Below are 144,179 nucleotides of genomic sequence, written 5' to 3'. Positions count from 1 at the left end.
GCTTCTGTCTTTTTAGACCTAGGGTGATTATAAACTCTAACCATCACAGCAAGGTTTTGTTTTTGTTTCTTTCCCCAGACTATTCCAATTTTGCCAGGCTGAAGTTGCAGTGGAATAGGAAGAGCTTGGAAGAGACTTTTTTAAGTGAATTGCCAGAACTGCATCTTTTCCACAGCACTGGACACATTTCAGTAATCTGGTGCTTCTTCCTCCCCCTGATGGAAGCTGCACTTTATGCTTCACCACCTTTTCTCATTCCTCTGGATTGACAGTGATCCGTGGTTAGGCAGATATTTGCCCAAAGGAGAGCAAGTCTGACCTGGCCACCCATCTGGGGATTGAACCCAAGGATGCTTTACCACTGAGCTACATCTCCGGCCCTTTTTATTTTTTGAGACAGGGTCTCGCTAATTTGCTTAGGGCCTCCCTAAATTGCTAAATCTGGTCTGGAACTTGCAATTCTCCTGCCTTCCCAAGTTGCTGGGATTATAGGTGTGCACCACCATGCCCTGCCTCCGTGGGCATTTTGAACGCAAGGCCTTGGTTTTGCGTGTGCTCTGTTCCAAGACACCTGCATATCGGCCTGGAAGAGAGACCTCACCATATTTAAATTTATCTGTTTGTCAGTCTCCCCAACTAGATTATGAACTCCTAAATCAAAGGCATTCTATCAATACCTGACACTGAGATGTGGTGATGGAATGAATAGGCTCAGTTAGCAGTAAATGAAGGGATACTTCCCAAGATTGTGAATTGTTACCTGGCCTATGGAGGGCTGCTACAGAATGCCAATCCAGAAGGCCAATTCAGGCAATCTAAACAAGTTGGTATCATTTAAAAAATTTGATTGGCAGTTAGATTTTGAGGCAAATAATACATTACTGCGTTTCACACCCACCATCTCCCCTCAGTTCTCACCACACATATGTAGATACAATTTATTCTGGAAACTGGAACTGCTAAATTGTTTATTCAATTAAAAGACCTTTATCTTAACCCTCCTCTACTTATTTCCATGTAGAATAAATATTGAGTAGAATAGGAATTACTTTTAGTGATCAAACAGTTGTGCATATGCCTTTTCACTTTTCAAAGGAAGGAATTCATGCTTAACTTCATCTCTGACATTCAGTTAGTGATGATTTTAAGTTTTAATTGAGTGCTGCCTATGCTTGTTATATGTTTATCTAATAATGCTGCCTGCCATTTCTCAAAACATTTTTAACATATTCTAGGCTGTAAGAAAAGCAGATTTGTCTGGGCATGGTGGCACAGGCATGTAATCCCAGTGGCCCCAGAGGCTGAGACAGGAGGATCACAAGTTAAAGGCCAATTTAGTGAGACCCTGTCTCAAAATAATAAATAAATATAAATAAATAAATAGATAAATAAATAAATAAAGTGAGCTAGGGATGTAGTTGTATATGGGCTGAATTGTCCACTTGAGAACAAGTTGAACAGCAATCAATTAATTTCCAAATGTTATATCTGAAAATATTGTGAGTTTCGTTCATGTGTATTCAGCCACTTAACCAAATATTTTAATAATCTTTACAATCCTAAGGAATATAATTTTATTTTTAGATTTTTAAAAATTAGAGCTTGTAAGTTGATCTGGGTTAAATCCTCAGTACTGCCTCCCCCCCCCCAAAAAAAAAGAAAAGCAGATTTTTTAAAATCATAACGTCTCAAATACCCCAGAATTCTGAAGGTAAGATAAGTAGTCATGCCAAATGTAGCCTTACATTCCCTACTCTGCTTTCCCCTCCTGAGTTTTTAAAATTCACAATTATTGTTCTTTCAGTATGATCTGACTAAAATATCTTCATTTTCTGAAACAAAAAGGAACACAATTTATTGACCTTATTTAACCAGAGGAAACCATGGTGTCATTTAATACTAACTCCAGATTTGGCCAAATTTTTAGAATGAGCAATGCTTCTGATTGAACTAAACATCTCCTGCAGGAAGGAATCATGCAAAGCTTCATTTGCTCAACTGAAAACAGAACAGGCCAAATTTAAAATTATATTCCCTTGAATATACAACCAGGGTAACTCTGCATGGTATACAACCATGAGAATGGGATCCTAAATAGAATAAGTTATACCTTATGTATGTATAATTTGCCAAAATACATTCTACTGTCATATACAACTAAAAAGAATAAATTTTTTAAAATATAAAAAATAAAATTATATTCCTTAGGATTCTACAGATTCTTAAAATATTTGGTTAAGTGGCTGAATGAGTACATGTAATCAAAACTCACAGTATTTTCAGATACAACATTGGAAATGTACTGATTGCTGTTCAGCCCATTTACAGATTTCCATCCAGCCAGGCACAGTGTCATGCCTATAATCCAACTATAATGCCTCAGTTACTCAGGAGTCTGAGGCAGGAGATCACAAGTTTGAGGCCAGCCTAGGAAATTTGGTGAGACTTTGTCTCAAAATAAAAAGAACTGAAATGTAGCTCAGTGGAAGAGTGCTTACCTACCATGTTCAAGGTCCCAAGTTCTACTCCTGGTACTGAGAAAAAAAAAAATCCATGGAAGTGGGCTATAGACTGCAAAATCATAGATTTTTTTTCTTGGAGGATCAGGTTTGTTGAATGGTGATTAGCCTAAAACATTTTATATTACAAATGACATTATGTTGGGTGCCATGGCACATGCCTGTAATCCCAGACTTGAGAGGCTGAGGCAGGAGGATTGAGAGTTCAAGTCTTGCCTCAGAAATTCAGTGAAACCCTCAGCAATTTAGACTGTCTCACAATGATTAAAAAAAAGGGTGGGGGCTGGGGTTGTAGCTCAATGGTAGAGCGCTTGCCTATCCTGTGTGAGGCACTGGATTCGATTCTCACCACCACATATAAAGAAATTTACTAAAGATCCATCAATAACTTTAAAAAAAAGACTGGCATCCATCAATAACTTTAAAAAAAAGACTGGCAATGGAGCTCAGTGGTAAAATGTCCCTGGGTTCCATTCCCAATATTGGGGATATATATATATAAATTTTGCAGCACCAACATCATTTCTTCAATTTGCACTCCAACCTCCAAGATATGTATTCACTTTCCTTTTCTTAAGGATGAGGGAAGTTCAAGATATTCTAACCTTATACATTGACATTAGCCAGAGTTCACTATGTAACTTAGGAAAGCTAGCAAAAGTTGGCATTGGCTCTATTTTGGTCTGTATCATTCTAGTTGTGTTCCCTCCGCCTCCCGACTCCCAGGTCTGCTAACTCCAAAATTTGTTCCACTTAAGCTTGTATTACCTTTTAAAAGAGAAATAATAATAGAAAAATAATAATAATAATAGTCCTTGTATTACCTTTTAAAGGAGAAATCCTGATATGTTAGATGAGATATCAGAAACAGAAAGACAAATACCTCATGTTCTCATCTGTGGAAGTTAAAAAAGATCTCTTTGGCAGGGATTATAGCTCAGTGAAAGACCACTCATGTGTGAGACCGTGGGTTCCATCCCCAGGAGTAAAGGGGTAGAAATGGGGGAGCGGGGAGGAGGAGTTGGTCTAATAGAATAAAAGGTACAATAGTGGTTACAAGAGTCTGGGAAGAGTGGAGGTTGGGCAGAGAGAGGATGGTTAATGAGTGTAGAAGTGCAGTTTTTCTTTCTTTTATTGTGGTACTGGGAATCAAACTCAGGGCCTCGCAGAGTAATTTCTATAGCACAGAAAGATAACTATGATTGATAACAATGATTGTATATTTCAAAGTGGAATAATTTCCAATATTCTGTAGCACAGAAGAATATCTGTGGTTAATAATGAATAATTGTATATTTTAAAATAGCTACTAGAGAAGAATTTGAATGTCCCCAAAGAAATGATCATTGTAATAGGGAAGATGAGCAGAGTAGAAGAAGGAGGTAGGAAGGAAAGAAAGGGGAAAAATGAGGAATTAATTTAACAAAATCATTCCATGTGCATATATAAATATACCATAGGGAATTTCACCTTTATGTATGTGGAAGCACCAATCATGGATGGATAAGTGAATGACTAAAGGGATGATCAGTGCAATGGACCAGGTATAGGAGGAGGGAGGGAGGAGCTGGAGAGGAATGGTAACTGAAATGGAGTGGGTCAGATTCCACGCATGTAGGATTTTGTCAGGATGAGCCCAGCTACTATATCTTAACTATAATGCTCTAATAAAATAAATAAACAAAAAGAAATTATCACTGTTTAATATAATGGATATGTTATTTACCCTAATATAAACATATACATTGTATGCATGTATTAAAATATCACACTGTACCCCATAAATATATAATAGGGCACATTATATAATGTAAGTATTTATATAATTATATAATGTATAATTATATATTAATTATAAATATATAATCATTATGTCAACTAAAATTTTAAAAAATATAATAAAACAAAGATCACCTTTTAAAAAAATTTTTTTGAACACCTTTATTATTTAATTATTTTTTTATGTGGTGCTAAGGATAGAACTCAGTGCCTCACATGTTGTAGGCTAACACTCTACCATTGAGCCACAAACCCCAGCCCGATCACCTCCTTTTTTAAACTATATTTGAGGACTGCAAGAAGAGTACCAACTGTTATAAGCATTTCTTTTCCCCCACAGTCCTAGAGATTGAACCCAGAGATGTCTCACCACTCAGTTACATCCTGGTCCATTTTATTTTATTTTGAGACAGAGTCTCACTAATTTGCCTAAGCTGACTTCCAGTTTATAATCCTCCTGCCTCAGGCTCCCAAGTCACTGGTATTCCAGGTGTGCAGGACTTTGCCAGGCTTTCTATTTTGTTTTTTCAATTGTCTCATATATTTAGGTATTTTGCATTAAGCCTGTGGTCTTAGACTATGCTGCTTTTCTCAAATTGATGTTTCTTTTTCTGAGGGTTCTAATTCCCAACATTTATCCCAGTTGCTGCCACTCTGTATCCATACCTCTGTACACATGGCTCAACTCCCTGTGCAGTTACTCCTTCCAATTTGACTGCCTACTTTACAATCGAGACAAGAGGTAAATGTAGGAGATGTTTCCTGCCCAAATCTGACATGCCAGTGTTGCTTTTTTTCACATTGACTAAAGGTAAGCATTGTTGATTATTCCATTTTATGTAATTTATAAACTTGTGTCTTTAATTATGTCCCATTATTTCCGCTTCTCCAGTTTTGTACAATACTTGAATAAAATCTCTAAAATATAACTTTCTAAAATCAAAAAAGCATGCTCATAAATACTTGGAAAATGAATAAAGGTAATATTCTGAATGATGGATTTACTTTAAAGATACTGTTAACAACCTAACAACACTCCCTCCCCACACCTTCTAGCCAATGAGTTAGAGCCAGACAGGAAGGAAATGATTATAGCCAGCTGAGAGAGAAGGAAAGACACTTATTTACAGACTTCTCATTATGCTCTAGGAAATCAAAAGGCCAAATCCAGAAAGAGAGCAGGACAGGGTGAAGAGACTCAACTTTGGAACAGATTTATACCCCCTCATCCACTGAAGATATTATTATTTATGAGGAACATGCGAACAGGCTGGTAGAGAGGACAGAGAACGTGTGAATATGGACTTGATTCTAAACCCTGTCATTAACTATAGCACAAATTATATTTCCTATACAAGCAAATGGTAACTTAATGCTGGGTCTTGAGAGGTGTGTGATTAACTCATACCGGCACTGGGCAGAAGTTTTAAATTAGACGGATGTGATGTATATTAATATGGCCTAATGTGACATCAAAGGAACAGTTTGGAAATGTTTTCTTTCTTTTTTCCAAAGGGCTTTGATCTTGTGTGCTCTCTCATCTTGCCAGGATTAGCATGATGACTAGAGACTCTGTGTTAGAAATGGACTGCCACTTCAGGATTTGCTATGTGGCTGCAGCTGCCCTTCACTGAAATTGATTTCCCGCATAGAGTTGGAAACATCATTGGTTCTACTTAAGACAAAGTAAAATGAATGCAGGGAGTTTTAGTACATTTGACCAACATCAAGAATAAACTTGGGCCAGGTGTGGTGGCGCATGCCTGTAATGCCACCGGCTCAGGAGGTTGAGGCAGGAGCATCACAAGTTCAAAGCCAGCCTCTGCAAAAGTGAGATGCTAAGCAACTCATTAAGACTCTGTCTCTAAATGAAATACAAAATAGGGCTGGGGATGTGGCTCAGTGGTTGAGTGCCCCTGAGTTCAATCCCCAGTACCAAAAAAAAAAAAAAAAAATAGAATAAGCTTGATATGGTGGTGCACTCCTGTAATCTCAGCTACTCAGGGGTCAGAGACCAGGAGGATCATGAGTTTGAGGCCGTTCTAGGCAACCTATCAAGACCCTGTCTCAAAAAAAATTTTTTTTGGGGGGGTACCAGGGATTGAACCCAGAGGTGCTCATCCACCAAGCCGCATCCTTAGTTCTTTTTATTTTTTTATTTTGTGATAGGTTCTCACTAAGTTACTAAGGTTGGGTTTAAATTTTCTATCCTCCTGCCTCAGCCTCCTGAGCTGCTAGAATGATAGGTGTGTGCCACCATGCCCAACTCAAAATAAATATTAAAAGGGCTGAGTATACAGCTCAGTGGTTTCATCCATAATATAAGAAAGAAAAAAAAAGAGAGGGAGGGAGGGAGGCAGAAGGAAAGAATAGAAAAAAGAAAGAAAAGAGGGAAGAAAGGAAGAAAAGCAGGAGGAAGGAAGGAAGGAAGGAAAGAAAGGAAGAAAGAGACTAAAACCCTGGGGCAAGGGGTATAGCTCAGTAATAGGGCATTTGCTTAGTGTGCACTGAACATTGGGTTCAATCAATCTCTAGATCAAGAAGAAAGTTTTTAAAATATTGTTTTTTAAAATTATGTTATTGAATTTCTCTGCTATTTTTCAAACATTTCATCATGGAAGATAAACTTTTATAATTAATATGTATATATAAATCTAACACTTTAAAATTGGATAGGTTCAGTATATATTAGTGAAATACAAAAACAAAACAAAGTATAACTATTTGATTTTTATTGTCTTTGTTTTTGTTTGTATTTTTGTGTGTGTGTGTGTGTGTGTGTGTGGTGCTGGAGCTGCAACCCAGAGCTTCACACATGCTAGACAAGTGTTCTACTACTGAGCTATACCCCCAGCCCTATTTTATTTTTAAAATCCTCGTATCCTCTATTAACCTACTTGATACAAATATGGGAAGAGGAGCAAAAATACACTCTATTCCAGTCAATAAAATAATAAAATGGAGATCTCAAATGCCCTTTTTTATTGTTGGTCAGTTCAAACATTATATTTCTTATTTTTGTGAATATCAATTTATCTTATGACCCAAAGAGGACATTTGTCATTCTTTTTGTCTTTCCAGCATCCAGCCACTACTTCCTACATTTGAAAAAGCTCACAGCTTCACTACAGAAGCTGGAAATGCTGGATAGTTGCCTTCCCAGGTTACTTTCCATCTAGAGCAAAAGCATGTCACCAAGGTTCCCCTCTGTCAGATACACCTCTTATTGAATTGGGAGCCACTGATTCAAAGAAGCAGAGACATACTGACTCTCTTCTGGCAGAGGTGGTTACTGTGGTAGCTCTGGTCACTACCCCCCAGAGGCAATGAGAACAGACATTTCCTGCCCTTGACAGAGACTGATGTTGGAAGTGATGCACGTGGCATTGTGTATGCTCAGGGGACTCCCTGTGTAGCACAAGTTTGGATCTAGTTCCCAGATCCTCTGTGGCCTCTAAATCTGATTCTCTAGCCTCCTGACAAGTCTGTGATCTATCTGTGTGTGTGTGTGTGTGTGTGTGTGTGTGTGTGTGAGTGTGCACACATGTTAGTAGAGGATACGAGGATTTTAAAAATAAAATAGGGCTGGGGGTATGAATTTGTTTTCTGCTTAAAATGGCTTGAGTTAATTTCTATTGCTCATAACAAAAACCTCAGTTCATATAGAAATCAATGACAGGAGTAACTACAGGCAACAACCTCTCAGGAAATAATCTGGGGTTGTCTGGACTTCTTATGACTCCAGATCCATGAAGTACTAAAAGAGCCCATGCCACCAGGCTAACCAAAAGAGCATTTAGGGTTCTCCTTAAAGGCAAAGCTTTGGAGAAAACCCCTGGTGGAGACTGATATAGAACCACAGAAAAGCCACAAGAATTGAAAACTTAAAGTGTAGGCAGTTAAAAAACTAGAATGGCCAGTTTAGAGTCCTAAATTTTTGGCCAACGATCAGCTAAAAACAGAAAAGACCTTCTATGATTGCACTTAAAGGAAAATTTATTGCTCACAGAGTGTGACCTAAAGTAGATGAAACCAAACTCAACATTGGATCTTATTGACAGCGAAAATATATTAGTTAAGCTCAAAACTTCCTCAGCCATAAAAAGTGAAAATTAGGACCTGGCTGGCAAAAAAGTTTCCCAAAGACTTGATTAGATCATATCTGAAACCCCCATGTGTTCTGAGCCTCCCGTGCTTGTGAGTGGAAGCTGCCCTACTTCCCTTCATGTGATTTCTACCTTGTCTTACTTGAAGAACTTCCAACAAACATCTTGACCTGCTTGTAAGGAGAAGTTCATTCTTCACTTGCCCTCCTATCCATTGTTCCTAAGTCATAACCAGAATCAGAACCCTGCATGCTTATTACAAAGTGAGATTGAGGCAGGATCGTTTTGCCTATTTATACGGGAAAAAAAGAGAAGAATACATAAAAGTGGTGGTACTCTGCAGGTGCTAGATCTAGTAGAAAAGGTTAAAATTTTAGATTAGATTAAAATTGTCAATATGAGTAAAATTATCAGAGATTCTGAAATCACTGAGCTAGATCAAATAGCTGGAGTAAATCTACTTGTATGCTCCATTTTTTATTATTCTGGGCTCTTGAACGATGATAAAACTTTCTTTCTTTCAGCCTGAAGTGATACTGAAGGCACCCAGTTGTGCTTCTGAATTTCACTGACCTGAAGAACGTACCATTCTCTGAGGGCTGTTGAGACCACCAAACTTAGGGTACACCTCTGGAGATCCTCAGGTGCTTTACTCATACCAACGTGTATCCTCTCTTATATGTGACTATTTTGAAGCAGTTGTAAAACCAAATGAGAGAGGTCTTAGCTAAGCCTTGACTTGTTATTCTCACCAATACACAAACATGGGTGAGCCCTTTCTGGTTTGCTCTAGCTTATCCATGCTAATTGAAGTTCAGATGCCAGAAATTCCTAGGTGTAATGTAAAGAAAATAACTCAAAAGCTTAGGGGAAATAGGAATGTTGAAGCAGATTTGTAATGAGTGAACCCCTTCTAGGACTAGAAGATGCTGTTTACTGAAATCTTCAGAAACACTGGGAAAAGCAGCATCTTGGCTACAGCTATCAGGAAATGGCTGTTGGGAAATACGCCCAACTGAAATGCATGCTCTGATTTCTAAGGGGATAAAACCCTTGATCCAGGGGTGGCGGAGGTTAGGTGACAAGGTAGATGTCATTATAAATAAAGGCATCGAGGTCAGAGTTATTTTCATAATGAACTGAACTTGCAGGACCTGGCAGTGACTGAACAATTATGGGTTCTGTACAAACAAATTATAGGGCAGCCCATGAAGATCCTCCTTGTTCTATATGATAATAAAAAAACAAAACAAGAGAATCTCTAGGATTAGTGAAGAGAAAGGCTCTAGTTGAGTCTCCTTGATGGTGATTTATAGATTCAGAACTGATAAGACCTGGCGAGCAGGAAGCAGTAAATGAACAAGATGACTTAGTACACACCTGCATCCTAGAAGGGAAAGTAAGTCCCACAAGCACCACAAGATGCTTCTAGAGTTGGTTGAGATATTATTTTCTAAATAAAGGTTAAAATGACTGACTGATAACTGAAACTATTAAAAAGAATTTATCTGTTGCCAGGTGTGGTGGTGCATACCCATAATCCCAGTGGCTCAGGAGGCTGAGGCAGGAGATAGCAAGCTCAAGGCTAGCCTCAGCAATTTAGCAAGGCCCCAAGCAATTCAGTGAGACCCTATCTCAAACTGAAAAACAAAAAAAGGCTGGGAATGTAGATCAGTGTAAAGTGCCTCTGGGTTAAATCTCCAGGAACCCCCTCACCCCCCCACAAAACAAACAACAAAAATTCATCTGTCAACAAAATATCTATAACTAGTACTTCAGTTAGAGGCTACTCTCCCATAAAGACCTTCTTTATATTTATGAGTAAATCCAGCAACTCAACAGTAAAGTAGGGAAATGTCCAGGATGGATAATTCATGGTAAAAGAAATATAAACTTTCATTGGTAAGAAAGAACTTTGATAAGAAATGGTATCTTGCTGGATGTTGTGATGCACACCTGTGATTGAGTGGCTTGGAATGCTGAGGAAGATCACCAGTTCAAAGTGAGGCTCAGCACTTAGGCCCTAAGCAACTCAAAATAAAACATAAAAAGGGCTGGAATGGGGGTGTGGCTTGGTGATTAAGTGCCCCTGGGTTCAATCCCTGGTACAAAAAAAAAAAAAAAAAATCTTAGGCCTGGTACAGTAGTACATTAATATATGCCTAACATTCCGATTACCCAGGAGATTGAAGCAAAAAGATTTCACATTTGAAGCCAGCCTGAGCAAGTTAGCAAGATCCTGTCTTAAATAAATAAATAAAATATATAATATTAGATATTATTTATAAATAATATGTAATATGTAATATATATTTTATGGGGCTGCATCCATATGTATATATATGGGGCTGGGGATGCAGCCTAGTGGTAAAGTACTAAAATTCCAAATATATGAAAGATGCTTAACTTGCTTCATGATAAATGACATGCAGGTTAAAACTACTAAGAAAGATAACATTTATTGCCTGCCTTCCTTCTTTCTTTCTTTCTTTTCAGTACTGGGTATTGAGCTGATGGGTGTTCTACCTCAGAGCAACATCCCAAGACCTTTTTATTTTGAGACAGGGACTCACTAACATTCCCAGGATGGGCTTAAATTTGAGATCTTTCTGCCTCAGCCTTCCACATCTCTGGGATTACAGGCATGCTCCATCACAAGGAGCCAAACCTCTCACTTAATGTTACCTCCAATGGACAAAGAGCCTCAAACTTTGCCCCCTGCAAAGTTTTTTTTGCTCACTCTCTTTCACATGTCCTCCTCTATCATGTTCCATTTTCCACATATAAGCATCCTTGGTATCTTTTGGAAGTTCCTTTATAGAAATAAAAGCAAATATAAACAAATATTCTTATCCTTTCCATCTTCCTTAACAAATAATAGAATATTTTATATACTTTTCTGTGCCTTACTCTTTCAGTTAGTGAGACCTTCAGAAACTTAGTGAGATTCTATCTCAAAATGAAAAATAAAAAGAACATGGGATGTAGCTCAGTGATCGATAGGGTTCATATCCCTAGTACCAAAAAGGAAGGGAAATGAAAAGAAGGGAGGTAAATGTGTTTGTTTGTTTGTTTTCCTCCAATCCATTTGCACTGAATATAGTAGATTGTTGATTTGGTTGTGAAAGAGATAAGTCAAATTATCAATGCCTTAAGCAAGTTATAAATGTGTTTCATTCTCACAAGACATCCCAATGGTAAGTAGCCCACGCCTGTCAGGACAGCTCTGCTGCAGAGAGTATCCAGGGACCCAAGTTCTATCTATCATGTTGCTCTGCCATGCCTGAGATATTGTTCTTGCTCATGTGATTTATTTAGCATGATAGGCTGGGTAGTCATGTGCCTAGCTAGAATTTTAAGTTTTAAATTCAGATTTGAAATACTATGGAAAAAAGAGGGAATGGATATTTTGGGATGGCCACAGCAGCCTTGGTCATGCTGAGGGATCTGAAAAGGTCTAAACTCGAAGGAAGCCAGGTATCAACAGTCTCAGCTTGTTCAGGTTGGTGTGCAAGCCAGATCTGCCACTGGGTCCTTTTGAGCCAGTGGATCCAATGGTGCTCAGAATGTCTGTGACCCATCAGGAATCTATAAGTCACAACAGGTGATTCACGGAGAAGAGCCCTAGCAAAGACATATTCTTTTCAACAACAACAACAACAAAAAAGTATGTTTCTTTTGAGAAACATACTTTTTTTTAAACTACTGGGTAAATAAATGCCATATCACAGAATACTAGGAACATGAGCTGTTCAACAGAAAATGGGTACTCTCTGCCAGCACAATGATGCACTATAATCCCAGTGACTTGGTAGCGGAGTCAGGGGGATTATAAATTTGAGATCAATAATGACAATTCAAGAAGACTCTGTCTGTCTCAAAATAAAAAATAAAAGGATCTGACCCGCTAAGACATGTGGTTGGACATGTCTAGTAAGATTCCATCATTAAGAGGAAGTAGCCTACATAAGACCAGGCATGAGCAGGCCCTGAAAGCCTGAGCAAGTTACATAGATAAGTCAGACTTCCATAATTTCTCTCTCTGCCACATGCTTATTCCTCTGTCAACTCACTGTAGTAGGCAGACTATACAGGCATATGGAATGATAGTTTTTTTTTTGTTTGTTTGTTTTTTGTACTGGAGATTGAACCCAGGGATGCTTAACCACTGAGCCATATCCCCAACCCTTTTTATTTTATATTTTGAGACATATCTTACTAAGTTGCTCAAGGCCTTGCTAAGTTGCTGAGGCTAGCTTTGAACTTGCAATCTTCCTGCCTCAGCCTCCTGCACTGCTGGGATTATAGGCATACACCACCATGCCTGACCCTGAAACTATAGGTCTTAACAGCCAGCACAGGTGCATGTAAAAGGGAATTAGAGATGTTCTCATATCTAAACTCTTTTACAGAAGGCATCAGAAAAGGTAAAGATGCCTAGTGATTACTAGGTCAAAGATAATGACTTCGACCTAAAGAAGTTTAACAGAGAAAACAGGGTATCAGAGAGTAGCCTGGAAAATTCTCCCAGAGTGGGCCAACAACCAGGGAATGAATCAAGTGATCTCCTAAAAATTAGAGAAGGAATCATTGTAATTGAAATACTACCCTTTAATTACTAAAGCAGCCACATTAAAAGGTGCAGAATGTTTAGACAGATTTGAGAGCAAAAGATTAAGGAGATCAGTGTAATATACTTGAAAAATTACTAGGTAAGTTTCATTGTATGCACAGTCATTTCAAATGGGTTGAAGGCATTATACTGAGGGAAACTGTGAGCCCTTAGGAAAAACTCTGCATGAGGAGACAGGCTAATGAAGAGTGTGAAGAACAATGATCCCTTGCACCCACTCAGATGATGGACTAATGGCAAAAATGCTTCCCAGAGCCAGGTGTGGTGGTGCATCCCTGTAATCCCAGTGGCTCAGGAGGCTGAGGCAGGAGGATCGTGAGTTCAAATCCAGCCTCAGCAATTTAGCAAGGCCCTAAGGAACTCAGTGAGACCCTGTCTCTAGATAGAATACAAAAAAAGACTGGGATGTGGCTCAGTGATTGAGTGCCCCGGAGTTCAATAACAGTGCCAAAAAAAAAAAAAAAAAGGAATCAATAAATGGGACAGTATTAAACCTAAAATCTTCATCACAGCAAAGAGAACAATCAGGAATGTGAAGAGAGAGTATAGAGAATGGGAGAAAATCTTTACCATACACACCTCAGATAGAGCATTAATCTCTAGGATATACAAAGAACTCAAAAACTTAACATCCAAAAAACAAATAACCCAACCAATAAATGGGCAAAGGAATGAAACAGGCACTTCATAGAAAAAAATACAAATGGTCAACAATTAATTATATATATAAAAAGCTCAACATCTCTAGCAATTGGAGAAACACAAATCAAAACTACACTGAGATTTGATCTCACTCCAGTCAGAAGGACAATTATCAAGAATACAAGTAACAACAAATGTTGGCAAGGATGTGGGGAAAATGGTACACTCATACATTGCTGGTGAGAATGCAAATTGGCACAACCACTCTGGAAAGCAGTATAGAGATTCCTCAGAAAACTTAGAATGGAAGCACCATTTGACCCAGGTATCCCACTCCTTGGTATATACTCAACAGACTTAAAATCAGCATACTACAGTTATGCAGCCACATTAATGTTTATAGCAGCTCACTTCATAATAATTAAGCTATGGAACTAAACAAGGTACCCTTCAACAGATGAATGGATAAAGAAAATGTGGTATATATACACAATGGAATATTACTCAGCTATAAAGAAGAATGCAACTATGGTATTTGCCGATAAATGGATGGACCTGGAGACTATCATGGTAAGTGAAATAAGGCAATCCCAAAACACCAAAGTCCAAACATTCTCTCATGTGGATTCTGATACAAAAAAAGGTAGAAGGAGTCAAGGGAAGAACAGAAGTTCATTGGTTTAGACAAAGGGGAATGAAGGGAAGGAATTGGGGATGGGATTAGGAAAGATAGTAGAATGTATTGGACATAACTTTCCTATGTACATGTATGAATATACAACCAGTGAAACTCCATATCATGTACAACCACAAAAATGGGATCCTAACTAAAATAAGTTATACTCCATGTATGTATAATATACCGAAGTACACTGTACTGTCATGTATATCTAAAAAGGAAAAAAAAAAAGACTTGGTGCTATGGGCTGGGGTTGTGGCTCAGTGGTACAGCGCATGACTGGCATGCATGAGGCCCTGGGTTTGATCCTCAGCACCATATAAAAATAAATAAAGTAAATGTACTGTGTCCATCTACAACGAAAGAAAACATATTTAAAAAAAAGACTTGGTGGTACTAAACTAATGCATCTTCTAAGGTGAAAGTATAATGCACTAAAGAGGCAGTTTAGGGGCTGGGGATGTGGCTCAAGCGGTAGCGTGCTCGCCTGGCATGCGTGCGGCCCGGGTTGGATCCTCAGCACCACATACAAACAAAGATGTTGTGTCCGACGAAAACTAAAAAATAAATATTAAAAAACTCTCTCTCTCTCTCTTAAAAAAAAAAAAAGAGGCAGTTTAGGCTCTCAGAATTGAAAAAAACTCAATTCCTACCCAGACATTGAGAAGCCTGTAACTGAGATTAACAAGCATTTGAACATTTAAGTCATCATTTGTTTTAGACTTTTAAATTTCTTTGGATTTTTAATGCTGTTGAATGTTAGCACGCAAGGGAATTTGATTTTTAGACTTTACTATTTATTTCCTTGGGGATTTCATATTGAGAGAAGTTTAACATACATGTTTGGGATATTTTTTAATATTTTGGGCCTTTTATTATTGGAGTATGTCTATGCATAGTACTATCTGAGAATCTTCATTTCAAAATATAATGTCACCGGGTGAACTTTATTTATTTGCAGTGCTGGGGATGGAACCCAGGCCTTCACACATGCGAGGCAGGATTCTACCACTGACCTACAAATCCAGTCCCTCGTTGCATTAACTTCTAAAATACTATGTTTTACAACATGGCTGGGTGTATTTTGGAGTGAATTTTTAGCCTTAGGAGTGAACTTAGTGAACTTGGGCCATTTGGGCTCCTTTTAGTGTCCTTAGGGGTAACATTTACATGGCTGGCTTTTCAGGGAATTCCAGGACAGACAAATGTTGTTTGGGGTGAGTAGTCCCTAGAGCCTCACTTCTGTGAATGGTGAAACCTACAGTGTTAGAAACCAAAAGCTGGGGAAAGTTAGGTGGGAAAAATTCCCAGTCCTGATTACTAGGAGGTGGTGGTATTTGTTATCCACTCATCAGGGAAGAACAAACTGGGCCTGCAAGCCTGGCTAACTTTCTCTGTGCTTTCCATCCGTACCCTATAAGCCCAAGTCCTACCTTGAGAGGCCCCTTCATGATGAAGTGTGCCTTGGCCCAGAGCCACCTGCGCTGGGTGTGGAAGTCTGTGTGATTAGGCCAGTAAAGCCTGTTTGTCTCTCTTTCTCTCAATGTTATGTTCTTCAACTTAGCCTTTAGTGGAAACGAGGGGGATATTTTGGCTTTCATACAACTCCCTTGTCTTATTAGTTTTTTCAAAACTGAATTGGGAAAGAGAGGTGTTATTTATTGACGCGCCCCCCCACCCCTTAAAAATCACAAATTATCTTATTATTCCTTTCCACTTCCAGAGTGGCTGGGTACTACCCAGGCAGATGGAGTCTGTGCAACATTTGTTAAAACTGTTTCAATTAAAAGAAAATATCAGGCTGGTGGTTTAAGTCAGTTATAGAATGCTTGCCTAACATGAAGCATGCATAAGGTTCTGGGTTTCTTAACATGGCAAAAATAGAAAAAAAAAGAACAAGAAAATTACTAAAAGAGGGGGTGGTGTGCATTGTTATTGCATAAGAAAATGAAGGTGGCATTTGTATTTAAAATCTCCATTTGTTTAGAAATTAGGAGAGACTCTTTGGGGTCTTACCTAGTGTCACCAATAACTCCAGAGGGATTATTTCCACTGAACAGTTCATTTTGGTTGTGACATCTCCCCATCATTGCCAGCATTAGGAAGTGAAGGATTCAGTGGCATTTAGCACAAAAGGAAGTAGGCAGAGTCAGGACAAAGGCTGGAGACTCATGTTCCTCCCTCCCCCTCCTCTTACAGAGTCAGAGACAGCAGTTGAGTTTTATTCCTCAGATTTCTCACTTTCCATTCACTATTCAACCCACTGCAATCTGGCTTCCACCCACAGTAAAACTGCTTTTTTTTTTTTAATATTTATTTTTTAGTTGTAGTTGTCAATACCTTTATTTTCTTTATTTATTTTTAGGTGGTGCTGAGGATTGAACCCAGGGCCTAGCATGTGCTAGGCAAGCGCTATACCACTGAGCCACAACCCCAGCCCCCACAAAACTGCTTTTAACAAAGTTTTCAGTGATTTCCTAATTGCAAAAACGCGGTGGACAGTCTTCAGCCTTCATGCTACTTGACCTGTTGGCCTTATTTTAAACTGCTGATTCACCATCCTCCTTGCCAATATCTTTGACATCACTTTCTCCTGGTTCTCTTTTTGCCTTCTGACTGCTCCTTCCCTCCATTCCATCTGTTTTTGTTACTCAGCTTTTCTGCCGTTGTGACTAAAGGACACAGGACCAGAACAACTGTAAAGGAGGAAAGGTTTATTTAAGAGCTCATGGTTTCAGAGGTCACAGTCCATACGAGGCCAACTCCATTCTTCAGGGCTCAAGGCAGAAGAGTGTGGCAGAGGGAAGCAGCTCACATGATGATCAGAAAGGGAGAGAGAGGTCTCCACTGGCCAGATACAAATATATAACCCAAAGCTACGCCCCAATTCCCACCTCCTCCAGCTACACCCCACCACTTCAGTTACCACTCAGTTAATCTCTATCAGGGGATTAATTCACTGATTGGATTAAGACTCTCACAACCCAATCATTTCTCCTCTGAACCTTCCTGCATTGTCTCACACATGCTTTGGGGGGATACCTCACATCCAAACCATAACACCATCCATGTATGGCCCTTCCAGATTCTGGAAACATGTCAGTAAACAAAGCAAACACAGAGTCTGCCCTCAAAAAGAAAGACAGACATTAAACAAATACCTATATACTTCAGCCCAAGAGTTCTAGGCCAACGTGCAGAACACAGTGCAACCCTATTTCTAAAAATAATAGTAACAATAAAAATATATTTTTTAAAAAAGGAAAAACATAACAGAGAGTACCAACGCATATAAGAGTACATACCAGGGATCTGGTGTACACTGGGGTTCAGCGAAGGCTCCCTGAAGAACAACATTTCAGCTAAGAACTGAAGGATTAGTGGAACTGGGAGGAGAGTCTTCCTGGAAGAGGGAACAGGAGGAGGAAAGGTCCTGAGGTGGGAAGGAGTTTGCATGTTCCAGGAACTGAGAAGCCAGCATGTTTGAAAGGAGTGAAGGGAGGGACAAGATTTTTCAAAGCCCCATAATCATGTAGGATTTTGGGTTAAGTCTTAAAAATAACTAGGAGCTGCTAAAGGCAGGAAAGTGACACAATCATGTTTGTGATCTAAAAAGAACACTCAATGTTTAATCTATTTCCCTTATGTTGTGAAATCTATTATTCTTATGTTATGATGTTATATTATTATGTTATTATGTTACGTTTGTTATTCTTATGTTATGAAATCTGTTTTCTCTACTCTTTGAAAACCAGAATCATTCTAGACAATATCTCCTTTATCTTCCATTTCCAATCAATCACCAGTTGTGTGAATTCTGCCTACTAATGACTTCTAGATACCAAAGTCCTTTTCACCATCTCTACTATCACTGACTCACTTGGGCCCTTATTATTCCTCTCTTGGTATATGCAATGACCTTTTAACTAATCTGCTTCCAAACTTGCCTCTTCTTCAAGTTAACTTGCTCTCTGAAAACTGAGCGCTCCATCTAAATTGCATACCTAGCTGTGACCAACTCCCTCACCTCCTACAAACCTTTCTGAGCCTCCCCAGAACTTTGGGAAATTCTGTACACTGTCCTGAGGTGTATGAGGCCCTCTTTTATCTCCATCTATATTGCTGCTTCTAGCCTGACAGTCCAGGGAAATTGAGGTTCTTCAAATAAGTCATACTGTTTCACCCTGTTCTGTCTTTACTTGCATTTCCCTTCTGCCTGGAATCTCCTTCTGATTTGTTTTTCCTGTAGCTCTCTCTTATTCAGTTTAACATTGGACTTGGGAGCCTGGTATGGTGCTGCACCCCTGTAATCCCAGGGGCTTGGGAGGCTGAGGCAAGAGGATCACGAGTTCAAAACCAGCCTCAGCAACTTCTCAGCAACTTAGCAAGGCCATAAGAAACTTAGCAACACCCTGACTCTAAATAAAATATAAAAAGGGCAGACCATTTTATTCTGCAGTACTGCCTGTGTAAAGATGGAAACCACTTGAATTGCATCCTCTCCAGTTTGCAACCAGCTCACCAGTTTATAACTGTCCTCATGAGATAGTCATTTGTCTATGACTCCTTCCTCTTCTTTCTCCCCCTTCCCTTCCTCATCTTCCTTTTACTTTTGCAGTACTAGGGATTGAACCCTGGGCTGCATCTACAGACCTTTTTTTTTTTTTTTTTTTTTTTGACAGGGTTGTGCTATGTAGTCTAGGCTGGCTGCAAACCTGTGATCATCCTGCTTCAGCCTCCTGAGTTATTAGGATCTCAGGCATGTGCCACCAAACGTGGCTCATTGTTATTTCTTAATAGTTTAGTTTTTATACTAGTTTTATTGTTAATTCTAGTATAAGTAGTAAAAATGTTTATAATTAGGGATTCAAGGACTTACCAATACAATGTTAAAAACAAAGAGATGACAAATGTGGATACTTTTCCTTATTTGCATTTTATAAATTATATACATAAGTCTTCTGTGGGAGAACAAAGCAAAATAATATTATAGTGAACCATAGTTTAGCTGAAAACAATGGTGCACAATTGTAATTTCACAATTTGGGGAAGCTGAGGCAGGAGGATCACAAGTTCCAGGCCAGCCTTAGCAATGTACTAAGCCTCTGCCTCAAAATAAAAAAGGGCTGGAGATGTAGTTTAGTGGTAAAGCACTTCTTGATTCCTTCTCCAGTCCTGCCAATAAATAAATAAATAAAAGAAACCAAAACAAATCACCAACCACCCACCTCCCCAAAAAGAAGGAACCACAACTTGCACTTGCAGTATCTTCTGAATATGCAAATCTCAGAAGGAGGTTTTTTTTTGTTTGTTTGTTTTGTTTTGTTTTTGGTGGTGCTGGGGATTAAATCAAGGGCCTCACACATGCTAGACAAGTACTCTACAATTGAACTGCCTCCAGCATCCCCCAGGGGCTGCATTTGATTTGTGCAAAATAAAGCGAATATTTTATTTGGAGAACAGAAATAAGTGGATTATTTCAAGAAAAAAATCAATAAACTAATGTTGTTTGAGATGTGTTGGATGAAAAAAAGACCCTCAAGTCTTTCAAAGTTTCAGCTAACTCCTTAGATATTTCATTAAAATGGCAACTGTGTCTAGAAAAAGTGACTTCATTCTCAAAAAAAAAAAAAAAGAAAGAAAAGGTCTGGGGATGTAGCTCAGCAGTAGAGTGCCCCTGGGATGAATCAAAAACAAACAAAATGTTCTTCTTATTACAAGGGAAAAAAACCCCGAAGAACCATCATAATCAGGTTTTTAAAGTTAAAGCATTTAAAAATAATATTTCCAGAAAAATATTTTAGCAACAAGGGTCAACAAACAAAGACACTGAGAAAGTGAACTATAGTAGATACCCACTATCCCATCCCTCCCCACCTCCCCGCCCTTCCCCTTCCCTTCCCTTCCCTTCCCTTCCTCAGTACTGGGGATGGAACCCAAGGTGCTCTCATGCTGGGCTACTTCCAGAATGCTTTTTGAGATAGGGCCTCACTAAGTTGCTAAGACTGGACTTGAATTTATGATCTTTCTGCCTCAGCTTCCTGAGTTGCTGGGATTACGTGAGCACCACCATGCTTGGCCCCTTTAACTTTCATAAGTTAAACTACATATGCTGAAGAGAAGGGAGAAAACAATAGAGGAATAATGTTTTTCAAAGCCTGGGAAATTCTACTTATCTTCCACTCAATAAGCACAGGCCCCAGGATAAAAAGGAGTGGTGATTGGACCTGCCCTTCTTTCCATCAGTCTTAGTCCTTGGAGTACCTTCCAGTGTGTGAACCTTTTGCTGTACTCTACATAGGCAATGAAAGAGGATTTGAGAGCAATTTTGACTTTCTGTGATTTTCATCAATGTAGTTACAAGATAAATTCACCAGGGATGGAAAGTGTATGGCTTTAAGAAAGTCACTTTGACACTCTGGGTCTCATCTTTCTTCTTTAATTCTCTGAATTTAAAACCTGGCTGAGCTCCCTTGTTTCTTTGTGACCTCGTGGGTCAGGCTTATGGTCATGACAGTGTGGGTCTCACCATTGACCAGGGTTGGGTGCCAAGGCTCCAGGCCTCCAATATCCATCTGCATCAAATACTCTCCCCATTCCTGGGATGGTGTAGGATAGTTAATACCAGCACTGAGTAGTTCTGCAGCCATGTGGGTTGAAGAAGTGTTTTTGGAAACCATTGCCATTTACACCTTAGCCAAAGGAAAATCACTTCACTATAGCCAATGGGTAGCACCATAAATAAGCCTCCTCTTTCCTTATTGCTGGTTCTGGAGAATAATGGGATCTCTAGGAATCTAGCTCAGGCTTTGGGGGGTTTCTCCCTCACTAAAAACAAACAAACAAACAAACAGGACAATCTGACTTTTCATTCAATCAGTCTGGTCTTTGCCCCAGCTGTCTTATAGAAGGGAAGTTTCTCAGAGTGGTAACTCATCAGGAACAGCTGGACAGATGCCAACACAATCCCTCTGCATATGGTAAATAAGGTGTAAAGTGCCAATCAAACACATGTGGCATTTTGGCCAATTTTAAAAAGAACAAATGAGGTCACTTTCTGGGAGGCATGATGTAACATTGCCAACATTACCTTATTGCATTTATTTTTAATTTTTTTTTTATTTAAAGAAAAAATAAAGGGTTGGGGGTATAGCTCAGTTGGTAAAATGCTTGCCTTGCACAAGGCCCTGGGTTCAATCCCCAGTACCACCAAAAACAAAACAAAAAACAGTGAAGTCACCTTTAATCCACTACACAGATGTGTCACCTGTGTCAGTATTTTTAACCTGCCAAATTGGAATAGTCCCTATCTCATTGAGTTGTTGTTGAGAATTAAGTGAATTAATAAATGGAAAGTGCTTGGGAAAGAGCCTGGTATATGGTAAGTACTCAGTTCATATTAACTATCCTCATCTATTCTGGCCTGTCAAGAACATCAACTCCATGAGGACAGAATTATTGTGCTCATTATTGTATTCCCAGAGTAGTGCTTAATACAGACACTCAAATTGTTGAATGAATTAATCTATTATATATTTACAGCTCAGCCAAGCTGAAAAACTTCGCTTTCCCAAATAGTCTTAGTTTTCCTGCCTTGTCCTCCCTCTTTCCTCTCCACTAACCACTTCTCTTGGGTTAGTCATAACCACTCACTGTTCAATTTAAATAGCACCTGAGGCTTATCCTCATAATCCCAGGAGGAAGTACCTTTCCTAGACTATGCTTTCCCAGTACATTGTGTTAACTACCCTTCAGCATGCAGCAGTCTTATTTATGCTAGTTTGGGAAGTTCCTTGAGTAAGTTACCACACCACTGATTATGCAAGTCTAGAATACTGCCTGACAGTGTCTGTTGGACAAATATACACTGGATTTAAAAAAAATTGACATAAGATGTAATAACCCATTAGAGTATTTAATTTTGTTTTGAATTTTTAGAGCATTGTCTTATTATGGAAACTTCATAGGATTCCCTCTGTGTGAAGAAGTTTTCTACCTACAGTGGATTAGGAAAGCTCACAATCAATTAAAGACAATTTTGAGTCCCAGTGTACATGGTTAACCTTGTACACAGAACATACTACCCAGTTATGTGCTAAATCATCAAATTTTCACTAGTCATTTCACGACCACCATGGGATTTGAGGTATATAGGAATAGTGATACTCATATTTGGGTATGATCAAATAAGATGTAGTGGTTTGCTAATTACAGCATTTAAAAATAGTTATTGAAAAACAAATAGCATATAAAACTGGGGAGGGGTGTTTTTTGGTGTGCATATTTTTTTCTTCTTTTAAAATTATTTTTTAAATTTATATGACAGTGGAATGCATTACAATTCTTATTACACATAGAGCACAATTTTTCATATCTCTGGTTGTATACAAAGTATATTCACACCAATTTGTGTCCTTATACATGTACTTTGGTGTGCATATTAATGACAGAGAAAAGCAGAGTTTCAAGTACCTATGCAGATATATTGAGTAGACCTACTCAGGATAGAAGAAGTACTTTGAATTATTCAACAACATAATTCTCTAAGAGGATAATGAGAAAGATCATGCTCACTTTAAAAATATTGCTTTTTAAATGTTAACAGTTCAGCTGGGCACAATGGTGCATGCCTATAATCCTAGTGACTTGGGAGGTTTAAGCAGGAGGATCACAGGTTCAAGGTCAGACTCAGCCATTTAGTGTGACCCTCACAAATTTTTGAGACCATCTTAAAAGGGGTGAAGGGTGCTGTGGAAGTAGGTAGGTGGTAAAGTGCCTTTGGGTTCAAAACCCAGTTTGGGGGAGGGGGAGAAATTTAACAGTTCACCAGTTGCTCTTCTAACATTTTGCTTTTGTCCTTATAACCAGTATCTGAGATGAAATAAATTGCAATATTTTCCATTTACCCATTAATGGGGAAAAAAGTCTCATAGACTTCAGCTTCTATAGTAATTGATGGCAGTGGAACATCAACTTGATTGGAGTAATTTTCTTTCCAAACTTGGTATATTTAGCCAGACAGAAATAACTGGAAATGTTCAGGAATTTTACTTCAGTGACTTTGGAAGACTGACAGGGATTTGGGTCACTAAATTTTCAGATCAAATCAGTGTTAAATAAACTAAACAATATCCTGAATTTACCAGTGCTTGCCACTTCATTCCAGATCAATATAGTCCCTTCAAAGGAGAGTTCTGAACTATTTGCAATATACATATTCCAACGTAGCATCAGCTGTTTTTTGAATGGACAGTACATGGGCTCATGCTGATCTTCTGAAAACCTCATAGCAGGATTCCATAGAAACTCGTCTGGCTTACAATATTGAAGAGCTAAATTGTATATTGTTTTGGATTATAAAAGAACACCTAAATCTTTAGTCCACATTCTTCTCTGTGCAGTCCTGGTGAGATTTTGTAGGGCTCAAGAGATTTACTGGTGCTCAGAGAGAAAACACCTCAGCCAATAGCCTCCATCCAAAAGATAATGCACATGTGGTTTTTGCAGTTTGACTTCAGGATTCCTCATGATCTGGCTACTCCTGAACATGAGTCTTTGCATCTCCAAAAAAACTCAGGTCTTAATTCAGGGTCACCCCAGGGATCAGTGATTCTCAGCCATCACTGAGAATGCTTCTGTTGAATTCTGCAGCAGATGTGCTTACCTCTTCATCATTAGATAGAAGTTTAAAAGTTGCTACATTCCCTGAACGGGGAGAAATAATCTTCTGCCAGGTTTGCCAGTGGCTATATCATTGTTGGTGGCTCATGGAGAAATGCAGTAGTGCTTTTTCTCAGATTTTGACACTGGATCCATGTCTTTGAGAAAATTAATTCACAATGGCCAGAAGTCATTAGGAAATACACTGTAACGTAAGTACCTGATTTAAAAAGAACTGAGAGATGGCTTCTAATAACACCTCACAATGAAAATTAACACCCAAAAAGAGATGTTTAAATTATAGACTACTTCATGGGAATTGTATGATACATACTTAGAATAAGGACACACAGGGAAAAGTATATAATAACCCTAAAAAGTTTTCTTTTTTCTTTTTTTTTTTTTTTTAGGTGTTGGGGGATTGAACCTAGGGCCTCATGCATGCTAGGCAGGCAAATGCTCTACTATTGAGCCATTTCCCTAACCCCAAACTTACAGTTTTAAAAAGTTACTAACAATCAAGCTCTGTGCATCTACACATTTTGAATGTAAGTTGGTAACAATTTCACAAAGTTGCAGTAATCCTAGTTATTAAGTTTCTTTTTCTTTCTTTTTTGGTGGAGGACATCTTGCTGTATTGCCCAGGCTGGCCCTGAACTCCTGGGTTCCTGATCCTTCTGCTTCAGCCTGCAGAGTATTTGGGACTACAGGCATGTGCCACAACTTGTGGATTACTTTTTTTTTTTTTGGTACTAGGAACTAAATTCAGGAGTTTATCACTGAGCTACATCCCAGCCCTTTTTATTTTGAGACAAAGTCTTGCTAAATTGTGGAGGGTATCCTCAAACTTTTGATCCTCCTGCCTCAAACTCCTAAGTAGCTGGGATTAAAGTTGTGCACCATTGCACCCAATAGTTTTAAGTACTAGAACAGATGTTTAGGAATTTTATAACAATAAATTCTGCTCAGAGTTCTCCAAATTTTGCTTTAAATTCAGCAGAGAAAAATGTTGGTATGTTGCTGTTTTTACTTTTTAACAGTATCAGAACAGCTTATAAGTCAGATCATTTAGTTTGGGAAATTTATTAAAATACAACAGTTTAAAAATTCTGAACATCTTTTCAATATCATCTTGTTTTCCCAGTGTCTTAATTTTGTGACTTTTTAATCTGTGGCAGTATTAAATATATACATATATATAATATATATTGTATATATACATATATGTATATTGTATATATACATATATATATATACAATATACTATGTTCATGTTTAAGAAGTTAACCATTTTACTTGAATCACAGGTTTTGTGTGTGTGATAATGGAGATCCTGATCCTACTCAGGGTTCTACACATGCTAGATGTACATGCTGTACCACTGAGCTGCATCCTCAGCTTTATACCACAGCTGTCTATATTCAAGTAATATAGCAAAAGATATTCCACATGTGACTTGGAAACCTACAGTACTAAGTCATAATTCTTTTTTTTTTTTTTTTTTTGGTGTGTGTCTGTGTGTGTGTGACAGGGTTGTGCTATGTTACCCAGGCTGATTGCAAACTCCTGGGTTCAAACAGTCTTCTACTTCAGCCTCCCAAGTAGCTGAGAAAATGGGTACATGCCACTGCCACATCTGATTCTAAATTCAGTAAACTTTCAAATCAGAAAAGACTGTTTATCACAAATTTCTCATGATTAAACTATAGACCAAAGTCAACAATTTAAAAAGTGGAATAGGGATATAAAATGGTAGACACTCTGTTAAGGTCACTGTTGACTCCTTCAGCATTAGTGTATGTGGCCACCTGGAGCCAAAGAGAACCGAACATGAATTTACCCACAATAAAGACAGGTTATCAGTATAAATGACAGTTCTGAGCCAGGGAGACTGTGGTTGCCAATAGGGAAGGTGAGAAAATGTGACTGGTTTTTTGAGGTTGCTCTTCTTCTGCAACCCCAGCTGTCTAAAAATGGAAACTAAAGGGAATCAAACATAATGCACCATCTACCAATTACCTTGGTTTCCTTTTATTATTAGTTGTTGTCACCATGTACACAGCCAAAGTGCACTGCCCATTGGAGCAACTAATAAGAAGTGGAATGTTACCCTGCTCCAGCCCCACCGTTTTCTTCTGTAGTGCTGGGGACTGAACCTAGGGCTTCACACATGCTATGCACATGCTCCATCACTGAGCTACACCACTAGTTTCAAGGTGTGGCTTTGAGCTAAGATGTATGATCACTATATTTTGTACTAAATAAGAGAAATGATTTCAAGCTCCACAAAATGAACATTCTACCAATGTAAAGAAATTATGCGTAGAAAAATAAGAAGTTTTCAGACCTGCCTCACTAAACTGACATACCAATAATGGGAGATATTACACATAACACACAAAAGTAAGTCATTTTTAAACACAATCAAATCTCCTTTTTCTTCCCTCTCAAATCTTCTTATTCAAAGTTTGGGACTTACCATGTGAATTTGTGAACACTTATTTACAAATCAATAAGTTATACTTTTCACTAACATAAGTGTTCTGTTTTGGAGACAATAAGAGAATACTCTGGAGAAAGAAAACCAAAGGCCATTTTAAAAAATAGTGTCATGTTCATCTCAATTTCCTCTGTGCTGTTACATGTAGTCAGGTCATTTTAGAATGAAGTAGACAGAATTCTGCGTATACCCTGCCACTGACGATGGGGATGATACATATGAAGAATATAGAAAAGAGTTCAAAGAACTCTACCTAATTTTATATATTAGTTGTAGATGGACACAATATCTTGATTTTATTTATTTTTATGTGGTGCTGAGGATCAAACCCAGCACCTCGCACGTGCTAGGCAAGCACTCTACCACTGAGCCACAACCTCACCCCTTTACCTAAATTTTTAAAGTTCCAAATGCCATGCCTAACTTCAGGGAGCAAACTAATTTTAAACTTAACCTGGCTTCATCTCTCTACCAGTTACTACTATACTAACCTTTAATTTTTAGTACTACTTCTACTGAAAGACTATTAAGCCAAAGAGTTTTAAATATTATAAACTATTAAAAACAACAAGGAAGAGTTTAAGGAAAGAATATATTTGGACAACATAAACAAACAAAAAAGGAATTACATAAGAAAAAATAATGTAACAATTTTTGTAAGTACCTAACATGAGCATGCGCTTAACATCTAAAAACAAAAGGTAACATTGGTACATTGGTACTATATATATATATCTGACAAGTGTGCATTAAAGAAATCTCTAATATAAAACATTTAAAACGTGGAGAATACTTGATTTCAAAATACAGAAAATAAATGTTAAGATAGGCACACCCACAATTCTTACAAAAACATGCTTGCAAAGATAAAATTCATCTGAGCACTCATTTCTCAGATATACAAAAGCTATGAAATCATTAATCAATGGATATTGCCTCCTGCTTTTGTACTAAGTTTCAACACTGATTGGTATGAATTCTGAATACACAATTACTGTTTTTCATCTTTCTGCCATGTTCTATATAGAATGCATCTACCTAAAATGAGTAGAACTTAAAACATTAACATTATTTGTATCACAGTCACTTCCTTATGTTATTTTTTTAAAAGGCACTATATTTAAAAAATAATATTACAACAAATAGTGCTTTGGAAGATCTGAAGTTCCAAATCAATGTGTTCCATCAATCATAAGTAGATTTAAGAAGCCGTAACTTAAAAAAAAAATATAAAAAGTTGATGGATTTAAAGATTATAAAATTGGTTTATTGTAAAAGCAATTCAAGAATAACCAGTTAAAACCTTATCCCCATACTACCCAATACAACCAAAAAGCATTAAACACTTTTACATTAGGAACAAGAACATAAAACAAGAAAGACCACATCAAAGCTATGATTCAAACTCAAAAAGAGAAAGGACTCTTAAATCTCTTCCAGGTCACTACAAGGGTATGATAAGATCAAAGCACTATGTCAGGTACACAGCACTGCTACAACACTGAGGTATAACTGGGCAAATTAAATTTGGGAGGAAACGATATTTTTGCTTTGTGGGTGTTCTTAAGTGATTGAAATTTTAGGAACAACTGCCTTTAATGATAGCAAGATGCAAGATAAGTCTTTATTGAAGAGAAAGTTTATAAAGTTTTCTATCAAGGTCCCACTAACTCTTCACAACCCACTCCCACCTTCCCACCCTCCCCCTAAGCCAAAGCTACTCTGCTGATATATAAGATTTGATTTTAATTTGTGACTTACTGGCAAATTATAGGCACTAAGTAGCTCTGATCTGCACATTAAAAACAACATGCTATCTCATCCAAATGCTCAATTATGCATTCTAGGTAGAATTTCATTATTGTTCTAAAACTCAATGCATTTGCACACTGGCCATCCCCACCCCAACTTGATTCAACACTGAATCTTTCTGCTGTTTTTAAAATGAAAGCTGAGTCAAATTATTATGAACAACAACCCATGAATCATTATATATAATACAGTGATTGCATTTTTCTTGAGCACTGAAAAGTACTTAAAATAAAACTTCTTACTTCCACTTTTGCACTCCTCCAAATTGAAGGGTCAAAATGCTTGGATTTTGTAATTGGAAAAAGGAAAAAAAAAAAAAAAATCTACCTTCCGGAGCTGAAGCTTTTTCATAGTAGCTGAACCCAGGAAAACAGATTCTGTCTGTTATAAACCCTTGAAAATAAGGGCTTATGCTAGAAGCACTGAAAGACCCTTAAATCACAGAGATACTAGCTGGTACCACTCTAATTCATAAACACTACTTTATAGCTTATATATTGAAGAGTAAATTCATGTTCACTTTGTTCATTAAAAAATAGTCTTTGGAAACCATTATTATTTCTGTAGACACATACTCTAGTTATATCTCTTCCTGTAAAAATAAAGGTATAATCATGATTATCTCTACTACTTTGCTAAATTCAACAACCAATATACATTTATTAATCTGACCACTTTACCAGCTAACTCATGACCTTATACTAGTCTACATACTACCTAGAGGTTTAATTTTCAGCATGTGAAAGTAGGAGCAAGTTTTGTTAAGAACAATCCTGTAATGGCTGAGGATGTAGCTCAAGCACTTGCCTAGCACAAGCAAGGCCTCAGATTCGAGCCCCCCAGCACTTGGGGTGGGGTGGGGTGGGTGGAGGTGTGGCTTCGGGAGGGTTGTCTACTCTGTTTACAAGAACAATTTTATAGAAAATATTTTAATCTAGTCTTCAATGTACTCATTATAAATGAGAACTGAAGTACCAGAGTTTACTTCCAAAACTAAGGCGAGTGTAAATTTCCAAAGCTGAAGGAAGGTGAGTTGCTGTAAAGCTCACTTCTGTCACGTACATCATAAACCTACTCAGTGATTTCTAAGACTCAAACTTGTTCAAGGGAGAAAATAAAACCATTTCTAGTCTGCTCCTTTCCAATTCATCAGGTATTTATCTTGTGCCCAGAGAGCAAAGAGTATTCCTTTAGGCACTATCCTTAGTAATAGCCCTTTTAGAAGACAAAACTATCTCAAACATCTGCAGATTGCCCCAACCAGATTAAAACTGCTTGTGAGATATGCACTACTAGTCATGTATTATAAATGTATACATTCAAAGCTACCATTTTAAAAATAAATTGGAAAGTAGGGAAACTTTAAAAAAAAAAAGTACATTCTGCTATCACACTATTATAAACACTGTGTATGTGTGTGTGTTTAGAGAGCAGATAATCAAGATTTAAATAAGATGGCAAAAAACTCAGGAAATGTAAATTTTATCAAAAGAACTACAATAAATGTCCCAAACTACAACTATAAACAGATTAAACAGATTTACTAAGAGTAACTTGCCTAAGTTTCAACAAAACCAACCAACCAACACAAACAAACAAAAAAAACCAAAAAAAAAAAAAAAAAAAAACCCAGAAAACCCAAAACATCCACAAAAAATATCCACCCAAACCTATACTAGAGTATGTGGCAATAATTAATATATTTCTATGGAAATTGTCTCATGCCTTAAGCTCCTAAAATAAAATCAAGGTCACTATGTGACTAATGATAGCACTAGGAGGAAAAAACAAAACACTGAAAATAAGTCTTCAGCCTTGGTTTCAGCTACCTCTTCAAATTAGCATTAAGTACTTAATATCGGATACAACATTTTTGGCTTGTTAGACCAGTAAGACATGTTTTTCCACTGGCCAAATGCAGCTGAAGAAGCATTTGGTTGATAGTATCACCTAGTTGTGAACAAACTAAACGCTGTGACATGAAGCATCTGATTTCCAAGTCTGAGTCAAATATCTAACTGGGCAAAAGGAATGACATCCATCATCCAAACAGGCTCACTTCCCCCAGCCCCCCAAATAAACAGTAGTTATAATAGCAAAGAATTTTTTTGTTGTTTTGGATTTTTTTTTTTTTTTTGATTCTTTAGGGCCAACTGTGAAAGAGGTCAGCAATATATTAACAGCAGCAATGGACAAGAAAGAGCAAAATAGTGGATGAAAGAATCTTGCTGGACGTTTGTTTGTTCATATATATATATTTTTTGTTTGTTATTAGCCATAAAATTGCAGCTGGCTTATTTGGAAATTTCAGGCACACGTCTCATCTCCTTAGATCCTTCACAGATTTAGAATTCAGTCTACCTGAGGGCTTTATAGCCATGTAAGAAAGCTTTCTTTATCTAGCTTGGTGGCAGCCAAAACAGATTCCATGTCATTAAGGATGTCAGAACTCAGAGCTTCCTGAAGACTGGGCATCAACTCCTCTCCTTCTATGTTCATTCCATCTCCTTCCAGTGTTCCAAGGTCCACATTTGTCCCAGGAATGGCTTCAAGGTAGTCTGGGAAACGGTTCTGCTGTGAGGGCAGGGTGCTTTGGTTGATAGTATCACCTAGTTGTATCAAAGGGAGAGACAGATCCTTTTAGAAAAGCTAACATCAAAGCTGTATCTTATGAGTGTACAGAAATGCATAGTAATGGAAAAGCATTCCTGACTGGCCTGAATTCATTCTAGAAGATACCACAGAGATAACAAAATTACAATGCCAAGTTTATCTGTGTTTCAGTATTTGTTCAGATATTCAATGTATAGCTTGAATGCTTACCACTAAGGACTGAGCACAGAAAGGGATGAAAAAGCAAAAATCCCTTGAAAAATTTTATGTGGCAAAGGAAGAAAGAAGAAGCACACCACATGACAGTATAGCTGCCTATTGTTTTCCAGTTATTTACCACCATAATAAGATTAAATATAAAATGAATGGTATAGCCCTGCCTTTCTCTTACATATATTTTTCTTTTAAAAGAGATTTTTTAAAAATATTTTTAGTTGTTGATTGACACGATATCTTTATTTATTTATTTTTTTATGTGGTGCTAAGGCTTGAACCCAGTGCCTCACATGTGCTAGGCAAGCATTCTACCACTGAGGTACAACTCCAGCCCTCTCTTACATATGAGGAACATAAAATCAAAGGACTACATGAGTACTCTACTCCACATTCATAAAAGCAAAACAAGCTTCCCAAAAGTCTTTTTTTTTTTTTTTTTAAATTGGTCGTTCATAACACCAAAAGTCTTTGCATAAATAAATTTTTAGTCTAGCTTCTAGGATTCCCAAACTTAACCTGGTCACAGAACCTTTTTTTTTTTTGCATAGACATATTAACATTCCTCAGAGTTTAAACAATATATACTTTTGAAAAAACATAATCCATTAAGTGCTATAGGGGGTCTAAAGAAGAAAAAAAATGATAAAAGGAGGAAGGATAGTTCATGAATTGGGTTTGAAATGGCTACTAAGTACGGCTTAAGATCTAGGTAAGCAAAGAGAAAAGGGTAGTATGGATTCTAGAAAGTATCATAGTCATGAGCTAGATAAGTAAGCATCAGCACAAAAGACTTGCCAAACACTTTTAGAGAAGTTGGTAACTAAAGAGTTGGCTAGCTGAGGAGCTGCTTTATTTCTCTTCGCTGCAAATTCCTATACTCTACAGTTGTCAAATCCAGGACAATGGTCACCAGGTAAGCTATGGGAGAAACAGTTCCTTAACTATCTCTGTGAAGCAGCAATTTCTTAACTTCTGAAAGACCTCTACTAACTATTCTAACCCTAAGTAGATAGGCTCCAATACCAAGTCTTTTCCACCCAGTTTCCTGGTCCCATTACACCTAAGTTGAATAAAAAAAAAAAAAAACCCAGAAAAAAAGAAAGAAGCAAACAATGAACTGCATATAGAAAACTCTCACCAAAATTAAAAACACAAATCTATAATAGGAGACACTTCCAATAGGGTCCTCAATTACCTTGCCAATAGACATGTTAAAATAAATCATGTTATCAGTTTTATTCAAATGGAGCTAAGATATCCATTTCATGACATTTAAATATCAGAAACATACTTGAAATCATAATTCATCTCATAGGAATAAAAAAAGGCAGGCTCAAATTAAAGTTTAAAGAATTTTAAATGGTTTTCCTCTGAATACTCTGCTCACAATAACTTATTAGATCTGGTGATAATATGATTATCTGTGACTAACAGATTTCTTTCTTTTTTTGGGGGGGGGGTACTGGAGATTGAATTCAGGGGCACTGAGCCTCATCCCCAGCCCATTTTTGTATTTTATTTGGAGACAGGGTCTCACTGAGTTGCTTATCACCTTGCTAAGTTGCCGAGGCTGGCTTTGAACTAGAGATCCTCCTGCCTTAGCCTCCCCAGCTGCTGGGATTAAAGGCATGCACCACCAGGCCAGTCAGATTTCTCAGAGGAATGAAGAATACTAACCTGTATCCATTTCATCAACACTGTTCAGGAAGTCATCTGGGGTTCGAGGGACACTGTAGCTGCTCATGCTTAGTCCACTGTCTGTACTCTCATCTCGAGAGTGATAGGTGCCACTATAAAAAAATGATAGTTGAAGACTGATGCAAATTTTTTTATACAAAGCAAAAATAAACAAATAACAGCAACAAAAAGTCAAAATAATTCTCAAAGATTAGTGAAAATTCTTGACCTGAAATACATGAAACAAGGATCCCCCTTCATGGGCATACATAACCCTTGTCCTATAAACTTGTAATAAACAATTGAAGCTGGCAGCTCTAAAGGACCAGATCTTTCCTAAGGAACTGACTATGATGGCAATGAAAGAAAAAAAAAAAATTCTCTGCACAGGTATTCTGTCTGGACACCACCTGAATACAGGAATAAAGTTGGGCGGTAGAGGCGCACACTCCACACAGCTCAATGGTTCCAAGGTTTCAATTATCCAGGTGGTAGTAGCAAAGGCAGAGAGGTCAAAACCCAAATACTAAGTGGATGGGACTCATGTTAACGTCTTAGCTCTTGTGCAGAGAACTTAAACCAAGAAAAAATGAACCCAAAATAAAATATCAGAATTTCTTTTTGAACTGGGGCCAAAATATATGAGTCACTGCTAATAAGAAAAGAATTCCTGTAGTTTGATTTCCTTGCTTCTGCTTAGAGGAGGGAAAAACTCAAATACCTTAGCATAAGGCCTTATAGCTCCAATTGTAGGAAAGAACAAAAGAAAATAGTACAAGACACATCCCTTGAGGAAAAACATGAGCCAAGTCAGATTTTTTACTTTAGGCTAAATGAGAAGTTTCCCAGATTTACATAAAGAAATTGCAAAAATCCTCAGAATATTACTTCATAAATAAAATATTTTTTCTAAGCTAGTAGCACAAAGACATCAACTGGTATTGACTGTAAAATTGTGAGTCCCTAATACTAGAAAATCATAGGCAATTGCTATTAATGTTTCTCAACATAAATGTGTGCTTTAAATTTCCCCACATCTTGACATTTAAGCAACTGTTTTAAAAACAAAAAAGCAACTTCACACACACACACACACACACCAGGCTTACACTGGGCTCAATGCTTCTGTCAGATTTTGGCAAGATTCAGAGCCTCACACCAATCTAAGAAAACACAAATTAGTCTCTAAGACTATTTGTAGACACTACAGCCATATATGAAAAGACCTCAGGATGTGGTTTGTTTTTATTTTGAATGCCCTGATCTGGGACAAGGGCCTCATCAATGTTACAGTCCATTACAAAACAGATGAATTTACAGAGTTAAACAGTTCATTCTAAAACCACAGGGGAGTACATGGGTATTCCCTAGAAGACTTTCCTCCTAGGAACAGCTCTCTGCACAATCCCACCATCTGCAGGTCCCATTCAATAAATGTTCACTGAACATTTGCTATTATACCACAAGCATTAGATTAGGCTCTGAGGATAGAAGTTAACAACAATAAATTACAAATATTGCCAATTTCCCGTGAAGTGCTAGGTATCAAACCCTGGGCTTTGGCATGCCAAATGATACATTTTTTCTTCTTTTTCTTTTTGGTAACAGGGATTGAACACAGGGATGCTTAATCACATCCCTAGCCCTCTTCAATTTTATTTTGAGACAGGGTCTTGCCAAGTTGTTTAGGGTCTCATGAAGTTGCTAAGGCTCACTTTGAACTTGTGATACTTGTACCTTGGCCTCCCAAGTTGCTGGGATTACAGGTGTGCACCACCATTCTCAGCCCAAGGGATGCTTTTTTAAAAGCTCACAAATGCACCAAGAGACGTGAACAAATACACTAATGAATTAAGGGCTACATGAACTATGTAAGTAAGGTTCTTTCAGGACAAACACAGAGAAGTGAGCTTGAAAATTTGTAAAAGGGAAAAGTTTTCATGGAGGGGGATACCTGAACTTGCTTCAAAGGATCTTAGAACAAGAGGGAGATAAGGGGATACTATATACCACTAGTCAATTCCATGGCAAGTGAGGGGAATCAAATTGTTTAGAGCTTAAGGAACAAGCATAAACCAACTAGCAAGCAACAGAGAAACTTCAGAATGCGAAGTTTCAAGAAAAAACATAACAGATGTGTACTTCAGAAACTAGGGCATACTACAGAGAATAAATACATGATTCTGCCCTTAGATTAATCACAACAACTACCTGTCACTCTGTGATCTTACCAGGAAGAGAATCTGAAATGGCAGCTCAACTCTCATCAAGTTTTAACAATTTTCACCAATGACTGCCAGAGAGATATGCAGCCTGTCCATTTCCCTCCACCCCCTTTCACTACTGGGGACTAACCTCATAACTAGGTAAGTACTCTCTCACTGAGTTATCCCTAGTCCTTTTCCTGCCTAGCTCAGATTTTAGCCATGCGCCACTATGGATACCTCCATTATTAAAAAAAAAAAAAAAACAAAAAAGTTTAATTTTATCCCTGAACCAAAGGTTGTTGGTAAAACTGGTACTGTTTTATCAATAATACTGATCTGAGATTTTCCTTGTGGAAGAAAAAAAGAAGTTTTGTGCCTAAGACTATTCCTCATTAGCCTCAGTTTAAGTTCAAATATGTAAACTTGTATAAAATACAAGTTGTACTTAAAATATGTTTTAGCCTCTAAAATCAAAGCTCCTGGGTTGGGGATGTAGCTCAGTAGTAGAGCACTTGCCTAGCATGTACAAGACTCTGGGTTCAATCCTCAGCACTGCAAAGCAAAATAAATCAAACCTAACCAGGTCATAGTACAATCTTAAGACAGACAGAACAATGGGGAATTCCATTGTTCTAAATATTTTTAGAATAAAATTTTTTTTCCTACAATCATGAAGTTTTTAATTCAACTGGTGAGAAATTAAGAGGTAGCATAATAGCTTTCCTAAATCAATATACCTTTAAATATTTTTTTAAAGTATGTTACTTAAAATTGGTTAGGAGGTTTAAAAAAAAAAAAACAACCCACAAGATATTTGCACTTTTTAAAAATAAAATTCTAAAGCTATTTTATAACCTAAACAAATTTTAGTCAAGTATCAATTTTAAATGGCTTTTGAGGTTAAAAAAAAAATTACAATCTGCCTGAAACTTAAGAATTATGGTAAGTCACTAAGAAGCATCCTTCAAGCTCTGTTATTTCAAATACAGTCACCAATCCTAATGCATTTCTTTTTGGTGGTGGGGTACCAGGGATTGAACCCAGAGGTGCTTAACCACTGACCCACATCCATAGCCGTTTTTTATACTTTCTTTAGAGATAGGGTCTTGCTAAGTTCTTAGGGCCTTGCTAAATTGTTGAGGTTGGCTTTGAACCTGTGATCCTCCTGCTTTAGCCTCCCAAGCCACTGGGATTATAAGCATGTACCTATGCACCCCACATTCCCAACCCTTTTTATTTTTTATTTTGAGACAAGTTCTCACTAAGTTGCTCAGGCTGGTCTCAAACTTGCAATCCTCAGCCTTTAAGTTGTTGGAATTTCAGGTGTGCACAACACACCCAGCTTAATGAATTTTTTCTTTCTTTTTAAAGAGTCACAACCTTATACTTTATCTCCTTGAACTACACAGACTTTTAAGAACATGAGGCATTGACAATGCTTTGGGATGGAGCCACTCAGGTTGCACAGCTGTGTGGAAAATTCCTGCCAATGATTCTTACAATGTAACCCTAAGTAGGTTTAAGATGCAGTTCATTTGCTCTCACAGAAAGGCACTTACATGTTCCTTCATGATTCTATTAATTTTAAGTGACTGTTAGTCAACAGTATAGGTAGAAGCAAACACATTGTAATTGAATAAGTATCCCTTCCACAAGTCTGAACAGCTTACTTCCTCTTAAAAGAGACATGTTTTGTCCTCAATTTTTATTGTACTTACCATACGTGGAGATTTATTTACAGCTATGGTTTTTGGCCTGCATGTATGTTCAAAACAGACCACTCTAAGTACTAGGCAGAATAAATTTAAACGTATCTTTTTCAGATATTGGCTATTAGCACTCTTACCAACCTGTTAAGAAAGGGATCTGAGCTATTGGTCGTCATTGTTCTCAATTCCTGAGACATCCCAGGAGAAGACACCGGATTTTGAGTCCCACCATCCTGCTCCAGTGTTGGTAATTGGCTACGAAGAGCTAATTCCTTAAACAAACAAACAAAAAAACCAAGTATAAAGATAATTAATTTACCAATTAGCAAAAGTATTGTTAGATTTAAAAGAAATTAAATTCACATTAGAATACCCGGGTACACATAAAGTATTTATTTTAAATTGATATGTTACCTAGTAAGAACAACCAAATTTTTCTTTACACTTCAAGTGACTTCAAATTATATAAATTGAAAGTTTATCTAGTAATATTAACACCATAGCACAGTTTGCTAATTAATTTGATTTTGCAATTTTCCTTACTCTAGCTGATACTCTCAAATCCTCCCTTTTGGGACAGAATTATAAGTCTGGTCTTTAAAAAATTAATTCTTAAGTGCTCATGTGTTTTTTTTGTGTGTGTGTGTGTGTGTGTGTGTGTGTGTGCGTGTGTGTGATGGGACCAGCAATAAAAATAAACTAGAAAGAACATTTGATAATATAAAGACAGTAATCTTCCCCTTCACCCCACCTCCACCACTGTTATCACATGTCTCCTTTAACTTCAGATTTTTCTATCTTGAGCTAGGTAGTGTATGTTCTATCCTCTGGCAGGGACAGAGGAAGGGAAAAGAAAGACAAAGGAATTAAAACACGAACCCAAAGTTTCTCTACCAGAACCATGATATTTAAAATTTCTTCAGGAATATCCAACAATTTTGCTCAGCAGAATTTTACCTGAAAATCTGAGCAATTGCTATTAGCTACTACACTAATGGTTCCCCAAGGCCCACCTCATCCTGGGCTTCAGTTATGTATGGTCCAGGCTAGTTCATCTCACTCTGAGGGACTCCTTCCCTCTTCATTAATATCCTTGACCTTTTTCTCTCCTTTTTATTCATTCATTGTTCTTTATTCTCATAAATATAGTTTTATTTATTTTTCTTAAATACAAAGCACCCTGCTCTTCTCCACCCAGCAGCTTTCAGAGCCAAGTCTGCTCCCTGCAAAAAACCCCATCACCCCCCATATTCCCCAAAAGGTTAGGAAGTGTGGAAATAACCTCCTAGCTCTTCACTGTCCCTTATAGATGATGATTTCTCCCATGTAAAACCCACTTTTTGTTCAGATTTATGCCTTCTGGATATACAATCCTTTAAACATGGGTTTCTTAACCAGAAGACTTTGAAAGAAGTCTGAGGTTTGTGACCTTGGTTGAGGAAAAAAATGTATACCTTAATTTTTGTTAGATTCTAACTTAAAATTTGTGTTTTCTTCATTTATGAATATAGGAAATACAACAATAGTCATGGTACTTCTGATGTATCATTAATATAAGACAAAGATATTTTCATAATACATTGTAATTGCTGAAAACATCTTAAAATACCATTTAGACTTATTACTATTTCAATGTTACAGCAGGGGTAAGACATATTTCTACATCTTGATAATTTATACATCAAAAAGAATTGTGTGTTGCCAGGAGACACACCTGTAATCCCAGCAACTTGGGAGGCAGAGGCAAGACAATTCCACGTTCAAGGCCAGCATAGGCAACTAAATAAGACTCCGTCTCAAAAAATAAAAAGGGCTGCGAGGTAGCTCAGTGGTAGAGCACCCTTAGATTCTATTCTCAATATTACAAGAAAATTTTATATCACAGTTTTTATTTAATATTTTGATAACTATCAATGAAATTCCCTTTAAAAAATAATCCTGTAGATTATCGTCCTTCCTATATACTTAAAAAAGCCCAACGTTCTGAGAATGGATCCATGGGTTCAGCTGAATGCCAAAGTACCATGTACTCTTTGACAAGGCTAACTGCTTCTTGTACACGATTTACTGAACTCAAGCTATTCTACTTTAGGTATAATATAATTTCAAAGGCTGGCTCAGGGACCCTTGCCAAGTAGACCCCATGATTCTTAACATGCCTCAAGTTTACCTTCTAGAATCCAATGACCTTCATTTCTACCTACCTCAATTACCCACGTGTATAGCTGCCAAGATCTTGTTTTTGAAATCAAGCTATCCCTAAAATCCCAATCCTTTGGAATAAGGATCTGTGTTTCACTTCTTCCCAATTACATCTATCATCCTGGAACTGTCGATAACCACATACAAAACTCATGATAACCCATTGTTGAAAATGCAATGATGCTGACTGCTTCACTATTGTATTTCAAGCATAAAACTCCCTCAGTAACACCCTGGAACTGGCTTAGAAATTTCTCTCCTAGAAAACTATGTACACTTTTCCTACTTTCTGACCATATTTTTCTTCCTATCCAGTTTCCTCCTCTACTCTACCAGCAATCCAGACTCAGAGACTCTAGAACCTTCTCTTCTTACTATCCCAGTCTGTTGGCTCTCTTCTGGTTTTGTAAGTTTTTCTCCTCTACGAGCTTGAACTCATGCCTGATCATTTGAGATATACACAGCACTTTTCAGATTCCTGATGTACAGATAATTTTACCTCAGTCCAGCAAATCCCAACCTGAGTCAATGCTAAAATGTGCTTTAGTTTTTATACTGAGATTCCTGAGAAATGCTACAGGGAAAAAAAAATCATACAACTATGCAGAATGGAATAATGACAAATTAATGGTCTTAGGCCTTGGCCCTTAGTACCATTTACTGATTTTGGAGGGGTGAGATAGTCCTTGCTCAGTTCTTTCTCATATTCTCATGATCAAATATTCTAACATGGCATAATGTCTTAAGCTCCTAATGGGTCAAGTCCATTTCCATCTCTTTCTAATTTAAACAACACTGAGATTGTGAGGTCCAATCTGGGATCTTCTGACTGTTCCTGCCATCTCTTCTGCTTCCCCTCAAAGGTATCTTCATTTGCACCATCTTTATAATCTTTCTTCCACTTTCAGAAAATGAGTTTATTGAAGACTAACCCACTCTCAGTGCTTCTAGAGATCCCTTCTATTTCTTTTCTTTGTATCCTCTATCTTTGACCCCTCCTATTCTCATCTTCCAAAGTGAAAAGTAACTTTATAACAATGATAGTAAAGCAGAGGTTCAGCATACTTTGTAATCCTAGCTACTGAGACTGAGGTGAAAGGATTGTCAAGGCCAGCCTGGGCAACATTGTGAGACCCAATCTCAGAATCAAAACAAAACAACCCCAAATGATAGTACACATAAGAAGACAGTTTCTCAGTATCACATCTTTCTACATACTGTTCTTGCACAGAACACTTTTCTTTCTTCCCTTTTATATAAAACCTTATAGGGATACCAAGTTCTCTAGGTAACTCCCCAAGATGATTCCATCTCCATTAAGATTGGACTGAACACAAAGATGCCAAGTCTTTAACATCCTGAGCATATGTAAAACATTTATAGGACTTCTTAAGATATGGAATTTCCTCTATGACCCTTAAAGGTAAGATGAATCGCTTTACTAGAGTATAAGAGGCTGATGCATAGGGTTCTAGGATGAAGCTAAGGGTCTTTAAAAATATGTAAGCATTGAGGGGATCGTGAAGATCAAATGATCTTTTTTAATTTTTTTTTTTTTTTGTGGTGCTAGTGATTGAACCCAGGGCCTTGTACATACTTGGCAAAAGATCTGCCATGGATGAAGCTATATCCACAGTTCTTTATTTTGCATTTTATGTTTGTTTGCCTAGTTTTGAACTTCTTTCATCACAAAGCAAGTACATGACACTACCCTGTAAATTATTATTGAAAAAACTGAATTGGCTATGATTTTCATAACTTTTTATTTTAGCTTTTCATAAAGTTCTCATTTTTCAAGATTATTTTATGAGGTTAAAACTAATAGTTATGTGCGGATTAGACCGTCCATGGTTTTGCTGCTTTGAATTTTGCCACTATGCTTGTTCAAAGCTAATGTTTACTTTTTGCTTCATTTAACAACTGAATTTCTACTGTCAGCAGGCACCACAGAACCAACTCTCCCAATCATAAATAAAGGCAGCTTAGAGATGTGGTTAAGAAGGCAAATAATGCCAAGCTACCTAAAGAGATAATCAGACTCCAGAAGAAATATGGAAATATCTTCAATCAAACCTATATGTAAGCCATGAGCAAGAATTCATCTGAACTGAATTTGGGAGGATTAATGAAAGAAGGCTACTTTATTATGGGTGCAGGGTATGAGAATTTCTTCTAGTGACAGCAAACCTAACAGAATTGATTAGATATCTTAAGTAATTTTTTTAACGAATTTACTGAGACATAATTGATGTGTAATAAGCTGTACATAAAGTGTTCAATTTGATGAATTTTGAAATATGTACACACCTCTGAAACTCCCATTACAATCAAGATACCCACCCCCAATTTTCCCCTACTTTTTCTTATCCCAATTTTACCCTCAGAAACTAATGATATGCTTTTTTTTTCCATTATAGAGTACTTGTTGTTTTATAAAATTTTTATAAATGGAATCATACAGCATGTACTCACTTAAATTTAGCATATTTTGAGATTCATGTTATAATTACATAGTTCAATTGCTAACACTACTGTAGGGATATACTGCTATCATTTATTCACCTGCTGATAGAACATTTTGGTTGTTTTTAAATTTTGGCTTTGTGGAGATACGAGCTTTCATTTCTCTTGAACATCTTAGAAATCTAAAAACTTAGAAATATTCTAGGGTCTTCATACTTCTGACCAATTCTACTGCCTTGTTATTTTTCTAAATAATATGCATCAATTTTATAGCAAGCCTAAATATGGTATATATTGTCTTAAAAGTTTTTGTTTTTGTCTTATTTTGTTTTTTGAGACAGGGTTTCACTATGTTGCTGAGATTGGCCTTAAACCTGTAATCCTCCTGCTCAGCCTTGTGAGTAACTAAATCTATAGACACAGAGTACCACACCTGTCTTTTCAAGTTTTTTTTTTTGTGTGTGTGTGTGGCGGGCGGGGAGTGGGTGAGATGTTGGGGATCAAACCCCAAGCTATATCCCCGACTCTTAAAAGTCTTTTTTACTCTATGGGAAATTATACTGTTATTTCAAATGATAGAAGGAAACAGAAGGGCCAATGGTTTACTTTGGTTCTGGATCCATAAAAGTTCACTATATGAAGTAGGCAAACTTGTTTTTCTTTGTGAACCACTCTAGGAAGTTCCTTCCAGACCAACATGAGACCACTAGTTTTACTTGAAGTACAAAGAACTCTGACTCTAAATGTGTCCCACATTAGCTAAGATTTATAAGCTCAATGGGAAAAGTTTCTATATTTTTATATTATTACAGGAGAAAATGAGCTAAAAATACTTACTTCATTTATAAAAAGTCAAATGCTCTAGACTAACTATTTGACCTTTGAAATACAGAACAGAAACATGACCAAGTTTTGGCTGAATTTCCTATTACTTGCTTATTTTCCCATTTTTGAAAGATCATCAAACTATTCTACCTTTGGGAAAACAGAAGTTTAACCAATTAGTATTTTTAGCTCAGTATTCTAAGTTTAGTTACTGTGTTCAGTATAAAACAATCTCTTACTCCTGAGAGATAGATATAATCGATGTAACTTATATTTTGTATAAAATGTTTCAATTTAAATCAGCTATGAAGACAATCTAATTATGTCCCAAAGCTTATTTTTAAAACAATTATTCCAGATTTAACCAATTACAAAATAATGTTCATATCCATAAAATCTCTTTAGTATAACAGAATAGGCATTGTCTACATAGGTATATACAGATACAGAAGTGGTATTGGGGATTAAACCCAACCACTGACCTATGTATTTACATCTCTTTTCATTTTCAGACAGTCTTCCTAAATTGCCTATGGAAGCAATTCCTAAATTGTTGGAGGGGACTACCAAGTCAACCTTAATTATTTTCTTAAAGCAACTTAATTTTTTTCTAAAAATATATATGTATAACATATATTACAGATATATAACTCTAAAGCTAATATAATAATATGTATTAAATTTAAAGACATAAAGAGTCTGTCTTTGTGGCTTATATCAACAATGCTGATGAGAGGGAAAAAGCCATTTCTTCCAACTGTTCAATATAGGGGCCTTGCCATATCCCATTTTTAAACACAGTTTTTAATAGTCACGGAATATTTCATTATTTCTAGAGTTATTAAAACACTTAGCCAATACTTACAATGATTCTGTTTCTTTCTTTTATTTTTGTACCCCAATGCTAGGGATTGAACCCAGGACCCCAACATGCTAGGTAAGGGTCTATCACTAAGTTATACACCTAGCCCTGTTAAATTTTGTATCATTTACCAAATTAAACTTTAGGACTATTTTTTTTAACTGAAAAAAAATGCATAGATTTTGGGGCAATTATGAGAACTAAATAATAATCCTACACTCTGAAAAGTAACATCTAAAACAGAGGTGCTATATAGTGTACCCAGCATTATCTTGAGGTTAAACATGTTTCTGACAGATTTCTGGAATTAAGTCTTTTGTAATCTGTGTCTCAAAGAAAGGAGGTTATTATGGCATTGTTCAAATAACAAACAAGAGGCAACATTACAGTGTCCAGGGTGTGATGCTAAATCTTCCCCTTCCCTTTTTATACAAAGTTTTCAACCCACCCACCAAAAATAAAATTTATATAATGCAAAATACCTAAACAAATATGTAATTTATTCAAAATTAGGTCTTCGAAGAGAAAAGAGATAATGATGAAAAAACTGTTTAAAGGATCTTGAAATAGCCTTCCTAGATCCTGCTAACGTAACAGAGAGTTGGAGGGGGGAAAAGCCAAATTGTTTTCTATTATTAATTTAGGGGGAAAAAAGATCTCTAACAACTGTTTTCACATGGCTCTGAACAGTGGTACTACTTGTTATATCTGACTAAAACTGTGAACATCTGAATCTTTTTACCACAGAGAGGTAAAATATCCTTAATAGTAATACTTATGGGTTTTATCATTCATTGAAATTGTGACTGACCCTGATTGTTGAGAGTTTAGACTTTATCTTACTCCTTCTCTAAAAAGGTCTCTTTCATTTACAAAGAAGCAGTGACATGTGAGGAAGAGATATGACAAACAAACTTGAGCATTAAATGGTTTCAAAATTTTCTTCTAGGGGCTGGGAGTGTAGCTCAATGGCAGAGCATTTGCCTGGCACGTGTGAGGCACTGAGTTTTATCTATCCTCAGCACCCTATATAAATAAATTATTATAAACAACTAAAAATATTTTTTAAAAGTTTCTTCTAATAGAAATTGCTTTTGGAACATTAAAACAAGGAGTAATTGAATAATGAAACTAAAATATTAAGCTCTACATGAACAAAATTTTTCCAGGCCCAGTAGTGCATGCCTATAATCCCAGGAACTCAGAAGGATCTCAAGTTCAAGGCCAGCCTGGGCAACTAATGAGATGGCCTAAAAATAAAAAAAAATAAAAAAAGAAGAGAATGGAAATTCCAAAACATTTTGAAGTTTGGCACGTTCTCACATTCCAAAGCATGTGAAGTATGTAACTTAAAACAAGCAAATAAACAAAAACTTTAAATAATGCCTGATATTCACAACTTGAGTTACACCTTTAATATATTCTGCTGAGACTAGAAAGTGCTTTACAGCTTTCTGGATTATGCTGGTAAATCCCATTTAAAGCCATCTTTACTTAAAATATGACTCCTCTTTGTGCAAACTTTCCTGATATTGTTGGAACTTAGAAAGTAATACCCCATAGCATCGTGATTTGACATGTTGAGTACTTTGAAATGAAAGACACTGGAAGGGTCATAGAGGTCAAGTCTCTTTCTAACCTTCTCCTCCCCTTCTTTCTCTTATTCTCCCTTTCTCCCTAAAGAAAGGCCGTAGAAACTAGAATTCCTTTCCTCAAGTTGAGTTGTAATTTCAGTGGATTTGGGAGGCTGAGGCAGGAGGATTCCAAGCCTGAGATTAGCCTCAGCAACTCAGCGAGGCCCTAAGTAACTTAGTGAGACCCTGTCTCCACATAAAAAGTAAAAAGGGCTGGGCATGTGGTTCAGTGGTTAAGCACCCCTGAGTTCAAACTCTGGAAACACAATCAACCAATCAATCATTCGATTTCTTTGACCTACCTCATCTGATAGATCATAATACCTCAATCCAGAAGGAATGCTGCACAGAGATGCCAAGCTGAATCTAAAGAGGCCTTCCTCTCTCAGACTATCACCAGCAGGAAAAACAGTTTTGTCAAGATTTCTAAAGGGCTGTCCATTTTGAACCTCAGCAAAAAACAGTTTTCCCTATATCTTTGGGTTTTCTTTTCTGAAGTCTCCTGCGTTACATAAAACTTTGTTAGGTAATTTATTATGCTTTTCTCTTGTCACACTCTGTTTTGTTACAGGAGTGCTGGCTTTGACATTATGATAGTTGAGCAAGGTTGCTGCACTTCTGCATCTAACATGAACCTTTTAAGGTCTTGTAGAAAACATATAGGATAAGAAAAACACATATAAATGCTTCCAAATACCACCAGATTCTGGGTATTTGAGCTATTGTAAATTTAACCCTATCTGAAATTTCATACATTTACTGACTTTTTCAAAATTGTGTCAGATAAATAGGCTGACAACTAAAAAACATATTAAAATATCAAGTATTTTAATCTCTGGCGTGTGCAAAGTGAATTTTTAAAACCTATCTCTTTTAGATTGTTTCCTCTGGCCTCCAAAAATCTAATGCAGTTTTACTATCTTAGAATTTTTATTATTTATAAGTCTGGCCTTTTTTTTTCTTTTTTCTTTGTGGTGCCAGGGATCAAACTCTAGGCCTGTGCATGCCAAGCAAATATACCACTGTGCTACACCCCCCAGGCCAAACCTTAACTTTTCTAAAACTTCACCGTTTTTAAAAAGTATCTAAGAATTCCTAATAGTTTTAATTATATCAACTATCTTCTCTTTGACTATAAAATAAAGATCTAAAAGTATTTAATTTATTTGTCAAACTTAGGGTTTAAAGTCTAAGTAGGAACAAAAGAAGAAACAATCTCAACACCCACTTTGGCTTGAAGGACTTTTTACTTGAATCCAATCCTCATTTGAGTTAATTTCTGCTCCTATATTGATTTCCACTTCACTTACTATTAATAAAAGCTTCCTTTGAGAAATACTTCAGAGAAAATGCAAAGAAAAAAATGTCTTTAATTTATGAAGTTTCGATGCTATGCTATTCTTCCAGTCAAATGTAGTAGGAGTACCCCTCATCACAAGAATGTCTATGTTCTAATTTAGTAAAGATGACTTGTTGAGTTATTCCCTTACTTGGTCTTTTGATTAAATGGAAGCATTTATAAAATAGATCAGAAAGAACAGGCTTCACTCTTTTACAGAGTTAACTGTTTCTATGAGGACTGTATCTAACTTTGTCAATATGATGTTCCAATGGACAAGTTAACAGTTCCCACTTCTACAGCTGATTCTAAAACAATGTACTCATTTAGCCCAGTGCAAAAAGACCAACATAGAATATGAGGTATTTTATGGTTACTTTTGCCCATCCAAGAGAAGCACAATGATCCTTTAGTTCCTAATTTCTTCAAATCTTGTGGAACATACAGAATCTCTCTGGTTTCAAGGAGATTCTTCCAATAAGTCAGAGGAATCTGTGTTAGAAAGAAAAAATGACCACAATCTTTCCATCTATATCTAATGCCTTTATAACGGTGCTCCCTGGGGTAAATCAGAGAGAAATGCTGACAAAAGCCAAAGAAACCTGAGACATGACCAGGCAAAGCCTTCTCTCTTCTGATAGGATATTCTTCCTTTGGAATGTCTACTAGAAAGAAATTTTCTTTTCCTCAGAGTATTATGATTCTTAGTAACATTTCAAAAACCCCAGCCTACCCAAGCAAATAATCTGTACTACCTTTTGCTATTGCTCAATTATTAATTCCTTTAAAACATTAAAAGTATCTATATTAAACTACTCAAAAATTCGACATACTTTGAGGCTGACAGCATGTATAAATGAGACATAATATGTATCAAATGTGGAATAAAAAGACCTCTGTGGAATCAAAATGAACACTAGAAGGGAGGATTGGGAAGGGAATAGATAGTACAGATTTTCTTGGAAAAGTAATGTTAAATTAAGTGTTTTGGTAGAAAGATAACTCAAAGTTATGCTCTGGCTAATCTTCAGTGAGGACAGGAATATAAGTTTCTCTTGTTCCTGAAGTGATACCTTTTTTTTTTTTTTCCAAGGCTATAACATCATATAAGAGCCTACCTGACATTTTGGAGAATTTGCTGTGCTGGGATTGATATTCCGCATTGCCTAAGAGTGAAAAATAAGACGGATAAAGATTACTTTTAAGCCACATGGTTTGGCTGTGTAGGCTCTTACAAATTGTATCCAGACATATCACCATAGCACAGAATTCCCAAGCTACCCAAAGAGCAGCAGGCTGAGGAAGACAGGAGCCAATGGAGTCACCACATAACAACTGAAACTTCAGAAGTTTTTTAACAGCATTGAGGATAGGACAGCAAGACTTCAAATGTCAGGACTAAATAAAATTTGGTAACAGTCAGGTAGGTTCTTTCCTTCTAAGTATTAGATGAAGCAGGTAAAATATTTTTGATGTTTCAGTGATGAGATACTGTCAATGGAAGAAGTTTGCAGGAAGCCAGATGACTTAAGATATACTGAATTTATATTGATTGCTAAAGCAAAAACAAAAAAATTCTAAAAAATAGACTATTAGTATGAGTCAGAGCAGATTGGTCACTTCAACATAAGAAAGACAATACAGTAGGTAGTAAAGAAGAACAAAGATGTTACCTTTAAAAGAAGTGAAGCTATTCTGTCCAGGACCCATCACCCAAAGTAAGAATGAGTACAAGATTGAGAAAAATTCTTCAAAGAAAGAGTTTTATAAGTAGCAACATTTTGCCCACCAAAAACCAAAAACTAAACTGATCTATGGCACACAACAAAATAATGACTGGCTCATTTCTAGACTTTAAAAATTAAGAACAGCGAAGACTTTGACATTACTAGCAACTTTTTTCTCATTAAGGTTTCTTGATTTTAATAGTTCTCATTCATGTGAAATTGACACTTGTGTTTACTTAGACCAACTAGGACTCAGGCACAACAAAATAAAAAGCAAATCATGCAAACAGCTTTTAAACTTCTTTATTTCTTCTAACAATCATGTAATTAAATTCTCAGTGCTACCTTGTTCTGACAACACAGTTTCATATAAGTGAGAAATATCTTTTTCTTTAATTTGTTAGAAAGTCAGTAAGAGGAACAATAAACTGTTACTATGTGTCCTCTCTCCATCTTCCTTATGGTGAAATTTCTTTTAAGACCAATTCCTGACATCATATGCTAGCACAAACTCTCTTACTCTCTCTGAGGAATCACCTTTAAGGCCAACCACACTAGAACTACATTGACAGATTACTGACAGAGCACAACAGTTTAAAGGTAAGTCTGTCTTGAGATTCCATGACTACATAATATAATCAATTCCTTAGGTACTAGTAGTTCCTTACATCCCAAATCAGAGTTCAGGGTTCAGAAAACTTAACTTCACGTATTAGATAATACTGAAGTGGTACTTTAAAAAACTAGCCCTTTTAAAAAAAGTATCTTTAAATATAAATATCTTGGCAATAAAAATGTAGAGTATAATTGATTTTTAACCCTTTTTTATTTTGGTACCACGGACTGAACCCAGGGGGCACTCAACCACTGGGCCATGTCTCCTACCCTCTTTTCTATTTGGAGACAGGGTCTTGCTAAATTGCTTAGGACCTAAGTTGCTGAGGCTGGCCTCCAAACTGAGATCCTCTTGCCTCAGCCTCCTGAGTCACTAAGATTACAGGCATGTGCCACCACAATTGGCTGTATAATTGACTTTTTTTTTTTTTTTTTGGGTGGTAGTGGTGCTAGGGATTGAACCCAGGACCTTGTGCATACAGGACATGCACTCTACCAACTGAGTTATATGCTCAGCCCATGTATAATTGATTTTTAAAGGTCTACCCTTAGCATGTTATTTTCAAAAGGACACAGTATAGATACATGTATTTTTTTGTTTGTCAACAATATCTCAGAAAAAACAAAAACCAACATATTTACTTTACCTCCAGAGGAAAGAACCAGGGAAATAGGGAAAAGGAAATTTTATTTCTAGTGTATATTCACCTTTCATATACTTTTCCTGCTATATCATTTATTTTACAGAAAGATTTTTTTATTGTTTCTTTAGTTATACGTAATATTAGGGTTCATTTTGACATAATCATAAAAGCGTGGAATATAATTTTATCTGATTCAGTTATACCATGTTTGAACTAGCTATTCAAAACATGCTCATAAAACGAATTTTAAAATCTGTATTACTTAACATAAGATCACATCTCTTTTATCTTAAATTTTCTCAAACAAGATAAAGTAAAAATTAATTTTGACACGAGGGATTATCTGTTCTTTTGCAACATAAAGACCAGTAGTACTTTTTGAAAGAAATTGGTGAAAAAGAATTTCAAGCTCTCTACTATCGGGCCCCATCTTTCTCACTATGAAAAAACACCTGTAAGTACTGAGGATTGAACCCAGGCCCCTGTGCATGCTAAAAAAATGTTCTACCACTGAGCTACAAACCCAGTTCCATAAATGGGTAATTTTAAGAAATATCAAGATATTATAAATTTGGGAGTAACTGGCATTATGTTTTAAGTAAAAATTCTTAGATTTAGTAATACTGAAACACATCTGTCATTTAAATACACACAGACACACACTAGATTTAAAGATGTTTTCCCAAGTGATATTCCACAGTTTCTTCATTAATAAAATCCTCAGAAACACAGTAATCCAAAATATCATGTACATTTTAGGAAACATCCTCATTTTCTTCAATTTTTGCTCAAATGCAATAACCATGGCCAAAATATCTCTTTATGATACAGGTTATGATATCCCATATGATCAAAGGCCATTTAAGAAAGAAAACAAAATCAGAACTGGACAGAATAATTCTCTGTTACTGGTTTCCCTGAAACAACATTCCCCAGTAACTAATAAATGATAAAATGAAATTTGCCCAATTTCATTCATGTAGGAACTCCCAAAATTGAAAGGCTGGTTTCTAACCTGTGGCCTCACCTGCCGAAGCAGTTCTTGCTGTTTCAATCGCAGTCTCTCTTTCTCCATCTGCAATTGTTGCAGCCTCATCTGTTGCTGTTGGTTGGAGTTGCCACTACCCATAACACCTCCTTGTGGGCTCTGGGGAGCCAAAGGTGGTGGTTGTTTCACTGGAGCACTCTGACTGATTCTCTGGTTCATGGCTGAAATAAAACAAAAGATCTGTTCTAAAAATTTAGTTAAAGGATGACTTAGTTATTCAAAAGCAACTGGGAATATTTAATGTATTGTTTTTGTAGTATAACTAGAAATAACCTAAAAATATGTCAATAGTATAATGGTTACGTAACTTGTCATTCATCGTTTTTATGGGATGCAAAGCAGTAATAAGAGGAAAGAAACATGAGATAGCTCCATAAAATATAAACTGAAGAATAGTTAAGAAGCAAATTAACATCTGTCAACTCTGAAGGTGGCACACTGAGTGAGAGGGACTTTTTGTAACTTTTGATACAATGACATCAAAAGAAATCAAGGCCATTCTCTATCATAACCCTTGCTAAAAACTCTCAAATAACTGGCTTTTTTTTTTTTTTTTTTAAATTACTGGCCTCCCAGGCACAGATCAGACTTCTTGTGGTGACTTTCATGTGTCCTGTAGGGTAGAATAGTGGCCACATGGTAAACACCACCCGCTTTGGTGCAAACACAGGAAAGTTTCCCGGAGTCCAACATTAAAAAGTCTTCTTGAGGCTTGATTTGGTGGTGCATGCCTTTAATCCCAAAGACTCAGGAGACTGAGGCAGGAGAATCCTAAATTTGAGGCCAGCCACAGCAACTTGGGTGAGAAAGTTGGGATATAGCTTAGTGGTAAAACACACCTGGGTTTGTTCCCTGTTCTCTCTCCACCCTCAACCAAAAATAAAAAACTTCTTAGACTGTTACACAAAAAAGAAAGAAGAATCCTTTTCCCTCTAGACACTGTCTCAGAATTTTCCCACTTTGTCTATTGACATTTCTCACTGAATTCTAATTTTTTTTTGTTTGTTTATACTTGTATAAGGAGGATATTGTTAGTGGGGGAAACATCCTATTTATTTACAAATCCTCATGCCTGAAAAAACTATTTCTAAATTGAGCATTTATTCACTGAGGCAGAAAGTTAAGGTAAAAAAAAAATTATTTTATTTTTTTAGTTGTTGATAGACCTTTATTTTATTTATATGTGGTGCTGAGAATTGAACCCAGTACCTCACACATGCCAGGCAAGTACGCTATAGCTGAACCCCCGCCCCAGCCCTAAGGTAAAAATTTTAAGGTAAAAAAAATCATTCCTTGAATGCACAAATTTTTTTTGGATGGGGAGTGTTCTGAAATTTTAATCCAGAAATACGCTAATACTGAGCTGCATCTCAGCCCTTTTTATTTTAAGATAGGGTCTTGCTAAGTTTCCTAGGTAGATTTGATCTTATAATCCCAACTTTGGCTTCTCCTTCCTCAGCGTCGTCATCCCCCGTCCCCTTCCCCCCATACTGGGGATTGAACCCAGGAGCACTTAACCACTAAGCCATATCCCCTCCCCTTTTAATTTTTATTTTGAGAGAGGGTACCATCAAATTACTGAGGCTAGCCTTGAACTTGTGATCCTCCTACCTCAGTCTCCCAAGTTGCTGGAATTACAGGCATGTGGTGCTATACCCAGATAATGTCTACATTTTTTAGGATGAGCTAAAATGTAGTTCCATGGTAGCCAACAAGCATTATTTTATTTTAAAAGTTATAAAATCACAGATTTTTAAGATACATTTTAATCCAACAGAGTTGTCTTGACCAATGTTCAAAAAGCACCATTTTGGCCAGTGGAAGACAATTAAATTGGATCCTTTTACTATGGTTACAGTGGGCTTGATTATTTCCCCTGCTTGCTTTTTCCAGGTTCATCTTGTAACTTTTCCCTGCCCCCAGATTTTAGTTCACTTTTTTCCCAAGAAGCCCTCGTTTCTTTTAGTAGAAAATGTTATTTAACATTAATCTGTGGAATCGGGGTACCTATTATTTTGTTGATTCTTTGGTCACTGATTCTAGGTGGTTGCTTCCTTCAGAAAATTTGTATTTCTAATTCAAATTTAGGACTCAGTTTTTACTTAAGATTATCTGCCCCCAGCCCATACTGGGGACCCAACCCAGGAATGCTCTGCTACTAAGCCACATCCCTAGCTCTTTTTATTTTTTACTTTGAGACAGGAAGGGTCTCATACTAAGTTTGAGGCTGGCCTTGAATTTGAGATCCTTTTGCCTGTTTCCCAAGTTGCTAGGATTACAGGTGTGTACCGTCATGTCTAGCTACGTGATCTTAAAACAATTACTTTTATCTCATGATGAAAAGTTGATTTTAACATTAATATTATACTTCCATATATATGTAATCATCTAAATAAAAACTATGAACAAATGATTACTAAGAAGTATCAGATTTCTTTGCAAATTTTATATATTATTAGGTATATACAGTGAAATCTTTGTGGTTCAAAATTGTCTGAAAGAATTCCTCCTTATATGATTAGGCCAACAATTCAATATAAAGATTTACTTGTGAGATTTTGCTCTTGAATTTGGGAACCTGATTTCCTTATCTTCCTACCCTACCCTCCAAAAGGTAACAGAAAACCATGCTACATGCTATGAATTTTTTCCTCCATTTTGCTCCCCCCACCCATTTAATATAACCTTGACATGACTCCAAAGCAGCAGCTTTCCCCCCATTTTTTGGAAATAGCTGATTCCTATTTTATTCAATCCATTTTCTTTTAGGTTTTCACTACTACTTAAGAATGTTGTACAATAAGCTCAAACATAGATCTCTTAGTTGTTAAAAGCATAAGTAATTTTGTAAGATATTGCCAAATCTGCCCATCCCAAGAAGGACTGTACTTTGTTGTTTCTTCATGTGATGAGAGGGCCTCCTTTCACCAAACTCTTGCTGAATTCTTGGATTTTTGCTATTATGAAAAGATGACAAACAGTATCTAGAGTCTGATTTCATTTTAGTTATATCTTACTTAAAAAAAGTATCATTATTTTAAAGGCTATTTGAATTTTTTCACAAATCATTTTCATTAGGGCTACTGATGTTTACCTTTTCTGTTTTATACAGGATAGGAAACTTTTGTCTATGATGTTAGAAATGACTTCCCCTGTTCTTCATCTTTATACTTTTTTCTACATGAGCTTTGCTTTCTTAAACAGCCAAATTTAGCAATCTTTTCTGAAATTTGAGTTGTTTTCCTTACTTGCAAATGACAGAAATTCATTTTCTAATCCCAGTGGCTCAGAAGGCTGAAGCAGGAAGATTTCAAGTTCAAGGCCAGCCTCAGTAACTTAAAAGAGGTCATGAGCAACTCAGTGTGACCCTGCCTGGTGGTGGTGGGGGGATGTGGGTCAGTGGCTATGTGCCCCTGGGTTCAACCCTAGTACCAAAACAATAACAAAAAATCCTATGTAGCTCTGCTTTATCCGACAATTTAATCCAATCAAGTGGTATTTGTCCTGGCATAAAGTACAAAAGGATTTAACTTTATCTTTTTCTATAGGACTATTCATTAGTCCCAATACTACTCATGTACAAGTATATTTTTGCCCCAATAATCTGTATCACAGTCTGTTTCCATATTTTGTTATTTTATACCTGGATATTTTTATTGCTAATTTAACTACTCTTACACTAGAATCCTCAATAATCTTTATCACAGACCAAGTGTCCTTATCTTGTTATTTTATTTGTGGATTTTTGAAAACTGTTAGTCTAGAACCACAGTATTACCTTTATGTTTATGTTATTTTATAAAGCATGTATGCCCATCAGTGCAACATTAATGTTTTAATCAAGCTTTGTAAGGGCAAGTCATAACTTTTTGGTGAACTTTAAATTATGGGATTCTAATTTAATTGCACTGTAGATAAATAGGAACATGCTCTGTATACTGACTCCACAGAAAGTTTGTGACTTCTTTCTGACTTGACATTTGGTCAATCCTTCTAAGTGTCTGTACTACACTAGGGCCAGGTCAACTGTATGTCTGGCTTTTACCGTGCAGCCTATTTTTGAATCACCTTCCTTATTCTTCCTTATTCTTATACTCTGATAACCCCAGGAGCTGAAAGCCCTCAAAGTTGGCAGGCTCCAGGACTTTCTTCACTGCTTTGTGTAGTTTTGTTTTCTGACCTTCACAAACCTACAATCCCAGTTATGTCTTTTTGGTTATCTTATTTTAATATTTTGTCTGGAAGAACAGAGAAGGGATATTGCAATACAATGGATTGCTCAATCTTATTCAAAGCCCTTTAAACCTCTTTCATGACAAAAATAAATACTGACTTATGAAATGTTTACCAAAGGATAAATGATTAGAACTTTCATATTATGGCTTATAGTTTAATATTATAGGGGAATAGATAGAAAATAAGCTAGCCATTTTTGGGAGCCAAGATTTGTCAGGCATCAACAATCTTGATTTCTTTATATTAATTTATCTGTCACCAACATAAATACATGATTTATAGGTACCATGGTATGGTATTTTTAAATAGCCTATAAAGTCAAAACAAACCTGGATCAGAGTTGGGCACATCAATTCAGTAATTCATTTAATCATCAGTTAGTTTCCTGAACTGTTTCTGGGGGTACTGAAGTCTCCTTCTGGAATTACCATGGACACTAAGTATTATTTTGCAGATCTGGAAGAGTAGGTGCTCCATAAATGTTAGTCCCCCCCCGCTTCCAGAATAGTTCTAGGCTTTAAGATTACCTCTTCTACTGATAATCATCCTATTTCTCCCTCCTCTTCCACAGAAACAAACCTCCTATCACTTCATCACGACATTTACGTTTCTAAGTACATCTATGACTCACAGAGACATGCATGTTTATCTTTCCTACAAGACCTAAATGGAAAACGGTGAGTGGTAGAGGGGATCCTTCCTTCTTTTTGGTGAATCATGTTCCTGACATTCTAAGAGAACACTCATAGAGATACATTTTATGCATTTGAGCTATGTCAGCTTCATTAGTATTGACTTAAATATGAATGGAGGACTCATCGAGATCATTAGGTATAGTGAACATGCTGTAAACTGAGCCCTTCAGCAAATGACTATTGGGAGTTGGGGTGGGGGATATTTTCAGCTTCAAATAATTTTTTAAAAAGGCTAGAAAACAATCTGTTAGTAAGTTCAGAAGTGCTGGAATTATAAAACATAACTGATTTCAAAATAGCTTCTGTACAACCTCTATGGAAATCAGTATGGAAGTTCCTCTAAAGACTAGGAATGATTTGGTGCAGTGGCACATGCCTATAATCCCAGCAACTGGGGAGGCTGAGGCAGGAGGATTCCAAATTCCAGTCCAGTCTCAGCAACTTCATGAGGCCCTAAGCAACTTAGCAACACCCTGCCTCAAAATAAAAAATTAAAAGGGCTGGGATGTAGCTCAGTGATAAGGTGCCCCCTGGGTTAAATCCTCAGTATCTTAAAAAAAAAAAAAAAAAAAAAAAAAAAGACTAGCCAGGTACAGTGGCACATGCCTGTAATCCCAGAGGTTTGGGAGGCTGAGGCAGTTGAACTGCAGGTTCAAAGCCAGCCTCGGCAAGAGAGGAGCTAAGCAACTCAGTGAGACCCTGTCTCTAATTTTATTAATTAATAAATGCAAAATAGGTCTGGGGATGTGGCTCAGTGGTTGCGTGTCCCTGAGTTCAACAACCAGTACCCCTCCAGCTATAGCACTCCTTGGTATTCATTGTAAAGAATACATGCATACTCATGTTTATAGCAGCACAATTTATAACAGCCAAATTATAGAACCAACTTATGTGTTGTCAATGGGCGAATGGATAAAGAAAATGTGCTATGTATACACAAAAAGTGTTATTTATTCAGCCATCAAGAAAACTGAAATTATGATATTTGGTGGTAAATGAATGGAAATAGAGTACATCATGCTGAGTGAAATAAGCAAAACTCAGAAAGTCTAGGGTTGATATTTTTTTCTCTCACATGTGGAAACTAGAGAGAAAAAAAGGGGAAAATAAAGTGGGGGGCCTTATGAAAACAGAAGACAGACCAGTAGAGAAGATGATGAGAATCAAGGAGAAGGTGGAGGTATTGGGGACCAAAATGACCAAACTATACTCTTATATTTTATGCATATACAAAACAACAAATTCCACTGTTAGTGTAATTATGCAAGGCACTAATAAAATGGATGAAAAAAAAATGAAAGCAGAGAAAGGCAAAAGAAAGCAAAAACAAACCAACCTCCATCAGATTTCAAGGCTCTTAAATATTTCTTCTATTAAAAAAAACATTAGGAAAAGCTTGAGCTTTCTAGAAATTGTATTAATCTAACATTTAATAAGATATAAAGTAATATATACTTGGGGAAAACAACCTGGAAAATAACAAAATTGCATGAAAATAAAAAGGTAAATATCCTTTGCTTCTCACCAGTTTACCAGCATTTGATATCAAAAGCAGAAATCATTCATTAATGATAAAAGCCATGGCTTATGGCCAACTGAACTGGCTGGGAAGGTCCTTTTCAAATCTAGGCTTATCTGACTATTCAAAACCACAGAATGGGGTGACACAGGATATCAAAAGATGGAGGAAGAATGTGTTCCCAAATTAAACAGAAACTTGCACAAAATATCTAGCAGAAAGTCTAGTGACTATGCTGAGCACTTCTGGCTGTGTTTATCTAAGTGTTGTTACCTGTGGATACAAGGAGCACTACAAGGTTTCCATATAAAGAGCTCTTTTAAATGACCAATTCAAACAACCTTGTTTATCTACCGAAGCTGGGATTTATTCCTCTCCAGAACCATCTTGTTCTTCACCTCCTGATTATCTTAAGCATTTCAACAAAGCACAGAGCAGTGTACCCACATGGAGTGCAGCAGAGACCTCACAAGCAGGAAAGAAACAAAACAGGCTTTGTTTCCAGGGAAAGGGGGCAGGGCAGCTAGAAAAGAATAGCATTACCAACTTCTTCCCCCATGATGAACTATTGAAATCCCAATGTTTCTAGTTTTAATAAAATTTCTAAAAGTTAAAGATAATAAACTCTACAAATGTCTGAATTTAAAAAATTATAGTATGCCATATTTTAAAATTCAGAGTCTGTACTGTTTGGAATATGAAATAGTAACTTGCTTCAGGTTTTACTTAACAAATCAGTCCTGACAACTTTACTGTAATTCCTGAAAAAGAAAGAAAAAAAAAAAAAGCGCGGGGGGGGGGTCATCACCATAGGTCTCTCCCCAACTCCCTCAGAGTTTCATTCCAATCATCTGAATTTTCAAACTTCAGATATTCAAAAACACAAATATTTTTAAACCACTAAAACATTACTATAAACCAAATCTCCCACAGTAAGAGAATAAAAGCACTTCTTTACTTTCTCTAACACTTATTAAAAGAAATGAATGTTTTTCTAAAACTACAAACTAAATATACATACTATCTGTTGGTCTTCAAACAGTAAAAACACCTGCTGGCAGCTCTAAGTGTTTACTACTTGACCAATAGGACTGAATTATCTATATAAACTGTCACAATAATTTATCTACTTATCTAGCATTTTAAAATGCCAGTTTTTCAGTAAAAATTTTTTATAATTAATATTATTTTTTAAAGCAATAAAGATTTTAATTTTGGTTCATGGTTTTATAAGTTCAGTCTATGGTCAGCCTCCAAGGAAGAAAAATGGTGGAAGGCCACAGCAGAAGAAAACTGCCCAGGTTATGGAAGCTGGAAGGGGAGACAGAAAGGAAGAGTGAGCAAGTGAACACATGCAATTACTATATGATTCACCATAAAAAGTTCTCTCAAAAAAGGAACAAAATATCAGGCCTAACCTAAGGAATGAATAAATATTTTTATTGTCAACACACAAAGAATGTTTCCCAATATTTCTTTCCCAAAAAATTATTCCCAATAAGCTATGTACACAAATGATAATACCACACCTAGGAATCACTTTTTACTAAGATAATTCACATGCAAAGTCACCCATTTAACATGTACAATTCAGTAGTTCTCATCTGTAGAACTGTACAATCATCACCACTAATTTAAAAACATTTCTATCACTTCAAAATCAAACGCTATATCTATCAATAGATCACTGCCCAATGCTCCTCCCCCTAGTATTTGGCCATTACTCATCCCCTTTCGGTTTCTATGGATTTACCTATTCTGGACATTTCACACAAATAAAACCAAATAGCACGTAGCCTGCTTTCATTTAACCATATGTTTTTAAGATTCATCCATGTTGTTTTATGTATTAACACTGCACCCTTTTTTATTGCCAAATAATATTCCATATTTGGAGACACCATATTTGGTTAGTTCATCACCTGATGGACACTGAATTTTCATTTTTTGGCTATTATGAATAATACTGCTATAAACATTCAAGGTCAAGGGATATTTTTGTGTCTGTGTGTGTACACACACGTTTTCAATTCTGCATATATACCTAGGAATGAAATTGCCTGTCATATGTCAACTTCCTGAGAAATTGCCAATTATTTTCTAAGTGGCTGCATAATTTTTAAATCCCACCAGCAATGTCTGAGGGTTCCAATTTCTCCACATTCTGGTCAACACACTTATTATTGTCCTTTTTTCTTTGGTCCAGGGTTGGGGGAGGCATCCTAATGAGAGTAAATTGAGTATTTCCTTTGGGGTTTTGATTTGCATTTTTCTAATGACAAGTATGTAGTAATTTTGAGAGACCCTCCCTAAGTCTTTTCAAAGGCAAACAATGTCTTTTTTATTTCGCACTTTTATCCCTTCTCAAGCCCCCAAAGCTGGGTTAAAGTACTCACATCTTTTTTTTTGGGGGGGGGGAGGAGGGAGGGGAGACACCAGTAATTGAACCCAGGGGCACTTAACCACTGAGCCACATCCTCAGCCCTTTTTAATTTTTATTTTGAGACAAAGTTTCAATAAGTTGCTAAGGTCTCTTTAAATTGCTAGGCTGGCTTTGAACTTGTGGTCCTCCTGCCTCAGCCTCCTGAGTCATTGGGATTACAGGAGTACACCACTACACCAGGCCAAGTGCTCACATCTATAACTACCCAATTGATAACAAATATTAATATTCAGGGCAATCCAATTTCTTCCTTCAATCTTCTATCAAAAGATTGGCATAAAATTTATTATAGTGGTTGTTTTTTTAAAAAAAATTGTGGATGGAGCTAAAAAAACACATTGAACAGAACAATTTCTCCTTATGGCCTCATTAAGCACTTTTGCGGTAGGACATAGGGTTTGCTAAATGACATGAGTTGGAGAAAGTGTTCTAACTGGGCTTTCAGCTCTCTACCTCCAGAGCACAACCACATTACTCCTATACTATAAAAATAAAGCTTTAAGTCTAATTTGGAACACAAGTTCAGATCATGAGACTACTGCTCTAAAGAGAAGGGTTACCACAGTTTAAAATATATCTGCTACCATGAAATTCATGTTAGATTAAGGAGTAAACAGGCCCACTAATTATACTATATTTCTAATTTCACATAATTACCATGAATTTCTTTCACTGGAGAAATTTATACCTTAAGAGTTTGTTGTCTTCTCATCAAGACTCCTTCAAAAAAGCATTCCTTAACCACCCAGAAATGCTACCTATTTCCTTTATTCACACCATGTTTACTGCTCTTCATTCGCACAGAACATAATACAATGATTTATTTATTTCTTTAGTAGCTTGTACCGATTCCCAATAGTTCACATAGGGCCTGGCATATAACTGCTACCCAAACATTTGCTGAATGAATATATAAATCCTGAAACAATTCCTATCCCTAGTTAGAAGGATGCTGTTTGTAATGCATAGGAGAAATCTCTAAATTGAAGCAAGTTCAGAATGAGTACTGAAATGACCTCAGCAACTGGGATAGTAGGACAAAATGAGTATAAAACAAAATAAGAATTGTGAACCACTCTTGTCCTAAAGCATTCTAGTTTATTTCATGAGATTTGACTTTTCCCTTGGGAATGCTTTAATCAATCTCCCCCACCTCTATTTATCTGGTACTGGGGATTGAACTCTGGGTCTTACACATGCTAGGCATGCACTCTACCCCTGAGTTAAATCCCCATCCCTTTTTATTTTTAGACAGGGTATCCTCCCTACATTGCTTAGTCTGGCCTTTAACTTGCAATCCTCTTGACTCAACCTCTCAAGTAGCTGAGATTACAGGATCTTTAATAATTTCCTTTTCTTTACTCTTATCAGAACCTCTGGGTTGGTACAAAAAGTGGTAAGCAACACCATCATATTTTATAAGATACCTGTGTTTAATGCAGAGTTAATACAAATATAAGTCGAAACACTTTCAGAAACAAAGCACAGTTTATGTATGTGTGTGTTTGATATAATGGGCTTTAATAACAGAAATAGGCTACTAATTTAAATTATCATAGTGACTATAATATAAACTTTTATTTTTTAAAAATCTTGTATGAGTAACTTCAAAAACAAGCATTTTCTTAGCTATAATTATCTATAGCTGAACTATACATCAAGTAGAAACTACATATTAAGTCTGGGTATATATATATAGCTCAGTGGTAGAGGGGGTTATTGCCTAGCATGCACAAGGCCCTGAGTACAATCCCTAGCACTGCAGAAAGAAATGATTTTGGCACTATTCTACTGAATTTGCCATATATTAAAACAAACAAAAAAAGTAAAGTACTGAGCTAATTTTGATATTTAATAATTTATGTATTAAAATATTCATGTCAGCAAACTTTTTTTAAGTCAGAAAGAGGGCAACAGCTGGGCACAGTGGGAGACAACTATTATCCCAGCAGTTTGGGAGGCTGAGTTCAAAGCCAGTCTCAGAAACTTAGTGAGACCCTGAGCAACTTAGCAAGACTCTGTTCAAAAAGAAAAAACAAAACAGGCTGGGGATGTGACTCAGTGGGTCAATTCCTGGTACAAAAAAATAAAAAAGGTCAACAGTATCAATCTCTAAGAGAATGCCTTAAATCAGGCTTCAATAAGCACATAGCCTGGAACTAATCCCCAAATTCACTCATATTAGATTTTCTATCATTGCAACATTATGGGTATTCTAAATTTTAAAAACATAGCACACCAACAATGAACTATCTTTAAGGTAGTAAAGCTGCACCTGCTAATAATTGCAAGTTTGAGAGTATGGATACAGCTTCACTATTCCATCCCCCATCAGATTTGTCCGTCTCAGTATCCTTGTGTGATATAGCTTATGTTTAAATTAAAGGTTCAGAATTTCACTGTCTCCTCTTCAATAGTAATTCCTGTGACCAGATAAACTTAAATGGTACAACAAATAGCTCTTCACCTCTGAAATCTCAAAGCACTCAACTTAAGTTGATTGAGAAGTAACCTTCCACAAGGGTCCAAAGGAGTTATTGAAGAATTAAAAATGTAGCATACTATATTCAGTTAATTAAAGAGTGGAAACATTCTTAAGAGCATCCAATTTAATCCAGTCATATTTACATGAGTCAAATTAAGTCAAGAGAAGTCAGATATCTTTCTGAATCAGATGGTTCACTTTCTGATATCAGAACCACTTGGATCTCTTGATTCCCAATTGAGGAGGTAATTTTTTCTACATGACAATTTAATTAAATCTAGTACATTATACAACTGTCTTATGCAATAGAGGATGCTAGCCTTTATTGAAGATTTGAAAAGTGGTCTGGCAGAGGTCACAGGAAATGCCAGGTCAGGTCAATGCCATAACCATTCTTCTTATTGGATAATGTACACATAAAACATCACAGACTATCACATTTAAAGAGGCGATACTAAAATGAAAGGCATCAAAAAGAAGTGATTGAACTATTAACAGAGAACTCTCAAAACATGAAAAACTGGGGAAACCACAGAAGAGAAAAATGGAAGTAATTTCTAAGTAATAAAGAGACACAAACTTTCTGATCATTAGGATTTTCATTAAATAGAATGGATTGCTGTAAAATGCAGTAAACCTGTCAAGGAAAAGGTCAAGCTCAGACTGGAAGACAGTCTCTTAAGAATTTCACAGAGGTGAGGAATGAACTGCCTAGACAATTCAACTAGATGGCTTCAAAGTCTGATCCAATTAGAGATATTTTAATTCTCTTTTAAGAAACTCATTAGCTTTGGGTAATTTGCTCAAGATGAATCACAATATAGGACACAAGTACACTAACTACTGTGCTTCCTCCCTTTGAAAGCCCTATATATATTAGAACAGGTATATTAGAAGTGTGTTTGAAAGATATTGGTAAGCAATCTAAAGATCTTATGGATTCCTGGTATCAACAGAAATCTAGATACCCTGTTTTCTCTTCAGATCATATAAATCTTTTGCCTTTTACTATATATTTCCATAGAAACAATTCCAAGTTTTTCAACTAACTTTTGAGGCCTTGTTTTGGCAGGGCTAGGAAAAAAAAAAAGTTTAGATTTTAGTTCTACTGCTTAACTATACAACCTTGAATAGATTACCATTTCCCTAGACCTCGGAGAAGCTCAAGCTGAAGAAATATTCCCTACTTTTGCCATCATCATTATTTTTTAATAATGTATTTTAAAATGTGTTTGTTATCTGGAGAATCAAAATAACTGGGTGACTCTATAGCATTTAGTGGTCTAGGGATGCTGAGTATCCTTCAGTGCCCCAAATGACATTCCTTTCACTGAGAAATGCTGATGAAAGAATCACAAATTTATTTTCAGGTCAAATTCTGTGAAATTGTTAACATTTTTAGCTAGTAACTAAAACACAATGAAACATCATATTTTTCTATCCTAAGTAGTTAGTGTAGAACACAACCAAATATTGATTGATTATCTAGGATTACCAGGACAAATTTAATAGAGTTGGTAAAAAAAAAAACAACAAAATCTCGTTTTTAATGTATAGATGTCAAGAGAATTACCCTTCAATAAACTCAAATAATTTGGTGTCAACATTGTAACCATGACATTATTAATTTACACTTTTAGTTTCTAAGCCTATTTAGCGTCCCCCCCCATCACTAAATTAGACAGATTGGACAGATTCTTAGGTATTTAGTGGGCCATTAAATTGTGACTTTTTAATCAAAAGAAAAATATTACTTATAACAGCTACCAGAAATATTCAGTCTTAAGAGAAGAAGGTTAATGAATGTCAACAATTGTAATTAAAATAAATATTTAATTATCAGTACAAATTATATTTATTGATTAAATTGACTGATTGCAGTACTGGAGATTGAACCCAGGACCTCACAAATGCTAGGCAAAGGGTGTACCACTGAGCTATATTCCCAGTCTCACTTCTATTTTATTTTCAGACAGGATTTTGTTAAATTGCCCAGACTGGACTTGAACTTATGATCGTCCTGTCTCACCATCCTGACTGTGATTATAGGTGTTCTATAGATTATACCACAGTACATGGCACATATAATTTAATTTTGAAATGAAAGATGTGCTAAAGAATTTTTGGCTTTAGGGACCAATTTTAAATAATTATACATATGTGTGTAATTTACTTATCATTTTATTTTTAGGCAAATTTTTTCTTACATCAAGAAACATTACACACACATATAGTAAGTTTTGGAAAACCTGGAAACAAGGAGCTAAAATCAACATCTGAATTTTAATTACTTTTAACACTTCTGGCACAGAATTGTAGCTAGGAATTAAAGGATATTCTGCTTTTACCACAATAGATTGTTCATCACTTCCTTTAAAATTCAAAGGAATACCCTTTTCCCCAAATATCTGGCTTCAATAATTTGTTTATACCTGTTTTATTTCAGTAGTACCATCAGTACTTATGTCTAAGAATACAGAGCACTAACATTATTTTAATAGATCTTTTATGTAAAAAGGACAATAATATTATACAAGATCATTTCACTGGCTTTTTAAGTGTTTAGAGTCCCTTTTTCATTTTGATGAACAGAAACTAATGTTAGTGTGTTTTCATTAAGGCTTTCTCAGGAAAACATTCAGATGACTATGTTATATAAAACATAATTGTACAATATGCAAGATAATATTTAAACTTGAGATTCTTCATGTTTACTGGCATAAAATTTCTAGCAACAAAAAGTATACCTAACATATTTTATGAAATAATTTAATGGTCTGCATAATACTCAAGGATCCATATTCTTTTTACAGAATAAAATCATTCTTAATGATTCCTTAAAATATAAACATAAAAGCCTTCTTTTTAAAAGCTTAACAAATATCAGTACATCCATACTACTATTTGATTTGTTATAAATTACTAATAAATTATCTAAACAATATAAAGACATACAGGTATTAAATGTTAAAAGAAAAAAAAATCAGACAAAAAAGGAACCAATCCCCAACATATTAGTATTTAATTTTCTAGTATTATATTGGTATCTTACTAACATCATAGAGGATGCAAAAAAGTGGCAAATTATTTTAAAATTCTAAATTAAACAATCTGATAAGAAAATTAAGCTTACACAGTGTGTTATCTTTCAATCTAAGATGTCAAAAGACAGGTCCATTTGACTTAGCTAAAAACTGGCCAATACTTTAATACAGATTTAGAAAATATAGGAAAGTGAACTTCCCAACCATGAAAGCAATGACCTATACCATTTGCTTGTGTTTTCATGGCTCAAAGGTCAGAAATAAGAGAATAGTTTATATTTCTTTGGCAGAGATAAAACATAATCCTTTATACAGAACTTCAGATTTCAGGGAAAACTTCAAATCCAGCAGCTAACAGCTTGTCTCTATTTGCTGTCACTCTAGATCAGAGAAACCCACATGTTTTTTTTCTTTCCTGCCCCCCCTTCAGTTACACTTGAGCTCTCTGACTGAAAAGGTCTGGAACAGATTAAAAGTCGGCCACAAAATAAAAAGCTCTGGCATGTTGTCAAGCCTGTCTGGAATACACATACACAGTGGGCCCAAAAAGGGAAACTAAATGCAATAGGAGAATTTCATGAAACTTTTTTTGGCATATCTAATTGTATGCGTGTGTGTGTGTGTGTGTGTGTGTGTGTGTGTGTGTGTGTATGTATGTAAGAGGTAGAAAGAAGTACTTTTTAAAAGACTAAGTGATGGGTATAATCAGTGAATGTACTTAATCTCACAGCAAAGTTATTTTACTTAGCTGTTTTAAGTAAAATTATTCATTTTTTAAAAAAAGAATAAAGAATATATTTTATTTAGTTAGTTGCTGAACGACCTTTCTTTTTTATTTATATGCGGTGCTGATAATTGAACCCAGAGGCAAGTGCTCTACCACTGACCCACAACCCCAGCCCTTAAGTGAAAATATTCTTTTTAAAAAAGCTTTGATTCCTGATCTCTGAAGTTAATTATGAGTTAATTATCATCTTTCATAATTTAAGGATTTGGGGGGTATTTTACTCATAACACTATTCTTTGTATTTTCCAAAATGTGGACAAGTTTAATTCATTCCAATAAATACGATTTAAGGAAACATGTCCATTGTCATTCCATTCCATACAAATTTATTATATTTTCCACCTTACTTGATTTCCTACTTCAACCACAGGCTTATTCAAATATTAAATAAAATCTGAAGCTGCAAATTATTAACGTGACACACTGTTTTGTTTAACACCCAAAGAAGTCTTAAAGCTCAAAAGCCTGGCATTTAAGACAAACCGGATCTCTGTCAAAGTCACAGTCTCTGCCTTGATCACACCTTTGACTTTACTTTGAATAGAGGTTTCGGTCAGTCAGTGAAGCCAAATAGTCAGGCAATCTGAGGTAAAACTGAATACTGTTTGTTTTTAAAGCATATCTAAGACACAGGAGAACTTGTTCATTATGTTCCTGACAGGGAAGTTGTTTTATCCAACCAACTCCCAATAATTTTCTTTTTCTTTTTCCTCCTAGAGTTGTGTTTTGATGGCATTCACAGAGTTAATTCTTCTTTCCTGTAAGGGCCTCACAGTTGTTGTTAGGTCAACCCCTGTACAGCTTCAAAGGTTCCGCATCCCTTCAGTCTGACATACTCCGTGATCTGCACGTTGTTTTCATTAAACTGCATCTAGTCCATGATGAGAGCTTCAAAACCACAATTATCTGCTTCTTTTTAGACTCATTTTTCCATGGCTTTGGAAAAATATCTCAGAAACCCAACTGAAGAAACTAAAAACAGTGGGAAAATATGGATAAAAGGGCACTAAACAACTTGTATACTTTTATCACAATGCGCACATTTGAAAGGGAAGAGTTCCTCTGAGCACTGGTGATTTATCTATGTCATCTGGAGGGAAATATGGCATGCCTTTTGCTTCTTATATAAAAAACAAAGGGAAGTATTTTTATTTACAAAAAAGAAAAATGGGCAAAAGAGGGGAAAATGCTTTCATTAGACCATTTCTAGGGCTACAGGTCCCCCCAATCACTACCACTTAGAATAACGCTCAAGCATGGGATGGTGCCCATCACTCTCAGAAGTTAAACATAAGCAGATACCAGGTCACTGACAAAAGCTGGTATTCCAGATTTTCAGTGTTATCTGATAGCCTAATTATTTCAGTGTTATCTGACAGCAATCAGGTAGAGAGAGACCATTATCAACAAGGTGGATGTGTTTCCCCAAAATATGAATTCTGGTTAGTAAGTAAGTAACAGTAATTCTGATTAGTAAGCGACTATACCATTCTCTCATCCAATCCAGACTAAAAAGTCAAGTTAGACCTAAATCTCTAAAATTGAAAAGGTAAAAAAACAATAATGGGAAAAGTTCAGTGAGCAGTCATTTTTAATACTATGAAGCAATGCAGTTTTAAATGTGCTTTCCTAAATTCACACATTAAAAAAGTAATAAAAAATATCTAAAAAGGTTTTGAGATGAACCTTTACCAAAACGAGGGTCAAGCCTTGGGTCTAGCCAAGAGGTGGTCTTGTTCTTATGGTTTATATAGTAAATTTCTCCATCCTGAGTCATGGCTTGCTCCCATCCATCAGGAAGAGGACCTATAACACAGAAGAAAAAATAAATAAATAAATCAGGATTGGTTTCAATTTGGTGCACCTAAGGGGAAAAAAAAGTGGGAAAAATGCTATTTTAAAGAGAAAACACATCTTAACATAAAACAATTCATTAAAACAGATTAAAAGTCCGTGTTCAGAGAAGAAAGTTAAACCTTGTACCTAATTTTTCTCAACTAAAAAGAAACTATCAAATAATAATATTGACATCCCCAAAGACACAAATGACAGGGAAAAAAATCCTTTTGGAAGTCATAACCCAAATAATTATTACTGTTAATACAAGTCATGGAAGTGCTATAGTACAGGAACTTAGTTCCCAATCCAATCAGTTTTGTGACAGTACATTACTAGGGACTTCATGGTTCTGTAATAAGAAATACATGCAGGTGTTTTTAGAACATCTAAAATATTATAAACATTTTATTTAATACAGTGCACACTTTTAGCAAGAACTGCCAAGCTCCATTTATTTCCATTATTTATTTGACTGGCTTACACCAAGAAAACTATAATTCAGAAAACTACTGTCCAAAAAAGCACATTTTTAAAAAGGCCAGGTGGGGATGGGTAGTTGGAAGTTTGCTAAAAGCTTGGAAGAGGGGCAGAGTTAAATGCTAGTAATGCTAATGCTGTTAGAAAGCAAATTTCTCAAGAAGAAAAGGAGGAAACATTTCAAAGCTACAGAATGAAGAAACAACATCTGGGAGATAGGACTACAGAATACTCTAAGACTTTTGTTTTAATGAGGGTAGCCAGACAATTGCTTTGGGGAGGTAACAGTCCTTAGATAACTTGGATAAACAAGTCCAACAGTAGTCAATGAATGTCTTTGAGAGTTTCAACAACCACAAGAAACTTTCATTAGAAGCTTAACTATGCAGATTCTTTCTTTTGCAGTACCAGGGTCTTGTGCATGCTACCACCACACTATATATTTCCAGTGTGACTCTATATCATTTCTCAGTAGCATTACTCTTCCCCTTAGTTATCCGAGTTAGAACTACAAGATGTATCTTAGATACAAACAAAACTTTTCCTACCTGCTCCATCCATTTCATCCTGGACATTCCAATTTCATTCTGATTTATCTCCCCATGCCCTAGTTGGTCTCCAAGAGCTCAGATATCAATATTTACCATCTCTTTTTCTTAACTGTCAGAGCTTCCTTCCTTGGTGTCTGACTTCTCATCTCTTTTACTCAACTACTTTGTATCAAACAGCCACCAGGGTTTTCTTAAAATTCTTTCTTTTTGTGGGGTGGGTTAGAGTCTGGGGACAAACAAGGGCCTGGCAAATGATAGGTAAGTGCTCTATTTCTGAACCACATTCTTAAAGTCCTTTCTAATCAACTTTTATATGTCACTCCTTCTCTCACTAAAAGTATTTCCATTGCTCTCTACTATCAAAAGGAAAATGCCCAAATCCTACACCAACTGGACTGCCTTCTTTTTTTCTTTCTATTTTTCAGTACTGAGGATTGAACCCAGGGCCGCATGTACACTAGGCAAGGGCTCTATGAATGAACTACATCTTTAAGCAGGGTCTCACTAAGTTGCTCAGGCTGGCCTTGAATTTGTGATCTTCCTATGTCAGCTTCCCCAGCAGCTGGAATTACAGATGTGTGCCACCTCATTCTTCTTCTTTTCTGGTACTGGGGATTTAACCTAGGAGCTCTTTGCCACTCAGCTTTATCCATGGCCCTTTTTATCTCTTATTTTGAGACAAGGTCTTACTAAGGTGTTGCAGGTCTCATTAAGTTGCTGAAGCTAGCCTCAACTTTCCATGTTCCTTCCTCAGCTTCCTGAGACACTGGGATTACAGGCATACACCCTTGCATCCAGCTGGATTTATTTCTTAAATTGGCTTCACTCTCCCAATTTTCTCAACTTTTCATGAAGTTCTTCTTTGTATACATTTATTGATTTATGCTATTATCAACAAGAGTACATTGTGAGAGAGCTGATAGCAATAGCACCTCCACCACTAATAGTTTCATCATCACCAGTACAAGATGATGAAATTACACATTTAAATCCACAGATTCGTGATCTGCCCAGAACTCTAAAGAGCGGTGGGTGGGAGAGACTATTTGGAGACTGAACCTAAGACCTGGAAATGTGGGATTTGAAGGTGATTTAGGGAACTAAGAACTGGGTCTCTCACCACATGAGTGGAAACCAGGGGAGATCCCTGGTGTACAGTCTGGTGTGGACCAGCAAGTATGGGCACTGAGAAGTGTGATGATTTAAAATCTCCAGACCAACTGGCATTCAGTAAGAGTCTTGAACCTACATAAGCCTGAACCCTGCCTCCAAATATTCCACCTAAGGAATTACCTCACTCACTCCAGCAATCCAGAGGATGAAGCATAACCCTCCAGATGACCCCACCTAAAACTACTGAGAATCTTTTAAACTCCAACAGAAAGAATTCTTAAATTCATCAAGATCATTTATTTTTTCTTACTTTTTTTCTCTGTTTAATTGTGGCCTTAATGGTACATGGGCATTTATACATATTCATATTTTTTTCTAATTTCTGACATCTTTGAAGCAAGTTATTTTTTCTGGATAAGTTTTTTGTGAACTAGGATGTTTGATGAGTATGTTTTAGGTTTATTTGTTTGTTTTTGTGGTGCTGGGGATTGAACCCAGGGCCTTGTGTATGTAAGGCAGGCACTCTACCAACTGAGCTATATCCCCAGTCGCTCTTTTATTTTTTTTTAAATTTTTACTTTTTATATATATATATTTTCTTCCTGTTTCCCTTGATTCTCTTTTCTTCTGCTAACAGCCATTCTCTATTGTTCTCTTTCACTCTTCCTTTAACTTTTTACTTCTTCTCTCTTCTTCCCTTAAAATCATCACATCTTATATCACTTCTGTTTCCCCCGCCCCCGTCTACCATTTGAAACTATAAACCCTTTTGCATACTTGTTATTTTTATTGTAGGCAATAGCTTATCACATCATTTCTATCTGTTGTGATAATTAAACCAAATAATAATTATTTGGTTTAATGCTGTATAGTGTTTGCATTAGTGGTTATTATTATTTTGTCTCCCCCTAAACAGCAAGGTAGTGGAAACCTTAAGGGATACTTTAAGTCCACAGGGCAGAAACTCTATTACCTTAGATCCATACTCTCAGATAGGTAGACACAAAAATAACATGAAAAAGCAAGGAAACAAACTGCCCCAAACTAACCAATATACTCCAATAACATAATATATTGACACCATAGCATTAGAAATGTCAGGAGTTCAAAATGTACATAGTTAAGCTGATGTGCAAATTAAGGATGGTATAAGAAATGAAATTAGAGAGAAAATACAGGAAGTAAATCACTTCAATAAAAAGGCAGAGATTAAGTGGAAAACCTTGAAATGAAGGAAACAAGTAACCAAATTAAAAATTCAATGGAAAGCATCACCAACAGACCAGACCACTAGAAAGACAGAACCTCACGCAATGAAGACAAAATATATAATGCTGAAAACAGAATTGACCATGGAGAGAAGATATTCAGAAACCACATACAGAACTTACAAGAACTATAGGATACATGAAAAGACCAAATTTAACATTTATCAGGACAGATGAAGGCACAGAGATACAAACCAAAGGAATGCACAATCTTTTTAATGAAATAGCATCATGAAATTTCCCAAACCTAAAGAATGAAATGGAAAACCAAATACAAGAGACTTACGGGAACCAAATGTACAAAATTACAACAGACCCACAACAAGGCACATTATAATGAAAATGCCTAACATACAGAATAAGGATAGAATTTTAAAAGGTGTAAGAGAAAAATGTCACATTACCTATAGGGAATAACCAATCAGGATCTCAGCTGATTTCTCAACCCAGACCCTCAAAGCTAGATGGTCCTGGAATAATATATATCAAGCTCTGAAAGAAAATGGATGCCAATCAAGAATCTCATCCAGCAAAATTAAGCTTCATATTCGAAGATGAAATGTAAACCTTCTATGATAAACAAAAGTTAGAAGAATTTACAACTGGAAAGCCTTTATCTCAGAATATTCAACAAAATATTCCATGAATACGAAATGAAAAAAAAAAAAAGGAAAACCAGCAAAGGGAGGAACTAAAGAAATAGTCAATCAAAGCAGAAACTAATTCAAATTAAAAACTAGAAATAAACCCAAATGACCGAGAATATAAATCATATCTCAATAATAACCTTGAATATTAATGGCCTAAAACCATCAATCAAAAGACACAGACTGGCAGATTGGATTGAAAAACAAGACCCAACAATACATATGCTATCTCCAAGAAGACTTAACTCATAGGCAAAGATGTCCACAGACTGAAGGTAAAAGGATGGGAAAAAACATACCACTCATATGGATTGCGTAAATGAGCAGGGATTTCTATCCTTATATCAGATAAAGAGGACTTTAAGCCAAAGTTAATCAGAAGGGATCAAGGAGGCCATTTCATACTGCTTAAAGAAATTACACATCAACAAGACATAACAATCGTAAATATTTATGCCTCAAACAATGGAGTATCTACACAAATCAAATAAACCCTCTCAATTTCAAGAATCAAATAGACCACACACAATAATATTAGGTAACTTTAATATGACTGTCAATACTGGTTAGATCCTCCAAACAAAAACCAAAGAAGCTATAGAAGTAAAAAATACAATTGATAATTTGGACTTAACATATAGAATATTTCATCCAAAATGACTGAATACACTTTCTTCTTAATAGCACAGGGATCTTTCTCTAATACAGACCATGTTATGTAAGCTATCATATATGTTGGCATACAATTGTAATATTACCTTAATATATTTTTAGCATCTGAAGGGTTATTTAGATCTCTTTTTCCATTGATATTAATATTTGTTTTCCTTCTTTTTTATTGATTAGACTCGTTTGATTTTTATTAAATTTTAGCTGTATTATTTCTTCTCTATTTCATATATATCTGCTCCTATGCTTATTTTCTCCTTCCTACTATATAACTTGAAAGTAATTTTTTATTCTAGCTTCTTTCTGATACAAGTACTTTAAGTTACAAATGTTCATCTAGTACTGTTTCATCCCGGAGTTGCTGATATTTTAAGCTTATATTATCACTAGTTCAAAGCACTTTTTATTTACGTTTCTTGTACTTTCTTCCTTGGCTTGAGATATTTATAAGTATACCATTTAATTTTGAAATGTGGGGGCGGGGTTCTATGTATCTTAAGGTGATTGATATCTAATGTAATAAATCATGCAGGAAACAGTCTGCATGATTTCTAATTTTAAAAAAAAGTAATGGAAATTCTTTTTATATTGACTGTATTGGTTACATACATGTCAAAATTAATCAGAGTGCATACTTCAAAAAGATGCATTTTAGGGCTGGGGTTGTGGCTTAGTGGTAGAGCACTTGCCTAGCACGTGTGAGGTCCTGGGTTCAATCCTCAGCACCACATAAAAAATAAATAAATAAATAAATAGCAGTGTTGTGTCCAAGTACAACTAAAAAATATATATTTTTTTTAAATATTCATTTTCTTGTTCTTTAAGTTTACCTCAATAAAGCTATGGGGGGAAAATTAAAAAGAAAGAATCATATACCAAATTCTTGCCCTCATTTGAGTTTGTTTCTGGGCTTTCTATTGTGTTCTACTGTTTTGCCTAGTATTTTGTCAGTATTATATGGTTTTAATTATAACATGTAAAAAAAAAAATCCAGATTTATTAGGTTCTGTTTTTGTCCCTTTATACAGATGAACATACTGAGATCTGAAATAGTCTCAATTTATTTTTAACCTATACAATGTACTGTCCTAAAGATATAAATATATTCCCCCCAAATTTATTTTATGCTAGTGTTTCCTTCTAAAATTAAACTCTAAAAGTGAAAGAGTGAATTTATCTCACTTACTCCCAAGTTTTAATCATGAAGTATTAATTTCAATAAAAATGAGGGCTGGCGATGTGTCTCAGTGGCAAAGTGCTTGCCCACCATGTATAAAGCCCTGAGTTTGTTGCCTAACACACACACACACACACACACACACACACACACACACACACACAGAAATTCTAAAAAGCCGGGTAATGGTGCACACCTGTAATCCCGTGGCTCAGGAGACTGAGGCAGGAAACCTTCAAGTTCAAAACCAGCCTCAGGAACAGTGAGGCGCTAAGCAACTCAGTGAAACCCTGTCTCTAAATAAAATACAAAATAGGATGGGGACATCACTCAGCAGTCGAGTGCCCAAGTTCAAAAACCAAAAAATAAAAATTTTTAAAATCCCACTAAAAATGGTAGAATTAAAGTTCAATTCAGGAAATACACAAATACTATTCTTGAAGAGTATAATGTAAATAATCAAGAATAATCTAAATGAAAAAATTTTGAACCTATAAAGGAGGCAATCCTAGGAAAATCAATAGTGTAATCACTATTGTCTATTTTCTCTCTATACTTTGTATTAAAGAATTAAATAATGAGCATATTCATTAGAATAGTTATACTAATCACTTCATAAGCACTCAAATGTATATCAAAATATGTGTGTTAAGGGCAGGGGATATAGCTCAGTGGCAAGACACTTGCCTACCATGCACAAGGTTCTGGATTTAATCCCTACTACCATGAAACACACATACACACACACAATATGTGCACGGCATGCAGAAAAGAACACTTCATATAGTCACTTATGTCTATTTATATCTTTAAAACTTTCTGGATAAAAACAGAATGTTATGTAGAAAGAGGAGGCTCAAGATGGGGTGTTTTTTAAAAAGAATGTTTTCATTGGTACATAATTATTATAAAAAATCAGATTCATTTTGACATATTCGTAAATGCATAACATAATTTGCTTCTTTTCAAACCCTGGTACATCCCATTGCCCTTTCCTCTTCTCTCCCCATCCCTTTCCATTACTGTTAGTCTTGCTTCTAATTAGTTTTTTTTTTTTTTTTAATGGTGCAATATAGTTAAAGGTAAAAGTGAAACTCATCATGGATATATTCATGAATGCATATATAGCATTGTTTGGTCAACATCACTCTAAAGGTCCTATCTTTTCCCACCCTTCTCCTTCTCTTTCCCTTGACCCCCCTCCACTGTTCTCCCTTCTATTTTCATGAGATCCCCCTTGTTTAAAAAAATCCTTATTTCTCTCTCTCTTTGCATGACAGAAAACATTTGACCTTTGACTGAGTCTGGCTTTTTTCAGATAGTACCCATTTATCAGCAAATGTTATACTTTCATTCTTTATGGCTAAGTAAAATTTTATTGTATACATATACTATATTTATATTTTCTTTATCTATTTGTTGACAGGTACCTACAGCTGGTTCCATAACCTGCCTACTATGAATTGTGTTGCTGTAAGCAGTGTATGTATGTATCACTATATTATGGTGATTTTAGCTCTTCTAGATAAATATCAAGGAGTGGAATAGCTAGGTCATATAATGGTTCCATTCCTAGTCTTTGGAGGAATTTCCAGACTGCCTTCCAAAGTGGCTGTACTAATTTGCAGACTCACCAACAATGTATGAGTGTTCCTTTCCCCCAAATCCTCGCCAGCATTTATCATTTGTATTCTTGATAACAGCCATTCTAACTGGAATGAAATGAATCATCTCAGTATAGTTTTTTATTTGCATTCCCTTGATCCCTAAGGATTTTGAATATTTTTTCATGTATTTGTTGGTCACTGTATTTCTTTTGTGAGAAATGTCTGTTTGGTTCATTTGCATAGCGCTTTCTTTATATTAAGGAAACACCTCTGGTAAAAGGCAAGGTGTAGATTAGAAAAGATAACCTTTAAATAGTTTCGCACCACAATTGAGTATTTAGTAGAAGAATTAAAATGGAAAATTGAAAAGAAAAATCTTCAAAGCTTAAATGTCAATTAAAAAACATATAATTCAAATAGAAAAACTTTTTATCAAGTGGTCTTGTGAAGAAATCCAATGCAGATTCCAAGTCATCCCATTAAACTAAGCTGTTAAATACCATTAAACTAGGCTACTAGTTCAAGCATCTGTTTGGGCTAGATAGAATGGAATAAAGACAACAAGTCTAAGAAATCTGGGCTTCCCCCAATAATAAGTTTCTAGAAGACGACAGGGATAGATCAAAATAAATAAAGATGACTTTAAGTTCAATTTTATATTTGGATTTTAGTGTGCTATAAATATTACCACTTTTCCAATATGCAATATATAAAATGAAGTAAATTTAAGTGGCAAAATTTTATTTACAAAAAAAAATGATCTAAAACAATGGCCTTCAAGCATTACTATGTATCAGGATCACTGGACACTTCACTAAAACACATGCTGCTGAGTCTCACTCCTATAGTTTCTGATCAGTGGGTCAGCGATTGGACCTGAAAATTCCCAGATGATGGTGATGCTGCTGGTCTAGGAAACACACTATGATTTCTCAATGCAAAGCAAACAGCCCTTTCTTTTTGTTAGGAGATCACTTTTTTTATGCAAGGTCATAGCATTTATCAAACAGTATTATTTCATTACATGTGGAGTTCCCCCCCCCGTGATTGAAATTCTTGAACACAAAAGCATACACATGCATTTTTCCATCTTATCCAGTATAGTGAGTATTACTTAGAAAGAATGGGAATGATGGCTGACATGAACATAATCAAAATGAAATTCAGTTAAAATCCTTTATTTATGTGGAACAAGATATTCTGTTTTATTTTTCTAATTCCAATTTGTCTATTATTTGGTGTCAATAAAACCAAAGGTATATGGATATAGCAAATCCTTTAATACAATAAGTATTTATTAAGCTTCTACTATATAATCAAGCATTGTTCCATTCCCCAGTGATAACAGAAATAAACAAAATTGTCCCGATTTTCTGTTCTAGCCAAGAAAACACATTCTACAACATATGGTACAATGTTAACAAATGATAAGCACAGGAAAGGGAAAAAAAAGAAAGGCAGCATAAATGTGGGTGGACACAACATACATGTTTTCGAAATGCAGATCAGGATGAGCAGCAATGAGCAGGTGATCTTTAAGATTTACTCTGAATGCAATGCAAATCCAAAACAGAATGATCTGGATCATGAACATTCCAGGTAGGGGACACACACATTGAGGAGGACAGTGTGTGTGAAGGGGACAAAATAAGCAACAAGTAAGGTACAGTGTTTCACTTAGTATGCATGATGACTAGAGGGCTGGGGTTGTAGCTCAGTGGTAGAGTGCTTACCCAGCACATGTGAGGCACTGGGTTTTATTCCTCAGAACCACACAAAGATATTATATCCATCTGCAACTAAATATATATATATATATATATATATATATATATATTTTTTTTAAAGAAAATAGGCTAGAAAATTTTTCATCATTTCAACCAATAAAGGGTTGAATGGGTAATATTTAAGGAGGATTAGTACTACTAAAGGTTAATAACAATTCCCTCAAATTCATGGACAACCTCCAGATAAGACAGAAGAGGCAATCAATATTTTCATCCCAATTCACTTGTACATACTTTATAACTAGGTCTTTAGACATGGAAAAGATGGGAGTTAAGGCTAGGCTACCATGAATGATCTCTACACCAAAGCCTTCTGGGGAAGAAGGTAAAAAAAAAATAAGTCTTATATCTGGAGGGGAGGGGAAAAGAGGCCAACATTTTCATGAGATGTAAAAAGGATAGGAAATCTGAATTAGGATAAACAAAGACATTAGATGGGCTGGGGCTGTATGTAGCTCAATGGCAGAGAACTTGCCTAGCATGGTTGAGGCAATGGGTTTGATCCTTAGCACCATATAAAAATTAATTAAAGGCATGCTGTCCATCTACAAAAAATTTTTTTAAAAAAAAGATATTAGAATAATACAAAATTAGAATTATTTATCCTGGGGGAAAATAAAATTTTTATGTGAGATTTACTAGTACTGCTTGATTAGTAACTTATCTACTGTAACAAATACTATTTCCTGTAATATTTTAAAAACAAATAAAATACTGTCGTTATATTGCTGATGACTCAATATTAACTTCCTGCTCTCGCCTAAGGATTCTCTTGCATTAGTAATGAGTTACTAAAACCATTTGTAATATCTAACCAAACAAGGAAGTCTTGATTAACTCTACCACAAGTTAAATGATCAACCTCTCCTTATGACTGCTCCACAATTCAGGAATAAAGAAGTCACCCAGGACACTAATGATGAATAGTTCAAAGTATAGGGCTATCATATAGTTGTTTCCTTAGAAAGTAGATTTTGTGATCCTTTAAAGGAACCTAATCCTAAAATTCTTGCCAATTTTGGTTTTGAAATTCTAGTCTCTTGTATTTTTGATGAGTCACAGACTGTTCTTACAATACACAAGACACTTATCTAAATTCTTTGTTAGCAAATAGTAACTCATTTAACAACCATATGACATAGGTACAATTATCATCCCCACTTTACAGATGAGGAAACTAAGGCAAAAAATTAGCTTGCCCAAGATCACTCAGTAAGTTAGTAAGTGGCAGAGCTGGGATTCAAAACTTGACAGTCTAGCTCTCCAGAACACTGTATGATAAACAGCAACCAAAAGTTGTTTTTTGGGTTTTTTTCCCCCCCAGCCAGGCATGGTAGCACATGCCTGTAATTCTAGTGACTCGGGAGGCTAAGGCAGGAGGATCACAAGAGCAAGGCCAGCCTCGGCAATCTACAGGCTCTAAGCAACTTAGCGAGACCCTGTCTCAAAAAATAAGGATTGGAGAATTGGCTCAGTAGTTAAGCGTCCCTGGGTTCAATCCCCAGTACCAAAAATAAAATAAATTGTTTAAGCATGTCCTTTTCCTGAAAGTTTCATAAAATCCCATGGCTTCTATCGTATTTATATAGATGATTCCCTTATCTTTAAAAGGCCTCTCACAGGGTCAACACTAGGCCTTTCCACCAAGTAGACACTGACACTTTCACAAAATACATTCTAATATTTTGAGTTTTACTTAAAACATCAATTACATTTGTCCCTCAAATAAAACTTTCAAAGGAAAAATTCTCAAATCTTAAGTTGTTTATCGTTTATAGTCTTTATAACACTGTATAAATACTGAAAACATCCAACAGTCCAGATTCTATTCCTCCATTATCATTTTACATCCATCCTCACTCAGTCTTCTTTCAGTTAGACAAATTTCTCCTCTCTTCCCTCCTGGACTTTCAATAATGCAGGGTTTTTTTGCTTAATTAATACCTATTCATCCCTTGCTGGTGTGACTGCCACTTACTCCTCATTAACCTGGTTGACATAGTTCCCTCTCCTTCTGCATCAGGTACCTTCTCTTTGGTAAGATGATTCCATCACTTTAGCTATTTAGTCATCATTCAGCCTCAGTCCTTCCAGCAACATAGTTTGTTTACTCCTGTCTTTCCAGCACTTACCAGTGTCATTGATATATCCCCTCCTCCTGGCCTCCAACGTTCTTCATTCCCTGAAATTCTACTCTATTCTCATGTTGTATTTTTGTGAAGTTTTTCTCAATTCTGTCCTACTACTAAGGCTCTTCCCCAACTGTGAACTGAAACTTCATTTGCTTTGATTTCTTGGGTTCTTATTATATATTATCTTATGCTAACTCTTCTTTTTTTTCCCCAAAGAGAGAGTGAGAGAGAGAGAATTTTTTAATACTTATTTTTTAGTATTCGGTGGACACAACATCTTTGTTTATATGTGGTGCTGAGGATCGAACCAGGTGAGCGCACTACCACTTGAGCCACATCCCCAGCCCTTAAGCTAACTCTTCTACAGTGACTTTAACTAGAGGTCATGAAGTAGTATTACAGGAACAATTTATCATTCTGCCCTAGAATACAGAAGAATTTGTCTTTTCAGCCGGGCGCTGTGGTCCATACCTGTAATCACAGTGGCTCTATAGGCTGAGGCAGGAGGATCTTGAGTTTAAAGCCAGTCTCTGCAACTTAGCAAGGCAAATTAGCAAGACCCTGCCTCAAGACATAAAAAGGGCTGGGATGTGGCTCAGTGGTTAAGCGTCCCTCAGTTCAATACCTTATCCTCCCACCTCCCCCACCCCCTCCCCGACCCCCCCAAAATTTGTCTTTTTTCACACTCCCCAGTGGGTATTCAAATTTTTGCACAGTTGCTCAGGACAAAGATGGCAACATTTATCAAAACTACAGCCAGGTCAGTTTATAATACTTTGGGATGTGCAGAGTTGTGACTTTCAAAGGGGACTAAAATTATAATCACCTGATTCTTCTGGGGTTTTGTTTACAAAAGTCTTCCACAAACATAAATATCTGAAATTCATGTGCTTTACCATGTAAGCCCTAAACAATTCCTCATAAAGTTCTGTCCATACTACTAAAGTTATGAGGCAGACACAATGGAAGAAACTGTCATATACAAATTTGAAGAACTTTATAAATATTATCACTACCTTTTCTGTGGCTTCAATAAGTCAAACATGGGGCAATAAATGTACTTACTGAAGTAAGAGCAGTTTATAAATCAAGTTTTAGTCAAAGGAGCTTTTTCTCTTGAGTTCCAGAGTAACTATTCCCCCACCGCACCCCCAGGTGAAAACTGACCTAAAGCATGCAGCTTTAAGTCAGAAACCCAGAGACTGTCTTTTTTTATTGTTGTTGAGATGGGGTTTGGAGTATCTAGCTATGTTCCCCATCTTGGCCTTGAGGATAGATACAGTGGCCTCAACCTCATGAACAGTATCATTTTTGTGTATAGGCCTAAAAGCTTAAAACTAAAAATACTGTAAATATACTGATAAAAATCTGCTTCAGGCAAACAAATACAAGAGTGGCTTACAAACTTACTTAGTTCCCATTACCCCTGATTCAAAACTTACATGATCTGTGTAATAATATGGATTCCTCATTACCTTTCACCAGACCAACAGATGGGCCTGTTGTTCTACGTATGGGATATTCCATTTCTTTTCCCAAGATATGCACAAGGCTTCCCCCTCAGTGCCTTCAGATGCTCCAAAGACCTCAATTACAGGGCCCTTCAACAGAGATGCTATCTAAAATACCAACTCAATCATCAGCCAATCACTAACTCATAACAGTTTTTCTTTCCATGAAACATCATGTATTCGTTTATAATCTGCATTCTCATGATTTAGAATAGCTCAGCATGTACCAAATATTCAACCTAGGCTGAAGAATAGACACACCTTTGCTTTCTTTCTTTTTTAAAAATTTATTTATTTCTTACATACATGACAATAGTGGAATGCATTATATTCATAATTATCCGTTAAAGAAGTCTTCTCAGGTTTCCTACCCCACTACTGATTCATTTGTTTCGCATACTTTCTTAGCATTCAGTGCACACATCTGCCATGACATTCACTGTCATACATAAAAAGTCTGTTGTTACTATACAATCTCAGTAGCCATCACAGTGCCTAGCAGAAAGTATAACATTTGATATTTGTTTAATGAATCTTTTCAGAAGGAAAAAAATACAATGTCTCAAGACTGTGAGACAATTAAAAACCATTCCTCTTTGTCATATCATCGTTAGATGAACTTACTAAAAGATAAAGTATAAGCTCAGAAAAGCAGGCAACTCAAGTCTATTATATTTTAACTTGAAGAAATAGTTTAGAGTTTTAGTAAGCTTATTTAGTAAAATTAGTTTCTCTAAAGTTTTACTGAAGCAAAATCAAACAGCCTGTTTAGACTGCTCAAATACAACAATCCATCTTTCATTAAAATCTTAACTTAAAAAGCAAGTTTCACTGCCTTATCAGCCTCTTTAACACTAAAAGAAAGTATTATTTTAGAATAGTCTATTGTTGCAGGACTTACTCCATTTCACTTATGCTGCCTATATATGGTAGTATATGGACATCATTTTAAAAGAATTAGCATCTCAATCTTTCACACAAATATTCCTCCTATGAGTCACAAAATTATTGTAGCAATTGAGTAACCAGGATTTAGAAATCAGTGGGAAAGACAAAAATAATAGTCTAACACTTATCAAGAGAAGAAATAAAACAGGAATTTGATCTTGCTCTTAAATGTAAATAATTTAATCTTTTTCACTCACTGTAAAGCTGCAAAGTTTCAAAAAATATACAAATAATCACTGAAGAAAAGTTGAACATATACATTTGTATTTTTAAGTCCTATTAACTCATTTTACTAAGAGAATTATTTAGTAGCAATGACATTCATGTATCTAAAATTTTTTCCTTACACAGCACATCCTCTTACTCTTCTAAATTAGTTTTCCTGGTAAAATTAGCAGATGTTAATATGTTTCTTATTAGACTCAGTGCTTATACTAAAAACTTAATAACTTTCAGAATAATAATAAACTTTTAAAGACTTCCACTACATAAAAAAAATACTAAGTATATGTGCTCCAAGATCAGGTCAAGACACCAGTAATATTGAGTTTCTCTTTTTTTCCTCTTGCTTTAGAAGCTAATTTTAAAAGAAAGCAGAAAGGAAAGAATCACCTTACCTGAAATATTTAAGTATCTAATTCAGCATACAAACATAGTATTCCCCAAACACTTGAGTGTTAGTTATTTTGGATGTCATGATTCTCAAATTAAAGTGATCTTTTAAAACAATGCAACACTGTAAAAAATTACTGATAATTCTATATACACCCACCTCTCAACTAATTTGGGTTTCTTTAAAGAAGGAAGAAAGAAATTAATACTCTAAAAATACCTGGAATCAGGTAACATAAAGAGTGATCCCCAGGAGAGAGGTTTAAAAGCTCTTGCCACCAGAATAAACTAGAAGATACCAGCTACTCTGACATGAGTGGCATGCTTCATTATGTACTTAATCAAGACCCGTGATTTCAAAGTATCATCGGTTGGCCATCACTGGCCAACAAAGACTTCAGAACTCCTATACTAGAGAAAATCTAATGCCATCAGCAACTTGATTGGGCATTATCACTATATTGCTTTTTCTATTTTACAAAAAGATTTTTTAAAAAATCTTCTTATTCTCTGTATATTAGTGTTTGGACTTTTATTAAAATGAAATATGATCCCAGCAGCTCAGGAGGCTGAGACAGGAGGATGAAGAGTTCAAAGCCAGCTTTAACAAAAGTGAGGCAACTAACTAAGCAACTCAGACCCTGTCTCTAAGTAAAATACAAAATAGGTCTGGGGATGTGGCTCAGTGGTCGAGTGCCCCGAAGTTCAATTCCCAGTACCAAAAAAGGGGGGGGGGGAATGGACTGACCTACATTTTTAAATAGGAAAAATGATGGCTGTTCCTTTATTATCAACCATCTTCCAGGAACTCAATTATCAAATAAATCAAATGCAAATGAACCAAGTTTTTATAGGACTGGTTATACTGATTCTTAATTATTATTTAGCTTTTATTATTTTCCTTCTCCCTTCCCTCATTTCTCTCAGTGTTGGGATTAAACCCTCACATGTTAGGCAAGAACTCTACCACTGAGCTACCCACTTACCAACTTTTCTTATTTTATGTGAATTTCCAGAATTGGGGGAGGGGGGTTGTTCAAAAAAAATTACAGATATTTGAGATAGGAGGTGAAAAATAATAGGATACAGTCTCAGTCTCTTTACTGAACTGGCTTTGTTTTTTCATGTCTATTTGATTTCACTTTGGTGTAGTCTTGTTCCATATATTATTATAATATATGGATTTAGAAGTTTCGTCTTATAATAACCAATAACTTTCAGAAGAATCCGAAAATTTCTGACTAAGTTAAAAGAAATCTATTTATTTAATACTATACTGCCTATACCAGAAAGAAAATAAATGATTCTGAAAGCCAGAAGAGAAACCCACTACTTTGATAAGAGTCAATGGCCCACATCAATGTTTACTGCAGCTCAAGTCACAACAGCTAAGCTAACCTAGGTGCATCGAAACAGATGAATGGATAAAGAGAATGTGATCTCTACATACACACACACACACACACACACACACAAAATGGAATATTACATATTACACAGCCATAAAGAAAATGAAATGATGGCATTTGCCAGTAAATGGGTGCGAACTGGAAACTAGGTTTAAGTGAAATAAGCCACCCCCCCCCCAAAACAAAGGTTGAATGATTTCTCTGATATAAGGAGGCTGATTCATAGTGGTGCTGGGAGGGGATGCATGGGAGATAAGATGAATTCTAGATAGGACAAAGGGGAGGGAGGCTGGGGAAGGGAAGGGGCAGAGGGGTAAAAAAGATAGTGAAATGAGATGAAGACACAAATGATGTGAATATACTTTGTATACAACCAGAGATATGAAAAACTTGTGCTCTATGTGCATAATATGAATTCTAATGCACTCTGCTGTCATATAAAAAAAAGAGCAAAACTAGGTAGTCTTGGTTAAATTACGTAGGCAGGATGATTTCAAGTTTAAAGCTGGCCTCAGCAACTTGGCTAGACCCTATCTCAAAAGGCGCTCAATTCTTTTTTTTTTTTTTTAAGAGAGAGAGAGAGAGAGAGAGAGAGAGAGAGAGAATTTTTAATATTTATTTTTTAGTTTTTGGCGGACACAACATCTTTGTTTGTATGTGGTGCTGAGGATCGAACCCGGGCCGCACGCATGCCAGGCGAGCGCACTACCGCTTGAGCCACATCCCCAGCTCGGCGCTCAATTCTTGAACAAGAGTAAAATCATTTTTTAAAAAAACTATTTAGGAAACTGTTGTGTGCTTCACTAGAGAGGACACATCCACCACACCTCAGGGCTGCTTTCTAGATAAACAGAAGTTCCTAGATTGAAATCTTATCAAAATGCCATGATTATAATTTTATATAATTTGAGATATATCTAAATTACAACTACCATGAGGCTGGGGGTTATAACTCAGTGGCAGAGCACACGTTATTATATATAAGGCTCTGGGTTCAATCCCTGGCACTAAGGAAAAACTGTAATTTCTGTGACACTCATTCCAAAGTGTACAAATACCATACATAAGTCCTCATTATTCTTAAAAAAATCCACTGAAATGGAAGAATGACAAAGAAGGTCTTATAATTCTGAGAAAGCCTACACTACACAGATATATCAATAGCCTAAGCACTTGATTTGACAGCTATGCCTCCATTTGTATTTTGGTGACAAAACTCAAAATAATCCTGACTTAAATTTGTCTGATTCTGGGAATTTTCAGATATGGTTGGCCCCATTATCCATGAGTTCTGCATCTATGGATTCAAGCAGCCATGGATGGAAAATTTTTGAGGGAAAAAAATGCATTTGTACTAAAAGTGTATAATTTTTTTTCCTTGTCATTATTTAATAACCAATAGTTTAGCAACTATTTACACTGTATTAGGTATAAGTAATCTAGGTACAATTTAAAGTATACAGGAGGTGATATGCCTAGGTTGTATTTGAACATCTGCAGATTTTGATATCCATGAGGTAGGAAGGTGGGAAGGGTCTTGGAACCAATCATTCAGGAATGACAAGGTATGACTGTATGTATATCCAATATAATACCCCCTTTTCATTGCAAAACTTTTGGTGACTCCTTTATCTTTTTAGGCTTTTTTTTTTTTTTTTTTTTTTTTTTTTTTTTTACTATTTAGGTTAGGTACACAACATGTTAATTAGTCTCTTCCTTTCCTAACTCACTGTGCTGTCTGACCATCTCCATTAAAGGCAATGACCTCAAGTGTTCTCTTCAAATATTTTCCCCTCTTTAAAGGACAGTGTTTTTTTTTTTTTATTAGAGACAACCTTCTTAAGTAAACATCATGCCCACATTCCCCCACCTTCTGAAGAAGTGTTTCTCTAGTACATCTACTAGTATTTTTAAACAGTGCCTCTAACATATGAGGTCCTATCCCCTTCTGCTTTCTCTGAAGGGTTTACTTATCCTATCCATGGTTCAGATGCAGAGATAAGGAGCATAGGATCAGGAAGCCCATTACCAAAATCTGAATCTGGCTTCTGTTATTTAAAACTTGTGTGATTTGGAGAAAATTATTCAAGGTTTTTTGTTGTTGTTATTTCTTTTTCTTTTCTTTTTTGTAGCAGGATTGAACCAGGTACCACTTAACCACTAAGCCATATTCCCGGCACTTTTTAGTTTGAGACAAGGTCTCACTAAGTTGTTTAGGGTCTTGCTAAATTGTTGAGGCTGGCCTTGAATTTACAATCCTCCTGCCTCAGTCTCCCATGTCACTGTGATTACAGGTAAGCACTACCACACCTAGGCTCAAGTTTTCTAATATACAAAAGTGTGAGTGATAACACCACCTAATAAATAGCCATCATGAGGACTAAATGAGATAGTGCGATGTGACTTTTGCAGAATGCCTGGCATAGAAATAGAACTTGTTACTATCATTATTATTAATAAATACCTCTTATCACCATTTATTTAAACATGCTCAAGTCTATGGAGGTGGCTTTTTGCATTTCAATTCTTTCCTTACCCATAGCCTTCTCTTCATGCTTTTTCCCTGTCATTTCTAACCCTCCAGTTGTATTTCTTTTTTTATTTTTTTTTTGTTATCGTTGTAGATGGACACAATACCTTTATTTTATTTATTTATTTTTACATGGTGCTGAGGATCAAATCCAGTGCCTCACACGTGGCTAGGCAAGTTCTCCATCACTAAGCCACAATCCCAGCCCCACAGTTATATTTCTTACCACTTTGTGAAACTATTTCCAGCAAAGTTATCTCCTTACTAAATACAGCTTTTAGTAAGCATGTCAACTAATTTATATGCAGAGTACAAAACACTTTTAAAATAACACAGTTGAAATAAAATATACAGGGCTGGGGATGTGGCTCAAGCGGTAGTGCGCTCGCCTGGCATGCGTGCGGCCAGGGTTCGATCCTCAGCACCACATACAAACAAAGATGTTGTGTCCGCCGAAAACTAAAAAATAAATATTAAAAACACTCTCTCTCTCTCTCTCTCTCTAAAAAGAAAAAAGAAAAAAAAAGAAATAAAATATACATAATTATTTTAACACCCACATACCCTCGATTAAAACATAACTTCGAATGTAAAGACTCCCATTTTCTTATACTATTACATCAGAAAATGTAACAAGAAAATAAATCAATGTTCTAAAAAAAAAATCAAAACCCTGTTAAGACACAGAATGTTTTATCTTTTACTAATTTCCTCAGTATAATTTTAGATGGTATACTTTTAAAGGAATATTTGTGAATCATCTTTTTGATCATAAATACAAAGCAAAATGTTACAACTTTTATTTGAAAATTTGGTAATTAAAAAAAATTACAAAGTAAAACCAAAAATACTTGCATAAATTTGCCTCTAAAAATTTTAAGAGCTAAATTAAATGCCACATATAAAACAGATTCTGAGAATAAATAAATATATTTATATAGTAACTAAAGGCTTAAGGAATTTTTATTAAGGAATAAGGAATAAATTTGTGACACGAAAATTTTAATCATAAATTTTGCCTTGTTCATTTTTAGCTTTTAACTTTCAGAATTCAAGTTTTCAATTCACCCAAACTAAAAGAAGTATGGAACAGCAGAAATATTCCCACAAACTGGCATTGAGTAAAAAACCACTATTAATTCTATGAGCACTACTACTCAAAGAATCTTCCTCAGCAACCAATAGGACTACTCTCTCACACTTAGCAGTCCTTTTCCAAAGTTTGTTGTTTAAGAAAAATCTACACTGTAGTTGCTATTATTGGTAGAATTAGAGCCAATTTTTTGGATAGAAAAAAATGGCTAGCTTGTAAAGGAGAAAGTCAACGTAACCACTGGTTATTGCTACCTATGTCCTGATCCAAGTACCCAGCATGGAGATAAGTGTGGGGGACAAAAAAAATGATCAGAAATCCAGGCCAGAGGAAGAAACACTTTTCCCTATTACATACAAAGGTGCATAATAAGCTAGCTTGTGGTTTTGGACCTAAAAAAAAAAAAAAAAGTAAAAAGTAAAAAGTAAAAAGAGGCTGCCAGACAGTACCTGATTGGGGAAGGTAACGAAATTAACTTCCACTTAGTACCTATTTTATACTTTGTAATATTCTTGGTACCTAAAGAAGTATTATTAGATTATTTCCTTTAATATCTTCTTCTCTATCATAAGGGGCATTATTATTCCCCATAATATATATGAGAAAAACTGCAGAATAAGAGGAAGGAAAAAAAACTTGCAGACTCAAGTAAATTACCAAATAACTGAATCTGAGTTTTTCTCAGGTCTATCTTTTGTGAAAAAGGTAGAGATGTGTTGAATAACACATGCCAGACCTGGAGTAAGAACGATTTTTCTTGGTGGTGGTGGGGAGCGTGTTCCATAATTTACTTCCTCCTAGGTATTTTCAGGGTAGAATAAATATCTATTAAAAGGTAGGTTAAGAACACCATAGTGTGGAGTCTAATACTCCCATGAGGTTGGCCATGTATAATAAATTTTATGTGTTCTCCCCCCGCCTTTTTTTAAAAAAGAAATACCATAGCTTATTAAGACCCCAGACATCTGTCTTAGCAGCAGAATAAAACACAATCATGTCATGATTAACAAAACTAGAAATCTGAGATACTCACTTGAGAACCAAAACTTTAGTAATTACTGGCTTACAGTTACTGGCCTCCTTATGGATTAATGCCTAAATGAGGCCATCATACAACACACGTTTTGAAGTAAAATGTCTCTAAATGAAACTGAATAGAAATTAACATCATGATGCTCCAGTTTCCTTAAAAGAATAAGGACTATTTTCAAGATCACATTTTACCAATGTGTAAACATTACTCTTTGTGCTCTAATTAAAGTGTCTCCTCACCTGAGGGCGTGTTCATCAAATTCTGCTGCACTGGTGGACTGGTTGGGGCTGGAACATTCATCTGAGATAGCATGGCCTTCCTGGGGTCTTGCCATGTTGTAGTCTGATCAATGTGACTGAGACAAAACAAACCACTGCATTAGATTAACAAATACAATGCCCTAAACCCAACAAATCCCCTATCAAAACAGAGTAGATATGAGGACTAATAACTAATTATCTCACTGCTCTCACTCTTCCTTTGCAACGTTTCTTCATCAAAATTTGCCTCTTAAATTTTTTTAAGTGTAAGATTTGAAAAAGTTATGCCTGGAATTTTAAGTGAAGAAAAATAATTCCCACCTAGTAGACAATTATTTCTCACTTCTAACTTAAAGATTAAAATGCAATTTGTAAATTAAGCATCTAAAACAGTAATCATATAACTAAAATTCAAGATTCACAAGAGACTTGCCCATTTTCTTCTCCTAGAGCTAAGAATATCAAATAACATATCATTTTTAGGCCTAAAACCCCTTTTTAAAAGTACAACACAACAAAAACAAAACCCTGAAAGTAAAATTATAATAAATACTCCAGTTTTAAAACATAACTGAAAACTTCATCTATAGGTTTTAATTTTCTCCTATGATTTGAGTAACTACGTATGTCCACATAAAATTTTTGTTACTTGCTAAACATTTCCTCCATATTGAGAACTTACTGTAAAATATATGTATCCCCATAAAATTGGGGATGAAAACAGCTAAAGTCTATGAAAGATAAAAACTACAAGACATCTAGCAGAGTGACTGGTACATGGACTTTAAATAAATATTAGTTTTATTTTTCAGCAAAGGTTCATTGTTTCAGTGAAACAAAACTACAAATACTATATAAATAAAACGATCTAAAAATTTATTCCAAATAATAGCCAGAAGAGTGCATGAACTTCTCTTTAGAAACACATTTTCTGGGGCTGGGGTTGTGGCTCAGCAGTAGAGCGCTCAAGTAGCATGGGCAGGGGGGACCCGGGTGCGATCCTCAGCACCACACTAAAAAAAAAAAAAAGGCATTGTGTTGTGTCTACCTACACCTAAAAAAATAAATATTAAAAAAAAAAGAAAAAGAAACACATTTTCAATAGCAAAAATTTGGAGGCCAGTAAATGTCCAATGATAGGAGATCAGTTAAATAAATGTTTACATATGATGACTACTGTGCAGCTATTAATATTTTAGAATATTTAACAGCATGAAAAATATTCATAATTCAGTTTTTAAAAGGTTATATAATAGTATGTAAAACATAAAGCTAATTGCTAAAAAGAATAAGTAGATACATGCATATGAAAAAAAAACAAAGAAAAGAGTACATGTATATAGTTAAAGCATATAGAAAAAAAACACTAAAATGTTTTATCATATTACAATTCTGCTATGCTGGAGGTGTAGGTCAGCAGTAGAGTGTTGCCTAGCATGTGCGAAGTCCTGCATTCAACATGTCGCACAGCAAAAACAAAATTAAGTAGAAAATAGACCACTTTGCTTTGCTAGGGTTCTCTATTATTAAATAATTACGAACTCCTTATTTTTAAAATGGGAGAGAGAAATAGAGTCATTTTCCAAAAGGAAATCTCAAAATCATTTGTAGTTATTAAAATTTTAAATCTGAGTTCTTACTTCTTGAGTCATCCCATGACAAATAACCAAGAAAATCCTTAAGAAATGACACCCTGTGTCTTAACTATATAGAAATAGAACTGGAATTCTACCTTATCATTAGCATAGTAATAAAGGGTCATTTACTCAGAATAGGCCTTAGATTTGGAGAAGAGTTCTTTTTTTTTTTAAATATTTATTTATTTTTTTAGTTCTCGGAGGACACAACATCTTTGTTGGTATGTGGTGCTGAGGATCGAACCCGGGCCGCAAGCATGCCAGACGAGCGCGCTACCGCTTGAGCCACATCCCAGCCGGAGAAGAGTTCTTTTAGCTTCTTAGCAAGCAGAAAAGGGATGAATTAGGAAGGGTCTATATACTTAGGGATGACAATGGTACCTGCCACTTTAAGGTACCATTAACACTGTAAATGTTTTAAGGTACCATTAACACTGTAAATGATAAGAAAAAATATTTATTTATTTAGCAAAGTATGCAATGTCTCCTCCCAGCACCTCTTTTTTCAGTGTCTGTATCTGTTTTATAGCAGCAGCACTAGCTTTTGTTCAGGTCTAGACAATACAGGACATACTTTATTCAAGTTTTGTTATCTAAACACTTTATTCTAAAAGACCAAGTTTTCATCAAGCTCAGTAAAGGTTTGTTCCTCTTCCCTTTCAATCTTCCATGTGAGCCAAGTCACTTAATCTTAACAAATTGTAGGAACTTTTTTTTTGCTTCAGAAATGGAGAACAAACCTAAGGCCTTGTGTATGCTAGTTAAGCTCTACCCCTGAGCTAAACCCACAGGCTCCATCCTCTTTTTAAGTGAATTTTTTTTTTTCAATTCTTCTGAGAGACTCAGAATGACACATCATCATCCTCACTATTGAACTCTAGTCCTAGGGAAGTAAGATTCCAGGTAGCATTTAATGGTTTCCCCCACCAATTTGATGGCAATGACAAAACTGTCACCTTTCCTAAGATCAGAACCCCTATGTGTTGAAGGTCCAGGTTTGAGTTTCACAAGACTTACATCTCATAGAAGGATAATAAACTCTTTTTAAATATTTCTATATACTGTATCCTTAATTAACTAGTGGGATCATGCAAAGTCATTGTTTGAATGATTTATTTAAGAATTTCTGCCTTTTGGGGTTCCTACATTTTGCTAAGTCTTCCAATATGAAAGACCAAATTATACAATGTGAAAGATACAAAAATCAGTAGGGAAAGGTGATTATACATGGGAGAGGCTGCTGCTGGACACAGACCTTGGTCCAAGTATAGCTGTGTGAGTTTTATCAGTCAGTTTTATTGTTTCCCAGATAGAGTGAGATGACAGGGTTTAACTTGGTCATATATCCAATGGCCTTTTCTTTCCAAAAATAGTAGCGGAGAATAATTTATTTACATATCTTGAAAAGAATGTAGAATTTCACATTTATCAATTAGACTATTCTTAGAAACAAGATAAATTAATCCTTCTAATTATTTTCTATTTTTAACTCTGAAAATACTGATTTATAAGACAAGTACCTGGAGTGGGCTTAGACAACCTATGTTGCTTTAAAAAAAAAATCCTTTATGTAAATCAACAGTGTTGTCAACTATACATACTTAATATCAATCACTGATACTTTGGAAAGATCTGCTATTACTTCTTGAAGCTCCTCATGTAATCTTTCCCCAACTGACCCACAAAGAACTATTTGACTTTTTAAAGACCCACGTGGCTACCTTTTGTGGAAAAGTAAGCCAGACACATATGAAAACTCCAGCTCTGTCAATGACAATCTAGATTGTGCAGGCAAGTTTTATTAATCTGCTTCATCTTCAGTATGATGGGACTGATTTCGCTGAATATGTTGGTACACACCTGAAATCCCAGCAACTTGGGAGGCTAAGGCAGGAAGATTACCAAGTCTGAGGTCAATCTAAGCAATTTAGCAAGACACTGTCTCAAAATAAACCCCAAAAGGACTAGAGGTACAGCTCCATGGTAAAGTGCCCCTGGGTTCAATCCCCAGTATCAAAGGAAAAAGAAGGGGGAGGCCTCACATTATTTCCTTACCTCCTAGGTTTATGAGGATTAAATTCAGTAACATTTATAAAACCAACTAGGACTATGGCTCCTGGTATACAAAAGTCCCTCAAACAGTTTTCCTGGCTTCATTCCTTTGCTAGCTTGACATTTAGAATAGGAAAAACTGTGGTGAATGGGCCAAAAATATGTTTAAGAGTTCATTCAAGGTAGGATGAGAGATCTAGGGCTTTAAGAGTTTTAAAAGGAATTTGGTTTTCATCTGGTAGATGATAAAAAGATGCCTTAAGTAGACACATTAGATTTTGATGCAGGGAACAGAACAAAGTGTTTCTAAATGATTAGTTCAATCTACACAAAGCTATCAGGTTAGAATTAGGAATGAACTAGAAAAGGAATCCAGCAAGCGAAGACATACTACTTCCTAGAAGAAGAACTATAAAGTAAGTTGAGAATAAAAGAAAAATTTCATTCCTATAACCAAATGTCAAGATATAATTGTTGGAAACTTCTCTGTACATATATTTCTTAACTTAAGCTAGAAGATGATCAACCCTGTCAATTTAAACCGAGGTAGAGAACAAGCAACATTTCTAAGTACCAGCTATAGATCATCCCAATAAGTTCTAAAACTTCAAATTCTTGGCTATTTTCAAGTACTGAATCTTATTATCTACAGGACACTAGTTAACATAATGGAAAATGGGCTTTATAGTAATAGGAAAATGCTGAGATTTTCTTACATGTACCCTCAAATTTTAGGATTAATTTTATGCTGCTAATTTGTGAAAGTACCACAGAATTAAAGTTAGCAAAATAAAAGTTAGTGATTAATATTGATTCTAATAGTGTGATAAAGGTTGTGAATCTCAAAGAATGTATTATAGCCCTCTTCATAGGGCCAGCAACACTAATAACACCTGAGAGCTGGTCAGAACCACAGAACATCAGGCTCCATTTCAATCTACTGATGAAGATCTGCAGTTTAATAAGATTCACAGGCAATCTTAAAGAATAAGAAGTACTGCCTTAGAGACTCTTTTGAGACTTGCTCAACTGGTTTTTTTTAAAAGGGTGAAAAATTTCTGAATTATAAACACTACACACTTCAGTCTGAATGGCAATTATCAAGAATACAGGCAACAATAAATATTGGCAAGGATGTGGGGAAAAAGGTATACTCATACATTGCTGGTGGGACTGCAAATTAGTACAACCACTACGGAAAGCAGTATGGAAGAGATTCCTCAGAAAACTTTGAATGGAACCACCATTTGACCCAGATATCCCACTCCTCAGTTTATACCCAAAGGACTCAAAATCAGCATACTACACTAATGCAGCCTCGTCAATGTTTACAGCAGCTCAATTCACAATAGCTAACCTATGGAACCAACCTAGGTGTCCCCCAATAGATGAATGGATAAAGAAAATGTAGTATATATATTCAATGGAACATTACTCAGCTTTTAAAAAGAATGAAATTATGGCATTTGCCAGTAAATGGATTGAGTTCGAGAATATCACACTAAATGAAATAAGCCAATCCCAAAAAGCCAAAGGCTGAATGTTTTTTCTAATATGCAGATGCTAATTCACTTAAAAAAGAGGAACAGACAGGGCACTAGAGAAGAATAGTTACCTTAGATTAGGTAGGAGGAAGTACAGGGAGGGGAGAGGAGGGTTGTGGGGATAGGAAGAATAGTAGAACAAAATAGACATTATTACTTTATGTATTTTGTGACTGCATTGACCAATGATTCTACAACATGTGCACTCAGAAAAATGAGAAATTATACCCCATCTATGGATATCGAAGTGCATAAATGCATTCTACTGTCATGTACAACTAATTAAAACAATTTTTTTTAAAAAAGAACTATATGGTTTATATAGTAGACATAAAGAGGGCAGAACCAACAACTTAAAAAGGATCCTCTCAAACTCTCAATCTCAAAATGACTCAAAGTTGGTTAAAATCCAGAACTAATATCAGTAAAATGATGCTGTTATAAATATAAACCTAATTATATTGGATATTTTATCCCCTTTCCATAGTTCACTTTTGAAAATGTTTTCTAAACAATAAAACTTGCAAAGTCTATTTTCACAAAATCCCAGAAACATAATTTTATATTATTTGTACCCTTGGCACAGCTACCTTTAAGCCAATTCTTCCAATTCTGCTGAGATTCTGTGATGTCTGATAAGAATTCAGTAATTATCAACTATGAACTTTATGAACAGAAACATTCTTAAAATGTAGCTATCAAGAACTGAAGCTCCTAACACACCTTTAAGACTTTCTTCATTGTACTGCTAGAGGAAAAATCAAACTGAAACCAAAACCAAAACAAAGCAAAACCAAACACTCTGGCAAGAACAAGTTCAGACACCATGTTAAATATACCTTTGTGAACTGATTTTTGCTGCCTAGACTGGTAATTTTGGCTGTATTATGGGCACTATTTGAAATGTCTATCTTTTTCCAATAAGATAAAGATAAAATAAATGTGCTCTGCTTTTATGCCAGAGACTCGAGGCAACTAAATCATCTTCACCCAGAAAAAAGTGGGAAAGTTTAGACTTAAATTTGAGACCACAAAACTCAACTAGCTAATGAGAAATCAAGTGACCAAACTGAAGATTTTTTTTTTTTATTATTAAGAAAAGTTTATCTGACTTTCAGGAAAACAATATTAAAACTGGAAAACTAAGAATACAAAATGGGTGTGAAAAATGTTTTAATTTCAAACTTCTATTATTGCTGTCTGGCCCTCAAAATACTATGATAGCAGTATTGGGAGTGGGCAGTCAGCCCAGATTTACTGCTCACTTATCAAGCCCATGTTTGTTGTGCAAGTGTTATTTATAGAGTCACATGCTAGAGACTGTTCCCAAACCAGCTAACCATACACGCTTAATTGACTCTATGAACAATGATGCATTGTTCAATCTAATCCTTCTACGAGCTACAGTTCCTAAGCCACAACCATATGCTTTTTATATTTGTATATGTCTATTATGGACTATTTTTAGAACCCTCAAAAAGTTCAGATGTATATACATTATAACTCCTTGATAAGGATAACTTTTTAACACTTTGCCTCTATGACAACAGTTTTCATGTCACCAAAAATCAAAATTTTAAATTGAAATTTAAATGAGTAGGCTATTGCTAAATGCTTAAAAATGAGCTAAAATTAGAAACAAGTGTGGACAAAAACATTAAAAACAAATGTGACAACTGATTATACTCTGCAAATTATACACATTCGACTTTAAAGCCTTAGATTGAATAAAATTAATATTCACGATCTGAAAATCAAGTTAAAATCATAATATAAACATGTTGCCATTTAAGAGTGGCAGGCTTATATACATCTCCCCTTGGGAATGATTTTTCCCTAAAGAAGGAATGATGATAGAGAAGTCATGAGTATAATGCCAAAACTCAAGTGGAGATTTCCTGAAACACACACAGAGTTCTCTTCAGCTTGAACCCAAATGACTTTTATCTGAAGTTATATTCAATAATGTTCTCTTCATAATGCCATGACTGAAATAATTTCTCCCAAAAGTTCAAACACTGTATTTGTCCTTTTATGATACAGAAAATTACAGCGGTTACTATAATAGGAATGAGAACAGAAACCAGAAATCAACACTTTCTTGATTTTCCAGAATAATGTCTATATAGCTCTTTCTGTAACTCACCTCAGAGGAAAAAGAACAAAGAAATGCCAGAACTACAAGAAACAGCTCTGAAAATTTTTAAGTGTCAGAAGGTCTACCATAAATGTTATTCAAATGTGGTCCTCAATCAACCTACAGAATTCCCTGGGAGGGGCTAGGGATATAGCTTAACAGTAGAGCACCTGCCTAGCAATCATGAAGCACAGGCTTTGATCCCCAGCATCCCTCCACACCCTCAATTACCTGGAAGACATTAATTAGCTCATGAGTGCTTTGAAGAATAGTAAAAATTAAGAATAATCAAGCTAACAATTTTAAATGTTCACTCACAATCTGAAACCCTTAGATACAAAAAGGCATTTATTAACCCAAGAGTCATATTAGGAATTCAACTACTTCAGAAGATGGTTCTCATAATCCATTGTTTTGCTTAAACTGATATTCCTAAGCAAATACTGTTTAAATGAAATTACTACATGTCAAATATCAAAAAGAAGTGAAATTTTTTTATTACAAACTAAAGACCTTGGCAGTATCATCCTCTCATTTTATAATGGTCTATCTAAGGGTTGTAAACCCTGTGAAGACAAGGAAACAACTGTGTTGAGTACCAACTCTGACCAAATTGGCCATGACATGACTTAGGCCTAACGCCTTCAATAAAGGAACAGGAAGGAAGACAGGTTTAGGCAGTCAAACAATGCTATAATCAACTTTCTGTGGCTACATCAGTCACCAGTGGCTTCAAATAAGATCTGTTCAGTTTTCTGGCTCGTGTCTACTGTGAAGGAACCACATTTATTATATATTTATGGCTACATTCAAGTTTTCAATTTTTATCAATACAACATGTCTTCAAGCTACAACTACTAATACAGGATCAGTCTGATAGCCTGGAAAACATTTTAGCAAATGGTAATCACCAGAAAGACAGTCAAGAAAATCTATACCAAACACTTCTGAGAAAAGGAGGTAAAAGGCCTTCACCAAGCTAAAGCATGTATGGAATTTTTAACATAAATGGCTGCTGACACCCTTCCCCATATCAGGCCATTTTGATGAAAATAATACAAACAGTGAAAGAATCCTAGATATTTTCTTTACTATTTACTTTCAACAATAGTTGGTTAACACTATAAAATGTCTTTAATCATCTAAAAAAAATTTATATCCAAGATAGCAAAGTAACTTGCAGAGTAACCTGACAACCTTAAATATTCAATGCCACATTTTTTAGGATGAAAAGATACATGTATATCAATCCATGAGATTGCTTCTATATAAGTAAATACCAAGCATAGTCTTACTGGATCTTTTAACTACTTGTTTATATACTCAGATGGTATATAAAATTTATTTTATTTATGTTTCGTTATTAGTTATCACTTTAAGGGAAATTATTTGGGTAACTTTAAAATTTTGACAACATCTTCAGAAGTTCCACAGTCAGAAAGGAAAACAGGACACTGGTGGAAAGGCAAGAGATTTACCTGAGAAATAAGTTACCCAATCTGTCAAGTTCATTGACTTTCTTGGACCTCAGTTTTAGCAGCTGTGATATGTGATAGGCTTATGCTAAACAAGAATACCTCACTTAAGAGATTGCTTGCTGTGCTAAAAGGAAGCATTTTATCCATGCAACCATTGTTTAGTAAAGTAGTATCTGAAGTCAACACTGTTCAGTCTTTTGGCTCATATTTAGTTATAAACTTGGAACCACATCCATTGAATATTTATGGCTACATTCAAATTATCAATACATCCGGGCTTAACAAGTTACAAATAAGTAACAAATTAATGTGCAATAGGTGATGGAATCTTAGGTTAATTAAAAGTTACTAGTGAAAAATAATAAATAATTTTTATACACAGAACTACTGCAGATATTTTTTTATCTGCAGTGTTTGTTAACACTTTTTATTTTGCAAATAAAAATAATATATACATATATAAAAAACAGCATTAGATAATGGCACCTTAGATAAGGAGCCAACTAACATTTTCTGTAAAGCCAGATACAAAATATTCAACTTTGTGAGCAATATGATCTGTTTCTATGCTTAACTCTGCCATTACAGTTTAAACTTTAGTTGTCTTCCTCCTCTTAATCTCCAGAACATTTGTACCTAATAAATTCAGTCTTATCTTGTAGTTAAAAAAAAAAAAAAAAAAAATGAAGCCCAAGTGGAGGAAAGGCAAGATTCTAGTATTCTAAAATTCTTAAAATATGAAAAACACATCACACCTCAAGGAAAACTTCAACTATTAATCACTACTTCATGTCTCTATGCCTTTGTTCACACAGTATCTCTTCAATTCCTTTCCTTCTCCACTCCTCTCCTCTCAAAAGTCTACAAAGCCACCTCAATGTCCACTCTTAAGAAGGCTTGCCTCGGGGCTGGGGTTGTGGTTCAGTGTAGAGCACTTGCCTAGCATGTGTGAGGTACTGGGTTTGATTCTCAATACAACAAATAAATAAAATAAAGGTCCATCAACAATTTAAAAAATTTTAAAAATCATGCTATGTGCGTATATAAATATACCACAGGGAACTTCATTTTTATGCACAGGTAGAAAGAAAGGGAGAGAAAAGGGGGGAGCATAAACTGGAATTGTACTTCATGCATGTGCAAGTCTGTTGGGATGAACCCAACCACTATATAACATTATAAAGCTCTATTTAAAAAAAAAAAAAAAAAAAAGAATTAGGAAAATGACAAACAAAACTGACTTTTTCTTGAACAATTGAAAATACCCAAATAAGTTTCATGACAAATAAGTTTGTTTCTGAAGAAGATGAGGGATAGTAGTAAACGGAAAAAAAAGGGGGGAAGGAAACAAAACAAACAAACAAAAAACCCCTGCTAGTTCAGGCAACCTCCAAAACCATGTAAAAGCTATGAAGAAATCATCAACATAGGAAGCAATAATCTGTTTAGACCCAACTAATAAAACTTTCTTAATGACTTTATTTATTAATGACTTTTCCAAAATAATTATGGTAGTTATAGTGTGTTATTTGTCATTCAAACATTCAATTTCCTAATACTACGCATAGAATTGGGTACAGGGAAAACAAAAATGAGTGGAAATATTTCAGTTTTGAAAGATTCTAAGCCTACTATGAGGCAACTGTTTGTTATGGCTTATCTCACCATCATCCTTCATCAATAAATTTCACTTTCTTTTCTTTTACACTATGGCAAGGCACAGAATAGCAAACTCAAGCCATTGGTTAAACAGGAAGGGAGGGGAAAAACAACCTCAGAATATGCATACAAGTAGCTAAAGTCCTATCCAGAGGTTTTGCTTTTGCAGGAGTTCAGTTATTCAAGCATTAGCCTGGCTCAATCATCTTCCTTTGATGTATGGTCAGGTCCTTTTTAGGTATGTAGCTCCCCTCTGCAGAGGGGAATATATTACTCAACCCCCAGTAGATACCCCAAACCACAGATAAAACTTGACCCTACATTTCAGTGTCTTTTTCACGTTAATTTGAGCACTTATTATACACACTGGCTATAAATTGTTTGAGGCGTAATAGCAAAACTAGCGGGAAATTCTTTCCTCACATTTCACAGATTTCAAGACTTATTCTTACAATTGGTCTTAGCAATCTTAGCATATACTTTTTTCTTTCCTTATTAAGAACTTTTATCTTTTCACTTATAAGAAGTAATTTACAGATTCTCTTTGGCATATCTGAATTGCTGACATCACTACTCTAGCATGCTGGAGTATTATTAAATAAAGTAAGGGTTACTGTGATACTGTGATGGTCTGATACTGACGTGGTTATTATGTGACAAATAGCATATACAGCATGGATGTGCTGGAAAAAGATACAACTGATATCTAGGGCATGAAGGATCGGGACAGCAAGAGATTTCATCACACTACTCAGAACAGCTTAAAATTGAAAACTGATGAAATTCTGGAATTTCCATTTAATAATTTTGGACCACAGGTTTATCATAGATAACTGAACCAGCAAAAAGCAAAACTAAAAAAAAAAGAGAGAGAGAGAGAGAACAGCAAAACCACTAGGAAAGGGGACAACAGCAGTAGGACAATATTCCATCACAATGTCTACATCATTCATCTTACTTCATCCCATCATGTTAGCACTGTATCATCATCTCAAAGATGAATTCAGTACAATCTTGAAAGAGACCATATTCACCTTATATTTATGAGCGCATTACATACTATAATAAAAGTATAGTTGTAATTATTCTGTTAGTATTAATCTCTTTTGTACATAAGTATAGAAAAAAAATAGTGTGCATGTGTGTGTGTGTGTGTGTGTGTATGTGTGTTATGTGTGTGTATATATATGATTAAGTATTATTTGCAGTTTCAGGCATTCACTCACAGTCCTGGAATGTATTCCTGCAGATAAGAGAACACTACTGTTATTTCCAAAATGGGCTGTTAATGTTTCTCTTTAATTACCCAGAGACAACACAACTTACTTCTACTAATTGATGAAGACCCTAAAATATATTTGGATTACTCAATTATTCCCTAGGCATAATTTGAATCTTCTGAATCACTGAATGGCTTAATTTGGTGATTAAGCCAATAGGAATAAAAGAATTTCTAAAATCAAAGTACAAACCATATGATGTTAGAACTAGAAGATGAGGAAATAATTTAGTCATTTAATTAAATGCTTGCAATGAGACTGTTAACACACATTTTCTGATTGAGTAGCATGGCTTTCCTTAAGCAAAACCCAGAGTGGCATCTCAAATCTGATTCTGGTATATAGAGACCAGAATGAAAAGTGCAAGGGTACTTCCTGTCACTTGCTCAACTGTAATACCAAGGTTACTGGCAGATGCCATCTACAACTACTTCAATGTTAATGACTCAGATGTTGAAAAACTCATTATCATCTTAAAGCTAGTTCTTCATTAGTACAGTGAGAAATGCTTACTGAAGACTATATGCAAACCAAATGGAATATTTTACTTATCCAGTTCATCAGTTAAAAAAAAAAAAAGAAAAAGAAAAAGAAAATATACCCTCAAAATTCCTTCACAAATGACCGGACCTCTCTATTTGGATGCCCACTGCTTGGTGTTTACTAATGTTTCTGATCTGTTTTCTTAAATTATGGGGAAACATCCAGCAATTACACTGAGGCCTCTTCTGTTTAGTCCTCGACAAAAAGCTGTGTTCAGTAAAGTTGTCTGGTCTGTGATACACTGCTCCAGGTTGAGTGCTCTTCTCTACCATGTAACCCAATCCTCCATCTCTCTCTCTTGAAGGGGTGCACATGATGGTCATTCAACCATGCCTGAGGTCATGACATTAGTGGGTAGCTGAGCTACAACTAGAATTCCAAGTCTCTGTCAATTAGCTTTTTGTGTAATGACAACAATGGTAACATGGTAAAAAGGCAAAGTCACAGGGGAGATACATTCGGGACGCATAAATCCCCACTAAGGGAGGAACATCCTGAGGAGCCAACAATACAAAAAATATTTTGTGAGAAAAAAACTGTTTAACTACTCAAGGCTTTTATTGCATTGTTATCCTGCATAACCTAGTCTATCCTAATGTACAGTAAAGTGTCACTTATATATCTATTCAGATGTTTAAGATATAAGGGCACTTCCTGAAGAATATGTATAGGTTCTAAACTCTTCATATATCACAGGGAAAAACACAAGAGTTCAAAATTTTCATAGTGAATAATAAAAAGATGTTCAACATCACTGGCCACTGGAGAAATGCAATCAAAAAACACAAGGTAGAGCTGGGGCGTACCTCAGTGGCGGAGTGCTTACCAAAATGTGTGAAACACCCTGGGTTCAATTCCTACCACTATACATTAAAAACAAAAGGAAAGCCAGAAAACATCCCAGAAGATACAACCTCACACCATTGTGATACCTACTATCAAAAACTATGGAAAATAAGTGTTGTCAAAGATATGAAGCCATTGCAACCTTTGTGCATTGCTGGAATGTAAAACAATATAGCCACTGTGAAAAGAAAGAAAAGAAAGAAAAGAAAGAAAGAGAAAAGAAATATCATCACATGATCCAGCAATTTCACTTGTAAGTATCATCCCAAAGAACTAACAGCAGGGACTCAGACACTTATACACCAATGTTCATAGCAGCATTATTCACAACAGCCAAAAATAGAAACAAACCAAGGATCTGTCAATAAATAAATGGATAAACAAAATGTGATATACAAGTATAATGGAATTCAGCAATTATGAAAGGAATTAAAGTGTACTACAGCAAAGGACTAATACTGTGTTAATTCTTCTTATGTAAGATACCTCGTTAGAAAAATTAATAAAAGTAGAAAAAAAAGTTATTAGGGGCTAGGGAAAAAGGAAGAATGAGGAATTATTATTTAATAAAATAAGTGAACCCTTTATATTTGGAATGATAAATAACTTCTGGAGATGGATATTGGCAATGGTTGTATAACACTGAATGTACTTAATGCCACTGATTTGTATACTTTAAAGTGATTGATTAATGTATTCACAATTTAAAAAAAAATCTGTCTTCTAAGAATTGCAACCAAATGGAATTCAAAGCAAGTTATTGCCTGTAGGTATAGGGAATATTCAAAGAAAATCAAGATTTCTGTATAATTTCTACTGACTTCATAAATTCATCTGACTCCACTGGACGATCTGGGCTTTGGCAGCTATAAACATTTATAACAATCGAGGCAGGAGAAACGCCTAAGGAATTAAGGCAGGGCCATAACCAATGAGCTCTAGTCACAAACCTAGAATGACAAGCAGACCAGCCTTGCGAACAATCAATAATGGGAAATATATACTCTGTTTAGGTAAAGGGTTCTGGCTTATTTCATATTCCAAAAGGCACAATCTTAATTGACTCTGGAAATAATAGTATAAGTCAAGTAGAATATTAAGGTGTGCTGGATGGAAGACTGGGTACATGTCCGATGACACTCTTACACAATCATTAAAATTAAATAAATAAGGGGCTAAGTGTAGCTCAGTAGAAGAGCATCACCCTCAAGGTCTAGCACCTCCCCTATCAAAAAGAAAAATCAAGTAAGTGAATTTTTTTTCCATCTTCAAAATGGAACCTAAGCCATTAAAAGTGACAGAAACCAACTATACTTGAATTAAAGTTTGATAATTTCATTAAGGTAAAGAAAATAAAATCTTACAACACCATAGTTACTATGTAGTAAGTAAAATGCTATTCGGTTACACATACATTTTTCTAGGGAAATGCAGACAAAAAAAATATTTACAAGTCTATGAATTTTTCATTGTTTACAGTTCTACTACTATTGTTTTTAAAAATTTTTAATTGTAGATGGGCACAATATATTTATTTTATTTTTTTTTTAATGTTGTGCTAAGGATTGAACCCAGTGCCTCCCACATGCTAGACAAGTGCTCTACCACTGAGCTACAACCCCAGCCCTCTATTACTATTCTTAATCTTATCTGTGAAATAAAAAACATTTTAAGAATTACAGCATAAAAATTAAACCAGTATACACATATTTTTAAATTACTATAGGCCATGACAATTCTATAGACATCGTAGAAACTAAAAAATAATACAAAGTATGATTGTAACAAAATAAGTTGTAAACTGACCCTCTTTAGGATGCCACCCAAAAAGAGACAAAGATTTGAGTGTAACTATTAGCTAACCAAATAAATTATACAACTAAGGCTTAACAAATAAAGCTATTTGCCATTAAATTTTATATTTCATCAACTTGCTATGCCAGACAGCTGAGTACTATCATTTTAAAAGCTTCCATAATACTAAATGGCAATACTTCACTTGGCTAAAGATCAAAACTTTCAGAGACTTAATACAAAATGTGAGGGATTCTAAAACGATACCCCTCATTTCTGTAAGAAGTGAGTACAGGGCTGGGGGTATAGCTCAGGTGTACAGCACATACTTAGCATGCCCGAGACCCTGGGTTTGATCCCCAGTACCACAAAGAAAGGAAGGAAGAAGAAAGAGTAGAAAAAAAAAAAAAGAAAAAAGAGGAGGAGGGAAAAAGGAGAGGAGAGGAAAAAGGAAACAGAAAGTAAGAAAAAAATAGTGCACTGATCACAATCTCTTAGCAAATTATACTATAGGAACTGAAACGTATCCTCCAATAATATATATCCTTTCATTTATGTAATTAGTGAATGGTCCTGAATATCTATTATGGGCAAAGTCATCATGTGAGGTAATATGAGGTATAGAATAAGGGAGATCCAGTTCCTAACAAGAGTCCAAACTTTCAACACAACAAGGGATTCAAGGGAATAAACTTTCCAGTGTTCCTTTTCAACCATCCTCTGGCTTAACACTCATTTGAACACTCTATTTCACCAGTTTGTTACCCTCTTGTAGATATGCTATTAACTTCTTATCCAGCACAAAGGTCACATTCATTTGTTCCTTCTCCTTGAACAAACTATGCCTCTTCTTTCCCTTATCCTATTCTGGCTACAAAATATATCTTGTTCAAACTGGCTCCACTGGCTGGTGATCTCCTATCTAATGTGCTAGGGCTGTATAGCATTAAAATACTTTTAATTTGTTTCTTTATAAAACAATCTGAAATTTCCCTCTATATCTTCCAGAATAGCATTTTGCTATTAGGTTTATTTTTTAATAAACTTAAAAGAACACTTACTTTAATACGTAATCAAGTAAAAACTACAAAGTAAGACATAATGAGGTAAAAAACAACATATTAGAATACCACAAAGAGAATAAAAAGGTCATACTGTAATAGGCTCTATCATATACTGCTAATGGGAAGACAATTAGTTATAACTTTACTGAAGAGTTGTTTGGCAATATCCAGACCTTAAGGCAAACAGTTTGAAAAAATATAAACAATATGTTATCAATTATTGATGATAGTGAATTATTTATTTGTTCATTTGGCCTCCCTATGTTTCCCAATCTCCCCACATTAAACCTCTGTGAAATAAAAAATACAATTTTAATTCATTTTTAAAAGTGCATTGATAAAATGACCAGAATGGACAGAAGATGAGTAAAGGCATCTGAGACATTGAGCATACTGTCTAGAGAACAGTTAAGATACTATTTTAAAAACACACCAAATACTTTATAATGGTTCCAGTGCTATATGGTTACCCTCAACTTGAAACCAATACTGAGTATCACTAACACAGTTTCTTAAATTTGCTACATTAAAACCATCCAGAAACCATCAACATGCACATGCAAGACTTATGGAACTTAAGGAACCATGTAGGTCTTGATTTTTCAGTTATTATGTCATACACAAGATACTGAATCCAAACCCACTATCCTTCTACAGAAGCACAAGCTGTTATAAATGTATACTTATTTCAGCTTTCAAATCAATGATCTTAAGTGTTTCAAAAGCCCTAAACCCATTGTTTACTCCAGCATAAAAGATCAAAGCTGCAATCTCCTTTCCAAGTCACCAAAAATACCAGTTTCCCAAGTTTAAACATGCTATCAATTTGAGGTCATAAAGTGAACAAGAAGATAGGAGATGAGCCTGGAGTGATATTGGCCAAATTATATTGTTAGATTGTGTAGGTGTTCATGTACTAATATGTAAACAAATTCCTTCAGTCTGTACAACTATAATGCACTATTTTTTTTTTTTTTAAAGAGAGAGGGAGAGAGAGAGGGAGGGAGAGAGAGAATTTTAATATTTTATTTTTTAGTTATCGGCGGACACAACATCTTTGTTGGTATGTGGTGCTGAGGATCGAACCCGGGCCGCACACATGCCAGGCGAGCGTGCTACCGCTGAGCCACATCCCCAGCCCTATAATGCACTATTTTAAAAGTGGGGGGGATATTTAAAAGTTTTAAAAAAGAAATGAACAAGAATTTAAGCAGAGTAACAATGTTCAAGTACAATACAAACCATACTGTGCTAATTGTTTTAAATAACCAAGGGTAGTCATAAAATTAATACAGACTTCGAAAAGTCACAAAGATTTTTTTTTTTTTTTTTTTTTTTTTTGGTTTTTGGTACTGGGGATTGAATTCTGGGGCACTTTACCACTGAGCTATATCTCCATTCCTTTTTATTTTTAATTTTGAAGCAGAGTCTCACTAAGTTGCTAAGGCTGGCCTTGAATTCACAACCTTCTTGCCTTAGGTTCAGGAGTAGCTGGAATAATAGGCATAAGTCACCATACCACTCACAGCTCTTAAAATCTTTCTAAAGCTTTATTTTACAGATATTCTATACTAAACATAAATAATGTCTAAAATCTACATAGTAAACATTGTTCCTTTTTTTTTCATGACTATCATTCTAATTGCTCTAGTACTATACCAATTTTTTAAAGTCCATAGCATAGTTGGTAGAGAAAAGAATGTGGCTCACAGTAAATATAACTGTTTATATAAACAGATATAAGATTATGAACTTTTTGATAATTGCTGTTGAATATCAACAAGTTACATAAGAGGCAATAGAGAGCAAATTATTTTTAGGATAATTCAATGCTAGAAAAAAAAGATTGGCTGGAAAAAAAAAGACTTCCTAAATACCCTAAAATTAAAAAAAAAAAAAAAAAAAACATAACACCACAGATGACTTGCTTGTTTAGAAATCATTCCTAAAGGCAAAGATATAATGCTGAAGATGAACTCTGCTTGAGCTTTTTGTTGAATCAGTGGGTCAAATTATTTCATCTCCTTGAAATACTTGAATTTACTTTCAAGTAAACTGAGACAATGTCCTTCTCCCTTAAGGTTAGTAATTTCAAAAGACAGGAGAGACATAAAAGACTCATCGTACCAACCTTCATAACCCAGCATGTACAGGATGCACATAAACGGACTTATTTGTATCTTCTGTATCTTTCTATAGTATTAGATAGGTATTAAAATTTATATCTAAAGATGACTAGTGGAGTGATGTATTAACATGGCAATATAAATCTTCATGAGGCTATGAGAAAGATTAAATAAGAAATGCAATAAATACTCAAATACTCAAATATATATTATACATGGTTATAAGCATGGACTCTGGTGCCAGACTGTCATAGCTAAAATTCAGTCTGTGCCACCTATTAGCTATGTAAATTTGGTTGAATTATGCTCTAGTTGTCCTCATCAATAAAATGGGAACAAAAGAGTTAGTGTGAAGATTCACTCGGTTACTCCAGATAAAGAACCTATTCTAGTACCCGGCATATATAAGCAAATAATGTTAGTTATTATTGTTGATAATATTTTAGAACCAATCATGTACTTGAAATTTGCCTGAGATATAATAAAAGACAAAAAAGAGTTTAAAAGTTCCAAAATAGGGGCAACTACAGAAAGAACCTCAATTATCTATAGAATATACCAGATCAGAGATTATCTTATTTAGTCAAAACTAAGATTACATGAATTTTAAGTACCCTAATGTCAGAGGTTAAAGTGTGAAAAATAACATGTTAGAATTTTTAAAATACTATAGAAAAAAAAAGATAAGTAAGGTTAATGCCTTCAATTATTATTATGCTATAGAAAAAAAATGACACCATCTGAGCTACAGCTAATCCTTAAATCTTAAATGGTATATGAAAATAGGAGGAGGATTGGGAGACCTTCTCTGCCCAAATAGTAGGAACATGTGCAAGCCAACTAGTAAAAGTATGTGCAAAGTCAAAAATGTGCAAACATTTAAGGACCCTTCAGTGCACCTGACTGGTGGTGTCTGGTGGGCTGAGAGAAGAGATAAAGACTAGAAGATGATCTGGGACTAGGTTATGTATGGACCAAGGTAGTGGTTTTACTGACTTATGAAAGTACATTACATATCCAATGTTAAGTAATTTAACTAACTGAACTAATTCTTGATTTAAGTAATTTAATTAACTCAACTGAATTTTAATTAACTACTTGGGTCAGGTAAGAGGCCTTTTCTTCTATTCTCTCTTGACAATGGCTTTATAACCAACTGTCCCCAAAGACTCCCAAAATATTCAGGCACTGAAATTCAGAAAATGTGCAAAGAACAAGATGAGGGAGTAATGGAATTGGAAAAGTAGAAATACAGATCAGGCAGCTTGGATCTGAAAATAGGAACCCTCAATTTATTAAGTATTAATTGTATCCATCAAAAGAAAAACTGTAAGGGTTACTGTGTTTTAATTTTGAACAGTTCGAACTAATAGACTGAACATTATGATCAGCATTTCACAAAAATTTAATGTCTCACAGATGCATGAGAGACCTAGATAATTCATTTCTTATATGTTTCTTTTCAAGTTGGCTAATATAAAAATGAACATTTCTTTCCATACTTTTATAACAACTTCTTTGGGGGAAGGGGCAGAGGTAGGCCTATGTATTGGTGGCATTTCTAATGCACTAGAACCTGTTCACAAACGTTTCAAAGAAATAATTCACATTTTATCTCCCCTCCTCCATTTAAAACAACAACAACTTATGGGCTGGAAAGAGATATAGCCCAGAAGAACACTTACTTAGCATGAGCAAAGTTCTGGGTTTAATCCCAATACAAAGAAAGACAGACTTGCTTATCCACTCAGAACACATACAGAACAAACACATGCATCTGGGATTCTGACCATTACTGGATAACACCATAAGCACTGAGTTGAACTCCAATCATTAAGCAAAGAACTTCTATTCTTAGGAAACAGCAGGGTTTAGTTCAGTTGCCAATACTCCTAGCCTCTCAATCAAGAGGTCACAGTCTCATATTTCACATAGGAACTCCAGCATACAACCCTTGCTAACACTCCAGAGGAATAATTCAAGAGGCATTAAATGATAGTCCCAACAAAACCAAACATCTCATAAAATTTCACATCTTTAAGCAAATTATAGGAAAAAACTGGACATACTAATCCTAGTTAATAGTTAAGGAGACACTGTGTATGTTTGTATATGTGTATGTATTTGCTGGCCAAAGGTAGGATAAAATAATTTTTATATTTCATAACTATATTGATACATGTTTTTAAAGACTGTCCTAATTTAAGATGAATTACACTTGTTATATTAGAAGCAAGCTTCTAATCTGCAAATATTTCAACTTCATATCATGGTGGTGGACTAAAAAGACAGGAAAAATTTTGCAGAAACGGGAGACCTTATGAAGTGATTTCATGTAGACAATCCATAAGCACGCTACTCAGACAGGGTGGCACCAAGTGATTAACAGCCCTCTACAAAAATAGATAAATAATGTTGCAATACATGAGCTCTCATTTGAAATACTAGGCTGAATTCCTGAAAGCAGAAGCTTATTCTGTACTTTAAAAATAGACACCCAGTAAAATCAATAAGCCATATTTAAGATTCATACAATAGGTGACTGATTTTTAATTATATCTAAAGGTCCTAAAGTATCATATGATGTTTCCTTAAATAAACTACTATGTTCTCTATATAAAATTATGATTAAATATTTAGCCCTAAGATCATAACAAGAACTATGCAACTTGCCAGACACAGTGGCATATACCTGTAACTCCAGCAAGTTGGAAGGCTGAGGCAGAAGGATCTCAAGTTTGAAGCAAGCTTCAGCAACTCAATGAGACCATCTCAAAAAAAAAAAAAAATAAGGGAGACTGGGGATGTAACCTTGGTCAATTCCATATATAATTGAGAAAAGATTAATAGGATTTGTATGCAGGTATAATCTTTACTGTACATTATTTTTTTTTTTTACTTCTTATTTAAAATGGGCTAATCTGAAACCACTACTTTCAGTGTTCAAATACTTCAGTTATGGACTCTTGATGATGGGCGTGAAGCCAGGAGGCACCTGGAAGTCATCCTGTCTCTTCTTAGGCTTGTTTACCAACAGCAGACTGCCCTCCACAAATACACCGGCCAGTCTCCAGATTTATTTATTGTCTTTACATATCATCATATGAAGGACACTTTATCAGCTATTATGAAAGAAATCATTCCAGTTGGGCATGGTGACACCTGTGATTAGGGAGGCTAGAGAAGGAAGACTGCAAGTTTAAGACCAGCTGGACAATTTAGCAAGACCCTGTCAGAAACAAACAAGCAAACAAACAGGACTAGGGATGCAGCTCAGTGGTACAGCACTCATGGATTTAATTCCTGATCCTGTAAAAGGTAAAGAAAACCAAAATAAAAAATTAAATCAGCAGGGTGTGGTGGCACATGCCCATAATCTCAGTGGTTCTGGAGGCTGAGGCAGGAGGATTGCGAGTGCAAAGCCAGCCTCAGCAATTTACAGAGGCTCTAAGCAACTTAGTGAGACCCTGTCTCTAAATAAAATATGAAAAGAAAAGGGCTGGGAATGTGATTCAGTGGTTGAGTGCCCCTGTGTTCAATCCCCAGTACTCCCCAAAAAGAAACTAAATCAAAATTTAAAAATCCCTCTTGCTTACCATCTTCACAAATGGAAAATTCCACCAGGAAAAGGTCCATTAAGAAAATTATAAGTGACTCTCAATTTGAATTTGCTATTTTCTTGGTTATCATACAAAAGTAGAGCAACACAAGCCTAAATGAAATCCTCATCAAATTCTTATCTAATATGGAATTTGTCCAAATAATTATGTAACTTCTTCAGTATCTATACCGTGTGACCTGCTGTTAGCAAAAACCATAACTAGGCTATAAAGGACATTTGTATAGTTCTGTCACTCATCATAACATGTGTATAAAATAATAAAGAGAAATCTATCAGCAGCACTTGAGAGTTGGGATGCTGGATAGTCTGTGAATATTTCTACATGCATCAAATAAGGATCTACCCATCTCACAGTCTTATATATGTGTCTGATGATAGAAAAGAGTAACAAGTATATCTGAATTTGAAGTATTTTAAATTCATTCAACTACTACTTGATAAGAGGATACATATTATCCAAATCACCTGAGGAGCATTTGAACCAATAGTTAACTCATTCTTACTGGTACTATTTCTTATAAAGAACATGATAAATACCCGTATATAAAAAAACATACCAAGTTTAATTCAGAAAGTATTTACAAGACAAAAACAAAAAAATGTAAAACCTTTAATAGTTTAGTAGAAATGGCTCATGCCTTGCAGTGACAGAGGCCCGAGCTGTGTAAGTAACTTCACTCCCCCAAAACTGATCCCCAATCTATAAAACAGTTTTATCTATGGGGAGAATTTAATGAGATATGGCATGGTAAGACAGTCACATACACATAAGTATCCAAGACATGGTTGCTTTCATTCTAAAGTAATAATAGTAAACGCAGCACACAAAACAAGTTTTGCACACTTCAAAAGAAGTTTCTTTAGCATCCAAATACTGATGAAGACTGAAAATTATATTGTTTATTAACTGCAGTGCTTTTCTTTGAAATTAAATCACAGAATAAATTATGAACCTGCTCAACAAAACAATCAATCTTCCCTACACCTTAATGAATAACACAACTAAACAATCACCAGCAATTTGATGACTGCCTATAATGAGTTAAAAACAGTAAGAATGAGTTAACTATTGGTTCAAATGCTCCTCAGGTGATTCGGATAATATGTATCCTCTTATCAAGTAGTAGTTGAATGAATTGAAAATACTTCATATTCAGATATACTAAGTTTTACTTGATAATCTCAACAGTCCGAAATTAAAACTGATTATGAAAAACAGATTCCCAAAGACATGGAAAGCATCTGGCTCTGACTGAATAGCTCTGAATGAATAGCTCTTCTCCCAGAATACTGTAAAAAGCCTTTTTCTGGCATTGAGAGATGGTGACTGCCTCTCAATTTTTGTGCTAAAAGAGGAGGTAGAAATGAAAACCAAACAGAAGTTTAAATCTCAAATTTTATTTCTTCTTTACAGCTTGACAGATGATAAACAATTGGTGATATATTAGTATTTTCTGAAACAGATAAATATTTCTTAAAATTAGTTTGCATTCTTAGCAAAACTATACCCAAAACATATTGCTGACTTTCTCCAAAAAGAGCAGCCCTCTCTTTCCTAACTCAACCCTATCAAGTCCATATTAATTTCTACCGAGACTTTGCAATGTCTGTTTTAAGAGCTTTCACTTTTCATTTTCCTCCACAAGTTAAATTAGAACAAGAAAAACTCCTCTTCTATAACAACAACTCTATTTGCCAACATTACTCGGGTTTTTTGTTTTGTTTTGTTGTTGTTGTTAAAGGATAAATTTATATATTAAACAGTATTACTTTATTCTAAATGAAAAGCACTGTAAATACAATATTATCACAGCAAAAACACTTATTTTGATATTTATATAGACAGCTGGTAATTTACAGGAAAATTTTTCATTGACTTTCACAGCATTTCAGAGCAGAAAAATTCTTATAAATCATATATTCCAATCCACTAACTTTACAGATGAGGAAACCAGTCCTCTCAGTCAGAAAGCAACATTATTAAACATCTATTATATTCCAGATACTGTGCTAAGTGCTTGAGACACAATGTGAACCCAATGAACGAGTCCTGCAGTATCTAGTAGAGATAAACAGGCAGCTAAAATTCAAATGAGGGGGAAAGGGAAAAAAAGGGTGGTGGAGCAAAAGTGAGGCAGAAAGTCCAAAGAGCAGTACTAAAAAGGCACTATTTAGCTAAATTGAGATTTAGAATGTTTCTGTTTAAGACAGAGAACTAGGAAATTTCTCCCAATTATAACTACCATGGTTAAAAAAACATATTTCATGCACATATTTCATGCAATCTAGGGTGCCATTTTTAAAAGGTCTAGTAATTTGGGGGACATGCAATAATGGTACTCTTCTCTTCATTTTAATCTTGCTATTATGTTTTTTGTTTGTTTTTGGAGTGGGGTGGTTAAAATTAAATAATCACAGTAAGGAAATACTCATCTCTTATAGATAATGCCCACAGGACTAAAACATCATTTTCTAATATTGTGTAGATTATTATAGTTAATCAAATGTCAACACTTTCAAAGAATGTCAATTAAAAGCAAATTTCAATCTTATATAATTCCTGATTTTATCTGATGCTTTCTTGAAATTAAAATTACAGCTGTTGCTAAATAAACTTTCTAGTAGTTATTTATATTTCTCCTGAAACTGAATCCAGAACAATGGAAAAATATTTTGTTTTTTAAACAGAGCTAGAGAGTACCATGAAACAACACCCAAAATTTTTAATAGAAAAGCTTATTATGTTTTAATAGTTTGATACCACAGATAAGTTGTAAAATTCACAGGTTAAAAGTGTCCTGTTTAAGATAAAACCATTACTAATTTTATTCTGAGCGGACTCAAGATTGATGACTTTCAGTTTATTATGTGCAAATATCATATGCCAATTTTATCCCTTGATGACAACACAAATGAAACCAATTTGATTTCATTTTGTACACTATTTTAAGAAACAAAAACAAACAACCAACAAAGAAATGAAGTTTCATAGGTAGGCAACAGAGTTACCTAAAATTAAACAAACTCCTCCCTAAAAACAAACTTTAAGTCTAAGGGATGTAATTCCTTTGATAGACAGTCCAATATCTGTTTCTATGAGCTTAAGCAAAATTGGTAGACAAGTCAACATTTGACAAGATGAACTAATTTTAAGTAACTAAAAGGGAATAGGGGATAGAGGCATCTCTGTATTCTTGGATACTGAAAGACTTCCTTAAAACCCCAAATTTAACTCCTATCCTATAATCGCTTACTCTAGCTATTAACAAAGTGGGTTTAGGATGCTCTTGCTCTTCAAAAAATAAGTTTAAAAACAAAACAAACAAACAACAACCAAAAAAAAAACCTTGAAGAGGGCAAACTTTGCAAAGCAGTAGTTCTAAACTCTCACACCACACAGGCTACAGGGTAGGGGCCTCAATGACTGCTAGTCTGCAATCACTGACTTGCTCAGCAACTTTGCTATAATGGCTTCAAATTGCAGGCCTGAGGAAATGCTCCATAAATAGCTGCTCTTTTTTCTTATAAAGCCTCTTCATAGATCCAATACAACTCCACTACCAAAAATGGAGGAGTCACCAAACTACATTTTTTTTTTTTTAAAGTCAAGAGAACAACTAGGGATATCCCACTAATCATGTTACTCATTACTCATTTGGGGAGTATGAATCATACTGTTAAAATCTGATTCACTGTTTAAATTCAACTTCTAGGTAATAAAAAAAATTACAGTGGATAAAATTGGTCTTTTAATTATTGAATTAAAAATTGAATGATTTTATGATTCAAATTCATGAAGAGGAAAAAAACTGTCATTTTTATAGATTTATACACTTAGTTTGAAAATTAAATGAGCATGTCTTCATTATCTTCCAGTGAAGGAAGATAAGGGTTCATTATAAGAAACCTGGAAACTTGGACAAGTGTGGTGTGATCACAGAAAGTACTTCGGGGAAGCAGGAACAACATAACTAAGTAATCATTCTAAAGTCACTGTAAATATTCACTTCCTACATTGTTTTAATACAAATCTATAACTTGATAATTGAAATAATTTACCAGTCTACAAAATGACAAAAAATTCAATGAACAGTAAATTAATAAAGACTAATCTATCAGTAATAACAATAAACACTTTTTCAACTTATTTGAACTGGTAATTCAAAGCAATTAAATGACACAGGTACTAGGAATCCAGGTTCCATTTTTGCTGTTTTTCATTTGAGTTTATGCCTAAATTTATCTAAAGATAAGTAACATGAGACAGTCTGGGGGGCCTTTTTTTTTTTTTTTTTTGGTAATACCAGAGTCAAGTTTTATAGGTAATTACAATTAAGTGTCAATTAGAATTCATGTTCATGAACACAATGAACTGTAGCCAAAAGTCTATGAATATATTCTGTCCAATCTAATGAATAGCCTAAAATAATCTAACTGATCTGATGGCACCTCAAAAAGAAACACCTATCAAACTCACAAGAAATGAAATTTTTGACTGTATAAACTGTTTTCCATTGATGCTACGTTCTACTATGATGTTTTTAGAGCCCAAATAATTTCTCTACCATTACCATTATTTAATAAAACTTTTAATCCAAGTGCAGTCAATTAAAAAACATGGTCACAATCTTTCACAGTTCCTTAATTCAACAGGCTGAGTCATTCCCCAGCCCCTTGAAATTGGCCTAACTCATTTGCTTTGACCAACAGAATATAGGAGAGACATTATATAGAGACCTTCAGAGGCCTTAAAGTTTCCTCTATCACCCTTTGAGAATGCTCCCACCAACATGTAAGGAAACCTGTAACAGATATAATGTGCTGCAGCTTTTTTGTGTGGGTAGGGGAACTGGGATGGTACTGGGGATTGAACCCAGTAGACCCATGAGACCATGTGAAAACAAAGGCTTAACCAAGAGCCAGCACCAACACCCAGACATTTGAAAAAGATTTTCTCAGACCCTCCAGTCCCAATGCAGCTGCTAAATATAGCTATATGACTGACCTCAAGTAACAGTAGTAGAAAAAATGTACAGTTGAGCCCAATTCAAAAGGCAGAATCATTGTTTTCAGCAACTAATTTACTGCATAATACTTAATACATTAAGGAAAGAACTTGGTGAACCCTTTCACCTCTCCAAAAATCTAAAGATAATTATGAGATGGGTTAAAACACTTTAAGAAGATAAGGTTAAGAAACTCCATGACTCTAAATCAAAAACAAAAAAGCTCAATGACTATAATAATTTGTAAAATATTTAGAAATATAGCAGCAGCCCACAAGAATAAATGTGTGGTGGGGGATGTAGCTCAGTGATACAGGGCTTGCCTAGCATGTGTAAGGCCCTAGATTCAATCCCAAAAATGGCAAAAAATAAATATATGTGTGCTTGTATTTCAAAAAAGTCATCTAAAAAAAGTAAAATTTAACTTGTCCTTATTGTGACCTCACAAGGGAGGAAAGAGATGCAGCAAATTCTTTTAAACACTGTATATTTTTCCTATTATTTTCCTCAAAAAAAAATTTTTTTACAGATATTTCAAACATACAGTAAGATTAGAAGAATTTTACAGTACACATTCATATACCCATTATCTTAATTCTAACCATATACAGTATGATGAATCTGTTACACCAATAAGCTTAACTTTTTAACATCAAAAAATGATAATAAAATAACTGAGCATCCAGCTGGGCACAGTGGCACATGCCTATAATCCCAGCAGTTCAGGAGGCTGAGGTAGGAGGATCACAAGTTTGAGATCAGCCTCAGGAACTTAGTGAGACCCTGCCTTTTAAAAAAAAAAAAAAAAAAAAAAAAAAAAAAAACTGAGGATGTAGCTCAAGGTAAAGTACCTCTGGGCTCAATCTCTAGTACCAAAAACAAAAACAAAACAAACTGAACATCCAGTTTAAAAATGAACATTTCACAAACTTCATGGGAAAAATTGTGGTGTAGAATCAAGGTATTAATTTGTATTCATTGGGAGATTATTATTATTCAGCAGTTTCTATGCAAAGAATTTACAATTCTGCTTGGTAGGTATCACCACTTTAATTTTATATATAAGAAAACTCATTTATAGAGTTTATGTGATTTGCCTAAAGTCCTAAGTCAATAAGAAACAAACTGAGTTTCCAAATCTAGTCTGTTAGTTCTAGACCTTTAGGTTACTGTAATGTAAGGGGGAAAAAAGAAGGAGGTATTCATACCATCCTCACAGATTGGAAGATTACTCGTATAAAGATGCCAATTCTTCAAATTTTTCCATTGATTCATGGCAACCTGAAAATTTCAGGAGGTCCTTTGTGGAACTTGATAGATCAATTCTAAAATTCATTTGAATATGACAGACAATAGTCAAGATAGGACAAGATAAATGGGCTTTCTCCACTATTCTAATGCTCTAGTAATTAAGACAAGGATACTTGCACAGGGCTAGGGAAAAAACAACAACAAACAGGATAGAGTAAGAGAGAGATGCAGCTATTATGGACAGAGGTGGAATCCCTCCTAGAGGAAAGGAGTGGGCTTTTGAGAAAAATTAACCCGCACCGCTTCCCTCATATTATTCATAAACATCACTTCCAAGAGCATTAAACAAACCTATATATGAAATGTTCTGAATATAGAGAAAAGGTTCATGTTCTAGTGACATGGTAAGATTAGAAAATAAGCACAAATTATGCAGAAAAAGCAGATAAATACAAAATTTAGAAAAGAGAACAGCCAAAGGCCAAAAAAGTATATGAAATATACTCAGATTCACTGATGATGATCCAAGTGATGTTAAAACCACAAAGGGCTGAGTACAGTGGTGCTCATCTGTAATCCCAGTGGCTGGGGAGGCTGAGGCAGAAGGATCCCAAGTTCAAAGCCAGCCTCAGCAATTTAGTAATGCCCTAAGCAACTTAGTGAGAGTTTCAAAATAAATTATAAAAAAAAAAACAGCTAGGGGTTAAGTGCCCCTGGGTTCATTCCCTAGTACAAAAAAAAAAAAAAAATGTACAATGGGATACCAATAAAACACAGAAAACTAGCAAAGGTACTAAGCATTGGAATTCATTTCTTCTTCCTCTTTTTGCAAGGCTGGGCATAGAGCCCAGGGCCTCATGTATGATAGACAAGTGTTCTTTCATTGAGCTACATCCCTGCCCAAGCACAGGAATATTTGTAATTTGAAGATACGTTTAACCTATAACATATGGCAATTCAATTCTTTACATACAACCTAGAAAAACTATTGTACATATAAGCAAAAAAACCTTTACATAAGAATATGAATGTTCATCAAATATCAGTTACTTAACCCAATGTTCCTCAACAACAGAATGTGTTAAAACTGGTCTAATCATATAAAATGGCCATACAGCTATGAAAAAATCTATACCAACATTCATGAGTCTCACAAAGTTGATAAAAAGCTGCATATTATAGGTGCATGCTTGTAATCCCAGCTACTTGGAAGGCTGAGGCAGGACAATCACAAATTAGATCTTCATTTGAGAAAAAAAAAAAAATGGAGTTCTACCATTTGTAGATAGGATTACAAAATTGGAGGCAAGCCTAGGCAATTAAGCAAAATCTTGTTTCAAAACAAAATAGACTGGGTAAGTAGCTCAGTGGTAGAATACTTGCCAAGCATCAAGAGGCCCTGGGTTCAATCCCCAGTACTATCCCAGTTCCCTCAGCCACACAAAAAAGCAGCACATTATAAAAATATTTGCAGGATTATTTTATTTATATAAAGTTAAAAATTGGGAAAACTGATTTAAGGACTGAGGCAAATTAATAACCACCACCAATTCTTAATGAATGAAGTCTATCTTTAGCACTGGAAAAGAAAAAGAAAAAACAAGTCTAATTCCTTTGACTTGCTTTATTGACCAACTGGCCTAACCAACAGAATGGGATGTACAAGATTAGGCTCTAAGAAGCTTGAAACTTTGCCCTGAGCATGTTTGTCTCCTCTCCAGGAATTTTCAGTTGCCATTTAAGAAACACAACCACCTTGAGACTGGAACACTAGAAAGGCCACATGAAGGAATTCATGTCAATAGACCCAGCTAAGTCGGCCTTCCATCTACACCCAAGCCCAGCAGCTACATGACCTCCATTAGTACAAGATAAAAAAGAATCACTCTGTTGTGTCTTGAATGAATTTCTGATTCACAAAATTATAAGATATAATTTGTTTTAATTATAAGATAATTTGTTTTAGGGTAGTTTATTATTCAATAGCAGCTAACTGAAAGGGATGTAGATGTAGAGAGTAAACTAAAAAGTAAAACAAGGGGATAGGATTGTGGCTCAGTGGTAGAGCAATTGCTTGGCACATGTAAGGCACTGGGTTCAATTCTCAGCACCAAATAAAAATAAAAAATAAATAAAACAAAGGTGTTGTGTACATCTACAGCTAAAAAACATTTTTTAAAAAAGTAAAGTAAAAGTCAGAACAGTGTTTACCTCTCTGAATGGAAAGAGAGATAAAGAGCAGCATAGAAGGTTTCTAAGAAATTAGCAATACTCTTATTAACTTAGACAGTGCTTATGTAAGTATTTGCATCTTAAACATGTTAAGTATGTTTTATACGTTCTTCTCCCCATATATCTCAAGTTTTTCATAAAATAAATAAAAGGAGCATACCATATGAGCACATAGTATGTACCGTTAGGTAATATACAAAGAAATACTATAGTGTAAAAAACTGAATTCTCACACCACACATTTACACATAATGTATACGCTGTTTATAATACCTTGTTAAATCAGGAGCAGTAATATATAAGTATGGCAGTAAGTTGCTAGTCTGGTACCTCCAAGTGAAAAAGTAAAAGGTTTCCCTAGTAAGTCAATGCCAAGAAAAAAGTTAGAGACCCTTAATATACTATCTAAATAGCTGGCCCTTTTGAATAGCTGACCTAAATAGTTTAGAAAAAGAATTCTGACTGCTTTGTGTTCCACAGTTTTATTATAAATTAAAATTGTATTAATAAATTTAAAATACTAGGAGTCAGTTACAGTGGCATACAACTATAATCCTAGCTTTTCAGGAGGCTGAAGTAGGAGGGTCCCAAGTTTGAGGCCAGCTTGGGCAAACTAGTAAAAAGAAAAAATAAAAAGGTCTGGCATAGAGCTAGGATTGTGGCTCGGTGGTAGAGCACTCACCTCTCACATGCGTGACCCTGGATTCGATCCTCAGCACCACGTAAAAATAAATAAGTGAGATAAAGGTATTGTGCCCAACTACTACTTAAAAAATAATAATAAAAACTTTAAAAAATAAAGGTCTGGCATATACCTCAGTGTAGAGCATGCTTGGGTTCAATTGCCAGTACTAAAAAAAATAAATTTAAATAAATTTTTAAAATGTGTACAGGATACAATTATATTTGACAATGTTCTGTAATCCATGTTTCTCATTTTTATACAATTTGTTTCAACATGTGAATAAAACAAGGTAATTTAGTGGGGTTTTCCCCTTAAGTATTTTGATATCAAAAGAACTGTTGAAAAAAATGAAAAAAATGCCAAAGTCAGAGCAGAGTTAACCATAATCAACAACATCAGAGAGGACTCTCAGTTGGGCATGGTAGCATTTGAATACAGTCCTAGCTACTTGGTAGGTTGAGGCAGGAAGACAGCTTGAGCCCAGGAATTCTGAGCCATCCTGGACAGTATATCAAGCCCCAATCTCTTAAAATACAAAAGAATTCTCTTATGACACAGTACCTCATCAGAGCAAGCCCTTTGGTTTTTACCAGAAAACCTGTCTGCAGCTCTGTCTTCAACTCTCTACCTTGTCTATCCCCACATTCCTTGAATTGAAAATGTTAACTCCTATAAGCCTGATATGAGTACTACCTCTTTGCATAGGTCTCATTGTTATTCCCTCATTACTTCACCTTTGCACTGTGTCTTCACATTTCTGACAGAAATGTTAATTATCCTGATTCAGTCAACACACACCGTATACATGTATTAAATTATCACACCGTAACCCCAAATATATGCATTTCTCATGTGTCAATTTAAAATAATTGGCTGGGTGGGGGGGGGTGTTATCAGAGATTGAACTCATGGGCATTTGGCCACTGAGCCACATATCCAGTCCTATTTTATATTTTATTTAGAGACAGGGTCTCACTGAGTTGCTTAGCACCTCGCTTTTGCTAAGGCTGGCTTTGAACTTGCAATCCTTCTGCCTCAGCCTCAGGAGCTGCTGGGATTAAAATAATTTTATTTTTATTTAATTTTAAAGTAGTCAAGACACTGTGCACGTGACTTGTAACTTGGTAGAACTACTGTTAATTTATATCAAGAAGAAAGTATCGTGGGGGGGGGGGTGTCTGTCTGTCTGTCTGTCTGTCTCTCTCTCTCAGTTCTAGGAATTAAATCCAAGGCCTCACACATGCCAGGCAAGGGCCCTACCACTGCGCTTCATCTCAGTGGTACTTTAAGATGGACCTCACTAAGTTGCCAACGCTAGCTTCAAACTTTTATATCCTACCATCTCAGCCTTCCAAGTAGCCGAGATTATAGGCATGTATCACTACACCTAGTCAGCAGTATATATATATAATTATATACTGAGGAGATATATATATACACTGAGGATTGAACCCAGAAGTACTATACCTTTGAGTTATATCTCCAGTCCTTTTTGAGACAGACTTTTAGATTGCTGAGCCTAGCATCGAACTTGAGTCACCAGGATTGCTGTGTATTTTTTGTTTTTATTTTTTCTTTTGGATTGCTAGAGATGATCAAACCCAAGGCCTCAAACATACTAGGCATGCACTACTCTACCACCGAGCTACATCTCAAGCCCAAGCTGCACAAATTCTTGTCTGTAGTATCATAGGCACTAACTGAAAACTTACCTGTCTATCGACAGGTAAACAAAGGGCTTGCTTTGTCCTCAAATATAGATGACAATGATATTTAGATATCGATGTGAAGAAATAATGATTATTTTCTCTCTCATAAGAGATCTGTAACCAGTCCTAACAGGAAAGTCCACACACCCTTCAGCTAGAAGGGGTTAAAAGTGATCCTATTACATCATTTGGAGCCTATCCAAACTACATGACTTTGGAAACATAACCTGTATCAGTCTGAACATGTGTAAAAGAAAAACAGAAACATCTGTATTTGGATAACTCTTCACTAGTTTGTTTTTAATCTTAAAAGAGTTATCCAGGAGAGCTTGGTAAATTTAAACTGTGAGTATTATTTCCAGGCAGGGTCTGAGAAATCTCCATTTATTTAGCTCATCTATAACCTTAAACTACTACTACTTTTAACACATTTCCTTGTTATACATGTTTAACTAAAATGAATGGATTCTATTCCTTTCTTCCCTACATTATTCAATATTTTAATACATTTTAGAACTTAGAAATATCCACTTTTGGGGCAGGGGATGTTTAACCCTCTTAAGCAATTGCTATTTAGTGCTCTGGTCTGGTTTTGTTCACTAAAAGATTTTATGCAGGTTTTCAAAGGTTTGCTTTCTTTTTTTTCCACTAGTAGTTTTCCATATATAACAGATTTTTACCTAAAAAGAAAAGAGATTACTTGAACTTATTTTAACCTAAACCCAGTCTTCCTGAAATTCTAGCACTCTAAAAATGCTTACATAACCACAGAATGGTTTATTAAACTGGCAACTTTATGTAGTCAACCTGATAAATGGGATCCATTCAGCTTATATACAACTGCCCAGCTCATGCAAGATATGGGATGTACGTGTGCCAGACAAATGGACCAGGAGGTTCTAGATACAGTCACCTGGCACACCCACAGTCCCTGATATCCTCTCAGAGACTGGTAGATTTTTATATAGAGAAACTGGCAAATATAAGAAGAAATAACTAAGATGCTGATATTTAGAGCTCCCAACAACTTCAGGGCTTGGTCCCACATTATATTACTCACCAGTGAAGCCCAAAGAAGAAAATCTAAAAAGAAACTCCCTATATAATATCCCCAGAGAGATACTACATGGATCAAATAAGAACAGTATATTAAAACTAACAAATGAACAATGAGCTCAAAAAAGAAACCACTGAAAATTAAGAAGGATAAATAGCTTTTTGAAAAAAAAACATTAAAAAGTCAAAGTTGAAGAGATCTCTCAGAAAGCAGGGCAAAAAGCTAAGTGAAGGAATATTGCGGTGGGGGTGGGGTAGGGATAAGAATATCAGAATTGGGCTGGGGATGTGGCTCAAGCGGTAGCACACTGGTCTGGCATGCATGCGACCCGGGTTCGATCCTCAGCACCACATACCAACAAAGATGTTGTGTCTGCCGATAAATAAAAAAATAAATAAATATTTTTTTAAAAAAGAATATCAGAATTATTTTGACAAGCAGGAATTACAGAAAAAGAGAACAGATAAAACAGACTAAAAGAAATTATCTAGGAACTTATAAATGTTTTATAAGACTAAAGGACATTGGGTAAACTACACTACAAAACTTTAAGGAGCATCATACACACTGAAGACCAAATTTCCACACCATGCATTCTTTACAATGAATTTTAAAGGTCCATACCATGGCAGATGAATTTTCAGAACCCCAAAGATGAATACAATCCCCAAGGAAAGCAAACTGGGTTTAACTGCTCAATAAGAAAATTGGAAAGAAGGGAACATATCCTTCAAAATTCCAGGGATAAGTAACTTTGAACTCTATAACCAAACTGCCCATCAAAAGTTAACAAATAAAGATAATAAAGATATTTTTAGACACAAAAGAACTCAACACAGTTAACCTCCCAAAAAATCTTCTTACATCATTTGGAGCCTATCCAAACTACATGACTTTGGAAACATAACCTGTATCAGTCTCAGCAAATTTCTGAGGGACGAGCAAATTCTTTTTTTTTTTTTTTTTAAACAATGCTATCTTTTTTTTAAGAGAGAGAGAGAGAATTTTTTAATATTATTTTTTCGTTTTCGACGGACACAACATCTTTGTTTGTATGAGGTGCTGAGGATCGAACCTGGGCCACACACATGTCAGGCGAGCCCACTACCACTTGAGCCACATCCCCAGCCCGGGACAAACAAATTCTAAGTGTGAACAAATCCAGAAAGAGAAAAACAGAGTCTCCAACCAAGAAAAGTGATGCAGGAATTCTCAGGATGAGCGCCAAAGGACATCCTAATGGGACAACTCTGAAGCAACAAATCCAGGTAACCCAGAGCAAAAAACACTAAGGATTCTTAGGTAAATGGGGAGGATAGCAGGGAGGCAAAAAAGCTACAGATATGCAAATGAAAATGCAATTAATAATTCCAAGAAAATATAAAAGTATTCAAGAAAATCATAGTATATATACAGCTCAGGTGGAGGAAAAACCTAAATCATCATAAAAACACAAAAATAACCCCCTCCCAAATTCTAGTAATTCTACTGGGAAGATTAAGGAAATGAGAATTGTAAGGGATGAAGAAAATAAAGAAATAATGAATAAGCATATAGAAAATATTAATAATTTTATAAAAAGCATGGAATTTTAAAAAGTATCAAGGAGGGGGAAATCTGAAAGGACTGGAAAAGTATTTGCTTCTGGAGACTGAAAGCCAAAGATTAAAAAGAGATCACTGTTGTCTTTAAAAATCTTATATAGCCAGGCATGGTGGCACATGCCTATAATCCTAGTAATTTGGGTGGCTGAGGCAGGAAGTCGGCAAGTGTGAGGAGAACCTCAGCAACTTAGTGAGAGCCTCAGCAACTCAGCAAGACCCTGTTTCAAAATAAAAAGGATTGATGAAGTGGCTTAGTGGTAAAGCTTCCCTGGGTTCGATCCATATACAAAAAATATATATATATATTAAATAAAAGTCTTAATGGTATTGATTTGAGAATGCAGCTCAGTGATACAGTGCTTGCCTAGCATAGGTATAGGCTCTAGGCCAATGGCCAGTACTGGATGAAACAATAAACAAAAACCCTCATAATATCAAGGAATTTTCTACATCAATATACATTACTCCCTTAAAATTAAATTTCAAAGTATATGTTTGTAAATGAAATGATGAAGCAAGTATTTCCAAACACCCTTCATTGGTAGGATCCAGCTGCTTCTTCTCCTTTCTCCTTTCTAGAATTTTCTAATACTCTAATGAAAGTGATACTTCTATAATAAAAAAAGCTTTTATTTAAAAAAAATCCACACACAAAAAATGAGAATTCATACCCCATTTGAATCAAATGTATGATATGTCAAGATCATTGTATTGTCTTGAGCAACTAATTTAAAAAAAATCCACAAAATCAGATTAATGAAGAAGGAAAGTGAGGAAGGATAATTTTATAAATAAAAAACAAAAGAACCCCACATTCATGTCTTATACAAAATAATAATCCACATCTGGGCTGGGGTTGTGGCTCAGTGGTATAGCATTCGCCTAGCATTCATGAGGTAATAGGTTTGATTCTCAGTACCACGTATAAATAAATAAATAAATAAATTAAAGGTCCATCAACAACTAAAAAAAATATTAAAAATAAATAAATAGCTCACATCTCCTAGATTGGAGGGCTTACTTCCCAAGAACCTATTCCATATTATAAGTGAATTGGGATATATGAGTTCAAACAACTTTCTAATCTATATTTGATTTTGTCAAAGCATATACTAGCACTCCAAAAAAGGTTATCTTTACTCTAAACCCCTAATAAATATTCTGTAGTAAGTTTTCATGCATTTATCAAAAAGCACATCTCTCTAAATATATTTGTTGGCCAAATAAAGCCCCTGGTTAACAAACAAACAACCCTCCTCGGGCTGAGGTTATGACTCTGGTAGAGTGCTCGACTAGCACCCATGAGGCAATGGGTTCAATCCTCCTCAAGTTAAATAAACAATTATGAGGAGGAGTAGGAATGAGCTTTTAATAAAATGTCCCCTCACCTATCCCCACTAAATCAGGACTCAGTTGAAGAATAATTTAGTAAGTTTACTAAAATTATTCCACAAAGAGAAAGAGAAGCACATAAGACAAATGAAGTGATAAAAGCATTAAACACAAATAAAGCACTGAAAATATTTGATTTGTGAACCTGGCTTTTTTTTTTTTTTTTTTTTTTGGTTTTGAGGTTTATATATGTCTGGTTCTGGGAACTGAATGCAGTGCTAAGCAAGTACTCCACCACTGAGCTACATCTTCACCCCTTTTGAGACAGGATCTACATACAAATTGTCCAGGCTATCCTCCAACTTGTGATCCTTCTGCTTCAGCCACCTGAGTAGCTAGGATTGCAGGTCTACACTAAGGCCCAGCAAAAGCTGGTATTTTAATCAACACTTCCATTTCCATTATTTTATTAATTTGCAACATTTTATGAAAATAATAACTTGTCATTTAATATAGAGTATTATCCTTCTCATGCTAAGAGCCAAATAAAAATTAAACTATTTACTACTTTTCCTCATCTTGAATATGAAGGGGGGAAAGAAGGACTGTTGTAATTAATACCAACTTCTTTGTTTTCTTTTAGGAGGGGTCAAGCCCTACATAAATAAAGTGCTTCCCGAGTGGCATTACTTATTCCTGGGAATTTTGGTGCTATGGTACTTGAGCAACCAGAATCATGAAGCAATTCTTCTTCATAAAATTAGCAATGTCCCTTTCATGGCTTAAAGTTCTGATTAATCCTAGAATCAAAAGCTCTTTTTGTAAGAACTTTATCACTTAGTAACCACAGCTATACAACGACAGTTTTTTAAGAGTTCCCTTCATACAATGCTACTCAAGTCATTAAACTTTCAAGCCATAATTAATGACTAAATTATGCTATTACAATAGAGAATAAATTAATTTTGAATAATTTTAAATCTTAGCTGATTTCTAAAATGACTTCATTTTGTTCTTTTTTTTTTCTAAATCTAAATTCCAACATACATTCTGATAACTAAAAGGTTATATAAGTTTAGAGTTCACTTCTCCCCAAAAGCATTAAGGTAAAAGGCAATTCAGAATCATGACCTCATTACTATGTTAGGTTGCTAATTTACATTTTTTTCCCAACTATAAAGAAAAATATATTTCTTTATATTATTGAAGAACTAATCTCAGGGAATCAAAAAGTTTTCTGGGCTTTTTTTTTTTAAATTTACTCAAATACTATCTAGTTTTTAATTATTTTAAAAGTGGTTAATAAGAGGCTTGGGGGTAGTTTTGAATGTTATATTTCAAAGAAAATCAGCCTACCATCTTGCAACAATAGGTTGTGGTATTAAATATCTGGTTTCTTAATTAAATATTTTTTTTTTTAGATCACCTCAGAAGTACTATTTTCCCCAGGAAATCAGTTAATCTTTATGTTCTATTTACTCTGTCACATCCACTATCTTCCAACTGTTTTTCTTCTCCCACTGGTGAATACATTTCCTCCTAAGTTTTTCTCCCTAACTCAATGTGCCAGTGGGGGCCATTCTTCCCAGGGATGCCCACCCACTGAGCATAAGCAAGCACTTTTTTTTCTGAGAGCTAAGGCATACTTTCATCTTCTCTCTCCACTCAGTTTCAATAGCAAGACAAACAGGCAGAGACTGACCCTTCCCTCAGACAGGGAAATACTTTGATTGCAATTTGAAATGTTTTTGTTGTGTTTTGTTGTGATATGTGTATGTAGCTTAACTGATGTTTAAAGGCAAAGTTAAGAGCTTTTCATTTTTAAGTGAAAGTCATTTGAATTATATTAGCTACAGTTAAAACAAACAGCATAGTCTTATATTCTTTATGAAACTGTTCCTTTTTAAAAATAATTTAATCTTTATTCTGATAGTATGCACCATATGTGTTTATGATTTTCCATTGGGCAAATATTTGAGAAGAGAAGGTATGATCAAATTATAACAAAAAAGCAGTTTGTTTCCTTTAACTGAAACAATGGTTATCATGGAAGCTTTAATTAGGGCAGTGGAACATTTGTTTCTAAAATAGTTGTAGCATCAATTGGATCCTCCAGGCAAGTTTTATTTAATGATGGTATGTGCCTAAATTATATCCTGCACAGTGTCAAAGAAAAAAAAAAAAAAACTCTGAAAAAAATACCCTTTTAAACTATAGATCAAGATACTTAGAATATTCAAGCCAGAATTGTGGTTCAGTGGTAGAGTGCTTGCCTAGCATGTGTGAGGCACTGGGTTCTTAGAGCCACACAAAAATAAGAATAAGCAGGGCGTGGTGGCACACACCTGTAATCCCAGTGGCTTGGGAAGTTGAGATTCAAAGCCAGCCTCAGCAAAAGCGAGGTGCTAACCAACTCAGTGACCTGTCTCTAAATAAAATACAAAATAGGGCTAGGGGTGTGACTCAATGATTCAGTGCCCCTAAGTTCAATCCCCAGTATCCCCCCCAAAAAGGTTCATCATCAACAACAACAACTATACACACACACACACACAGATACTCAGTATAATTTTAAAATATATATATATATATTTATTTTTTAGTTTTAGATGGATACAGTATCTTTATTTTATATTTATGTGGTGCTGAGGATCGAACCCAGTGCCTCATGTATGCTAGGTGAGCACTCTACCCGAGCCACAACCCCAGCCCCTAGATGGACACATATCTTTATTTTATATTTATGTGGTGACGATCAAACCCAGTACCTCATGCACACTAGGTGAGCACTCTACCACTGAGCCACATCCCCTGCCCCACTCAGTATAACTTTTTTAAGTGAATCCGAACCACAAGAAATCTTGAATTGGGGCTGGGGATGTGGCTCAAGCGGTAGCCCGCTCGCCTGGCATGCGTGCGGCCCGGGTTTGATCCTCAGCACCACATACAAAACAAAGATGTTGTGTCCGCAGATAACTAAAAAATAAACATTAAAATTCTCAAAAAAAAAAAAAAGAAATCTTGAATCTTCAAGAAGTAAAAACACTAACACCACTGTTCAGAAAATGATAAATAAAAATGAAATAAAACTATCTTTTAAAAATTATTAGAACAGCAATATTAAAACAATGCAAATATACAAGCTTATTAAATCACTGGATCACATTCTTTAAATTGAATTATAACAGTACAGTATGTACAAAAAGTTCACTGTATGTGGTAATGGTTAACAAGGTATTAGAGTCAACAAAATAAATCTGAGAGGTAAAAACACTCCTAGTAACCAAAGATATTATAGAATACCAATTCAGGAAGTTATTCAGCAGCTTATAAAGAAATAGGAAGTTGTTGACCAACTACTTGAAAAACTATTTCCTGTAGGAAAACTATAAGGACAGCTGAAGAAGGCAGTAACTGAGTTGTAAAGAGAATTAATTCTTTTAAAATAAATCTCAAGGTACTATGTTGAAGAAATTAGTTTCAAACAGGAAGTTCAGTAGAAAAAGTATTATATGTAGTATATAATGACTAGTCTTTTTCACATATATCATAATCTTCTCAGAGCTTGAAAATGTTATGGTTGATAACTGTCCTAGTACCATATTTCCATTATATCACTTGCCAAGACAAGGGTCAAGTCTTCTCCAGAAGGTCTCACTGACCCAGGGAGGGCTTTAAAAATACTAATGATGGCTGTAATTCTTCAGTATACTGCCTTCAAAATAGAGTGTTGGCCAAATGACTTAAAAATACATTTATCTACAGTCAAAGTTAATAATTAGTGTTTCCAAAGTCAACATTTCTAAGTGTTCTCTCAAATTACATCACCTTGCATGTTTGGGCCATTTACCTGTCGAGCATCAATCTCAATAAATGCTATACTTTGTAACTTAAAAGCTCCATCAAATATTTAAAATAATGTATAGTAAGATAAAATGTTCACTGTTCAAATATAAGCATACAACAAGTTTAAAACTTTAGTCTACCTCCAGCTGCTAACAATAATCTTCAGACACAAAATACATAAGAAACATTGCAAAAAGAACTTTTTTTTTTTTTTTTTTTGGTTGGTAGTACTGGGGACTGAATCTGGGGCCTTACACATGCAAAGCAAGTAAGTGCTCTCCAGAATTGCATCCCTAGCCCCTTTTTCTATTTTATTTTGAGGGACAGGGTCTCATTAAATTGCCCAGGTTGCCTCAAACTTTCAATCCTTCTGCCTCAGCCTCCGGGGTAGCTGGTATTACAGGCATTCGCCATATACCCAGTATGAAATTCTGATCTAAGACATTAAAACTAAGACAAAAATGAATTTGAAGTTTAGGTTATCATCTTTTATTCAGGGAGGATATTAATTCCATTTAGCTGTTTAGTATACACAAAAATAACAATTTGAGAAGGTAAGCTAATCTTTTTTTTTTTTTTTTTAGAGAGAGAGAGAGAGAGAATTTTTTTTTTAATATTTATTCTTTAGTTCTCGGCGGACACAACATCCCTGTTGGTATGTGGTGCTGAGGATCGAACCCAGGCCACACGCATGCCAGGCGAGTGCGCTACCACTTGAGCCACATCCCCAGCCCGGTAAGCTAATCTTAACATTTCTTCAAACTGCATATTTTCATAGGGCAGATAACTTTGAAAACTATGAATTTTTTTTCTTTTTTATGGTGCTGGGGATTGAACCCAGGGCCTTGTGTATGTGAGGCAAGCACTCTACCAACTGAGCTATATCCCCAGCCCCCAAAATATGAAATTTTATAAGCCCACAATCTGTCTTCCACATACAATGCTTAGAGGCCCTCTTTATATACAATCCCAAAAGGTATCAACTAATTCATCTCACCTGCTTTTACTGATCAAGATCTACTTCTCAGGGAAAAGCATTCTATTTCTGAAAAGTGATACAAGAAAGTTTTACAGAATCAAACCTTCTCATATTATAATAAGCCTAATCTTATTTTCACATGAGTCTCTCAAAAATATGGAAAGAACATTTTGTCTAACCTCTCCACTTGCCAGTTTTTTCTTTCTGGAGGAAGCTTTCCCCAATCTTGCAACCATTCCTCAAAGAGCATAACTCTTGACTTTGGCCTGGTTTACCTTCTTTAAGGCCGTCTGGGAAGGGATGAAATGAGATGAGGAAGGAAAATGTGTACACCCTTAATTATTTCATCTACATATTAATATCTTTAAGAGAAACATTTCTTTTCAAAGGAAGACCTATTGGAAAATTTTAAAAACAAATATCTAGAGTCTATTTCAGCTAAAAAAAAAAAAAAAAGACCATTCAAAATAATGAAAATATAGGCAGATGTCGCCTACAATTATGGTAAGATAAAAAAGACAAAGAATGTAAATGTTGCTCTTTAAACCTTATACTTTCAGCCACAGCATCAAAGAAAGAAAGAAGGCAAACAGGCTATTAGGCTGTTTAAAAATCTCCCCAGGTCAACATGTGACCCAGCAGGGAGAGGTTCAAAAAGTACAGCTTTTTCTTTTTCTTCCTAACAACCTGGTTTGTTTCCACTGTCTCTCCTTCAAGACACATCCCTCTCAGCTAGCAGCTCTTTCAATCATTTACTTTGGATGTCTGCTTGAGAACAAATGATCTTGCTCATGCAGATGAGTTTGCCAGACTTGTGTGTACTTTCCAGTCTCAGGCCCTTTATTTTTCTGGTTGAAACCTAACCGTTTGAAATAGATACCAGGATACCAGAAAACAAATTTTTAAAAAGAAGAAAAAGTTGCAGGAAAAGAAATTAAAAAATTGGTAGAAACTTTTCAAAATCAAACCTTTTCCTCTGCTGCTATTAAAAAGCCTGTCATAAAACTCCGTATTTTACGATGCAAAGTAGCAACCTACCACAAAAGAGTCAATATAAAACACATTTTAAGACACACATTAAAAGAATATCATTAACTGCATTATTTGATCTAATAAATATATCTTACATTTGCTGGGAGTAGACTATCAAGATAAATCTGAATCAAAACATGAATTTTCACTTTATTATCTCAATCTCATTATTTAAAAAGAATTTTTAAAGAGTAATTTCAGCCTCAAAACAACTAGTTTTAGACAATATTATGTGTACACTAGATCCAAACAAACCAGACAAAATTAAAGTTTTACCAATAATTTCAAAATTAGAGAGGATGAAATACTACTTGTCTTTTCAGCCTAATGTAATTTTGCCATTTCATTAAAGACAGAAAGACTGATAAAAACAAATAGGTGGCCTTGTTTCCCCAGGAGAGGTTCTGTTTTGATGACCTTGAAAGAAGCTAGCCACTGAGTGTATATCAAACCTAAAAATTTATATTCCTCTTCACATTTTGGGGAAAAACTGGTAAATCACATCAAACTACAGCTAAAATGTTTGTCATAAGATAGTTGAAAACACTGTACAAATAGACTCCTCCAAAAGTCCTACTTATAATTCTTCTCTAACAATAACATATTTTATAAAAATATAGCTTGGGGTACAGCTAAGTAGTACGTGTGTTTGACATTTGCAAGGCTCTAGGTTCAATCCCCAGAACCAAAGAATAAAAATAGAACAATTATATAAATAATACCATACACATTTCATGACTATGACAGTCTTTTAACTCTCAGAATTATTTTCTGCTAGACTAATTAACACGTTTGGCAAAAACTCAAAATGAGACTATCCAAACTGCCAAAAGAGACTGTAAAAAGGCTCTGAAACAAGAATCAAGCAAGCATTCAATAATATTAACCATGCTAAAGAAGGTATACAGGATTTGGTATTTCATACCAAATTAGAAAGAAAACATTATAGAAGACATTGAGCTTGACATAAATATTAAGTAAAATATTAAAAATAATATTCGGTATCTTGACTCTTTAGTATGTTTTCTAATACATGCTTTTATTATTATTATTTTCACTTACTTTAAGAAGTATCTCTGACCAGAAGATGTCTTGGCCATCTCCCAGCCTGCTGGCAGAGGTACATCATCAGGTATCTCAAAAGAAGACTGCCGAAGATGTTGAGCTGTAGGTGTAGCTGCTGGGCCAGAGACTACTCCAGTGGGGGTCAGTGTCCCAGGAGAAACTGCTCCTAGCTGCAGGGAAGCTGGAGAGGAATGAGCTCGAACGTGCTGTGGAGTCAGGGCTCCTGCAGTGCCTGCATCAGTACTGGCCTATTAGGAATATTAAAATGAAAATTTAAACAAAAAAAAATTTAGAAAAAAAATTTCAAATTTCCTAGATAGAATTTTATTGCAACCAAATATCTAAATAGCAAAGGTAAATTTCAACATTTAATATCTAACACTAAGAAACACAGGTGTTCAAATAAATACTATAAAATTATGTAACTTTAAACCAGCTGTGGTGGTCCACGCCTGTAGGTCTAGCTACTACTAAAGGCAGAAATGAGATGATCGATCACTTAAGCCCAGGAATTAGCCTGGGCAATACAGTTGAGACCTTCTCTTAAAACACTTAAATGATGCAATTTTAATATGCTCTATAAACATAATTTTATGGATGAGCAGTTCATCTAAATGAATTTTTACCTGCTACAAACAAAACATGGCTTCTACATCTTTTAGAGACAACTAGTACAGAATGAAAGATTCCTAGATAGTAAATACTAAATTTTAATACCTAATTTCTAAAAGGACAAGGCAAAGACTGGAGGTGTAGCTCAGTGCTCAGCAGAGCACTGCTTTTCCAAGTTCTAAAATATTCCAGGTATAAGCACAACCCAAAGAACTACTAAGTATTCTTTCAATAGGCTTTAAAGTTACTGTTTCTTCCTAGGTCTAGAAAAAAACAAATCACTGTGAACAAGTTCATACTTTTCACTATGAGCAAATGCTGATTTATTGATGAACAAATAGTCATCAAACATTATATGAGTTCAGAAGATTCAGAACTGTCCAAAAATGAATGGAATAAAAAAAAACCCTCTTTGTACCTAGCAGATCTAAGAATGTACATGCATATTTACAACTATGCAACAGCAGGAAAATTCTGCACTCAAAATCCCAAAGATGTGAATTCCAAGTCCAAGTGGGATAATGTGACACTGAACAAATATCATAACCTCTGTGAATCTGTTTTCTCTTTTGTAAAATAGTCTTTTTCTGTAATAGGAAAATGAAGATATGAGAATTTATAGTTCCTAATTTGTGGACAATATTTGCAACCCAGATTCATAGCATATATTGTATATTTTTAAAATTTCTTTATTAGAATTAGGGCTTGGTCATCAAAACTTAGGATTTCCGAGATTCATATAGGCAAGGAAAAGAAAACCGGAAGGAATCAGCACGCATTTACACCTTAAGGCAAAGTCATATATATTTCCGACTTTCCCATCAAAAATTTTTTTGGGGGGTTGGGGGTACCAGAGATTGAACTCAGGGGCACTCAACCACTGAGCCACATCCCCAGCCCTATTTTGTGTTTTCTTTACAGACAAGGTTTCACTAACTTGCTTGGTGAGGTAGGCTTTGAACTAGCAATCTTCCTGCCTCAGCCTCAGAAGCCGCTGGGATTACAGGTATTCGCCACCGTGCCCAGCCAGATTAAATTTTAATGAGGAAATCATTAGCAGAAATAATTTTTCAGATGCACAACACTTGAGTTTTTTAAAAAATTAAACAAACTACAGGGAATTATGAATAACATGTATCTGCAAATTTCTGCATATAAATTCTTGTGACACCGTGTACTGTAAGTGCAAGTACACTTTTCATGTTTCAGTTGCATTTCTTTTTTGGGTTACAGACGCCACAAAACGAGTAGTGAAATCTCCTGTGTATATTTTCAACGGCTATTATGTAACTAACAACTTCACTGCGTTGTCTATAGTGTGCATGCCAATATACATTTACACATAATGAGTCCAGAAACCCTATTCCAGGGGTATGGAAAAAAAAAGCCTCCATCTAACAAATTGTTTAGGCAAGCAACTAAATAATTTTTCCTTCCTTCTCCTTAACCCAAGTTTTTGTCATCAGGTTTAGTGAGCTTTTCTCTATTCCAAAAATCCCTTGGTCTGCAACAGAAAATACAACAGGCCTGCAAAAAGGAGGGGAATAGGAGTGGGGGCGGTACCTCTTCTTTCCACTCACGTTACAGCCCGAGTGGGCTACTTTGCAGTACTTGGAAAACCAATTAACTCTTGGGCAAAGTTCCTTGCTAGTTTAGCCTGAAGCGAGTTCTTAAAAAACGAAAGAAAGAAGGAAAATCCTACACTGAATAAGTCTACTAGGGCCTATCGGAATTTTAATCGTTTCATTTCAATGTTGAATCAAGTTGGCAAAATAATCGAACGATGTGTGTGTAGAAAAGCAGCCATGTTCATATCCTCAATAGGAATTAAAAAGCAATGGCGATCCTAGAATTAGTCATCGCTTCCCAAACATTAAGTTTTAATCACAGTTGAACTAGGCAGGACTCGGACTATGAGTCAACCTGCAGTGTATTATCAAAGGCTTGTGTTAAAACCTCCGTATTGTAAAGCGCAACTCAGTTCCTGCGCAACGTACAGATGTGGCTAATTTAAAAAGCATTTCGGCAGACTGTAAATAATAGTCTACAATTAGGAAAACTAACACGTGAACTTACTAAGTTTGATAAGGGCGAGCCTGCCCGAGTTCCAACGCATAAGGGAAATGCAGGGATTTAAAAGAGGGAAAAAAAAAAAAAAAAAAAAAAAAAACTCCAAAAACAACTTCCAGGAAAGTCTGGGCAGGGGAAGCCCGAATCCTGTATTTTGAAAGCGCCTGGGCCGCGAGGGAAATAAATGCTTTCGGGAGCTGGAGGCGGAGGGGAGGGAGAGAAGGAGCAAGAAACTAAATGGACCGGTTCAACCCCCACCCCTAATCAACACTGGAAAACAAGAGAACAATTATTTGACTCCCCAGGAGACTGAAGTGGACCGAGAGGCCCCGAAGGAAAAGGGGGCCCAGGGCTCAACTTCACAAACTCCGCCGCCGCTGGCAACTCACCCACACACAAATGCCAGAGGTCCCCCTCCCCCCTCCCCGGCCCGGCCCCGGCGGGAGAGAAGGTGCGGAGCGCGCGGAGGCGCGCGCATTGTGCAAGCCCACCGCGGCCGGGGCCCGACTCTCCCCACCCCCTTCCTTCCTCCCCCACATCCCCCTCCACTCCCGCCAACCTCCCGGGAACCCCGGGAAGAAAGAAAGGAAGAAGGGGGAAAGCACGCCCCCCCCGGGGGGGGGGAGCTGCAACCACAGAAACTCCAAAGGGAAAAACAAATCTCGGCTTGGGACTCTGGGAGGAGTAGCCGGCAACCGTGGCTGGGAGCCTCCAGTTTCTCCACTTCACCACGAGACACCCCCCCATCCCCCGCTGGAGCTCCGGAACCCCCTCCCCAGGCCCGAGCTTGAGGCCGCGGCTCCCGAGCGCCCCCCCCCCACAGCCTGGGGCCCGCCCGCCCGGGAAGGAGGGAGAAGGGCGACGAGGTTACCTGTCGGGAGTGAGATTTGGGCTCCGGCGGCTTGAAGAAGGAGTCAGGCAGTTTCCGGAGCCTCATGGGCACGGTCTGGGGCACGTTGGCCGTCTTGGGGTTCATGACGGCGTTGAAAAGTGCCTCCAGGTCGGTCTCCGAGTCCCCCCGGACGTGTACGATCTGGTGCCCTGCTGGGGGGGCCTGCGGCGCAGCCTGGGACGCCGGGGGTGCCGGCTGCCCAGGCCCGGACGTCGGGCCCTGCCCCTGGGGGGGCTGTGCGGGCGGCTGCCCTTGGCCCTGGGGGGCCTGCTGGGGCTGCGGCTGCTGCCCGGGATCCATGGCTTCGGCCTCCCGCGATGCGCACCCCCTGGCCAGGCGGCGAGGGCTCCGCCCGGACGCCCCGGCTCGACGGGCCGAGACGCGAGAATCGGTGAGGGCGGCGCTGGGCGGCGGGAGCGGCGCTATCCTCGCTCTCAGGGCCGGGGGGCTGCGCCGCGGCCCCGCATCCCCCGCCCCGGCGCCTCCGCCCCCGCCCTGCGCCCCGGCTCCACTGGTCTGGCGGCTGCGCCTCGGGAGGGGCTGCGAGAAACTCGGACCTGCGGCGCCTGAGAACTTTTTCCCTTCAACTCCCTTGACTGAAGCCGGACAGCCAGTTGCCTTTCCCCTCCCCCTTTCTCTTTTATTTCCTTTTCTTGTTCCTTCCTTCCTCCCTTTCTTTTTCCCGGCGGCGGCTGCGCCCGACTGAGACAGAAACTCGCCTCAGACGCCAAAACTAAAGTTGAGAGAACCGCCCGCCCGAGCGGCTGGCGGGCTCCGCCTCCTCCCGGCTCTTCCTTCCTCTGCGCGCCCGCCCGCGCCGAATCTGCTGCCGGCCTCGGAGGAAAACTTTCCCTGCAAGTTACTACATTCCTCCAGACTCCCGGCCTCCCACTCCTCTCCCGGCCTCACGTGATCAGTTCGTCCTCCATCCAGTCTTCCCCCAGCGCTTCACCGAGCAGGGACCTGTGTAAGGCTCCTTGAGAAACTTTTTTGAGTTCGGACCCCCCAGATCTCTGCAGACGGCTCGGCCGCCTTTGGCCGCAGGAAGTCCTCCCACCCTGCCTGGCCCCTTCCCGACCGGCGGTCAGGACAGACTCTGAGCGCGCATGAACAAATGAACTGACCCAGGCCGAAAGAAATCGGGAGAGAACGTGGACAGGCACTTAACTCGCACCCGGCGGAGTGGCTGTCCGGGCTTAAAGCCGCAAAGAGGTTCCAGTTAAAAATAGATACCATTAACAGGCACCGATCTTTAATAAAAGTCCATTTAAAAACATTAATTTTGTAATTTTTTCACTTTAATTTGGAAAAAAAACTTGAAAGGAATAAATGATTGCTGTAATTAAAACTTTGGGACTAGGTCTATACCCAATGTATTTTACTAAAAAAAAAAAATTAAGTTGAAAATCTCTTCAGCTTTTTTAAGCAGTGAAATTTGCAACGTAGTCACTGGAAATCTCAACACACAAACATCTAAAATCAGTGCTTAACTTCAGGAACAAACATTCCTCTGTACTTATCTTTCATCCTGGAGGCGCTGGGAGCCTACCTCTTAGTTGAATTTCTAATGTGAAATAAGAAGAAGAAGAAATGGGTGAGGAGGTCACCGTGTTTTAAATGCGAGGTGTCCATTTGGAATCTCAAAAACAATGGAATTTTATTTTATTTTTTTAAGTTATACACTCCTTTTTGGAAAGAAACTTTACGGAGATAAAACTTACCGTACAGTTGGTCTATTTAAACAATTCAGTAGTTTTTTTTTTTTTTAAGTATATTCACAGAATTGGGCATTTTTAAAAGTGCATTCACAGGATTGTGCAATATCACTCTAATTTTAAATCTAACCCTTTCTAAAGAAACCTGGCTGCTGCTTTTAATGATTTTGTCTGCAATGCTAGTGAAACAGAGGTATAAATAGGATTATGCAAGGAAAGGGCCCCTGAGCAAAAAGATAATCTTCTTCCAGCCAGGACATGCCCAAGAGAATTCTGAGAAGAAATCCATATCACTTGGTGTAGTAGAGCTGGGTGAACAGGCTTCAGACACGCAAGATTATGAACTGTTCTGGAACTCTAGTTTCCCCTCTGAAGAAAGGAATTGGTATAAATGACCCCCATGATTGCTTCTTGGTTTCATTCCTACCAGCCCCCAAATGTCAAGTGTATTTAACCACAAATTTGCAGATTCTGGAGCTAGAGTTCTGAGCTTGTTTTCCAGTTCTAGCATTTACTAGTTGTAAGACACTGGACAAGTTACTTATTTCCTGTTCTTTAATAAGGGCGTCAGGGGTAACAACACCTACCTCATACATTGTTGAGGCATTAAATGAGTCAATGGATATAAAGTTGCTTAGCCCAGTTTTTGACATATGGTGAGTTCTGAGTAAATGTCAGCTATCATCATTGTCCCTTGTTTACAGGTTACTTCACAAGTAATGACACAGCTCCTCCTTTGCAGCCCTTTCTAATGCAGTCTCAGGAACCCTGTATGCACTCCCTTCCAGTGATCAATTCAAACAAAACCTTTGCTGGAAAAGTATACATTAAACACTTCAACTAAAAGAAAACTTCAATAATTAAAATGATGAGGTTGTAATGGAAGCTGTCCCTTAACTAGAGCATTTACTACTATGAACACTATAATTAAAGGGCTTAAGATACAGCAAGAGTTTGCTTTGTTCAATATTGTTTCATCTGACATTAAATTAAGAACTAAATTACTTTGATAAGTGGATTGAAAGCATTTGGGAGTGATTTTTATCTTCTATAAGTGCCTCTGTATCATCAACCAAGATTTTGTAACTTACTGTTCCTTGTCTATAAAATTTCAGTCACATACAAGGGATAAAGACAATATTATGTGATTCTTTGTCCTCTTTCTTTCTCCCCTCTCCCCATTTGGGGTAATTATCCGTTTAAGGCACCTTGAAATGGAGAGGCATCTTGTTCATAAAAAAGATACACCTTTATCCTGGATCATTATCTAAATCTATGGAGATTATTATCTCAAAACATTATTCTTAGAAAATTCCTCAACCTCTCAACTACAGTGGACCCTCATATTTACTTCACTTTAGCTACCTGCTTCTAAATCTAGTCCCTGTCATCATCCAGAACTACTCCAGTTGTTAAATCAGACTGTTAAAACATTCTCTTAATAGCCATTGAATTCTGTTGTTTTATTACTCAACCTCATTTATTATTAACTTCTCTCTTTCCCTTTTGCACAATTTATCATTCCCTCCTCTTTTCATTCTGCTGTGGTTTGAATGTTTGTGTCCCCAAAAATTCAAGTTTCAATTTAACCTATTAAGTCCCAAGTTTTCAATTATGTGAATATGTAAATGAAATTGACACAGGTGCTTTAAAATAGATTGGAAATTGTAATCTAATCAATAGATAAATCTAAAAATTTTAAATAGGTTGGAAGTTGTAATCTAATCATTATATATAAATCTAAAAATTTATATATAATGTTATATTACCTAATATAAGTACTATATATGCTTATTATATATTACATATTATATAATCATATACTATATGCCATACTTATGTTTTTATAGGTGTTTCACATCTGAGACAATAGGACAAAACAAGTTAATTTCTAATGCATTAGTATTGAGAAATGGCGCCTTTTGGTGGTGATTAGGTCATGAAAGCTCTTCCCTCATGAACGTGATTAAGGCCTTTATAAAAGAGGTCTATTATATCTCTTGTCACTTTTTGCAGCACCTGCAAAATCATATTCTTGTTTCTAGTGTGATTTGGCTCCATCAAACTTCTATTCTGATGTCAGCACGATCTTTCCAACATGCAAGTTTGTTCATGGTTTGGTACCATTTAGAACAAATTTGGGTTAACCCCCACAGTATGGCATGGAGGCCTCTAACCATCCTAGTCCTTGCTTTTCTCCTCAGTCTTTTACCACACATCTGTTTGTTTTGTTTTCCAGGCATACTGAGTCACTTGTGTTTCCTTGAACAAGCTGTTTTCCCTCTGCAGATGTAATTACAGCTGTTTGTGTCTCTCTTATCTGCTTTTCACTTGGTTTCCCTTGGTACTCAAACTTCAAGACTTAACTTATAATAGGAAGCCCTCCTTGGTAGTCCCCTTTTCAGAGATTGCCGCCTCACAGTAGTCAACAGGCTTCCTCTCTGGGCTCTAACAGAATCTGGCCATTGCCTCTGTCATGGAATCTACTACCAGTTTTTTTAAGTATTTATATATGTGACTGGTTCCTCAACATTCCTCTGAGTGCTTCTGCAACAGTGTCTCCCATTTCTTTGTCCCCATGACAGCAATGCTTACCCAATAGTATGGGCTCAATAAATGTGGAAAAGTAGGAGAAGGGAAATTAAGGAGAAATCCCAGAGCCCAGAAGTGAAGGGAGGTATGAGTTTGAATCTCAACTTCTTGCTACTATGATTCTATTTTTGAGAATTCAATCTCCACAACCTAGACAGATGTTTCTCTACCAGACACCTGAAAACTTTACAACATTTTCTAAACACTAATGAATTTTGCCTAAATTTAAAAAAAAAAAAAGTTTTTCAGTTCTGGGGATTGAATTGAGGGTCTCATGCATGCTAGGCAAAGCGCTCTACCACTGAGCTATACTCCCAGTCCTCAAATATTTTTGATAGAATAAAAGTAACAGTTAATATTGTGCCAGACACTTTGCTAAGTGCTTTAAATGGAATATCTCATTTATTTCACACAAGTCTTAAAAATTAAAAATCAAAATTTAAATCAAGCTGTTATACATGAAGAAATTGAGGTACAGAGGTTAAATATTTGCCCCCAAATTGTACTGCTGAAATGAGTTTGAACCTACATTTCTGATTCCAGAGCTCAAACACTCCATCTGTAGCATGTTTAATTTCATGCATTGTGAAAAGTTTATCAATAAATTTATGTATATAGAAAGATAAGGGAGTATAGGAAATCTGTAATTTAAGGAGTAGAGTTTTATTTATTTATTTTGATCAATAGTGTTGGTTTAGGTTATATAATCTTAAACATTAAGGACAAAGCTGAGTTGATCTCTGGGAAGTCAGAATGAATGAGTGAGGAGACAAAAATCTTTCTTCCAAATAAGGCATTGCTTAGAAAAAAATTACTGGTTAATATAAGTTTGGGGAGTTTTCATATTGCAACTGATATAAATGACCTCAGTTAGTGAGGATCAACTTAAGAATTCATAGGAAGAAAAGGAAAAACAGTCCTAGCAACTGTAGCTGTGTCTCATAGAGCTCTGTGTATTGCTCAGGACTCAGTGTAGCCCTTATTACATTGGAGGTGGTTTATAATCCCTCCAAATCCATCCCTCCCTATTTGTGAGTTCCCCTATCATGGTGAGCCACAACCAGGATTCTGTCTTCCTTTCTGCAAAGACTTTCCTCTCTTCCTTGTGATTTGTTTATTTATGGCTTCCAAAGCTCATCATGCTTATTCTCTTCTGTTTCTGGTCTTCCTACTATTTGCTAACTACATATCTGGCATTGGGTGAATGAAAAACTAAGGTGAAACACTTGTAAAAGCACTTCTAGGGTGCTGATTTTTGTGCTGGGCATTGGTAGTAATTGTTATAATGATTCCTATTTCACAGGATAATAATGAGGATTGAATAAGAAGTTTGAATGAGTTTTTATTATTGTATCATGCAGATTAAGGATACTAAAGATATAATTGATTTAGAAAAATTGCATGAAGAGAAACTATAAGGAACAACTTGCTAAAGAAATTTCCACTTCACCTAATAAGATTTAATTATTGAACTCAGGGACATTATTTCAGAATCCTCTACTTCTATATTTATAGTTTTATTTATTTATTTATTGGTGGTACCAGGAATTAAAACCAAGGGAGCTTAACCATTAAGTGCTGAGGCAGGCCTCTAACTTGCGATCTTCCTGCCTCAGCCTTCCAGTTGCTGGAAGGATAGTCCTGTACCACCACACATGGCTTAGAAGAAATTAGTGTGTGTCTGTAAATTAATGTAGCCCTGAAGTTATTCTTTCATTCTAACTCATGTTCTAAATTCTCAAATATAAAATGTTTATTATTACAGCTTTCCTTGTTATGCATGTTACACTCTAGATACTAATCAATAATTATGAAAGATTTCTACTTGAAAGGGATACCCCTACAAAGAGTTAGAAACAACTGTGAACAATAAATGCATATCATAATGACTAGGAGTCTTGCTGATTTTGAACACTGTTTTCCATCTTTATGTAAACAGTCCCTGACACAAGATGGTTCAACTTAGAATTTTTTACTTTATGATAATGTAAAAGGGATACGTATTCAATAGAAACCATACTTCAAATTTTGATTTTTCATCTTTTGTCTAATGATATGTGGTATGATACTCTAGAGATGCTTGGCAGCATCAGTGAGCTATGGCTACCAGGCAGCCACAAACTCACTAGAAGAAACATACTCCACAGTGCACTGTGATGCTAAATTATGTTGTTCAGCAGATTAGATATTTTCAACATAGTTTGGCTTAACTTTCAAAATTTGATGGATTTATTGGGATATAACCCCATCATAAGTTGAGGAACACCTGTAGTTATAAGTGGAAGGGAATCATAAATCTACCTAATAAACTACCTGCTTTTTAAAAAGGAAAAAAAAAAATCCTCCTACAGCTGGGTGTGGTGGCGCATGCCTGTAATCTCAGTGGCTTGGGAGACTGAGGCAGGAGGATTGTGAGTTCAGAGCCAGCCTCAGCAGTGTAGCAAGGCTTTAGGAAACTAGGTGAGACCCCATCTCTAAATAAAATACAAAAAAAGGGCTGGAGATGTGCCTCAGTAATTTAGTGCTCCTGAGCTCAATCCCTGAACCAAAAAAAAAAAAAAAAAAACTCCTTATAAAGTACAGATAGTAGGTAGAGCTGGAAAAGGGATTAAGCACAGAGATGTTTGAAGATAGACTGACCACAAAGCTACTGGGAGTATGTGTTAATTAAGGGAATATAATGCTAAGTGAAGTTAGTCAATCCCAAAATATCAAATGCCAATTGTTTTCTATGATATAAAGAGGCTGATTCATAGTGGGGTTGGGAGGGGAGCATGGGAAGATTAGATGAACTCTAAAAGGAGGGGGCATGGGGTAGAAAATATGGTGGAATGAGATGGACATCATTAATCTAAGTACATTGTACGAAGACATGAATGGTGTGTATAAAACCAGATATATGAAAAATTGTGTTCTATATGTATGATTTGTAATGCATTTTGCTATCATATATAACAAATTAGAATTTAAAAAACTTAAAAATAAAATTACCAATTTAAAAGTTAAAAAAAAAAAAAAAGAACCATGACTTTGGTATCTGTCACAATAAGTAGTGTCATTCTGAGATTTTTTACCTTGGTTATAATTGTCTATGATATGCCTAAGCAAAGAAAAATACACAGTCATTTTTTATCAGTTTTAGAGAACAATTTGAAATCAACTTATTTTTTAATGATGTTGTATTTTTTATCTCTCTCTCTCTCTATTTCTTTTATGTGGTCCTGAGGATTGAACCCAGTGCTTCACACATAATAGGCAAGTGCTCTACCATTGAGCTAAAACTGTAGCCCCTTGAAAGCACTTTAAAAACAGATTTCATATGAAAGTAAATATTTTAAAAACTACAACCAGGGCTGGGGTAGTGGCTCAGTGGTAGAGTGCTTGCCTAGCATGTGTGAGGCCCCGGGTTTGTTTCCCAGCTCCACATAAAAATAAGTAAATAAATAAATAAAATAAAAATATTGTGTCCAACTACAAGTAAAAAATAAATATTTTAAAAAACTACAACCATGTTCACTTATGTTTAGTTATTTAGTGTCAGTTAGGGTGGGAGCCTGGGGTCAGAAAAAAATGTGAGCAACGGTATATGACAATAATATTATATCTTAAAAAAAAAAAAAACTATACGGCTGGGGTTGTGGCTCAGTGGTAGAGTGCTTGCCTAGCATGCGTGAGGCACACTGGGTTTGATCCTTAGCACCACATAAAAAAATAAGTAAATAAAATAAATGTATTGTGTCCATATACAACTAAAAATATATTTTTTAGAAACTATAATGACAGCATTTTACTTATATTAATTGGTTTCTCTGACACTGATTTGTATGGTGAATTAATTGGCTCAGTTCTGTTCTTTTGTATGTTGGAGATGTTATAAAAAGGTCCACTTCCTTCAAATATATATATTTTATATTATTCCAACTACAGATGCATTTTGATTAATAGACTTTTTAATGAAAAATATAAGATCATATGTATAATTTTCGATCATATTTTTCCCTCTAAAATATAGCTACAGTTGTCTGTATGGGAAAATTTGAAAGTTTGGTCAAAGAGCTGGGGGTGAGGAATTTTGGAATAGGCCTTTCGTAGGACAGAACTGAGTGAGGCATATATCAAATGGGTCCCCAAATAACCTCTCCAGTGCTAATATAGGTTATCAAATGCAGGCTTGTGCTTTCCACATCCAGGCTTGAAAATAAAGGCTAGCTGATCCCACTATTTACTATACTTTACTAAATTATACTAAAAATGAGATGGTGTTTTCTGAAAACTAAAAATGTTATTCTCTACCAGTGGTTCTCAAGATGTGGTACCCAAACCAACAGCAACAGCATCACTGAAAACTGCATACTGTAAATGTAAGTTCTTGCGCTATACCCCAAACAAACTAACTCAGGTACTCTGCAGGTGGACACATCAGCAATCTGGGTTTTAATGAGCTCTGTAGGTGACTTTGACATATCCTAATTTGAGAACTGCACCTCTATATTCTGCATTCTGTTCATTCTATATATAATGCCATGTTTTGTGAGCATTATGCATCAAAGTAAACACTTTCATTGTATTAGTCATTTAATCTCATTTATTCCAGAAATACTTGTATCTGATATATAATATATATTTAGTTGACAACTGAAAATGTCTACTTGATAACATGTTTGTGTTATAAAGGATCTTTAAAAGTGATGCCTTGAGGGGTTGGGGTTGTGGCTCAACAGCAGAACACTTGCCT

At 35.8% G+C, this 144,179-nt stretch overlaps 1 protein-coding gene and 1 non-coding gene across 9 annotated transcripts; one reads left to right on the top strand and one right to left on the bottom strand.

The window, feature by feature from the left end:
- Window positions 1-28,543: 28,543 nt before the first annotated feature.
- Yap1 (Yes1 associated transcriptional regulator) lies at window positions 28,544-136,392 on the bottom strand. 8 transcript variants are annotated; one of them, XM_026392451.2, is made up of 9 exons: window positions 135,117-136,392; window positions 131,561-131,811; window positions 87,963-88,078; window positions 67,007-67,126; window positions 50,079-50,272; window positions 47,196-47,243; window positions 36,894-37,024; window positions 32,837-32,949; window positions 28,544-30,939 (listed from the first exon to the last, which is right to left on the bottom strand). In XM_026392451.2, exons 1-9 carry the CDS (start codon window positions 135,435-135,437, stop codon window positions 30,701-30,703), a joined length of 1,533 nt encoding a protein of 510 aa, XP_026248236.2. In that variant the 5' UTR covers window positions 135,438-136,392; the 3' UTR covers window positions 28,544-30,700. The 8 variants fall into 8 exon arrangements, with proteins under 8 accessions (XP_026248236.2, XP_026248238.2, XP_026248237.2 ...); XM_026392453.2 differs by having other exon boundaries at window positions 50,091-50,272; XM_026392452.2 differs by having other exon boundaries at window positions 67,013-67,126.
- LOC113185392 (U5 spliceosomal RNA) lies at window positions 62,454-62,565 on the top strand. Its single transcript, XR_003301123.2, has one exon. It is a non-coding gene; the product is annotated as a U5 spliceosomal RNA (small nuclear RNA).
- Window positions 136,393-144,179: the final 7,787 nt, after the last annotated feature.

Source organism: Urocitellus parryii, chromosome 4, assembly GCF_045843805.1.
Source record: "Urocitellus parryii isolate mUroPar1 chromosome 4, mUroPar1.hap1, whole genome shotgun sequence".
Classification (NCBI taxonomy): domain Eukaryota; kingdom Metazoa; phylum Chordata; class Mammalia; order Rodentia; family Sciuridae; genus Urocitellus; species Urocitellus parryii.
Note: the sequence above shows the minus strand (reverse complement) of the source record. Positions and strands in the feature narration are given on the sequence as shown.

Bases quoted from the DNA above. Each gene is read 5' to 3' on its own strand.
- Yap1 (XM_026392451.2), bottom strand. From the start codon at position 135,437: ATGGATCCCGGGCAGCAGCCGCAGCCCCAGCAGGCCCCCCAGGGCCAA. The intron at 131,812-135,116 runs GTAACCTCGTCG...TATTCCTAATAG, and splicing joins CCAAATCTCACTCCCGACAG to GCCAGTACTGATGCAGGCAC. The intron at 50,273-67,006 runs GTTCATCTCAAA...GTTTTATTTCAG, and splicing joins TGACCCTCGTTTTGGTAAAG to CCATGAACCAGAGAATCAGT.